This window comes from Toxotes jaculatrix, chromosome 12, assembly GCF_017976425.1.
Source record: "Toxotes jaculatrix isolate fToxJac2 chromosome 12, fToxJac2.pri, whole genome shotgun sequence".
NCBI lineage: Eukaryota > Metazoa > Chordata > Actinopteri > Toxotidae > Toxotes > Toxotes jaculatrix.
The window spans coordinates 9,444,775-9,586,619 of NC_054405.1; the positions used below are offsets into that span (position 1 = coordinate 9,444,775).

The window sequence follows — 141,845 nt, forward strand, 5'->3', positions numbered from 1 at the left end:
AAGGAGAAAGGAGAGAAGACCAGGTGCTGATTAATTTGGGCTATAATAAAGTATTATCACATTGAGCATGTCATTAGTGTTTGAGGACTGTTTTACATACATTTGCCCCCTGGCCAGAAGGGCTTTGCAAAGAATGTTTGTAGTTTGCTCCTCTAACATGGTCTCTTGTAACTATGAACCAAAAAAAAACAAAATCACCCTGGTGTGCTGTGGCAAATGTTACTGTTGTATGGCTTGTTTACGATATCCAGTGATGAGACAAATTTATTACCGTTTGTTTGACACACTTCAACTGTCTTCCAACATTTGAGAGGAAAATAAGTGCACTGTGAAAAACCTTCATTCTTTCTAAGCACAAAAAACGGGGGGGGGGGGGGGGGGGGGGGGGATAAAACAGAACAAATGTGCGTCTTGGTGTTTTTCAATGCGGCCATCAAAGAGAGGAACAGACACATGCGAGAGCCAGGCAACAAGAGGGAAGAACAGTTAAGACGGTACACTGTGAACTGCATTGTTATTTCATACTGCACATTTTCTGCAACATATATGAGTAATTCATAGCAAGCCCAAGATCAAAACAATAAAGTAAAATTGTTGGAGAATCATATTGAGGTTGTCAATACAGGGATCCCAGGGGGAGGCAGAGGAAGATACAGAGGAAAGAGGGAGAACATTACAGCGAAAGTAAGTGACCAGGTAGCTCATATTATCAAATAGAGCATGTCATTGGTGTTTATGCATTATTTTCTGCAGTTTCCTCCCCCAGGAAATCTGTTCTGAGTGAAAGAAAATGTTGTTAGTGATGCAGACAGATGACAAAATGTACCACTTCCAAAGAATTCACTTTTGGAAGTAGATGTGTGAATCCACAATAGATTCAAGCACCCTGTATTTAAAAAAAAAAAAAAAAAAAAAAAAAAACTGAACTGAACTGAACTGAATGTGTGGAAAGTCTAACTTTTGCCAACTGGCACCTGTTTGTGCCAAAGTAAGTTGAAACTAAAAGTCAGTTTAATGAGGCATACCTTGCAGTGGTTCTTGGTGTCCAGTAGTCTTGCACATTGTAGTTCTCCCTTAAATGTCTTCAAATCAATAATATTGGGTGGTAGACTCCTACACTTTGGTGAAAGCCTGCTCTCTCATGTTACTGTTGAAACTTGCCTGCCCGCAACACCAAGTATGATAGATAGAAGGATAGAAGAAAATCTTCAGATTTAAGAACCTTGTATGTCTTACTGGCATGAGAGTGGAATTGAGGTTTTCAGCGCACTTTCTCTTTAATTTTACAATGAATATCTGAAGAAACTGAACGCATCTCTACTGAACTTATGCTCTTTTTGTATTGATTGATGATGATGATGATGATGATGATGGTGATGAAACTTTCTTTTTCTTTGAAACCCCAGACACTGGTAAATGTGTGGGAAGATGATTCTTTAAATTCTTGCAAGCTGTTCAGCTGCAGTGAATACACTCAGGAGTGGTTAATTTGATTCATGATTAATTTCTGTGAATGTGGCTGATCAACCATATTTTTTTGGAGAGCAGCCAGTCAGAAGTGAAGTAATTCCCAAAGGCTGGCAGAAAATAATTCTGTTTGTCCTGAACATTCACATTGTATTAGCCAACTTGCCACCACACTTAGTCTATACTCTGTATAGACAGAGCTATAGTACAATCAGTGGACACTGATCTATTTGCAGTTTAAGCTCAATTCAGCTGAGCCACCCGATTTAATATATTATTCAGTGATTTAGTAATATTAATGACAAGAGTTGGAATTAAAAGTCATAAATACCAGAGATACCTCATGCAGTGTATTGTTAATGTTAATATCTTAAAAAAAAAAAAAAAACACACACACACACACAAGCTAAATTTATTCTAAACTTAATCACTTAGACACTACCCCTGTGAGTCTGATTAAAGCAGAGAGGATGATGATTTTTGGCACTATGTTCTGGCAATAGCAAACACTTATGGACCTCGTGGGGACATAATGTTTCAAGGTCAATATTTCAAACTTTGCAAATACCATAACTAAAAATCAGCGGATTTGATGGTTTTCTTTATTTCATCTTCTATTTCCTATGTAATTATCTGTTCTCATTCTAGTATATGTCATGCTTGTACTGTATAAGCACTTGTATTCAATTCCATGTTGTTTTAATGTAAAATTGCAATTTTATATAAAAGATCACAGTGTGTATTCTATATAAAATATCTCCATAAATGTCACACTTACGTCACAAATGAAACCTCTGACCAGTCCATCACTTGCAGCACGTACATGATGGACAGGTCAGATGTTGATGACTCTTCTTGCTGACGCTGAATGTGTTGAATGTTGATTATGTGTTGAATATGTGGTACATGTGCTACATTGGCCCCTGAAGCCTGTTTGAGCATTTAGAAGAACAATTTATAAAACAGTTAAATATAAATTATAATTATTTTTTTCTTCCCCTCCCAAGCTAAAACTTCAAAAAAGCCACAACTGCAGTATTATTATTTTGAACTTGCATCAGAAGTCAGAAGGGGGGAAGGGGGGATCTTAACACATGCAAACAAAAAACAAATGAAGAGGAGTTAAAAAGCCTTTGGTGCAGAGTCAAATCAGGCATTAACTATTAATGCTTTTTAGTTAATAGTATAACCAAAACATACGTAAGTAGACTGTATGCAGTTCAGCACAGGCACCATTAAGATGCAAAACAGCTTTAACCAGCAACAAAGACCAATAATAAAGGTAAGCGTATGCACAGTATCACCAGGGAAATCATCCACACTTCTATGATGTCTCAAACTTCCCATTTTCTAACAGTGCTTTAGCAGTTGGACGCTGTGTGATATACTATTCTGACAAATATTCACTAATGCTAGAGCTTACATTTGCAGTGAAGTAGCTCAGCTATAATAACCACATTTTCTGCCCTCTTCTTAAGACAGTAACTGTGTGCAACCTTGACTTACAGTATAAAGATATTATTATTATTACTCATTACATTTCCATATTCTTTCACCATTCAGCATTACCAAAAGTTTCTTTAACATTAGTTTTAAAAAATGATTCTTTTTGTTAAAAATTAGATTGGGGGCATCCTGGTGGAAGAGACACTGGGGCACATACCATGTGGCTGCAATGTCCCCAGTTGTCTACCCTCATTTCCTGTCAGTCTGTCTCCTATTAAACAGTCCAATGAAGGCAGAAAGGAAGACTGACGAGATCAGGATGATGAGGGCGATAACTGCAGCATATTACCTTGCATATCATGAATGGAAAAAATGTATGTGCCAAATTATTATGTATACTATGTATTATGTATTGTGCATTTGAAACATTGCGTCAGCTCTGGTAGTCTGTTGCACTACAGAGAGACTATCTCACCAGTCATTTAAACCTGGTAATTAAATGTGCCTTGTATGTCATTCAAGCAAGTCATATGTGGTAGATCACAATACACTCCAGCTAGTGAAAGTTTAAATGATGCAAATACGTGTTTTCTTAAATAATAAATACTAAGGAAGACTGGTCCTCCTTTGTATTTAGTGTTTAAGTGTTATTCCCTCTCCACAGACACATATGGGTACATTCCTGTTCTCTTAATCTCTGCCTGAAATTGGAAGCTGCTGTGCACAGTTTTTAGGGTGTATCTTCAGTGTATACAAGCTTTATAAATGAGCCCTTAGAGATCCATGTCTATGATCTGTGATGTCACATTGATGTACAGCCTGGAGCTGTTCTTCTACTTCAATGGATGGGAAACTGACTGGGTGGATTTTTTAACCATTATTTATCCAGTGAAAACCTGGATAAGCACACATGCCACAGTTCAGCGTAATTGTGCCTTATTCCCACAGCTGTCTGCTAGAAACATACGGTAGCACGGTGCTATTGATCAGCCAACCTCTGCACTTAATCGCTTTTGTGTTTTGAAGGCACAATTTGTTATTCAAGTGTTAGCAAAAGGATTGACCCACCAGCAAATGTCAAAATCTTAGAACCCGATTTTGCTGTCAGATTGATTGACACGTCTTTTAATGCCAATGCCAGACAACAACTAAACCATCTTTTTTTTATGCCTGCTGATAGTATGAAAGGATTGTTTGCATCAATGAGGTTGTAAACACTGCAGAAAACACACTTTATTCAGATATTTGTATGCAGTGTGAGTCAAACACCTTGATCACGATCAGAATGTGAAAATACCTGTAAATTATGTGGTTAAAAATAACCGATGAGGTCCTTTTTTTTTTTCTCTCGTCTTGTTATGTTGTCTTGTAGGTTATGCAACACTGAACACAACTGTCAAACACTGGTATCTCAAACATCTCAATCCATCAAGTACCATTTTACAGCGCTGACGAAGGCAATATAACTGGGGAAAAAGAATTTTTCATCCATTTCTTTCAGTTCTTTCAGCAGGTTTCGGGATCCAAATTAACAATTTTATAGTCACTTGTTGGCTTTTCCAACTGGAGCCCATTTGGGCAGAATTTTTACACTATTTTTACAAGCAATAATTTCTTTTGCTTATTATTTGAGAAATCTGTTCAAACCAGTAAACCTATCCTCAAACATCGAACACTGTTCTGGTTATGTCACAGTTTCCTTTTCTATCCTTTTCCAAATCAATTATGCATCAGTGTGGTATCTCAGATTTGACTCTAAAACAAACTCTCTTCTAACATTTTTTTTTTTTGGCTACACAGGAGGAGAGAGTGGAGAGTCTCCACTAATGCTGAACAAACTGTCCAAGGGCAAAGGGACTGCATCTCAAAATTCGCAGGTGTTCCCCTGGAACATCCAAATTTATTCAAATTCACTGGCGTGCAGCTAGATTGAGGATGTTTAATAGACTGCTGGAATCCAATAAGGCTCTGCTGATTTACCTATAAAAGCTAAAAATTATCTATCCGGAAAGAAAAGAGGAATATGCAAGTTAAATGTCACAGAACGATTTTTGCTCTTATGTGGACCAAAAGGTTAAAGGCTTTTCATCCATGAGGAAAAATGCTTTCCCCATGCATTTATTTATACTCTGGCTGTTATGGCTTTTTCAAGTGTCCCTGCAGGGCTGTCTGCACTTCCAGCACCTCTCCACTCTGACGCACTTCCCCTGGTGGGGCTTGACTGCACTGGTGAGCATGTAAAGCTCGTCTCAGAGCACTCTGCCTCCTGCCTGGGGAACGACACCCTCAGAAAACATCTACATGAAAATGCAATTAAAAGCTTCTTTCTCTGAATAGTACAGCCTGTTTTAGAGGACAGTGGCAGGAAATGTAGTGTGAGAGCAACGTGGTGCAGGATGGACAGAGGATAGGGGACTGAGGTGGGGAGGAGTATGCCATCTGCATTCTCCATCTTACATCCATCATTTCAGCACTTAGTCTTGATTTAGCAGTTTTAATCTGATGAAACACACTCACAACCACACATTGCCTGCCTATTTATAGCAGAACTACACAGACCAGTACAGGACGTAATGGGATTTTTTGATTACAAGGTGCTGAAAAGACATTTTTAGTCATTCTGACCTCTCTCTTCATACAGAGACTGACCAGCACATGGCATCTTAACAATACACTTTATAAGATATACTACAACTTTTGTTTTTTAATTCTCAGACCTGGATCAGTATTTTTGAGACATCTTAAAGGTGGAGACATCTTATTTTCCATGAGTAAGTCCTACCTTTGAGAGTGCAGAGTGGCGAGGGAAAGTAGAGTATGTGAGCCAAATATTTAATTGCACAAATGTTTCTGTTCAGGATTAGTCTGTCTCTTAAGAATTCTGTACACTTCTCAACCCGTACTGTAGTTATAGATTTCAAGCGCTATCTAATTTTTCCCCAAGAGCTCTTGGCTATAATATAGCACACAACTATTGTACATCTTCATTAAACCTAATTTTGAGAACCTGAGCAAGCAAAAGGCGTCATAGCCATCACCCTGTAGCTTTAATAGACTTCATAATATCCACATGCAATTGCGTGTGATTGTGCAGACTTCTGCAAGAAGAGCATAATTTGGCATTAAAAAAAAGCCTTATTTAGCAACAAGAGACCAAGCAGTACATTCCTTGCTTTCTTTCTTGTGTCACAGTAATCATGTGTGGAGATGTGAAATACCTTTGTGGTAAATGGGACACCCCCAGATAGCTTTTGGTGGCAAAGTGCTTCAGGTGAAGTCATCTCTTCAGGAGTGTCTTGAATGGCTCTGGTCCTTTATGCAAGTCACTGGCAGATTCAGGAGGAATCCTTTAATTGGCATGAAATAGAGCTAGCACAGGTGTCTTTGGGCAAGTGGTGCCTCAGATATAGAGATCAGAGTGGATGTCTCACATGCTGTGGGTGCATCAGATTTTAAATAGAATTAAATATCTTTCTTTCTGGCTGTTAATCATTTGATTTAAACACTGAGTCAGTGTTGTAGAAATGAAATTTGTAGCTTAGAGGGCTGTTGATTTTGGGCAGCAAATGACTTTAGGCTCAAGACACACCTAAGGTGCTGTACCAGCATTTTAACAAGGGTTCTGGAGCTGGTTAAGAAAACACAGTGTTCTTGTAGTAGCAGCTGGGTCATTTATCAAGTGTTATCTACTCTGTTAAAGGAAAGAGCTGGGACTCCCATGCACTTATCTGCGTTTTACGGAAATCTGTGTTTCTGTCATGTTTCAGCTTGTAGAATCGAAAAACCAAAAAACCAAAACAAACAAACAAAACAAAACAAAAAAAAAAAAAAAAAAAAAAAAAAATCTTTTAGTAACAACTCGTCTTTGATTTGCTTTACTACGGACTATTTGTGCACTGCTGGAATGCTATCAAAAAAGTAATTATCGTCAAACAACATGAAATTTTGTTGTTTTTAGATTAGACTGCAGCGCGTGAAACCATAAAGAAAATTATAATTATTTAGAGATTATCATTACCGAAATCTATCGCTCTCGTTGATGTAGCATTTCTATGAAGACACCATAAGTTGTGTGGGTGCCTGATTGTATATCTCTCATTAAGCACTTATGTACTTGCACACACTGCTGGTGTGTAATCCAGACATTCGCTGCAGATGTGGGTATCCATTATATGTAACTAAAAATGCCCTCTTTGTGCAGAGACCTTGCATTGTCAACCAGCCACCTGTAGTTGCTTTTATATGTAGTTGTACTTGTTTTTCAGCAGTATTCTGTGTCGTGTAAGGACATAAAACACTGTTACTGTTACTACGATGTGTAAGGTTTCATAGTTTTTGATATGTCTGTTTTTCTTTTCTGCTGCATGTTGTTAAGAGAACATTACATATCGTAGGACAATTCAGTGTATTCATATTTACAGGGCGTGATATGAGTGAAGTGTACAGTTAAAACCTGATAATGCCAGAAAATGGCAAAACTGTTACACAATGAGCAAGTAAAAGTACGGTGGAAAACTGGATAGTGTAGACAAGATTTTTGTTGCAGTAATACATATATACATACATACATATTTGATTTTAACAGGAAACATACACTGCAAAATTATAAAAGATTTTTGCATTAATATTATTTTCTAGTGGCTCTCTTCTTCAGCACAAATGAAACTGCTTTTGTTTTTGGTTGCATGTTTGCTCTCTTGTTGCAAGCATTCCACTGCACAGCATGCTCTAACCCTGGGTTCAAATTGCCTGCACTGAAAATTACCATGAGCTAATTGGACTGTGGAAACGTCCTCCTGTGCTTCATCAGGGATTTCCACAATTTGAATTCAAAAATAAGAAGCTAAAAGGTTTTCCAATTGCCACAAGACATCTGGATGGCCTTGCCCTGAAAGCATATTCATAATTAATACACAAAGTCTTGTGTAAGGTGGCTTTTTTGATTGAAAGGTCTTTCAGCTAAATTTAAAAAAAAAGAAGACGTAAATTTGGCATGCAAGAATATGACATCTGAATTAGAGCACGCAGCTCTCATTAAATTTGAAGTATAGAGGAAAGATGTAATTTCTCTGTGCACTGCCTTGTCACTAACTGAGAAGGACAGAAAGTCCTTTAGATGATCATAAAACCTCATTACAAACATCAGGTTTTCTTAGTCTCAAGCATCTGTGACCATGCACCTCACACCACACAAACTGCTCTAAACCTGAATGCTCTTTAAAGTTGACCAACACGTTGAGCAAAATGTTTACCACTTTTCTAATACCTTATTTTAAGAGCACTGGGACAAGATGATGCTCTTTATTCACATTGCAAATGCTAAGTTGTAAAGTCTGAAATCATTAACAAATCAACACAAAGTCTTTTCTTCTGCGTATTTGAGGCCACTCTCCTTGAAATTGTAAAGTTTGAGAAAGGAAAGAGGGAAAGAATCAGACGTGAAGTATTGCATTTGTGTTGCGGCAAATGGTGTAGTGTCGGACATAAAGGTCATATAGTGATGCCTTTGTTATGTTTTGAAAAGTGTGGCAATCTGAAAGCGATGGCTGCCTTGAATGACTATGTTACAGAAAGGCAGGGCAACTAATGGAGACAAGCTCTTTCCATTACAACACCATCTGTTCCACTGAACAGTACTGCTGGCAGCTGCACACATGTTGGAGCGAGACCTAGAAACCAGACAGAAAGGTCCGGGTCCCTGTGCTCTGTGAAGACCCGACAGAGCCAGTAATTTTACGACAAAGATCTGATTAGCTGAACTGATCAGTGGAAGTCCTTTGAATCCTCTGCTTGATGTGTTTTCTGAGTCTGCAATTGAGCCATGTTTTTAGATGCTCTAATGTTGAATTTAATTGACTAAGGTGAGGAATCAAAGGCAGCAAACAATTATACTGGAGCATTGATATTTGTTCCACCACAAGGATGTGAGTTACCGAAGCAAATGGATGGTTATATCAAAACATATTATACTTTAAATACTTAAAACTTAGATTGATCCAGTTGAACAATGTGTTTTAATGTGTATGTGTGGGTACATATATGTCTGCATGAAACATTTATTTCTCTTAATTCTCCTTGCAGAACCTTTGAGTGGTAATAACATGTTTCTTTCCGCTTGGCCGTGCTAGACGAGCGACAGGAAGACTGTAGGCCATAATTATCCTATTTGTTCAGAGGCCCAGTGCTTTTTATTATTTAAATCTCCCAGGGCTGTGAAAGTACTGAGAGGCAATTCTTTCTCCCATTTTTCGCCATGCTGTGTTAGTCAGTGTTAATGCCGCTCTGTAATTTTTTGATGTTCTGTTTGCTCAGTGTTCATCAAGAATGTGAAAGATGCCTTAACCAAGAAAAAGAAGGGGCATGACAGTGTAAACAAATAACTTGAACAAATGGTTTTATTCAGACATTAGTACTGATGACAAAAAACAACAACTAAACGTAGTACTATGAGGGATCAAGTTTTGTACTGGAAATGAAATGAACTGATTCCTCTTAACAGTGCAAACACTAAGCTCTTATGGAGGTGGTAGCATTGTTTTTCACTGTGAACATGTTCTGTCATGTCCTGTGAGTGCCCAAAGATATCTGTAATGAAAGCTTAATAATGCTGTAGTTACTATGAAGGCTAAACGACTAAATGACTGAAAGATCGGATATTTTGGCAGTAAACAGGCAGAATGTGGCAGTATGTTTTCTGTGACATTTTACTCATGTTCATTATCAACATATTTCTATCTTGCTGAATAAGTAAATGAACAAATATCTTCATTATGTTCATAGAAAACATGATCCAGTCTCAAGTCTCCCACAAACTGTATTTGCTGTTGCAAATTTGTTGTACATATATGTAATTTATTTGAGACACATTTTCCATTTGTGTCCTGGTGCTATGTTTATAAATTCTTATGACTGTTGCAAATAGCTCTTCACATATATGAAATTTTCATACTTTGGCAAAATGCCATAACATAAATGTCAAATTGCTTATTATAATTAATTTATGTGAATTAATATTAATTATTTTTTTGAAGTAAGCTGAAAATCTTCAATGATTCATCTAAGTGTGTATGGTGGTAGAGATGTCATTTGCGTTCAGCTTTTGGCTGCAACTCACATTTTCAGTACATTCTAATTGACACCCATTTGCAGCTGTTTCAGAAGAGATTTAACAGATGTACTGTATCACTATATTAAAAATCTGGTCGGTAGGAAAAGTCATTTTGTCTCTTTTTAATTTGTTGGCATCAAGACATTTCTTCCTCCATCAACAGCCATGATAGCAGGCTTTTACTCGCCCTAAATTAATGACCCAACAAGTCCTCCAAATTAAACAAAACAGATGTTTCTTCATGCTCTATGGAATGACACATGGAGGCATTTTCTGATCCACTGTCAAAAAGATGGCACCATTTGTCAGTTTTATAGAAAGATTTTGGAACATCCTACATAAGAAGACTTTCTTGTGCTATAACCACAGGTTGCCATTTAAAGGTGAGCCATTAGTTGTGTCACTTGTCTTCTTGGACATTTATGCAATAACAGTAGTGATAAAAACAATAACCATTGGTATTTTGGAAAATCGCAGTATATCAAATTGTCCCTTGGACAATTCTGCAAGTGTCCATCTTCTGTGTGTCCATATAGACTTTTGTTCTGACAATCCTAAGAAATACTGTGGGTCACTTTTGCTTTTTTATTTTAATTTCCAATCTTTTTATGAAAATATTTACCATACACCATTGAAATGTTTCCTTTCTTGTTGTCAAATCCCCTACAGGTTTTCTTCGAAAATTAAATCAGAGCAGATAGTGGGCAGTTGCTCTCGGCACACAAGCTTATACAAGATAATTGTACGCAAGACAATAGGAGGAGAAGGAAGCCAGAGCCTGGGAGAGCAGAGAAGCCTGAACAAGCCTCTGTGTCACTTATGCTGCCCCAGCAGGGCAGTACTGTGTCCTCTGTTAACTCAAGTGTGTATCAGTAAGGGAGGAGGCCATAAAAGGTGCACTCGTTAAACTCTCCCTGTCACTTGTAGTCATGTGTGTCTTCCTATCATTCAGAGTGCAGTTTTAGTCACCTCTAGACAACACTTTGCTTAAGATTTTAACAAACTGATATCAGCACTTCTTTGACCACGAAAGGAATTTTCTCCTTGTTGTCCCCCATTATGTTTATATCACAGACTGACCAGATTTGGGCTTTTATTAGGCATCAGACAATAATTGTTGCTGACGTTCATCCTTACGCAAAAATAACAAAACCTGTGATTAAATTGTTGTTCATCAAAGAACCAGTTATATTTTTTCTCTTTGTTCCATGTACATTATCTGGAGAAACACTTTGGAGATAAAATGCATTAACAGCCAATCATAATTTGGGATTTTGGGACACCTGTGTTGAGCACAACACATTTTTTTTTGTTTATTTGTATTTGTTTGGGGAATTGCTAGTCATTTTATTTAAAGATGCATTTACAGTTTTAGCTCATTTTTGGGGGGAAAATACTCATTTGAAAAACTCCTGTTTGCACTGCCATCTAATGGCTGTGCACTACAGAACCTGACACAACACAACTGTAACAGCACTATCATAGTGGGTGTGGCCACCAGTACAATAGTAGTGTGCTTTGGTGTGTTATCTCCCCTTTGTCTTGAGAATGATTACTTATTAATAGACTATTTTTCAGTCTAGGCTACTGAGCAGAGGATGTGCACCTAATTACCACAGCAAACTAGAACCAAGAATATGTGGACTAACTTGGAAATCCTCCTCTCAACAAAACGTGCCTTTCTGTCTTCTTGACCCTTTTCTTCACCTGCTCTATGATACTGTCTCTAAAATGATACCAGCCTGATATTTACAACCCTTAAAAGCCATTTGACAGCCCCACCATAAATTAATGAGACGTGTTTATCAGCAGAACCAGGCCACACCGGGCATTTTAAAGAAACAACCCTCTGTAGATACAGTAATCTTTCCCATACACATTAAAGAGCATGCTTTGATAATTATCATCTTATAGTTTAAGTTTAAACTGAATATTTAAAAAGAGCTATGAGAATGGGATTTTGAAACTGTTCTTCCTTATTTGCACTGCAATCTGGGCAAACAAAATAAAATACAATTAAACAAATTGTGGAATTCAAATTTTCGAAAAGAGAAGCTATCTTGACAGATAAGATAAAGGTTGATATCATTTTTGTTGGCGTCAAAACCGCAGGAGCCTTCTTCTTCACTCCTAAGTCACTAGCTTACAGAATGACATTAAAGTATAAGACCTAAGGCCAGCACTGTCCTTTGGTAAATGCTGAGAAGGCACAATAGCATCTCTTCCCCTCCAATGCTGGTTGTTTACAGTAGGCTGAGTAACAGAGTTTGGGATTTATAGGCAGTTGTGATATGAGCAAGCACGAAGACATGAAAATGTCACAGTTTGTCAAATGGCTTGTGACCTGGAAGAAAGAGCAGTATTTAGAGAGGAGAGTGAGCCAGTGCAGTGTACATTATGACATGCATGACCACAGCTAATGATTACCCCTGCATTTGAATGTACTTAAACATAAAATCTTAAATGTTTATGTGCACAGGTCAGTATTGGTCTATCTCTGTATTGGTCTAGTATTGGTTCTATAAGAACCACAAACCATCTGTACCCCTGGGCCTGTCTTTCCAGCATCTATGACCATGCAGAGACACAGCTATTGCAGAGACCCAGCATTATGCATATGAAAAAAACCTGAGGAAAAAGGTTAAGGCTGTAGGACTGAGTCTCATAACAATAAAAGTCCTGCTCATTCTCTGTAGACACTGCAAAATTTGAATGGAACAATATACAATTCTTTTGATGAACTAAATGTATTGCAAGATACATAATTCTACATGTATGGCTGTTGACATAACATGCAGGTGGCTGAATTATGTTATGTGAACGGCCATTCACATGTAGCCTACTCCTTGAGATGTAAACCTAGACCATTTCCTCCATACACAATTACATTTATTGATTTATTTTTTTTATAGCTAAACATCCATTCATTTAACTGTTTACAGTATCAACATAAAAAGACAAACCAATGAGATTAAAAAAGACTAAATAGCTTATTAAATAGAGTTAAATTGCTTATTTTATTTTGTCATTTGAGGCCAAATATCATATATATCATACCAGAGTTATGACTTGAATAACAGGGGATGAGAAGGATTCCCTGGGTGCTCTTGTGTATTGTGAATGGCTGCTTGTGTAGGTTTTGACGTGGTTTTTGAACCTAAATGGAAGGTTTTTGTCCACAGGTGGTTTTCCTTACAGGTATAGTCAGCAATTCGAAGCCAACATACTTTGTGTCAAATTCACAGTCCACCAGCTGTCTGTTCTGTGTGTATGCTGAAAAAAATCTGGTGTTCCTACAACAGCCCTGGCTCTGTAAATGGGAAACAAACAAAGTGGCTTGGACAGAGCCACACAACACTACTCCAGCCAATCAGCAACAGGGGGCGTCCATGCTCGTGCCTTGGACAAGGGTAAGAGGAAGAGGGAAAAGGGGGCTGTGGGAGCCAGAGATGGTAAATATGGCACATGCTAATATGCTGACCTCCCCAGCATGATGGCATTGTCAACAAAGAGAAATGGCCAAGAAACAGCCAAAGAGGAGAAAGTCAGAACAACAAGAACAACACTGGTGATGCTTTCCAACAGTGGGGACTGCACGGTCAGACTGGGAAAGAAATTCAGCCCTGGATTTATCCACTTTGCTGTCTCATTGTTTGCTCCATATTATGGCATTTGGCCATACAACGTGACAAGGGTTTTATTGCAATGAGAACCAATGTAGATTGCTGAATTATTTGAAATGCCATGGCAGGTAATGTTACCTCCTTGTTAGCTTAGCTATAAACTTGCGGCCTTCTCTTCTGTCAGTGTAATTTTGTAAATATAATCTAAACATCTAGCTCTAGTTTTTATTCTGTTTGTGTTTCAATCACTGAGTTTGTGTACATATTTATGACAACTTATAACGTTTGTTTTATTTCAGCTATGTATCCACTTCCACACCTAATATAATGCTCGGGATTCTCTTCTATCAGCTAGCCCACTAGTTAGTGTCATTGGCAATGGGAGTCCCTGAATTTGAGGGGTGGAGCCTCTGAAGGTGCACTGAAGGGAGGGGTGTATTTGTCTTTTTGCTGCGTTTAAATATTCTCAGAATTGATTACTCCACCTTTAACAAAAGGGAGGGACTTACCAATCTTCCATATTGCTGACTGTGAATGCTTGTTTCCTAATCTATATGTTTGCTGTATGTACCTTTAATGTTCTGTTTTTACTGCACCTTGACAGAGACCTTATGGTCACCTCGCTTTACTTTGACCAGTCTACTGCCTTTGTCTTTCTATCATGTTAGGTAGGTTAGATTCAGCTCAGTGTCAGTAACACTGCACATAGACAGACATAAATAACATAATAGTAGGAACCTTAAGCTGCAGTTCAATAAAACATTGCATAAACTGTGTACAGGTGCAGCGGTCTATTTCAGGTGTTGCTAAGAAGCAGAGTTCACTGTGTTCTGAAACAGTTGTGGAAACAAGGTATTTTGGTGCACAGACATGGGATAGAGTAATTTCTGCATTAGGACTCAGTGTACGACCAATCTTTTCCTTAACATTGCCCACAAGAGAAAACAAAAATTACAGTTAATAATTATAAATTATAAATAATAACATATCATGAACACAAACTATCTTAATTTCAACACAAAGTGTTGTAAGAACCCATTATCAAGAAAACTTCAATTTAACTGATAACCTCACATTGGTATCATCAATGTTCTGGCACATTTCTTAATTTGCTTGTTGTGATTCAATATGGTTAATGAATCTTGCTGAGTGGGCTGTGGGACTTAATGGGAGTCAGCTGTGCAAATCTTCAGTTTTAATAGCTGATGGTTCAGATGATGGTTTGCTTACTTTGAGGCATATTATTACTGTTATTGCATGATGTAAATATTCAGTTTCATGACTTCTATAATTTATTTTAAAAAAAAGGATAAAGAATTGTTTTCATGTTAGATGCTGAATGAGATACAGGGGTTGTATGTCACATAAACAAGGACAAAAACTTCAATTTTAAGGTAACAATCATTAAACACTGCTGCAAAGGTGTATCTTATTAGGTTGAATGCCAATTGGCAACATTTGTTAACTATAAAAGAGGACTGCCAAACAGCATTTTCAAAGCAACATGAGCCAACAGATAAAGCTCCAAAAAGGCCAAATCATCTGTGGCCAGCTGCAGGGGTGATTTTCCACCTGCAGCCACCTGTAGTGCTTTCATGAAGTATTTACATTATTTTGTCGATTTCTGTATATTCCTAGTATAACATTTTTAACAGGGAGGTATTTTCAGTTGTCAGTTCCAACGGCTTTCTCCAACCATCCCCTCATCCTTATATTTAAACCAATAACCTTTTGTGCCCACCTGGGTAAAAAGGCAATGGAAAATTAATAAATGTAGTTATCTATATAGCACTTATTGAAACAAAGTTACAAAGTGCATGAAACACAGTAGTAAGAGAATAAATGTACTAAACATGCCGCATTAAAAATGGTAAAACCCATAAACAGAATAACAATAACTAGAATCAGATGAAATCAGGAAAGGCAGCATGATAAAAGTTTTTTTTTTTTTTTTTTTAACTTAGATTTAAAAGAAGCCACAGACTTAGCCTGCTGCATTTCCTCGGGCAGGGTGTTCCAGAGCCTCGGGGCTGTTATTTCAAAAGCTCTGTCACCCTTAGACTTCAGCCAAGAGTCTGGAACAAACAGAGGGCCCCTGCTCGAGGATCTCAAAGTGCGAGCAGGGTTGTACAGGGATAAAAGATCTGAGACATACCGAGGAGTCAGACCATGAAGTGTCTTGTAAGTAATTAAAAGAACCTTAAAATTAATTCTAAAATATACTGGAGGCCAGTGTAAAGAGGCTAAAACCGGGGTGAAGTGTTCAAACCTGTTCACTCTGGTTAAGAGCCCGGCAGCTGGTTTCTGTACTGTCTGTAGCAGTTTAGGCATGTAAAAAGGCTGTTACTGAAATTCAGGCGTGATGAGATAAAAGCTTGTAAAATCATTTCTGTATCGTTAAAGATTTCTAGCAACAGGTTTAATGTGTTCATACAGGTACCCAGTAGATGGCAGTATTTAAATGTTTGTGTTGCTGGAGCCGATAATCAAAATTTATGTTTTAGTTGAGTTCAACTGAAGCAAATCTCAGACATCCAGTTTCTTACATCAGCTAAGCACTCCCTGTAGAGATCAGTGGGCTTATTGAAGACAAATGATTGTTGATGGACACATGAAATTTTCTTTCTGAAAGACAGGATTTGATCCAACTCAGTGCAGTACCCGATATGACCACCCATTTCCTCAGTCTGTCTAATAAAATGCCACGATCGATCATATAAAAAGCAGCACTCAAATCAAGCAGTACAAGAATAGATCACATGCCAGCATCATAGGTCATCAAAAGGTCATTTGTGACTTTAAGGAGGAAAGTTTCTGTGCTGCGATTGGAAGGTTTCAAAAATGCTGTTTTCTTCCACAGCAGCAAGGAATTGCTCAGCCCAAAAATTTTTTTCAAGTATTTTGGAGATAAAAGGTAGTTTTGAAATAGGTTGGTAATTTTCAAGAACCATATGGTCAAGCCCAAGCTTGTTTTAGAAGTGGCTGAACACTAGCATTTTTGAAGTAGTCTGGGATGCAGCCCAGGGATAGTGAGCTGTTAAAATTGAGAGCAACCAGGGCCCAATTGTTTCAATTACATCATTTAAAAGCTTTGTTGGCATTATATCCAATGGACAAGAGGACACCTTCATGTGAGATACTATATTAAAAATTTGGGTGAGAGAAACCGGAATGAAGTGGCTCAGGGTGTCTAGTTCTGGGGAATTCGCGTCAGTGAAAGTTGTACAAGGCATTATATTGATCTCTTATAATTCTCTTGATGACTTTTATTATTCCCGAGCTGTCTAAAGGGTGTGGACATGCTTACTGCTGGGCTAACATATATAACACAACATATAAATAAAGAATTTAACTGGAATGTGCATTGTTACTTCCTTTTTTCCTTTTTTTTCTTTTTTGCTTGTGACAAACAATTCACATGAATTTCTAAATTTGGCTAATATATCTCTTTTCTCTCCATGTTTAAGCTGTTTTGTCAGATGCAGCCTCACCGGACACAGTTGGCAAGGTCAGTGACAAGAGGAGTTAAAGTTCAAACTACTTAAACTATGTGGGCGTAAGTATAAAAAACAAAAAACAAAAAAAACAATAACAACATCTGAACAAAAGCTCAAAGTATTACCGCCGCAAGGTTTGGTGTCATAAAATGTCAAAATTAAAGAATGGTTCTAGCTGCTGTTCTAGCAGCAGTTCTGCTGTTGATCCTGTTGTGCCTTAGAGGCTTACTGTTAGTGGGCCTGAAAATATTATAAGATGTGTTGTGGTTTCTGGTGAGGATAAAATGGGAAAAGCTTACACTGGATTTGGACATTAAGTGCTGATAATGAGCAGGTAACAAAATGTAGATGTCCAACAAAGGTTGTTTGTGCATTTATAATGAAATCTTTATCTCATTCTAACCCTAAAAATTAAGTCACTGAAGCCACCTCAGTACAGGACTGAGGACTAAGTGAATTGTGACATGGGAAAAAAAATCCATTAACTTTGACAAGTGAAGAATAAGACTGTAGATTTAAGGGTTTAGTTGTTGTTTTGTCTTTGCTCTGTTCTTTGATGGCAGAAACTGTTGTATTAAATTTGTCAAGTGTGATGTCCATAATGCAATGAGACCTTATCACCAGGAGATGGCAGCAAAACTTTCAGTTTCAGTGACAAAGTGATTTTCCCCTTGCTTTATCTGACTGGTGTGGGTGTGTTCTGGCAGATTGGTGTCCCCATTGTTTATCTAATTATTATGTATTTTAAACAAATGCCACAACTCAGAATTGTAGATATTACATATAACATGTATGTATGTAATATGTTGTATATACTGACACGTTTACATAGAACAATTTTCAGTTTTCACATTTTAGCAACATGACACTTGCATCAGCTTTCACTCCTTAAAATTTAACCATTTACCCTCCTCCACTATATTATCTGTTACTACCATCCACACAATAAAGATACAACTGAAGTGGTATCCAAGCAAATTGTCATAATATATTTTCTCCTCTCTCTTGGTGGAATATTTCTCAAATTTCCAAATGTGTCCAAGCTGTAGACCTGAAGCTTTTTGTCAGCTGTGTTTACTGGAAGAATAATGTGCTGGGATGAACATGACATTTATTGAGTCTAGGCTAAAAGAACAATGGTTTTGTCATGAAGACTGACACTAGTCCGTAATACCAAAGTTCTGTTTTTCACCACTTGATGGCAGTGTAACTGTGTACATCTGCATTGGTCTAAATGATAAAAGCAAATTGGCTTTGCTGAGGAAAAAAAAACGAACAAAAAAAGCCCATTACCCATTTCATATGAAAGTAATCAGTTAAAGTTCTTTATTTGAAAAACAGATAAAGAGGGACACACATGTACTATATACACCACAAAGTTGAGGTAATGCCACAAACATCTCCTAAGAATGATAGACCAACAACAACAACAAAAAGACACATGAGATGGATCCAAGAGCCCCTCAAGAGTCCTGTATCTTCTATTCACTGAATCAAACACAAAGGACACTGAGGAGAACAAAATTCTGTTAAAGTGCTAACACAAGGGGTTCCGGATAAGTACACAACATTAACAACACAACAAGCATTCTTTTGAGCACTCTTTCAGAATAACAAATCTGTATCTGCGTGTTTGCCACTGTGTCTCTGAGTGTGTATGCCAAGTAGTCATAGCTCATTTCACGGCAAATAAAAGTGTCAAACAAGAAAAAATTGCTTTAAAAATGTCCGACGCTAAATGATGTATATGCCTCTGTTTTTGAGTACCCAGTGTACTTGTAATATCCTCAGTGTGAGTGTCTTTCTCATCCAGTGGAGCAGGAAGAAGTCCAGCAGGCAGCACTATTTGAAATGGTAAACAGCATGTTGTGAGACAGTCACCATCACTGTTATGAGGACTGGAGGCAGCCTGCTGGCCAACTTTTAATGTTAAACAGAGCACTGTGTACTGTGCTAAGATGAATATTTCATTATGAATGTCATAGCACGCAGTGAGATGACCCCAGAACTGTATAAAATGACCAGAAAGAATCCTGCTACTATCTGCGCAGTGCTTTGGCAGGGATAATTAGATGAATCCATTCCCTGAAGATGTCAGGCTGTTCTAGGGTCAAAAGGGTGTCCAGTCTGGTGCAACATGAGGGTAATATAATGTAATTATGTACCTAGTGTACTTCCCAGTGAATGTTTTTGGCTATTTACAGCTCTGAAAGTGAGCATTTTGTGTTCCCATTTTTTTCCCAGAATACATCTTATTTCATAGTCAGATTCCGGTCCATTATCAATTTTTAGATGAACACGAGTAGTAAGAAGACTAAACACAACAAGTGATCCTTCCAAAATGGTTATTTGATGCTTTTGCTAATCAGAATATGTCATAATTTTATATTCTAGTGATTCTTTCACATCTCTCATTTCAGATTTGTCAAAATTATCTGCAAATGAACTTTTCTCCGGCTCTCTGTGTCAGCTTAAGTTAGGCTCTGCGGCTGTCATTCAGCGGGGAACGTGGTGAAGTTGTACAAGGTGTGTCAGCGAGATACAGCAGAGTCAAAAGCCCGGGGCACAGTGTGTATTAAGGTTAATTTGAACTGATTAGATTAAGCAGTGGGGCTGTTGCTGTGGGGAGCGAGAGCATTGTGGTGCGTCCTGCCATGAAGGGTGCATTGAGTGCTTTATCTCGTGCTTCTAAGTCAGCTTGGAAGGGTGCTACTTCATGCTTAGGGGTAGCAGGTCATATGAGTTCAACTCTTTGATAGCATATATCAAGCAGCTTGTCACGCTTCATGGGAGAGTCAAATTGGCAGTGTCTGGAACAAGGGGAGCACTCTGGAGGTGGTTGGTAAATGCCGGTTTTTATTAATGGTACAATCCACCTCAGTACTTTCCTATATCTGTTGTTCTTGATGTTTATTATATTGAGTTGTGCTTATTTTTTCTCTGGGTAGTGGTCTGTCTCAGGTAAGCTCAAGTCATTTCCCCTCTCATGCTTCCTTTTCTTATTTCTATGTCCCTGTGCTGCTGCCTGAGACAGAGCACAGAGCTAAATAATTTGCGCTCATCTGCATGTACATGACAACTGCTGTTTGTCTTTTCCTGTGTGATTTCAGCTCATCATTCCCTTAAATGAAGACTTGGCTACCACAAAATCAGTGATTTGAAAACTACTGTTATCAGATCACAAAGAGTGCCTTGATGGGCTTTCTTTTCCGGATGTCCAATGTAAAATGTGTTCCAAAGAGTCTACAGCCATAGCTCTGAGACTGCACTTAGGCACAGCAGTACTTTGAGCCCACACAATGTCTGTCAGGGTCTCTGCTGGAGCCAGGGCTTTTATTTTGAAGTTTATTGTTTTGCTTACGTTTTAGTTAACTTCCTGTTTTGTTTTGTTACTCACTGTTCTCCTCTCGTTTCAGGTGTCTTGTCTTCCCCCGCCTCGTGTGTTCACCTGCCTGTGATTACCTGCTCTTCCCTAATGTGTCACACCTGTGTCCAATTGTCTTCCCATCCCTGGTGTATTTAGTGTGTGTCTTTCCCCCGCACTTGTTGCCAGTTTGTTTTGTGTGCCTTGCCGCAAACTTACCAGCGTATCATAGCTCTCTAGCAGCCTAGTTGTGTTTTTGGATCCTTGCTCTGTTTTTCGACCTGTCTCTCGCCTTGCCCTCTAGTACTTTCGCCCGTGTCTTCTCGTGCTTCGACCTACGCTGGATTACTGGACTCTGCCTTCGCCTGCCCCCCTTGGTACCTCTGCCCCGCGGACTGTCTTCCTGGCTACCGGACCCACTGCTGCCTGATCCCTCTGTGCTTTCGCCTCTACTGACTGCTTGCCTGTGTACCGATCTAGACACTATTAAAGGATTGTGTTTTGAACTCTCTCTGTGCCTGGTCTGCACCTGTGTCCGCCACCCCTCAGAACAGTTCAGGTGGACGCCTGACATTACAAACTGGCCCCAATGGACACAGCGGACCAGGACGAGGTACACGCCGCCCTGGTTAATCAGGGCGGCTTGATTCAAGACCACGCGGAGTGGCTAGGCAGTCTACAGCAGGGAATGTCCGACCTTTCCGCCAGGACCGAACACCAGATGGCGTCGTTCGGCGAGCTGCTCACCCAGCTGGGCCAGCAGATCCAGCGGCTGCTGCCGGCTACACCACCTCCGCCTCCTGCCCCAGCTGAGATCGTGCGGCCACCTCCGGCGACGCCACCCAGCTTCGCCTGCCTCACTCCACCTGAAAGGTTCTCCGGGGAATCCGGAGACTGTCGGCCGTTCCTCACCCAGTGCAATCTTCACTTCGAGCTCCAACCGCATCTCTTCCCGTCCGAACGATCCAAGGTGGCCTACGTCATCTCCCGCTTGACCGGGCGGGTGGAGGCATGGGCTACATCTGAGTGGGAGAGACGCACTGCCATCTGCGACTCCCTTCCAGCTTTCGTCGACGCCATGACCCTCATCTTTCAGCATACCCGGCCGGGAAGAGAGGCCGCCTGCCACCTGATGAGGCTCCGTCAGGGAGATCGGAGGGCGGCTGACTACGCCATAGAGTTTCGTTCCCTGGCCACGGACAGCGGGTGGAATCCCCCGGCGCTCATGGACGCGTTCGTGCACGGTTTGTCTAGCTCCTTAAAGGACCAGCTGGCTCCGTTGGAGCCACCCTCAACCCTGGATGACCTAATTGCCTTAACTATTAGAATTGACAATAGACTGTTCGACAGGGAGCAGGAGCGGCGCGCCGCTTCTCGCTCCGAGCCCCGTCAGACAGCCAAGACGGTGGCATCCTCTGGCTCACCCCACACCTCTAACCCCTCTGTCTCCTCAGGTTTTCCGCCTCCCCAGATGAGGACCGAGGAGCCGATGCAGCTGGGTCGTAACCGGCTCACGGAGAGGGAGCGCCAGCAGCGGCGGCAGTCAGGTGCGTGTTTCTACTGCGGCCAGGGGGGTCACCTAGTGGCGGAGTGCAGACTGCGCCCAAACGCCCCCGCTCGTCAATAGCTGTGGGCAGTTTGACGAGCGGGGAGGATTCGCCCACTAAGAAGAAGTCTTGTTTTTCTGTGGAGGCGGCAGTCTGCTTTCCGGGGGGCTCTGTTCCTGTTTCGGCCCTAATTGACTCCGGGGCCGAACAGAGCCTCCTGGACGCTGAGCTGGCCAGGCAGGCAGGCATTCAATTGGAACCCCTGGATCATCCCATTCCCGTCACTTCCCTGAATGGCCGCCTAGTGTCCACAGTTAAGTTTCGCACCGCACCCGTTCACCTCATCATTTCTGGTAATCATCACGAGCACCTTCGTTTTTTTGTTTTTTCCTCCCCCCATAACCCTGTAGTTCTTGGTCACCCCTGGTTAATTCTCCACAATCCACTCCTTGATTGGCCCTCCAACCGGATCACCGGCTGGAGTGATCACTGCCACGCCGCCTGCCTGCGTTCAGCTCAGACTCCCGGGGGTGATTCCTCTGGCACGGTGGAGACGCCGCCCGCACCTGACCTCTTCAGCGTGCCCCGGGAGTACCACGACCTAGCTGCTGTGTTTTGTAAGTCCAGAGCTCTGTCTTTGCCCCCTCACAGACCCTATGACTGCCCCATCGACCTCCTGCCAGGGGCCACCTTGCCTAAAGCTAGGCTGTATAGCCTGGCTAAGCCTGAGCGGGAGGCGATGGAGCAGTATATTTCGGACTCTCTGAGCTCTGGCATCATTCGGCCCTCGTCCTCACCTGTGGGGGCGGGATTCTTCTTCGTTGGTAAGAAGGACGGCTCCCTCCGTCCTTGTATTGATTATCGTGGACTAAATGACATTACAGTAAAGAACCGCTACTCGTTGCCGCTGATGAACTCAGCATTTGAAACACTGCAGGGGGCGCGGGTGTTCACCAAGTTAGACCTCAGGAACGCCTACCACCTGGTCCGTATCCGGGCAGGTGACGAGTGGAAGACGGCCTTCCGAACACCGCTCGGCCACTTTGAATATCTGGTGATGCCCTTCGGCCTAACAAATGCCCCTGCAGTGTTTCAGAACCTGATTAATGATGTCCTCAGGGACTTTTTGCATCGTTTTGTGTTTGTTTATTTAGATGACATATTAGTTTTTTCTCGGAGCATCACCGAACATAGGCGGCATGTTCGGTTGGTGCTCCAGCGGCTGCTAGAGAACAAATTGTTTGTTAAAGCCGAAAAGTGTGTCTTTCACTCACCTTCTGTTTCGTTTTTAGGTTTTGTTGTGGCGGAAGGAGAGGTGAGACCTGATCCAGAGAAGGTGAGGGCGGTCCTCGAATGGCCTGTCCCAGAGAACCGGAAACAACTGCAGCGGTTCCTGGGATTCGCTAATTTCCTGAGACGCTTCATTCGGAACTACAGTGTCGTGGCCGCCCCCCTGACGGGTCTCACATCCCCTTCCGTCCCCTTCGTTTGGTCCCCTGAAGCTGCTTCTGCTTTCAGACAGCTGAAGGTTTTGTTTACCTCCGCGCCTGTCTTGGTACAACCAGACCCCTCCAGCCAGTTCATTGTGGAGGTGGATGCCTCTGACTCCGGGGTGGGTGCAGTGCTCTCCCAGAGGTCCCCTAAGGACGGGAGACTGCACCCATGCGCGTTTTTCTCCCGCCGGTTATCACCGGCGGAGCGAAATTACGATGTGGGAAACCGAGAGCTACTGGCAATTAAGTTGGCCCTGGAGGAATGGAGACATTGGCTGGAGGGGGCCTCTCAGCCCTTCGTAGTCTGGACTGATCACAAGAATTTGGCCTACATCCAGACTGCGAAGCGGCTGAATTCTAGACAGGCGCGGTGGTCGTTATTTTTTGGTCGTTTTCAATTTTCTATTTCTTTTCGCCCTGGCTCCAAGAACACCAAGCCTGACGCCCTCTCCCGTCAGTTTGAGGCAGCAGAGGTCACTCCCTCTTCAGAGACCATAGTGCCCCCCTCCTGTGTGCTTGGCGCCCTCTCCTGGCGGATAATGGATGAGGTCCGCAACGCCCAGATCCAGGAGCCTGACCCCGGAGGGGGACCCCCCAGCAGGACATTCGTTCCCAGGGCCGTCCGCCCTAAAGCCTTGCAGTGGGCCCACGCAACCCGTCTCACCTGCCACCCAGGGGCCCGTCGGACTGAGTCATTCCTTCGCCGTCGTTTCTGGTGGCCCGGCCTGGCTAAGGACGTCCGGGAGTTTGTGGCCGCCTGCCCGACCTGCGCCTTCAATAAGGGCAGCAACCAGCCACCTGCAGGCGAACTTCACCCTCTGCCAGTGCCGGGTCGCCCCTGGTCCCACATCGCCCTGGACTTTGTAACTGGTTTGCCACCCTCTAAGGGTAAGACTACAATATTGACCATAGTTGACCGGTTCTCCAAGTCTGCACATTTCATAGCCCTGTCCAAGCTTCCATCAGCCCTAGAAACCGCACAATTACTCACCAAGCATGTTTTCAGACTTCACGGAATCCCACAGGACATTGTTTCAGACCGTGGACCCCAGTTCATCTCCCAGGTCTGGCGGGCCTTCTGCTCGGCATTTGGGTCCACTGCAAGCCTTTCCTCGGGGTTCCACCCACAGACCAATGGCCAAACTGAGAGGACCAATCAAGATCTGGAGGCCGCCCTCCGATGCGTCTGTTCCCGCCGCCAAACCACCTGGAGTGTTGACTTACCGTGGGTAGAATACGCACACAATTCCCTCACCTCATCTGCCTCTGGTCTCTCCCCGTTTGAGTGTGCACTAGGTTACCAACCCCCTCTGTTTCCTGAGGATGAGGCCGAACTCTCCGTCCCCTCGGTACAGCATCACTACCGGCGGTGCAGACGCATCTGGAGGGAGGCCCGGGCAGCCCTGCTCCGCTCGTCCGCTACCAACAAGAGGCTGGCTGACCGACATCGCTCCATGGCTCCAACCTACTCTGTAGGACAGTCAGTACTCCTCTCTACCACAAACATCCGGCTCCGCACTGAATCTAGAAAGCTCTCACCCAAGTTCATCGGACCCTTTGAAATCATCAAGATCATCAATCCCGTCGCCGTTAAGCTCCGTCTTCCCAGAACCATGAGAATCCACCCGGTCTTCCACGTTTCTCAGATTAAGCCACACCAGACCAGCCCGCTTCAACCCACCTCTGCACCACCACCTCCTCCTCGCCTCATCGACGGTCAGCCAGCCTACACTGTACGAAGACTTTTGGACGTTCGGCGGCGGGGCAGGGGCTTCCAGTACCTGGTGGACTGGCAGGGATATGGCCCCGAGGAGAGGTCCTGGGAACCAACATCACGGATTCTGGACCAGACTCTCATCCGGGACTTTCACCGCCGGCATCCTGAGAAGCCAGGAGGTGCGCCAGGAGGCGCCCGTTGAGGGGGGGGTACTGTCAGGGTCTCTGCTGGAGCCAGGGCTTTTATTTTGAAGTTTATTGTTTTGCTTACGTTTTAGTTAACTTCCTGTTTTGTTTTGTTACTCACTGTTCTCCTCTCGTTTCAGGTGTCTTGTCTTCCCCCGCCTCGTGTGTTCACCTGCCTGTGATTACCTGCTCTTCCCTAATGTGTCACACCTGTGTCCAATTGTCTTCCCATCCCTGGTGTATTTAGTGTGTGTCTTTCCCCCGCACTTGTTGCCAGTTTGTTTTGTGTGCCTTGCCGCAAACTTACCAGCGTATCATAGCTCTCTAGCAGCCTAGTTGTGTTTTTGGATCCTTGCTCTGTTTTTCGACCTGTCTCTCGCCTTGCCCTCTAGTACTTTCGCCCGTGTCTTCTCGTGCTTCGACCTACGCTGGATTACTGGACTCTGCCTTCGCCTGCCCCCCTTGGTACCTCTGCCCCGCGGACTGTCTTCCTGGCTACCGGACCCACTGCTGCCTGATCCCTCTGTGCTTTCGCCTCTACTGACTGCTTGCCTGTGTACCGATCTAGACACTATTAAAGGATTGTGTTTTGAACTCTCTCTGTGCCTGGTCTGCACCTGTGTCCGCCACCCCTCAGAACAGTTCAGGTGGACGCCTGACAATGTCAGTGTTAATGTGCTAGTATTCAGCAGGTACATCTAGCGTTTACTGTGTCCACCACCTTAGCTTAGAGTGTTAGCGTGCTAGCATTTGCTAGGATGTTTTGCAGGTGTTTAGTCAAAATCAAGGTATTGGACAAACTGAAATTCCGACCTGAAAAGTCAGAAGATCACAACTTCATCCTTTACCAAATTTTCATGGCAACAATCAAGTGAAAAGACATTTCACTTGGTTTCTGGACCAAAGTGGTGGACCAAATGGCAGAATGACAGTGCCATCCCTAGAGCCATACAAGTGGAGTAGAACACCTAGGCGAGAGTCACAGTGAAATTGTACCTGCACTTCCCTAGGCAGCTTACAACTGACAAAGAATACATTTTTCATACTCCAGCCCTGAGTCAGTGACCCAGCAAGTGAGTTTTGTATCCAGAGTGTTACTGCAAAACAGTTTTTCTCTATGCTGAAAATAGAAGCAAAAAGGAATGAAACAATGTGTCATGATTGCTCTTCATAAAATACTTATGGCTATGACTTAACTCATTACGAGATGACAGCTGAAATCCTCATGTGCATATTGTAACACATCCACGAAGACAACTGTAATCACAACGAAGTAAATACTGAGAAATGGAGAATATATCAAACCCAGTGCAGTGAAATCTGCAGGAAATGAAAATGCTGGGGTGATTGTATGTGAGCATCACAGACAAAAAAATAAAATAAATAAATAAAGAGGAAAGGAGAGGGATGGGAAATTCTACCTGGTTTAGTCAGAAGTACTTGAGCAGCTTTGTTAAACTGAGTTCTATGCTGTTGTTTCTATTTGCCAAAACCTGGCTGATTAGTAGGATGTAAACAGCTGGTATCAGATAAAGGAGTGACAATTAAGACGCATCCACATGTCTGGAACTAACTGTAAATATCAAATTTGGGCACAATGAATTTTGACAACATAACTACAAATACTACCACTTTTATCTGCTTGTGTTTTGGATGATGAAAAGATTAAGAATGTTTTTTTTTCTGCTCTAAAATAATTTGTTTTGATGGATTCATTCCATTAATGGATTCAGTTGAATGTGCATGGCCCACTTTTTAATTGTGGGAGTTCAGAATACTATGAAATATCAAAACTGACAAAACATGATGACTGCATGATAGATGCCTTACTTTGTGACGACTAGTGAGCAGATGAAGGCGACATCAATGAGACAAGAGCATGTTATCGATTACACCCACTTAAAAAGATAAAGAACTTTTAAGAACAGAATATAAGTTTATAAGAAAGTTAAAGTAAGGTTACTTCATATCCTCAATTGAAGATAATTTCCTGTCGCTATGATGGGATATTTCTGCAGGTATGCTGCTCATCTGCAGATTTGTACCAAGCTGTGTGTTATTCAGTGCCAACTTCAATCTGAATTCAAATATATATCACCTAGAGAAAATTAAATCTCATGAAGACATGGCTGGATATGGATGGTACGCTTGCATTAATGTTAACATTGTATAAAATTTCATCAGCCAGGAATGAAAGTGTCTATGTCTCCTTTCCAATTGAGCTCCCTTTACTACATATTAAGTGCTCAACCTAAGCTGCAGGCAGCAGAGGGTGCGTTTCAACAGAGCTGGATTTTCTTTCATTCTGTCTGGCATACAGTGTATGTGAAAAAATTACTAAGCCTCACAAGATTTTAGTTTTTTGGAAAAAAAAAAAAAAAAATACTGCAGCCAAATTGAGACTCTCTTCATCTGTAAGCTGCTTTAAGCTTCACTACAGGCTTAGCCATTCCTTATTAGTATTGGCTGCTGTGTAGATTCAGCATACTAACCTCTTTCCCTTGCTTTGCCATCCAACTATTTACCTTTGACGCAACCATGTGCACTGATCACTTCAAGCAGTCCCCTTAAGCTCCCCTCCACCCCATCACAGAGTTGCACATTAAGATCAGAGCATGGTGGTTATATGCAAGAAAATTATTTTGATTGTTTGTCCGGCCTGTATGTTCTTCAAACACAGCTTTCAGTTGCAAAATCTACCTGCTAGTCAAGTAGAGCAAAACGTGCTTTATTTTAACTATGTTAAGAGCTGTGTTCTCAAGGAGGAATAACCGCTGATTCTCTTCCATAAAATATTTCACCTTTGGAGGCGAGATTATAGTGGGTGAGCATTTCTTGTTCCTGAAGACAACACCATATTTTATGTATGTGAAAAAGCACATCTTTTTCTGAATAATCTAAGAATATGCTGATTTTCCGCCTAGATGTGCAGTGAGGAGCACCTCTCCTGGGAATGAATGCAAATGTGTTGGATATATTCCTTTGTATCTTTGCAGTCTTGAGAGTGCCATCTATTGTATATTATGTGTCGGCTTTTCTCCTGTCTGTTTGACACTCAAAACAACAGCGCTGAATGAACAAGTGTCTAGAGGCTGCTGGAGACACTGACAGCTTCTGTCATTTTTACTTTTGTACATTGTTTGCAATAGAACAGAGGATTTTTGTGGAAATGGTAAGTGAAGTCTTGAATATTTAAAAAATGCAAACTAAGTCGACAAAATATTTTGTACAGCTTAGTGAACATGCAGCAAATGTGTAGCTTTTGAGATACAGATATCTTTCTCACTTCCTGCATTAGCTAAAAAGGCTGCCAAATTCCTCCTATAGGGTTTGTGTACCACGGGCCATAAACAGGGGGCAGCAGCGCAGTACAGACACTTGCTAATTGCGCACTGGAAAGATGATAATCAAAACAGCAGATGCAGACAAGGCAGAGGCTTTTGGCAGAGGCTGGATAAACATAGTGTGTACTTTCTGTACAACTGAAAAATGTAAATAGATCATAAATGTGTAGCAAAACTAACTGACTGACCATCATATTCAAAACTGCCCTATAACAGAAATATGATTTGTAATATTATTTACGCTGAGAACAGAAAAAAAAAAAAAAAAAAAAAACAGCCAGTGGTGACCACTAATATTTAAGTAAGTATTTCACCAGCTGCTCAGCACCCACAGCTGCACCATATTCTCAACGACAATTCTCTGTGTGTTACACAGCAGTGGATACAGACACGATTCAAGTGCTATAAACACACAACAGGTGGTATAAGGCCTTTCCAAACACATTCTAACTGTAACCTATTACCAGTATATTCAGCTTTGTTTAATAATGCAGAACAGCATGCTGATCAAGTGCTGAGCAGGATTTAAAGATAAAATTCAAAATTTTTTTCTTTTAGTTGATATATGATTGATATGCCCAAATATAAACTGCACATTTACTATGATTCCACATTCCATGATTGTCATGATCTGATCCTTCAGTGATTTTTCAGTGTTTGGATTTTGTTGTTTGGGTTCTTTGTTTTCCTGGACTCTGTTTAGTGTTTCCTATTTTATTTTGAAATGACCTTCACTGTGTGTCAGTTATTGTGTCACTTCCTGTCTTTGTTTTTTTCCCACTTCTGTGATTGTTTCACCTGTTCCTAGTTACACCTGCCATTCTTGTGTGGCTAAGTCTTTGTGTTCCCTTCACTCCCTTTCAGTTTGTCTGTGTTCTCAGTGGTTTTGCCTCCTGCAGTGGATATTGTTTCCTTCCTGTTTTGTTCCCTTGAGTTTCCTTGTGCTTCTGCTAATGTTTTTCTGAGTTTGTTTTTTTTTTTTCCTTGTGAGCTTTTGGACTTCCTGAATTGTGCTTCCTCCTGGCCTGGACTCCTTGTTTTTTTCCCACCACTCAGCCTGTAAGTCTGTTTTGTTCTTGTTTAAGCTACTTTTCTGCATTATCCTGCCAGTGTATGTTGCATTTGGGTCCTCTGCTAACCATAACAGGTTTGCTAATGCTGTTTGCTGTTTGCTAACCAGCTAAGAGCTAGTGACAGACATGACAGAAGTGAGGCTGATGATTATTTTCATTATTGATTAATATGCCAGAGTGTCAATTAACAGAAAACTGCAGATCACAATACCCACAGTTCAAAGTGACATCTTCGAATTGTTTGTTTTTGTCCAACTACCATTCCAAAACCCAAAGATATTTCATTTGCTATCATAAATGACAAAAGAAACAACTCCTTACATTGGTGACACACAACTGTTCATCAATTTTGCTTGGAAAATGACAGATTATTCAATTCCTATCATTGATTATTATTTTTTCTTTGATCTACTAACAGTTACAGCTCTACAAAGCTTTTTATCAAATTGTTCTCATTAGTCTGAAATAAACTAACAGGTCTGCAAAATAGATAACCAACTAAACAAGTACATTAACCACCAGAACAATAATCTGATGAAGTCTAAAGTAAAAAACTTTAGTGTGCCAGTCGGCGTCTGCAGCTTTCTCTTCTTTCACGTGAGCCAGCCAGAGACAAAGTAATTATGAAAGGCTGTGTATACAATGTGTGCATCTGCAGTGTCAGTAAGATGCAGTGTTCAACAGTTAAACCCACAGAGCAAAGTATCTGTTCAGGTTCTTCCCTTAAACTGTGGTAAAACTCTAATCAGAGTTTTACACAGTTCTGATCAAAAAATTTAAACCCAGTAGATCAAACTAAAGTATTAACACCCATGATCATAGTTCACTGCACCACAGGATTGTCAGTCAGTGAGATTTCAGGCTTGGCATTAGCACTGACCAGTAGAGTCTCTGGAGAATAAATCCAGCCTGTCGGAGAAAAAGAATATCCCTCCCTGCTGTCTCCTGACACAAAAGCAGCGTCCAGCACTTGTCTGGGCCTCCATGCACCGACTTGGACTGCTACAGCCACATGAATACATGTGCAAAAACACTTATGATTGATTTAAAATGGTTTCATGGTCTTCAAGCTTGGTTTACTCTCTGTCAGGTTGGTTGTGCAGATGTTAATTTGTTATATTTCAGTTTCAACAAATAGTTTTAAGAACTGAGGATACAATTTGCGACCTGCAGTCCGAGAGAATGCAGTCGGGAATGCTACACAGTGTCAAGGTTACTTTTGCCAGGATATGGGATACAAAATCTGTGACTCTTCATGAGGAAAATACTTCTACCTAACTGCACAAAAACATCCACAAAAACCACAAGAGGTACACATTTGGCTGGAGCTCCAGAGAAATGGGTCTGTCAAATCCATCCGAAGCATCTCCTAGAGATTGTTGGAATTACACCTGACAGTTGTGCACATGCTGTCTAACAGCAAAACTCTCTGGTGGGTTGTGTGTTAATGTTAATAATCCAGAAGTTGAATTTTAAAACTAACTAGGGATTATGTAAACGTGCTACAGGGTTTTGTAGGGAAAAGCAGCAGTACAATGAAACAGCAAAGGGTTGTTTCATTGGGGGTGACAAGAGGCACAGGATTGCCTTTTCATTTTAGCTGTTGCCATCTGGGCAACGATATTGTCTCCCTCTATTGACCAAAATCAGATTCAAATTGTCATTTGTTCCACAAACCATTAAGTTCTTAAACAAGCAATGGGCATAATAATTAAGCAGGATGTCCAGCTGGTCTGGCCAGTCTTCTCTGGTGCAAGGTGCGAGACATGGGTATGGGCATGTGTGTGAGTATGTCTGTTAGTCTGTCTATTGCTGACTCTGTGTGGGTATGTGTATGAGGATTTATGATTGTGCCACTGGTGAGTATGTGATAGTGGCTCTGTGATGTTGTGATGAAATGCCTTGTGATTATGCTGCAAACCAATTTCCCCAGGGGGACAAAGTATCTATCTATCTGATGAGATAGTTTGATACACAGTCTCACATTTAGAATATTCCTGCTGTGCCTTTAACATGTCCTTCATGGACAGATTTTGGCAGCAGTACTGACTCAAAACTATTCTCCCTAGGGGAGGGACTGAAGGGATGCATGGCCTGTTTCAGCAGTCAAGAGGTGGCCTTCCACATATGTCTGCTCCTGCTCCAGTGACAGGACCACTGCCAAGCATTTTTAAATCATTAAAGGAACAGTTAGCTGGATTCAGGTGAAGGCAAGTAACAGATTTGAGGACTTCCTCAGTTTGAAGAACATTTTTCAGGCTTTTCAAAATTCAGGCTGACATGCTTGGTACCTTTTGTAAACTTAAGGATATAAGGATTTTAATTTAAAATAAGGTTCTGTGGGTTTGACGAATGATGGACAACGCTGTCATCGTAGCAAATGGCCCACTCCTGGACCACAAGTACTAAAGAAAACAGCCACAAAAGTACTAGTTGATCTCATCCAAACAAATGCAAATATAGAATATTCCACTCCAAACTATATTACGATATTACGGCAGTGCTCACTCTACCATAGTGTTTTAGGGTTGCCAGTGTTAGGCAAGACTTTAAATCCAGTCTCAAAGGAAACTAAATCCCTCCATACCACTTTTTCATCCATAAGGTCAGCCAGAACAATGTGGAGTATGACTCAGCAGTAGATGCTTCTGTGACAAGGATTAGCTACACCAAAGCAATTCAAGCAAAAATAGGTACAATGTCCAACATGGGGACAAGTGCAGCAAGTCGGAATACCACCTGGTGCAGAAAATGGTGGTTTCAAACTATATGAGGAACACTGTAATTGGATGATTGCTTGTTTGGCTTTTGAAAAACATGAACTATAGCATAATTCTGACAATAGGTGATGATTCACTCTCCACACATTTAAATACAAAAAGCAGGCACGTATAGGACACACAAGCATTATAGGTCACACAACAGTAGAAGAGAGATGTTTTCAGTTGGGTTTGTTTTTCTAGATGTAAAAAAAAAAATTGGCCCACAGATCTGTGTGTGTAGCATTGGAATCTTAGCTAAGAGTACCAGCTGTCATCATAAATCTGCATGAGGCCCATTTCCAGCACATACAAATATGCTTCAAAATAGTGGAATTTAGCACAGCATGCCAGCACCTGGAAACTGGTATTGCTGTATGGTGCACATTTTCTCCCCTACTATTCACACTGGTGATAGGAGTAATTACTGCGCCATCATAGAGGGTTGTCGGTATTGAGGGTGACAGGAAGGGGCTTCATATCTCAGGGGGAAATTGCCGGTCCAACACTTTTACTAGCTGATAAATAGTGTTGTACAAATTGCCTATACAGCAGTACAATAGTAGTTAGTGTGATTGGTTACTTTTTAGCTATGTTGGTTACGGTGGGTGTTGTGAATAGAAATGTTCTATCATGACACACTTAATTTTATTGCAAAGGAATATACATCAATTGTTTGCACATTGTCTGAACCATTTTTATTTAGAGATTTATAGTAAATAGTTGGACAGGCTTGTCTGTCTTTTTATAATTCAGTATCACCATTGCCCATTGCCCTCAGTATCTCTGGTGTAAGAGGTTTTAAAGAGGAATGTGACTTGTGCTATATAATATGTGCCACACAACACTGTGTTGTTACTGGCGGTTTTGTAGGTAAATTAAAAGTGTTTTGTAGGTTTTATTTATTTATTTGTTTTAATAAGACAGGGTCTTTCATACCAAGCACAGAGATTGCTTTGTTTTTCAGTTAGTTTTGTGTTGTTTGAATCGAACACTGCAATATAACATTAGTCCTAATGACAGCAGCAGAAATAATCCATCTGTCTGCTCATATCATCATCATCTCTCACAAACATATCCTACATCACTCATCACTCATCATACAAGTCAACAGTCTTCTGAAAAAATGTACGGAAGCTCTCGTTTATTACAAGAGTTCACTCAGCCAGTATTTAATCAGTATTAGAGATGGCATGTAACATTAACAATACTTGACTGTCACTGAGGCCAGCCGTAGAAGCTCCCTCTGCCCTTCACTGCTGGGGCACCACTGTACATGCAGCTAAGTCTACTATTATAGTTGACAAATGAAGTTATATAACATTAACTGAGTTAGGAGCAAAGATTCATATCACAGATTCAGTTTCCCATACCTACAGAGGCATGCCAAGGCTCCCTCTATCCTGTTTCATGTTCCAGTTTCCAGCCGGACAACCCCACAAGTACCTTTTTTTTTTCTAAACTTAATCACTCATCAATCTGAGTTTATTACCTGATTTAGCCACAAATAATGAGCTTCTTCTTGGACATTGATCTCTTTAATGAAGATCTACCAAGACCTGTCAAATCCTTTCTGACTGTCCACCACCCTCTCCCCCACCACCCTGATTGAGCTCCAGTCCACATTTCCTCACACAGGAATCAATCCAAGGCCGGTAGGGAAGGAGAACAAACAGTGCATAATATGAAGCCTTACTGTGAAGCACAGTCAGTTTTGATACAGGAAAAAGTGGCCAAAATGTCTGGCTAAACTTTTCATGGCCATTGGTCATTAAGTAGCCGGTCAGATTTCTGTATTTTGTTGTTTCCCAACTAGCATTCAACTAACATTCATTCAGCAAGTGTAAATAATAAACAAAGTTTGCATCACCTTAATAAGACAGGAAACATGTATCAGTGTCTGCATTCCTTCATCCACCCCAGCAGATGTGGATAAATGAGTCTGATGGTTAAACTTGCTGAGAAACGTGAGCAGATCACAGAGAGAACAAAGAGCTTTGTTCTGTTTTACTTTTAATTTAAGTGGCCTTCTCTGCCCCTCCAACCACCATGCATTTTGCAAAGTCTGCAAGGATCATTTTGATGTCAGGCACCAAGGACCAGCAGGCAGGTTAACTTTTAAACACACAAGATAGTGTTTTAAGCTTTTCAGTATGTTTCAAATTTTATGCAGTGTGGTGGGAGTCGAGGTTTGTCAAGGTCTATTGTGATGACTACAATTACACTGCTGTAAGGTTAAAACATCACATTTGAGAGGTTATAGTTGTAGAAAGATTTTAAAGCAATCGTAAGTTAACTCATATTGAACACAATTCCTCTTTTGAATTTTAAGTCTGAGGATACACCATAAAATGACCAGAGATTCAACTAAAAATGTAAATTAAATCCAACATTTAATTCTAGAACCATTGTTACTTGTACTTGTACTTCTGCAATAAGAATATGCTATAGAACATGAAGAGTGACTTGAGATTGTGTGCTGGTGGTGAAGGTTACATCAGAACATATTGTAAAAGTCCCAATGTCACTTACATGGTCGCTGAAATTGAAAGCTTTACAGAATTAATGTGAAGGTGACATCTTCCTCCCTGTCACATGCCTGTATTCCTTCTTTATCCTCTCCTTTCAAATCAGCCTTGCACATTTAAAAGCCAGGGCAAAATTTGAACTCTTGTAAGTGACACTGCCAACCACCTTCCAGATCGCTTCATTTAGTGACAGAAGGCCAAGAGCGCCTTCAGAGAACACGTCTGTTTTCAGTACTTTGTTTAATCAGACAAAAACATGCTATGATGTTGTATTCTCTGGACCTAAGGGTCATGTCTGCTTCTTCAACTAATTTAAAGTTCAATATCCATCAGCTACTTTTGTCTTGTTGGGTTAGTTTCATGGTACATGTATCATTATTCTGAATATGAAACTATACCACAGCTACATTAGCATAATGAGTCATAGACCTTCCCCAGTGTTTCTGGAACTCAGTCAGTCTCTTTTGTTAAGATTGATGGTGATATTGGAAATAACTGGGTTCAGTGTTTTGGAAATGAAAGTGTCTGAGCAATGCTAGGCCAGTGTTGACGTGTAGAAAAGCCTTTTGTGTTGGCTGTCATTTGTGTAACCCTGTGTTCTTAGCTGTGTGGAACACAAAATTTTTTCCCAAGGTTGAGAATCTGGAGTATTGAATTTTCCCCACCAAGTGTGTGTCACCTGCAAGTTAAGCTCCATCTCATTTCTGTGCTCCTGTCATCACTAGGGACACGATTGACTGTAATATAATGCTTCAACTACAGTTATGTCAGGGCTTAGGATATCTGTCGTATCCAGATACTATCTTTAAAAGACTATTATGAACTCAGCATGGTGCAAAACAAAACATACAGTGATCTGCCATTGGAGCTGAATAGGCCTGTTATTCCATAAACCTTTGTCTGCTGGAAATATATGCAATGAAATAATTTAAGCAGGTATCCTTATTTTGACACTGCTGTACAAATTAGGTGTCTACCAGTTGATAAGACAGTCCACCTGCTGCTGGATAAATGACAAAGATGCTTATTTTGTTAGTGCACCTGGCCGAGAAATAGTCCTTCCTGCTGGAATCAGTGAAGCCCTTGGGAGCTAGCCAGAACTACCTTAGCCTTTTCTCCCAATGTGAAAAAGCAGCAATGATACCGAGGTCCTCCTGGATCACTAAACTCCTCACACAGTCACGCAGAGACAGGCCATAAACCCTCTGTCACTTGTATCCGCAATCTCATTCTTTCGGTCACTACCCAGAAGCCTCGTGACCATAGGTCAGGGCCAGATGGAAGACTGACCAGAAAACCAAGAGCGTCAGCTGATGCACAAAATCTGCGGTTAAGCTCACTATCCATCTTACTCGCACTCCCTGACACACCTGAACTCTTCTGCTTGGATCACGTGACCTCATTAATGGAGCAGCCCACCATTTATCTGCGAGAGAACCATGTTCTTAGACATAGAGGTGCTGCCGGCGCCTGACAGTCGTCTAAAATGAATGTATTTTTCCTCGCAGAAATGCAAATTTATGCGGCAAAAGCCCTCCAAAATCTAATCAGATCATCTACTATAGAGGACTGCAAGACAGGTTTCTAGGGGGAACCTGTGGTGTAAGTATTAGGTTTCTGGCATGTATTGTTCTTGAGTTATTATGTTCTCAAGACTGTGCCCACACAGACAGATGCCACAGTGATGCATAAAGTCCCACACCTATTACACTGAAATGAGACACAATGTGTAGCAGTCATTTCTCCCTTTATTACTACACAAACATCATCTGGTTTTGCTGTGCTCTTCTCAGGAAGTGGAGCCACTGGGTTGTATTTATTAATAAACTTTAACTATCATCATCATCATGAATTAAAAACTGAAATTTTGAAAATGAAATTTGAAAATGACCAAATACTTGGCCTTAAATGCATTAAAATGAATTGTCTATTTGGATTATGAATATGCATGAACTTAACATCACACTTCTGGTTTAATCTTTATAATGAACAGCTGAATAAAGTAATTTCTAAAATGGAACATGGCAAATATGCTAAAATATAAGGAAGTAACATAATTGTTCTTTTGATAGCCTGATGTCACTTCTATCAACAGGACAATTATCTTAAAATAAAGCATATTTCATTGTTTGAAAGTACCACAGCGTTTGAAGAAGATTTCATTTTGCCATCACCAACACGTGTTCTCTTTTAGACTCTATTTTCCTCTGTTTCTTCCAGGTCTTTTTTAAAATCGGAGAAACCACTGCCATTTTAGAAACATCTAACAAGATTAAGAGGTGAGTGCCACATAACTCTCTCATCCATGACTACCCGTTTGAGACACAGAAAGAGGCCATTTCTATGGAAATGCAATGTTTACACGCATGGAAGAAGTCTATTATCTGCCATTTTGAAAATGTTAAGAGCACAGTTCTTCCTGGGGTTTCTCCCTCATATTGCTCTCAGCATTTTCTTCCTTGTTTTTCCATATTTTTTTTTTCCTGTGCTCTTCCAGAGGAAAAACAAATGGTGTAAATGTCCTTGCGCCTGATTAAACACAAAGCCTTTCTTTCTCTCCCACATCTATATCACTAGAGCAATATCTCACTAGTCAGCCCCCCACCCACCCCTCTGGAAGTACCTCTTCCAGAAGCAGAATGGGTCTTTTTTCACCTTGAAAGCATTTAAATGGAGTTGGTAGGATTGAACCCTTCTCTCTCCACTCTAGCAAGGTGTGTCAGGAGTTCACCGGTGTTTTGTGGAGCGTGAAGGTATACAGAAGAAGTACCGCGTCCACTGCGAGAGAATAAAGTGATAGTAATGCATTGACAACACCACTCATCTCCAAGAAAGAAAGCTCCATCTCTTGAGGAGATACATGTTGTGATGTCTAGATTTGAATTTAGAAGTCTTTTGCACGTTACTTCAAAAGTGTCCCAAGAGGTATGGTACAGTTTGAGATTTAAAGAACTGTTTGGATCCAAAAAAACCACAGTAACACAAGAGCTAGAAATAACCCATATGCTGGAGGCAGGTGTTATTATAACTATTTTTTTTTTCTAATCATCTTTGAAATTGTGGTTCTTTGTGGTTCTTTGTGGTTGTTGTTGTTGTGGTTGTTGTTTTGGTTGCACAGGTATTCAGCTATTGTGTCCACTTCCACCACCTCCTCTAGGGTCCAGAGGATCCTTCCATGCCTTCACAGACTCAAAGATACAAAGGGCAATATTTCAGGGTGACGGGTAATGCCCTCTGTCCTAAAACAGGTGGTGCGGCATACAGTGAACTCTCTTCACATGTGGTAGTTGACACAGTCTTTTTTTTAAACTGTAGGTAGCTGCAAACAAACACAAGAGTCTACTTTATGAGCTCCATCCTACTAGTGAAAAACCTAATTTGCAACTGCCATCTCCAGCTGCTTTGATGAATTCAGTGGATTCAAAAATGACTCTGTAGGCAAACAAGGACATCTACATCGTGTGTGTTTAAGATCCAAAGGCAAAGTTGGTTAGTGCATGTAATGTTGGTGCCAGTTATCTCTTCCCAACTCTCTTAACATGAAGGCTTTCTGCCAAGGGGAAAGTCTGGCGCTAAATAAACGCTAAATAATTTTTTTTCCTCCCATTCCCATAATCTTTATGTCTATGAACCAGACCATTAGTGTGTGATGACTTTTCAGTTAGTTAGTGACCATTCAATCTGTAAGGTTTGGTGACCTGCCACTGGAAGTATAAGTATGCTAGTCTATCGTTTGACCATACATTTTCATGACTTGGTTTAAAGTCTTGTCTGTGAAGCGATGTGTTGGGACTGTTCAAGCAGGAAATCATCCAAATGGATTTGCTCCTTGAATAGTCAGCTGCACCTTCCCAACTTCCACAGTCAGATTGCAGCTACTGACTGGCTACCTCATGCTGTATTCGTAAGGAAGCACAGATCACATGTTTCCCTGACAGCCATGATATCACACCCACACATTATCCTAATTACTCGTGGAACTCAGCCAATCTGAACAATAGGGGAGATGAGCAAGGCAGAAACTAACCACAGCCACCAAAGGCCCTACTTATTGCTACTGAGAGATCATAAAAAACACAATATAACATAAAACTATAATTGATATCAATTTATAGCTCAATACCATACATCATGTGGAGCAGTTTGAGAGTCAGAATGACTCAGTGATCTGCAATCCAAAATGATGAGCTGAAACCAGCAGCCTGGGGTGTTGCTTCTCAGTAGGACCGGTAACACACTCAGTCCTTCAATTAATTGGTTTTAACGTTGATGTGAAAAGTTTTGCTCAGTGGAGCTTAAGGCCATAATTGAACAAGATTTAGAGTTTTTCCTCTGTCTACAGGACAGCTTGACGGTTTTTCTTTGTTGAAACAAGATATTAGTGCTGTAAAATAGTAAATGTGCTAAATTTAACACATTATCAGTTTGCCATTGAAATTCCACAACAGGTCCAACAAATTTTACAAAAGCAAAAAGAACCTTGCTTCTTTTTTTTTACACATTGCATTATTAGCTTTGAAAATAAACCCAGTCACAGCAAAAGTGTTGTAATATTTTGATGCTTTAGTTTAAAATGCTGTGTGAGACATGCATCACTGTGTCTTTATAAACTGCTTTATTCGTACGTGGTGTGAAAATACACAGATCACTGGTTGAAATTTCAAGGCGCTGTTTCACTGGACTGGGCACCTTAAGCTGTTAGACAGAGGTTTGTCACTTGTATGCAGGTTTGGGCTTTGTGGTCAGGACACATGTCTACTCTGTCTACCCTCACTACGGCTGAGCATGCCTGGTGTTGAACACACTGTCACACACACCATCTGTTACCTCCAACACTCCTGGCTTGGACAAACACGGTTATGAGTAGGTAATGGTGCGGACAAAACTTGTGACCTTGACACTGTCTCCTACGTGTGATCAATAGAGAGAAAGAGAGGCAGATTGATGAGAGTCAGTAGCCCTTTTGATTTTGGTTTGTGTGAGAAAGGCAGCAGAATCCCACGTTGCCTGGAAACATGCCTGTCTCTGTGTGTGATGAGAGATGGAGTCTTTCTCTGCCTCCCTTATCTTATTCAACTTCAAAGATAAACATCAAATCACCTCACTCAGTAAATGTACATTCTTTTTATTTTTTGACCTTACGCAAGACATCAAATGCCATTACGCAACTGCTTATTCCACATGCCATTTTCTCCCTTGTCTCTCCATTTTAATGCTCTTTTCAATCACACGACCATATGTTTGAAAGTACTTTTCCTAGATGTATTAGGCTTATTTTCAGAGGGTGTTTTAATTTGTGTTCAGAAGTGAGGTGTCACGAAGACTGGCTCAGTCAAAGATGATTGGCATGTCTGAGTAGTAGTGTACGGTGTTATAATTTTCAAAAATACCAATTTGGGTTGATACATCATATTATTTATTTGGCGGAACATTTTACTTTTTAAGTATAATTTGTTTAATTTTAAACATGTTTAATTTGGGGCTTCTTAATGGACCATTTAGGGCAGACCTGGGCAAACTGCGGCCCGTGGGGCATGTGCATCAATGCGTAAAACGTCACGCTTTTGGCTTCTCAAAATAAAAGCAACACAGTTGTATTGTATGCACGGTATGAATATTTTTTCATTTATATTCTAATTTATGATTGGCCTCACGCGGGCCGGGCAGGGACGCACAAAGTGCCGGGTGTGGCCCGCGAACCGTAGTTTGTCCAGGTCTGATTTAGGGTGTTCCCTCTGCAAGATAACATGAAAACAAAATCAGTGATGTACAGTTAGTCATAATATGCTAACACAAAAACTGGAGGGGTCATCTCAGCTCCAACCAGCAATCTGCACTGATTTTAAATCGAATGCAAGGTGAATTGTGAATGTATGTTGACTTGCAAACCTTGAACAATTAGATACAATATGTTTGTATCATATAATGAGCTTGTGACTGTATACAATAAATGCAGCAGCCTAGAAGATGTAACTAAATCCCATAAGCTTAATGCTTTATTCTAAAATCTCACAGTCGTGTTAGTGAGATCTATTACCATTTGTTGATGCAATCCTGGCCATAAATTCAAATAGCTGTGTAATTCCAGTGCTTTCAGCACAGCATGTGTGTCATTAAACACCTGCACACAGTATTGTTCATCAGACTTCATGTCTATAACTCTTAATTGTGACAGTGTCACAATTAAGAGTGACAGTGTCTTGATGATGCTCAGTAATCATCACACTTGTCGCTGTCAGAACTCACCATGCTAACCCTTAGTTACATCCGAGTACTGACCTTACTATTTGTGCTTTAGAGTCATTATAGATTTCCTCTGTCTATTACTCTGAATTCTCTGTGGGAAGAGATAAGAGATTAATACTAGCATGTCTTTTACTGTGAGTTCTAATGATGAATTGCAGCATTACTGTGCATCAATTCATTTGGTACAATTAGCACTAACCGCGTTCTTGAAGTTCCCTTCTCACATCATTAAAGTTCACCTTCATAGATTTTGTAAGGTTATTAATTTCTTGAAAAGCCTATTTATTATCTCCTCCTTGCACTCCTGAAAGAAAGGACGTGCAATGGGTTCAGGTCACATCAGAATACAATCTGAAAAGTAGTCGTTGATCGTAGTCGTCGGTGATGAGTAACTTAAATCCTTCACTGTATTGTGGTGTTTCTGGAATGGGAATAAAGAACATTTTTTCCCCTCCCAAAATGCCACTTAACAGTTCCTGCACTTCAGTTTTGTTAAAAGCTTGCACTTTTGAGGCAAAACCAAAATCTTGAGAGGAAAGAGGTCTCCGTATTGTCATGAATTGATGTGCTGCCATAAGAACAATCTGACAGGAAAATTCTATTGAAAACATCATTCTCTGATGGATGAGATCTATCCAATTTATATGATTGTGTTCACTTTACACCCCCTTCATATAGACTCAATTTAGCCATCGTCCAATTATTATTCAATCTACTGCTGTGAACACAGTGCCAAAAATGGTTTAATTTCACCCTCTGGATCAATAGCACCTGATACAGCCCATCTCACTCTCATCTCAAGGCGAGGCACTGCATTTATAATACAATTGACAATATTGAGCAGTATTGACGACAAGGAAGGATAAGCACCTCAGGCAATGGGCAGGAATGAAGTGCCATTTCTTTACAGCTGTACACCTTTGTAATAGCTTTTTCAGCCATGAACATGAAAATAAAATGCCAGCCAGTAAAACTGAAGGGCTTTGTTTAAATTATTTTACTCAACACCCGTTGTGGTATTTGGCTGGATGGTGTAGACCTGTCCATATAGCACAAAGGGTTAGGAGTAAAAAAAAAAAAAAAAAAATACAGAAAGATTTCTACAGATATGATTCATCAACTCTGCAAGAGCAGATCTGCAAGACAGAGGAGGAATGTTTGTTTGTTGGCTCCGGTGACAAATCTGCTGTATCTCTAGTCACAGGTGCAGTGTTGCATACAGGAGCATTTGCTTGGGGATGTAAATTTTCTTTTTACTGAATTGCCTTGATTTACTGAATGTGTAAGAGTGAACATGGCAAACTATCCATAATGTGTTCATGGTACAGTGTCCTGATGCTGCGTGCTAATAAAATATTAAGGACAGATGACAAGAAAGGAAACACAGAAACGCCTCTGTGCAATTAAAGGACAAATAATGAGTTCTTTATTTGTTATTTCCTGTTTAATTCAATCAAATTAAATAATAATTACATAAATACACCAAAGTTAATGTTAAGACACCCAATCTGCCCATAAATCACATTAATAATGTAAGAAATAAAACTGAATTTGACTAACAAAATGACCAAAGCAGCATACATTTCATTTAATCTCACTAAATTAGCATCAGTACCACCATGCAATTGTCCAGTGCGTGGAGTGCTACTGAGATTCAGTATTCAGATCTATTGTGTAGCCTATGTTATATTCGCCGGTTAGTTTCTCCCAGGGCAGCGGAGTGGAGAGGAGGGGCTGAGCTGTGCTGCACCGTGCAGCAACTCACCTCTGACAGAAACCCATCTCCACCTTCCGTCTCTCAACTTGTCCCGCGCGAGGATGGATGCGTTTCCCCGCGGTCGGACTCGGTAAAGTGTCAGAAGAATGCGGTCGGACGGGGGAACCGTCAGTAACTGGAGTGTCTCTGGGCGTCGGTGATGTTTGCAATTGGTGACTGCAGAAATTTCCAACGTGTCGGCGAGTCGACAGACCACTGCCTGCTGGTGCGCTCTTGGAGAGGAAGAACGGACATGTGAATGAGAATGATTTCCATCAGCGGCTGAAATAACTGTTTTCTGGGCTGTTGTAGTTCACTAACTTGAAACAGTGAATTGTCACAAAGTCGCACAAGTGAGAACAGGACTGATCGATTAATTGATTGATCGTTTTTGTTTTGTTTTTTTTTTCGCTTGAGGAGGAATTCATGCGCCGATAGCTTACGGGGCCAATATGCCAGAATGGGTCCTCTACAGTATTTATTTCTCTGTGGACTTCTGTACACCCAAAGCGACGGTAAGTTTATGAATACATATAGAACTAAATGGTATGGTTGAAAGTATGTCTTGCTCCACATTAAGCATTGGAAAAGGACACTAGGCTGGGACCTGAAGCTTGCTGGACCCATGGTCTTACCAGCTGAAGCGCACCAGGGAGATACCGAATATGGTATCCCACATGATTTACAGTGAATTTGCTGTTCGTCTTGAATTCGTGTGTAAAATCACAGAGGCACCATGCCAATGCATATCATACTTGTTTGTTTTTTTTTCTCGGGATAAGGCATTGTGCCAGGTCAAATGTTTAATGGCATAGGTAGACGGAAGTTGTTGTTTTATTCATAAGGGCAGTCTTAATTGAGCACATTTGTAACTTGAATAAAATATTCGACAGCTTTTAAATTGGCAGTATTTCCACGGGTATTAAAATGTGTTTGAAATGTGAGTTTGGAATTTGAGTCCAGATAGCTACACTTAACTTTTGTCTGTATTCTCAAAAGAAAGAGGCCTTAAATCATTATTATTTAATCAGTTGGAGTCTTGAAATCTCATATGCTGTTTTATGTTCCTCTTGTATAATCCATCAAAAGTGTTGCAAACCTCTATTTTTTTCAGATTATACTAACAGTTTGCTTTATTTTTTTTTTCTATCTTGAGTCATATTCTGTGTGGCCTAATGCTCAGGTTGCTTTGGCAGATGACAGGGCTACTGTAGGTCCAACAGCTGAAATGTCTAATGTACCATAGAGAATATGCTTACTCACATAGCCTGGAAATCCACCCTTTACTGTTTGTGTCTAGAGCTTACTCATACTATATCAGGATCTACTGTACATGTGTGCAAACGCATGCAGCTGCACCTAAGAGACATATCTAAGATTCTTGACAAGAAGAGTTGTCCTATCGTGCAGTGTGTTGTACTACCTTGTCCCCTGCAGCCCATAGAACATAAATCTGTGTCAGTGGAATAAATGCAGTGCAGGTGTGATCAGCACATAAAGTGGGTGTGGATATGGGTGGTTTCAGGACATCTGAATTTCTGTGTGTAGCTAGTCCATGTGGTGCAGCACATACATATAGTCAAAAGCGAAGCAGTGCAGTAGCTCAGGTTGTGTTGACATAATCTCGGGGAGGTGTTGATTGAATTCTAAGGTAATATTGGAGACTGCTTATTCTGTTTGACTGCTGCTGACAGGTGTTTCTAATGTTATGTCCACCCCATTTTCCATACATGCGGGCTGAATTCATTGCAGGGCATTGATTTGTGTCAGATTCAGCAGGTATATGTAGCACATTAATAACTCAGTGTGCGTTTCACCTGTTTTGATTTAATAGTCAAAATACAGTGAAACCTCTGGGAGAACTTTCAGCTGACCGTGTCTGTGGCAGCAATGTAGGTAATACATGATCTATGAGACTTTGCAATCTGTGTACAATACCATTTACGATACACTGACAGTGTGCCCATCTTGAATGCTTGTATCTATGCTAAGTCGTACTCATTTGAAATTTGCAGGGCTCAGACTGACTTTGAGGTTGTGGCATTTCAAACTTAACCTTTAAATGACAGAAAGAACCTGAAAGACTTGTGCTCTTTACTTGACTGTCAAATGAATCTTTTGGTTATAAGCCTAAACTGAGTTCCTCTGAAGTCTACTGTTAGAAAGATGTAACCCCGAAGTGACTTTTATCAGAGTGCCCTCCTTACAAGCCCTAACAAGTTCCTATGATTTTTTTTCCTGAAAGACCTGGAGTTTCAGCTTCAGCACCATGGATAGATCCACATCAACAAAAAAGGATTCGATGCTTAACAACCTGAATCCATCCTTGACAAAAAGATAAGCCACATTTTGGCCTAAACAAATAAATAAATAAAAAAAATCATAAATGTATCTTTACCAAGAATCTTTATTTTAAGACTCCAGCCAATTATCACTTAATTCATAACCTGAACAGTTTTCAATACAGAACTATTCATCTGTTAAAATGTCAACATTTAAATCTCTAAAATCACAGATTTTCTATCCAACTTATTGGTATTCAGGGTCATGGGGTGCTGGAGCATGCTCTTAGCAGAAAGCAGGCAAACTCCCTGGATGGGTTGCCAGTCCATCACAGGGCTAACAGCCTGACAGGACCCCGCAGGACCTTCTTGCTGTTAGATGACAGTACCAACCACTGAGCCAATGTGCCACCCACAACTTAAACCATCTAATTTAAATTCTGTTGTTTGACAGCATAAAACTCTACATTAGCACAGTGGAGACTGGGTAATGGGAAAACCAATTACAAGAAGTCAGTGTTACACAAACTCTATGTTTGTTTGTGCATTATTATGGATCCACACAAATGTTATTTACACTGGACCCATTTGTATAGTGTTTTAAAAGCATGTTAAAAACATAATGTATCACCATGGTGTGGTGTGTTGGCACCAGCTAATGGAATTCTTTTTGTCAACAAACCTCTTAACATTATAGACTGTCACATCAATTTTACTCACATTTGCAGCTTTACTCCGGTTGCTGTGTAGCAGCCAATCATCATGGTTGCCTTTGCAATTTGTCACCATCAAAGGTAAAAATACAAGAGACTGTGTAACATCATTTTTATTTATTTATATCTTATTCATTTCTTTGCCTTATGACAGTCCGAAAAGTCTGTTTTAGTGACTGGAACGTGACACTTTAGGTTTGTTTGCATGCACACAACAGAAAAGGAAGACCTTTTAACACAAATATTATAATGTGCTCATACACCATGAAACAGATGAGAGTTGCGATGCTGTCACGTCTGTAAACAAACGCAGTGACACTACATTTGGGTCATTCCTGTGTGACATTTAGAGGTGGAACTTATGATACGGCACTGAACGAAGCCAAGGTGTTCACACTGCCAAATAAATGGAAAGGATGAGCAGAGTGAAGGCTGTTAACTGGGTTGCGGTTACACAAATTGTGACATTATCCTTATCAGGACAGTCAGGATTACACAGTCATGACATTTGCTGAGGATTGACTATCAAATACTCAGGTTAAAATCTAAATATTAGGCATGTTAGTATAGTAATGTAGCCTTTAAGGAGGAAAGACAATAGTAAACTTTGCATATCCACACTATTATAACACAAAGTGAAAAATCCAGTGTAGCAGTCGCTGTTATAGGCCCACTGAGACAACGTGTTTGATGATGTCAGTGTGTGATGGAATGTGTTAATGAAAAAGCTAATGAGATGTAATGACTCCTCAGCTCCTGTCTGCGAAAGTAAATATGGGGGCCTGAGTGTAGTATCATGGAATATTGCGCCGTCAGTAAGAACCTGACACTAATCAGCTTTCATTTCAGGAACCTTAATGCAATATATACTCATTTTATATGTTTTATTCCACCAATCACATTTAGAAGTCTGTATAGATCTACTGTTTAATGTTTAAAAGCACTGAAAATATAATGTTAGTGTGAGATGAGAGCTATAAACCATTTAGTCATTTGTTCCTTGTTTTCAGAGATATGACTCAACATTTCCTTCTGTCATCTTATTTTTTCTTTTATTCGTTATTTTTATATTTGTGATACTCAGTTATAAGGTGTTTTGCTGATCATCCATAGTTGCTGTTGCTCTTCATGCTAACTAAATAGTTCACCTAGTTAATCCCAAACATACTGCTGTTTAGTTAATATACAAAAAATTAAAGTACATTATTCGTGTGTGTAAATATTTTCACTATCACTTTAACAGGACTTTTTACTCTCTTGTATCCATGTAGGGTCTCGTCTTCGCCAGGAAGACTTCCCTCCCCGCATTGTGGAGCACCCCTCTGACCTCATTGTGTCCAAAGGGGAACCAGCCACTCTCAACTGTAAGGCAGAGGGCCGCCCGACCCCCACGGTGGAATGGTACAAAGATGGGGAGCGTGTTGAGACGGACCGCGACAACCCCCGCTCCCACCGTATGCTGCTGCCCAGCGGGTCCCTCTTCTTCCTACGCATTGTCCATGGACGACGGAGCAAGCCTGATGATGGCAGCTACGTGTGTGTGGCCAGAAACTATCTGGGAGAGGCCGTAAGCCGGAATGCATCTCTAGAAGTAGCATGTAAGTCTGACTTTTCACCATGTCCCTCTAGGCACAAAGGTAGTGCTCTGGTTAAAGGAATCTCACTTTTGCGTGACAGAATACTGGGAAAATTGTTATGCAGTATGCATTGAGGTTGGTAACCTTTTGTGGAGTATATGAAAATGTGTTAATGTCACATTTGAAAAAGGTAGGGTTTATGTTAAATTAAGCATAACATTTTGGGGCTGTTGTGCTAACGGATCCATATATAAGATGCCATCTGTCATAATATGAGCTGCGTCACCTATCCACTGAACCTATAACTGTGTGTGTGTGTATGTGTGTGTGTGTGTGTATGTGTATGCTTAGTTGTGTGCATGGCATGTGTGTGCATATGTGTGTGAATATGTTTTCAGACTGCTAGTGAGACCTGTTTGGATGACCTGTTTGAGTAATGTATGGGTAGAGCTGTGAATTGCTCCAGGGATGGAGAGAAAAAAGGGGCAGAATTTTAACCTAGCTAACTCCCTTTCACTGTTTGGATTTGGAAAGATGCAGCCTGCTCCCAGCCAGTTTTCCCCCTGTGTGGGAGAGAGGCGCTCTGGGCTATTCACATTTCCATTATGTGCTAAACTGAGCTGATTTCTTGCCATGAACAAGATGCACATACGCTCGGACACACACACACACACACACACACACACACACACACACAGATATACATGCATGCCCACATGAACACCCACGCTGTCTCCCTTGCTCTCTGTTTCTCGCTCTTACCCAGATGTGGTACACAAGCAGGAAATAGGGAATTCCAGGGAAGGAGTAGGTTGTTATTTGATTTTGAATTTACAAAATATTTGCCTGCTCAAGCATTTCTTTATACATGTCCACTGATAGTCCTGTTTTGAGTCTTAAAGTCAAGGAAATACGAAATACGAAATGGGATGTACTACATCCTGTGGCTTGTTGTAATAAGAATTGAAAGGCACTCTCCTCTATACATTTATGGTCTTTATGGTTTTGTTGTAACTTGTGCGTCTGTGCTTTGGGAAATCATGGAATAGGAAAAAAAAAAAAAGATAAGAGCCTTGAACCTAATAGCAACTCAGCCGAGACATTATCTGAGATCTTTGTGTCTTTTTGTGCACCACATCCTCTCTTTGTCTTATTGCCTTTTCCACATTAGACACTTGTATTCCTACTGTCTTCTTTTACTGGGGCTGGATCCTCTCCTTTCTCATAAATCAATAGCGGGGAATTGAAATACTAATGCTTAAGGAGATGCGGGGTATTTGAGAGGACATAAAAATCTGCTTTTAAACTGGAGTGTGTGTGTGTGTGTATACATGTCTTGTTACAGAATATAGCATTGGCTTTTATATATAAAATGAGACATTGTGTAGTTTGATATTTAATTGATTACTATCTAGTGCTAAAGCTACTATAACATTATCCCTGTCCCACTCTAATCAGAATTTATTCTGTGCAATACATGACATTTACACTGCACATCTTGAGCAGTGCAGTTGTGTTTGAAGATACAGCATAATTCTCTCTCAAAATGAAACCAGAGACCCAAAACTGTCGTTATAGTGTCAAGAGACAAATGTTATAGCTGCTCCACTGATTCCCTTTACTGAATAGAGGCCGACTTTATGAACACAATGACTGTGTCAGAGTGATTTTGTGGGGATTTTGTGGTTCTTCTTAAAATACAATAAAGCTCATTTGTATTTCGCAGCTCAAACAGCCATTCTGAATTCATTTTCTGAGTTAATTGTCACAGTCATTGTCAATGTAGGGGCTGCAATTACTATAAGAAATTATTTTTTATCCTCTATTGTTGGAGAAGCAGTAGGCTACTTATGTATCAGCGACACAGATGTGGGTAAAAGAGCAAATACCATATATTGTTGTGAATACCAACTACCATAAATACAAGAGCTAAATCTAAATTTCAGGAAGTAAATGTGGAATATTCTTACATTTTTGCCCCAGAGCAGCTTTAATGTTCCTTGAAATCCTGTCAAAGAGACTTGAATGATGTATTGTAGCATACTGGAACAATCCTGAAGCCTTGTTTAGATCTCTTCATGAATTCATTTTTATTTTGTTATATGGATGGGGGTAGTACCATCTTGTAGTATGGGAACACCCTGAGGGATCAGTGTTTGCACAGTGGACTGCATCTCATACTTCAATATGTCTCTGTGTTCCTTTGCTGCTATATGACCATGCAGATCACCCACAGGACCTTAATACCCCCCATTTCCAGTGTACATTCAATTTCAAGTACCTGCTATTTGTCTACTGTAAAACACTTTGGGATTCTTGGTTATATGGTTGTCAGTTCTCTTTTAAAAGTGGATGGCAACATAATAACTGATCGTATTTGCCCTTTTGAAATAACAGACACTAACGTATTTTGTTCTATGTTGTCTCCTCTTGCACAGACAGTGTCAATAGGTTGGTTTTTCTGACAGTATGACCAAGGCAGCCTCTAGTCATCTTTGTGTAATTCAGAATATCATGGCTACAGGGATGCATAATCGCATGACTCCTTCAGGGGCTGCAGGATCCTGCCAGTATTACTGCAGCCAAAGTTGTCATGCAATGCTGCGGGTGGGAGCAAGCGGGTAGATGAAAGTGCTGTGGGGATTCTCTGACAGTGAGCTTAGCTCAAAATGGTTTGTTTCCTTAGGAGTCCACACACATCCTCAAATTTTCTAATGGGCTGTAGCATTGTATCTCAACCAGTGGTTTAGAAAATGTAGCTAACTAGAGGGGTGCTGCTCCCTCGGGTACATTTGTGCTGTACAAGCTCAATTTTGGTGGTTCGTCGTGCATTTTATTAGCTTCAGTCTGACTGAAATTTGAAGGGGCATTATTCATTCCATGTGATGCAAAACACTTCAGCTGTTTCAGATGGTAGCAAAGCTTAAAATATGAAAATTATGCAGATATGCCAGACAAATCTACAGCTGGCAGCCTGGCAAAAATAAATAATATACCTCATAACATTTGTTTGTCTTACAAATTAACCAAGCCTTACCAAAAAAAAACCCCACACTTTATTCCAATACATTTTTTTTTCTCCACGCAAGTTGAATAGTAGAGCTTGTGACAAAGAATCAATAGACAGTAACCTAGCAAAATCCCATTGTATGCTTTGTGTTGGTATTGGTATTCTCATCTGATAGCAGGTGTGGTGGCAAAAAGCAGAACAATGTAGAAATACACCCAGAATGCCACTTTTCTTAAACTCGAAGAAATTATAACATTTACTTCACCATGTATTGATTTCCCCACTTGATTTATTATACACTAACACATTTGTTTTGAAGATCTTTCTTACTGTCACGTTTGTTTTGTTTTGTTTTTTTGTGCCTCATCGTTTCAGACACACCTCAGTACAGTTGCAAAGCCATTAAGACAGTATTAACATACTTTAGTTTCCATTTGCATTGTTATTTCATCTTTCTAAATCTTGTTGCACAATGTAGACAATGGATTTGCAGAAGAAGTGGTGAACATTGAACACATAACTTGCTGCTTAGTTGAAACTGACTGAGCAAACCCAATATATATTCTCAAGCACTTTTTTTTTTCTCAGGCTGGAAATAAGAGAGCCAAGAGGAAAGAAGAAAATTTAATCCAAGGCCAACAGGGGAACATGTACTATATAAGCTGATAGACCATCACTGGGCACAAACCTTGAGTATTTGCACCCTTATTGAAATTCTATTTCCTGAACAGTCGTGTTGGGTGCATATTTGACACAAATGATAACATCAGCCATTTCACAGAGAAATGAGGCCATGTCTGTTTATTATTAGAAGGTCTTGTATTTTTGCTTGATAAACAAGACTCATCGTGCTTCTGGTACGGCTGAAACATGTCACTTGTTTCTCACATCCAAGTATGTAATTTTAATAATCAAGAATCACCTGCTGTCAGTGTGTACAATCAAACTGGGCCAGTCACTGCACCAGCTTTTCACATCTTCAGTCTGTTTAGTCAGATGCTGCAGCTGAGCACTACTTCAGAGCGACGTCAACAAACAACTGTGCGACCTCCAGGCCACCAGTGGACTGGCACTAATCATCAGAGTGAGTGGCTGTTGATGGAATTAGAACAGCTCCCTCAAACTATTAAGAAGGGACAGAAAGACATAAACAGTGATGTGTTGAAAGGAGGTGTGGGTGGAGGGGCGGCAGATGCAAGGGTGTTCATTAGTACAAAACTCCAGAATAAGATGAGTCCCCCTCTGTTTGACTGTGCTAAGTGAATTAGAAGTATAGTCACTCAGCCAGACAATCATCAATTAAATCCTCCCAGTCACAGGCAGCCAACAAACTAAGCAGCCACAATGCCAAATAAATCTTGTGTCTAGATTGTGTCAGTGTTGGTGCACTGTAGTAATTATTTTGATGAGATATTAGACACACTGGACATTTTTGAAATTTTCGTAGAATGAATTCTTTTCTGCTCCTATAATTGTGGATTCCAAGGTCTACAAAAAGGAGCATGTACTAAATAGCAAATAACTTGAGAACTGTCCTAAATGTTGTTGTTAGTTTACAAGTGCTTGCAATAGAAAAGGGAAGCAACACAATTTTGAGTTGGAGCCTAACCCAGGACATACTAGGCAGACATACTATGGGTGTTGGGACCTGTGTAGGTGTTGGGACTGGTGGCAAAAGTCTCAGAGACATATATCTATACCCTGGCCAAATAAAAACCCAGCATGGTCAAGTAAGGCTTTGCAAGTCTGTATCTAAGCACAGCAATGCTTTGAGCTAAATGCTAACATCAGTTTGCTAACATGCTTACAATGGCATTACTATGTCTCACAGGTATGATTGATTTAAGCATCTTAGTTTAGCATGTTAGCATGCTGACATTTGCTACTTATCACCAAACACAAAGTACAGTTGTAGCTGATGAGAGCACCATTAGTTTTGCAGGTATTTGGTCCATAAATAAAAATAAACAAATTTTGATTTATGTACAAATTAACATTTTGACCTGATTATGGAGCTGGATGGATTAGAATTTTGAACCAGTCCACCCAGTAAACGTTATATTTAGATAGATAGTTTACAGGATAAGTGAAACCCTCGACCTGCTGGTGGAGTTAGAGGAAAACTCAGGGGATCACCAGTCTCATTAGGATTCATCCACAGGGGATCATGAGTGTCTGCAATAACAATCCACTTAACAGTTGTCGAGCTATTTACTGACCAACAGACAGACATTGCCGTCCATAGAGCCATTTAATGCAGTTCTGACCACTGAAATTGATTTAATGCGGTCAGCTTGATCATTTCACTTGAAATGACTCACCACTCTGTTGATCTTGTTGAGCTACAAAAACACACAGTCCACTCACAATCATAGAATGAATGATAGTAGAATATTAGAGAGTGACTTCTCCGTCCAACCAGTCTTCTTCCAAATTGTCAAAAGTTTCATTTTGGCCTCTGGGCAAGTTACTAACAAAATGAATGTTATTCAGCTACAACTGATATTCTGATACCAGCGACATTAGTCACTTCAGTTGTTAAAGGTTGGCTCCAGCTGAAAATGAAAGTCTGCTACCTGATTATTTTGTGCATTCCTGTTTGCTAATAAAAAAGAACAAAAAGTGATAAAAGTTTTGAGAATGAGTTACTTAATTACTCTAAATTCTTTATCATCAGAAAAGGGAAGTTTCCTCTTGCTCACTATCACACGTATCACTGATCAAAACAGCATAACTGTGAGCCATGCATGAACATGCACAAGTCCGAATATTCACAGATTTATCTGTAATTTGCACTCATTTGTGAAGCATGACTCTGCCCCATGCTTATCTAGCCGCAAACGACTTAGGAACAAGAGTCAGGATATATTTATTTTGTGTACTACAATAAAAAAAAGTGGCAAACATTGCTGTTCACCATGCGCAAAATACCTGTGTGAAGAAGCAAAACATTAATTTTGTGTTGTTTTCAATATGATTCATTTTTAGGCTGTAGAGGTTGACAATTAATTATCTGAATATGACCTCTGTTTGTGTTGTGGCTCTTAATCTCTGTCCTCACTCTCTGCTTCGGCGTTGTCTTCAGTGATGGGAATTACTGTGAACCACTCAGCAGTGTAGACTTTCCAGTCAACAACATTAGCCTAATTGGCATAATTTGAGAGCCAAAGGCATGCTTTCTCCAGGCATGAAATACTGTTCTTTCGCAAAGTGAATCACATGGAAGGAATCATGTAACCCCACTTCCATATTTGTTCTTTACAACTGACATACACCATGTGGGCAGTGGATTAGAAAGTGCTTGTGTTTGTTCAAGCATCCAGTAGATCCAGGCATGAGTTCTGGGTGAGATTTTTTTTTGGTAGACCAGAAATGAGGTTGTGGTCAGCCGTTAATATTATTTAGGACCTAGACAGTTCTGGTGGTGGGATTCTGGAAATGTAGTACACCACTCAAGGTTCAGTAGCGGCTCCTTTGGGAGGCATTCTCTTGTGTTTTGGAAAGTGGCAAGTTGCCATTAATCATGAATTTCACTCTCACCCATTGACAACGTCCAAAGTTAGTGGCTGCCAGCCGTTTGTGTTCCCAGGCAGATTGTCAATGTTTTCTGTGAGTAGATAGGTTGGCCACATTGCACCATCTGTTGCCAGTCCAACAGCCCTCATGTGTACTTATCCCCTGTTTGCCTTCCTCTGCCTTGCTCGCATTAAGCTGGTACTGAGTTGAGTTTTGTAAACCCAGTTGATCAAAACTGAGCTTTCTCAGCTATTAAGGTGTCTAAGATTTATGTTTTTAGTGATCTTTGGTGTTATTATTCCTGTATGCTTTCTCCGTTAGCTCTCATCTTCATGTTAACTCATACTGATTGAATTAAGCTGAATTAGCTAGGTCATAATTTGGACATTATGATGCAATGAACAAAATAAACTGGGGAGATGCACTACATTTTTCTGCTGTTTCACTAAAATCAGAATAATGATTCTACTGTGCATGACACATGAGACAGCAAACACTGTGAAATCCCCTTGAGCCAAACCAGTGAAATTTTAGAGATGCTGCAGTAAAAACACTGTGATGTATCTTTCTTCCAAGTTTTACCATAATTCAAGCAGTGTATACAGTGATACAGTGTATATGAAGGGACAAATGTACAGAGAAACAGCATTATTAGTTGAAGCACATGTGGTATGTATAGGAATAGATAAGTGTATTGAGATGATTATTATAATTTCCTGTGCTTTGTATGATGGGCATCTAGTTTGAGTTGTGGTAAAAGAGCTGTATTTCAAGCACAGACATGGCTAAAGATGTGTGAAGTTGTCCATGTACCTGTGCTACAAGAGCATAATTCTTTAAACGCCTTAGGCAGTGATTACACCAGAAAATGGTTGGCTATGTCCCCCCCATTCATATCTGTTATCCCAATCAGACTGAGGCACTTTTTGTAGTGGGAGCATCCTGCTGTTGCTAGGCAGCACATGTAATCAGCTATCAATTACTTGTGTGCTATACTGAGCCACACTTAACTATTTACAGCAGCTACGTTAAGGTTGAGGTGATCAAAACATAGCAACCAGTGAAACACAAATCTAAAAATTTATCCAAGGGTTCAAGTGCAACACTTTTGTTCCTCTAAACCTGATATTGTTTATTTTGTAGCAATGTTTGTCTGTAAAATCAGGTACTGTTGCTCTAGGTGGTCAGTAATAGCCTTTTTTCCCCATTCCTGACAATGCACTCGGGAAGGCCAACTCCTGAGCTCTTAGAACCATTTCCCAGGACAATTAGAGCTCTCGTTTAGAGTCACACAAAATACATAAATCCTATAAACCCTTTTAAATTAATTAGAAAAATGTGTCATCCAGTGCTTAGAACCTTGTCCAATGTAATTGCGGTCTTTGATTGAGACTCCATGATTTGACAAAGTACTTACAGTTATGAGGTCTGTGGTTTTCCTTTTTTACAGATTAGTTATATTCACAATAGCTTTAATCCTGCTGTAATGTACAGTTGATTGCCATCTGTGTACTTACCTCAGTTAGAGCAGTTGAATCCCAATGAACTATTACTGTCTGTAATTGCTATCTGGTGCAGTAGTTGATTATAATGGCATATTTGCCTGTAATATGGCTGATGAAATAGCCATACAATCTTTTGAATAACTCAACATGTCTCTACATTTGTAATTTGGTCTTTGTGCCAGTGTTGTATTAGTTTCATACCATATAGGAGATTTATTTTCTTATGTTTAAGGTGGTCTCATGCTTAAAACAGTGCAAATATAGAGGTGGCCAGGGCAAGCAAGTGGAACTAATTTATGCATATTTTTTGGCTGAAGACAGTGAGATAAGGGGCTAGCATCTGGTGCTAACTGGACCATGTTCACTCCTTGGAGGTCTGTGCATTATGAGGTTCGGTAAGTTAGCTAAGGGCTAGCATCTGTTGTTAATTGGACCATGCAAACACCTTTAAGAGCTCTGGTGCACTTTCTTACAGTTGGTTGGAAGAAACATATGCCTGGTGTGAAGAAGCATGCTAATTGGATTTACTGTGTTGAAGCTTGTTTTAGGTTTCTAATTCTTTTAAGATGCAGCTGTATGTATGTGTAAATCTAAGATGCAATTCAACATGTTACATTTTAGAGTCAATTACTGCCATTTTAATAGATTCACTCCAAGATTTATCTATGTTTCCCACAGTGGTTTTCAAATGAAACCAATATGTATTTCACCCTGGTAGATGCTGTGAGCTGGTCATGCCAATCCTCGTACTGTATATGACATCAATTAAAACAGGTGATGATGTTTTGTCAATGGGCAACTTGACTTTAATTTGAATTTGACTTTAACGTGTTCTTAGCATTTCTCTATAATAATTCAAATTAATCCACATCTCTCCTTCAGGTGATGTGAATTTTAATATATATTGAATTTTAATTCAGTATATCTAATTTTCCATCAAGAAGCTATGTCAGTTTAGTCAAAGAAAATATATTATAATAATATATTATTATTATATAAAGATATTTGCTGATGAACAGTTTTCCATGACAAAAGTTAGAGTGCTAACTTGAAAATAATCTTTTATGGCAAAAACTATGATTAATAATTTAATCATTCAGTCATTTGGCTCAATGTTATGCACAGTTGATTTTATTTTATTTTTTTATTTACCCTCGTATGAATAATTTAACCTTCCTGCATATTATTGTTCTATTAAATGCATCATCAAGTTTAGGGATATTGTTAAAATTCCTTCAGAAAAGAAGACACAACTTAAAACTACAGTATATCCGTGCCTAATGACAGAGTTCATGAAATAATGCAACTTGACAAAAACATTAAAAAAATGTATGACTGAAACTAGGCTAAATTATTTTTACTTTTAAAACTAGCAATGATAAAGAAGTTAAAATGTATGAAATTAACAGTTTAGAAGTGGTTATTACAATGTATTTGGCTTCTGGGTTGCTGGATGCTGTATTCACTGTTAAGTCCAATTTAATGACAGCAGCAGTCAGTGCCATCTATTAGTATAACAGTGGTTGTGGTTAGGAAGTTGTTGGCAAAACTGTGGTAAAGCTCACATTGGGTCAAGCTGCTCCCATGCACCTGTCATAGCCCGTGACTGAGGATCCCTGTCATGAATAAACCAAATATTCCTGTCTGCCTGTAGTTTTCTGCCCACAGATTGAAAATCCTCCAGCAAAACAGTGTGGAAGGGTGCAGGTGCCAGCTACTCTGTCCCTATCTGACAGGCATTACTTCTCACACAGTGAGAAAAAAAATGTTTAAACCTGTCAAAGTAGTCTTAAGTTTTAATGCTTAAGTTGCACTAGTCCAAGAGAGGACTGTGTGTAGTAATACTGAATCCAGATATATTTATTTATAAACAGAGAACAAGACGTCATATTATTATGCAGTATGTCCCAAGCATGCCTGATTTACATTCACCCATGCTATACATACATTTGACATTTGATAATTTTATTTTGTGTGTGCATGTTTGAGCTGGGATTTGGCAAAGACCATACTGTTCAATCCATTTTCAATATGATGGATCACAAAATGATTCATTGCACGCCACTGTCTACCTTTCAAGGCAGTATATTGTGATGCCATACACAGTACGTTATTGGCTATAATTTAATGCAGGCATGTTCCTACATTTGAATTTGAAATATGGCTGTACATCTCCTTTTAGATGAGTTGGCGCTGGTTTAAGCTACTGCATTAGCAGACCTTGAATGAGGCCTTCATGCTATTACTGATACAGCTGTAACTTATTGCTGCTGTCTACTGTGGAAGCTGCAGCTGGGTGTAGCCTTCTGTTTTCAGAAAGCCACATAAAGCCATGTTTTATAACCATTATATTAGGGTGTACAGAAAGGATTATGATGAAACAAAGTAAAATCACATCAGTAATATTTAAACTGACTCCTAGCGTGTTCGTGTGCTCATATTACGCGTGTGTATGTACTCGTGTGTGACTGTGTGTGCATCTGAGTGTGACAAAACTAAGTCTTGTGTCTCTCAGCAAAATGATAATGCTTTGTGATTTTTGCTGTGCAGTGACTGATGCACAATCTCTGCATAAAGACTTGTCTTGGTAAGTGGGTAAGAGGGCATCTTCAGTTAGATTTGTTACTACTACTAAAAAAAAAATCTCACAAGCACAAGCAGTAGTATTAAAATGTATTACTGCTATTCTCTTCTGGAATATTAACTAGGACTGGAAGATGATCATTGTGTTAGAATGTCTGTCTTTTGATGGTGTAATACCATTAATTTGAGTGAGCTTATCCGCTCCCTTCAGAGGTCTCCAGTCTGGTTGGGGTGATGAGAGTGAAGAACATCACCAGCCAGCCAGAGGGGCTCTGTAGTTAGTTTATTATTCATGTGGCCTACCCAACATTCCACCCAATCTAGGCCAAAGCGCTGTTATAACTGCTAAATGTTACATTCCAGACTTCCGTTCGTCCATTCATTCACCTCCATCACATCAGTTTTCCCAGGAATCGTCCACAACTCCATCCACTTGTGTTTTCTGATTCACAAGAAGTGGAGAGTGCCAGGGTCAGGGCAGCAATAAAATGACATCAGACTTCCCCAGTAGACCTCTCAGTGAGTAAAAAGGAAAGTGAATATCCGGAAGCTTGATTAATTCATGAAATCCACTGAACGTAGTATCTTTCTTTTACCCAGCCCCCGCACCCACACACTCAAGCATCTGTTTCCTCGTGCTTTTTTACCTGGGTTAGGTTATTTCATAAATAAATGCTCCATACAAGATAGAGGGAACACCATGGCCTGCCAATGCCTTTCATACCTGCACCCCAACGTGTGTCAATTCATTCTCCACTGTTGTACAGGGTGTAATAGCAACAAGACAGCAAATAAGATTCCACCCCATCTGACATGTGTCTGTGTAAAGCAAGCAGTGGTTACTGTTGTTGTTGAGAGGGTAGAAGGGTGGGAGTGGATGGCAGATTCAGAGTCAGTGCACCAGGGGGTTATCTCAGACAGCTGTTAACCATCCTGCACTGCATGCCTTAGTATTCAGAATCTCAGAGTGCATTACTTTCTGTCCTTTACACCAAATTGTCTGTTCTGATCTCTTATTAACTTACATAGGCCTCTCGTTGACTTTTCTTCTCATTAAGTATCTTGAATACTCCTGTACCTCTCCACTAGCTGCATCTGTATACCACTGCCTCACCTCCAACCTTCAAAATACCATGCCATATGGTGTCCTTCATTTCCTCAACCCAGAGACCTGATCTGTGATTCTATAGCTTAGATATGTTTTCACATTTTGCAGAATTTACAAACCCATTTAGTTTTTAGGTTGTTGCCTCCCACCTCATCTCATTTTAGAACGCTGCTACTATGATCCATTTACTTACTGCATGGTGTGAGGACTCCTAAGCCCTTCACTGCAGCTGTAAAAATTCCTTATCTGAATTAAATGTGATAGGAAACACATGCCATGAGCCACAGGGTCTGTGATGGCTTAGCTTCATTCTTAAAGACACGTTACACTAGTTCACAATAAAAGATGGCATGCCGTGTAATTGCATTTGTTGCAGAAGTGATTTTTTTCCCTTTTTTTTATGCCAAAGACTTTTTTGAGAGAGGCTTTTTCGTGCAAAACTAGTGTTTTTTAGTCACACAACCGACTGGCCTGGCTGCTATACGTGGTAGGAACAGGGTTATTGTACGCTGAATTGAGTGTAAATGTGAAGCAGACACAACAAGCCTAAGTGGATGTTGCACAATAGCAGCATTTTGGTAGATCAAAAGAGCCTCAACACTTTGCTATTTCCTCTCTTTACCTTTTCCAACCCTTGATAGCCCAGGCTGAGTGCCAGGGAGGGGAAGATGACACATGGCAACACCAGTACTGAGACCAAATTCATATGCATGATGTCATTTGGCCATATGAAAATGAGGGAAGTCACGGCAATGCGTTCTTAACACTGCACCAGAGACCAGTAAGTCACTACTGTTGTTGAATTCAGGCTATCATGAAAATTTAACTGTACTTAAATGGGTTTTAGAAAGACAAAACAAGCATTTTAGCTTAAAGAATACAAGTATACATAAATTTGATAATACACAAGTCAACAGCGTGGAAAGGCTTTTAATAAAGCACTTGTGTTCCTGTGTAAAGGATGATGCTCTCATGGTTAGTGGGTTAGCTTGGTCTTATGCTCCAGTAGTTAATGTGCACTAGTCCATTGCTGCAGATGTTGTCCGCATGGGGACGGGAACTGAGGAGTGACCAACAGAGCTCAGCATGGGGAGGGATGGACAGTGTGTTCCAGAACAGATGTTTCCAGCCTTTGTGCGTTTGTCATTTGGGCTTTAATCTGGTCAGTGAAGGGCATTAGAGTATATAGAAGGCAAAGGGGAGGGATGCTGCATGGATCGGGAACCCAGCTGTCACCTTGTAAGGTCCCCTCCTCCCCTTCCAAATCCTAAATTCAGTCCCACACTCAAGTTCCTCCCTGTCAAATCAATACCCCTGTACACATGCAAACCATCCAAACAGCACACACTTTGTAATTGGCTCAGAATTAGGGCACGTGGTGTATTGTTGAACCTGTGGAGATTATGCATTATGCTTGAATCTGTGCAGATTATGCAGCACTGGGATATTATGCCTCCATTTTCTCTGATTGCATCTCCGTTTTATTTGCCTGACCGTGCAATAGTGAATATCCCGCTGATTTCGTCCTTTTCTTCCTCCCTAATATTGTACTACATTCACTTTTTACTTTCCTCTCAGTTCCCCTCTGTCGTTCTGCACCCTCTATTCCTCTCCCTCCACTATTCTCTTTCATTCTCTCCTCTTCACTCTTCCCTCCTCCTCTCGGCCTCTTCTCTTTAGGGCCTCTGGCTGTCTCCCCACAAGTGATGTTCTCCTGGCCAGATGATGCATGCATATCTCTTGTGTCTTCTTGATGCTAACTCACGTTGACATTTGCACGGCATTGTGGGATTCTGCTCTCGGTCATATTTCATGTAATGATGAAAATGATGATGGTGATGAGGATTCAGGGGGGGGCTACGGGGGTGTGCTTCTATTTTCTGCCCTTGTCGTTTCTTCAATATCAATCAGTGCAGTGAGATAAGATGGAAGATAATGGGTGTTCACAAAAAGTGTAGAAGGAATAACAAGTTTTGGTTTGGAGTTTGGGTGGGTTCATTTTCACTCTCAATATCTCTGGAGCAGTCTGCAACACAAAGAAGCAGCTCCCATCATTGCTGGTGTTAGTTCAGTCAGTTTTGAGTTTTGAACTGTGCCGCTTTCACAGCTGCTAATCCCTGGGTCGTTTGTTCTTATAGCTGATGTTTGGCTTTGTTTTTGTTTTTGTTTTTGTTTTTTTGTTTTTTGTGCTCCTTCTGGGCAACCATGCTTACATGAACACCATGTTCCAATGAAGAGACAGGAAGTGAAAATCATCCGTAATAGCACAGCATTTTCCTTGCAAGTACGCTAACAAGGGGAAATGTGTTTCTAAGCAAAAACAGAGTGAGAGGGAAGCAGGGAGGATAAACACATTCAGGGAAAGAGGGAGGGGGTATGATTATTGGACTAACCCTGGAGAGAGAGGATGAATGAGGGCCATTGCAGACTTTTGGCCCTCCAGCAGTGTCTCCTCTGTGTGTGCGTGCAGTATATTTGTGTGAGAGTTAGGGCGAGATGCGGGTGGTTGTGTGCACATTTCAGGGACTTGCCGGTGTGCAAAGCTGTGTCAGTGGATATAGCATCTTTGGAAGAGAGATTTCTTCACAGTCTTTGCTACACCCTAATTAATCTGCTTAAACCTGCTAGGCCTGTCTCCAGCACTCTTACACATCAGAAAAGCCAGGCAGTTCTGAATCCAACCAGGATTTTCTCCATGGATGCCGGTGGAAAATCAGTCTAGCCCCACAGCTGACAGCTTTCTGTCAGAGTGTTCAAAAATGCATTTAAAGTAGAGACAAACGTACCCATCATCATTTCCCATGATGGATGTTGGGTGCCGAGGCAGTTATCACAAAAGGGCGTGAAGCCCCTGAAACAATCGGGTTGCTGGTTTGTATTGACTTCCTGCATCTGCTGCCTATTGGATAACAGACACTTCAATAGCCAACAGATGAAGCAATTTATGGTCAGCAGTGTTCTTTTAGCCTTGCCCTAGGCTATGGCTGTGATCTGGATCTTACACAAATCCCAGTGACAAAAGGGTGACAGTCATTTTTTTTTTTTTGCCTCTTTCACTCACTGTTACTGCTAGAGCTGTTGTACATAATTCTCCTTGAATATCTCTTAGACTAATTTCAACTATTTATGAAAGCCGTGGTAGGAAACTTAACTTAAACCCAACTTACTCGCCTAACTTCATTCAAGTCTGCTAAGCAATATGCTCTTAAAGTAATATTTTTGCATTGTACCATTTCTACAGCTCCTGCTTGCCACAATAGGCTGCAGATTCCCACACTGAGGATCAAATCAGAGCTGGAGATAAGGTTTCAGGGTTTTGGTTGCACTTAAGCAGATTACAGCGTAACGATTGGTGAATAAAGGACTTATCACTGAAGCAAAAATTAAATGTCCAATAGCAGCTTGGCAGTGTGCTGCAGTATCTACAGCACAAGAACCAATGCAGTGCATGTGCTAGTGTGTGTGTGTGATTTAGCAAATTAAACTTAATTTTAATTCTATACAGAGTAAACGAAAGTGTTTAAACCTGCAACCTGCAATCATTTCCTCATCTGATTTTCAAAATGACTTCTTCTTGTATGATACAGATGCTTATCCAGCCAATCAAGATAATGGCTATAGTATGTGGTAACTGCAAAACTACTCTTCACAGCCGAGCCTGTCTCCTTGAAATTATACGTGTAATGTATGCATGTTTTGTAGGAAACGTAATTGTGACCAGATTATGTTTTCTATTAACATAATGAGGAAATGTTGTTAATTTATGTATTTGGCAAGTTACAAGTATGTTGATACTGACCATATCAGTAAAATGTTCACAGACAGTGTTTGTTTTCTGCCAAAATATCCGATCTTAATAACCACTTGTCATGAATACAGTGTCTGGTGTGACAGTTGTGTGCTTTGTACACCTGCCAGTCTGTTGTCATTAAAAAACAAATGTCTTCGAATTTAATCCAGCCAGGGATTACATTTACTTATTGTAGTGATGATGTATATGAGCTGTATGAACATCATTTCTCAGAGACAAGGTTGTTGCAGCAATATTTCATATGTTTGAATCTGTAGGGCTCCTTCTTGCTTAGTGTTGTAGTGTATTTGATGATGATGATGTACGAATCACATGTCTAGCCTCTTACTCAATCCACCACCTTAGTATGGTTTTGTGGTACTGTGGGAATCAAGAATTGATTGATTCGTGTTAATGAATTAATAAATGATAAGTATCAAATCCCTTTTAGTAATTCCGTGACTTTGAACTACATTCTTATGAGCAAGGGCTTGTTCAAGGACGTTCAAATGGGAAAAAATATAGAAGTGTATGGGATATCAAGCCTTTTCCCATTCAGTTGCAAGGCAATTATGGTATTAACACTTGACCTGCCCGTTCTGTTGATTTGGAATCAAATATCTCTTTTGCTATCTGGTGTAATGAAAACAGCAGCTGAAGCATTAGCAATCACACTTATTAAACTTTGAGATAGTCCGCTCCAACTTGATTAACTGACATCTGAGTCAGATGTTTAAGTGCTAAGGCTTTTTAGCATTGTTTGAAATGAAGGATCTAATTTACCATCCATGTGTAGAAGTGATTTTTGAATGTCTGTTACATGGAAGGAACACAGATAGTCTTTTTGGGCTTTTAACATAATTAATTTGTATTTTGACGTGTGCCACTTGTTGAGTGGAAAATGGATGAGAAGATTAACAAAATGACTCATTCGTGTAATTTGTTGAACCAAAAAGCACTGTGCAGATTTAAGTGATGCATTTAGTAACCTGCCAATATAACAGGAGCTAAAGCAATGGGATATGAGAACAATATAAAGGGTGAAGGTGAAGACTGGAGCATTTCTCTGGTTACTGTCTCTGTCACTGGATTTCCAAAGTAAACCAAACCTAGAGCGGCTGTTTTCCCTGAGAAGAAATGGATGCAGATATCAAAGCCTTTATGCTTAATTCAGTTATAAATACGGCAATATTTCCACATATGTACAAGTATATTGATGTGTAGAGGCTCATGACAAATCCACATTTACTAAGAAATTCTAGTTTAAAACACAATACGATTATAAGTGTTGTCCACAGAGGAACAGACATGACTCAACATGTCCAGAAAAAAAAAAAAAAATCTGGCCTAAGTGTTACAGACAGTACTCATTTCGCAGAATTTGCAATTCAGGGTACAAGTTTGTGTTTGAGTGCACTAGTAAAAAGGCCATGCCTTTTCTCTGCCAGCTTGGCTGAGATTGCCTCAGATAACTACGTTCTATCATGACTCAGCTACAGCACAAGTCTATCCTTGTGCAGTCATCCCCAAATAATGTCTTTCAGCATCAAATATGAACAGTTTTTTTTTGTCTGTTTTACATATTTTATTGAATTAATTCTTGTTTTCATTAAGTATTTACAATATTAGATATTTCATGACAAGATTGTACTTAGTTGAGTGCCCTGTGCGGCACTGCCAGAAAAAAGGAAAAGTTTGTAAATATTTAGCTCTGCCATTAAAAAAAAAAAAAAAAAAAAGATTTATTTATAATTTTGCTCAGGCTCAAAAGGACAAGGACTATTATAAATAACAGCATTCATTCTTTTCATTTGACAAATTTAGTTCAAATTATGAGTAGATACGTTTCAGGTCATTATCTCCTAAGCAGAAGAGTGGGTTATTAAGATAATTTATGTCATTTGGTATGACCTGATTTTACTAATAATTTTTAAGGCTGGGTTGTGTCAGTCTAGCAGCTCGGATTTGAACAGCTAATCAAGGCAGCAGGCAACCACGTGTTCATTATGAAATCTGGTTTCATAAAGACCAGAAACATTCAGGTTTTTGCCGACAGTGATCTACAAGGAATAACTTATCTAAGGGAGCTAAGAAGACAGTGTTTTTGTGTGTCAGTACAGACAAACTGAATCTTTTCAAGAAATTACACAGCTTCCACAGTTTCCACTGTACTGTAGATGTCCGCACGATGATAGAGATTGAAAGCATACATGCTCTGTTTTTGTGTGGTGCAACCGCATGTGCAAACATATACACTCATACACACGTGTGGTGTTAAACGCATGAACAGTGAACAGACAGGCAATCAATTAAATGATGTTTTAATTGGAGTTAGGACGAATGCTAAAGCAGAACAATTCCAAAACCACCCCTCTCCTTCTGTGTTAGCTCAATTAATCCCTGATTGGAGCTAATTGCTTGTGCAAAGTCTATCTGAAATAACAGTGGATATGAAGAAGGCTGAGCGTGCTTGGCTGTGTCTCCTTCACTCCTTAATGCAACCCTCCTGCCAAACAAACCAAACATTTGATGACAGAGTGTTTAATTGCCTCCTTTCTGTCTCACTTACTCTCCCTGCCTTTGATTAACAAGCATCGACAGGTGCATGCGACGCTGATGTACGTGGGGTTTAGATTTACATTCACACACTATGGTTTATACATTAACGCAGCAATTCTCAATTATCAACTCACTGTCCACCATCCACACCAATAGCCGTACTTACTGTTCTCTAGCCATTAGAACACTCTGGTCTGGCTTCACTCAGGCTATTAGCAGCTGTTAAGTAGGCTGAAAAAAAAAACTGTACTAATGATTAGAATGCATCTGCAAAATCTGAACTCTACAGCACCACATTTAGCAACACTTAATTAATCTTAATGGATTCTGAAATAAGCCAGCCAAACAAATATCTTATCCATAAATTACTTTTCTCTGTTCCGTACCACACATTGCCACAAAGCACTCCCCAGGGACACTTTAACTCTCGCACATTAATGTATATGTGTGTGGTATATTTGTGCAAGCAGAAACACTTACAGTGAACACCCGCTGTAACACGCACCCCCCCCGCCCCCAGAAAATAAGCATACTTCACAATATTAGCCCTTTAAATCAAACTCTTTCTCGTTTTTTCCTTTCTCATCATCTTCAGCTCTGAGATTTTTCTTTTCTTTCACCATAATTCTCTGTCTGTCTCCTTTTGATGCAAGGAAACAGAGCAGAGTTAGGGAATGCACCAGTGCAAGCTCAGTTATTTGAAGGGATTCCATTTAAATTTAGAGCTGAACTTGAATGAACAGTTTCAGTAAGTGGTATTTGCGTGTTTGTTTGCATGTATGTGTGTGTGTGTGTGTGTGTGTGTGTGTGTGTGTGTGTGTGTGCGCAGTGCCTGCCACACCGTTCTTATCACCTCCTCACACACCTGCTTCCCTCGAAGACTGAGCCTTCCCTCTTCTCATGCCTCCTCATCAAAGCCAGATTCAGCCACAGTTGTCGCTTCCCTTTCCCTGCATGCGCTCCCCTCCCCCTGTCTAGCTGGTCTGGCTCTCGTTCAACAGCCACCACTCCCCTTGTACTGTATCACTGTGTTGTCCAGGCAGTCAGACCTTGCTGGTATCATACCATCCCTGGGAGGAAAATTCATGCGGCTTGGCGGATGTACATACAGGTGCTGTAACTCTTGGAAGGACTATTAAGGATTAGGGAGGATGACAAATTGCTAAAAGCTTAAAGTTGGTGATGCTGGAGGGAAGAACATTTTACTGCAAACCACGGGTGCAAATTAGATGTTTTTGCTAACAACGTCAATGTTGATTAATGTGCAATGCCTCCCATAAATAAACAAACAAAAAAAGTGTGAGAGGAAGACACTGACTGAAATCATAGCTAGTAAGCTTAGACATATATTGTCCCTATCTAGTGCCTAAGGGCTTACAGTAAGTTTTATGATTGTGATAACATTTATTCTTGAACTTTGTTTTTCCCCAAAAAACAACAAAAACTCATGCTGTAGCCCTAATTAAAAGTAATCTGCGTAGGTGGCAACAATTTAATTTGGTTTCCAGCCCTCCTTCTTTGTCCTCTACAACAAAACAACAATACAAGTCCAAGTTAGAGGCACTGAATCGTTAAATTGAAGCCACAAATCTAAAGCAAAACAACAGAAGAAAATCACCTGACCCTGTAAATAGCAAACATTAATTTACAGTAAGAACTATGGTAAGGATTATAATTACGTCTATACATGAGCCTTTAAATCTCTTCAGTTCTTGAGTATCTGAATTTAGTGTAGAGGGTGACTTTGCTATGTACAGTGGTGTCAAATGGGGTTGCAATTACCAGTTATTTTATTTTATTTTACTTTATTTTACAATTTTCTAATTATTTTTTTGGTGAATAAAATGAAAAATGTCCATCACTGTTTTCCAGAGCCCAAGTAGACATCTGCAAATTGTTTGCTTTGACCAGCAAACTGGGTTAACTACCACAGAAGACTAAGGAACAGGAAAGTAGTCAAAAATGTGCCTTTGGAACCAGAAAATCTTTGGAATTTTTGCAAAAATGACATAAATGATTAATTATCAAAATTGTTGCAGATTAATTTTCAACTAAAGGTTTAAAGCTACTGAACTTTTAGGCTACAATTATTTTCCTTCTGCACCTGCCAAGCCTTTTTTTTTTTTTGCTCTGTGGGCACAGCTCTTAGCTCATATGCCTGGAAGCAATGCAAATTCATCTTAGTTCCGTAACATGGCATGATATATAAATGTTCTCGTTTTTTTTTTTTTTTTTTAAATACCTTCTTTCACAGAACTTACAGACCTTCAATCAGCCAACCACTTAACTTCTTCTAATTGCCTTCCTGTCTGCCATGTATGCATATGCAACATGAACTCTCCATTAATTTCCCTTCCTTCTTCTTCTCATTCCTTCTTCTCTCACTCTTATGTTTCTTTCTATGTTCCTCTTCATACTAGCGGTTAAGGGTGCACATTTTAATTAACTTTGCCAAAAGAGGGAATGTCTTTGGATTTCTAATTAACAGACGCTGAGGTTTATTGGAAAAGTAAAATGAGAATCTCAATTTCTTTGTCTCCCTTGAGGCTAGGATTTTAGGAGCAATTTTGTTATGTCTCATCAAGCATCTAGTGCAGGGTTACCATATCTGGGTACTCACCACCGTCGTGATTGGTTTGATAATAATGTGTCTGTTAAAGGATTAGTTTTTGCTCCGTGCTTTTTGTATCTGTATTTGTCCAATTCCTCTTAACAGGAGCAGCAATTTTTTAGTCATGGGTCATTCATGCATGTAATGTAAACAGTGCTACCTACAGTCATGGAGCCATCCATATGTGTGGTATGTATCCCTCCCATGCTGCCTGCTCTGTCCTCCCCAGAGAGTTGCAGCATTAATAACTGTAAGTGGATAATGCCCTAGCTCGAATTCCGATCAAGGTTTAATAAGAGCATGATTCAGTCGGCCACTGGCAGCAGGAGGCACTTTGTGTGTGTGGGTGTGTTTGCAGATGTGTGTAAACGCACATGAGCTTTAACGTACAGTATGAGTGCATTGCTGCGGGTTTGTCCAAGCGTTTCTGTGTTCATTTTCTGACCTTTTTGCATCACGCTGACACAAATGTGGGACCTAAATGTGCGTCACATGTCTCTACCAGTGTCGGGGTCAATCGCTGGTCAGTGAAAATGAAAAAGAGGATGCTATGAGTCATTAATAATGCAATCATGAGGGTAGAGGTAGTTTTTTTCTGCACCTGTCTTTTGTCTGTTTATGAACTACTGCATGCAGGGCCTTATTCTGGCCTGGTGCCACTGCATCTGTAGGTGACTGAGATGATTTTGTCATGGCTTTTTCTTGTGTCTGCATGTTGGTTTTGCGTTTGCAGCTTTAGATTGGAGCACATCTGTGACACCATTGAACACCATGTACAATCAGCCACTGTGCAGCTCTGCATATAGAGTTTCCAGTGAAGTATAAATGCAGCTCAACTGGGTTAATTGGAGCATTGCATGGATTCTATATGGGCATGCCTTCAACAGCCAGTGTTCTAATGCAAACAGACTGGTAGGCACTGCAACACTGAATAACATAAAACATTACATCAAGAGGAACAGCGAAGTTAAAATGTCCTGCAACGTCACATGGAAACACTTTAGAATTATTAATGTTTCTATGTGTTATGTAATATTAAATTCCCTGTAGAAGCCAAAGGACAATACAGAGGCGGCATTATTCATGTTGAGAAGACGCGTGTTGCTGAGAGTTAGAGCCATTAAACATGCTATCTGTTCATTGCCATTACCTCCAAATGCTCAGAGAGCAAACCTGACTTTGACATCTAATCCTCTTACTCAGAAGAGGACTAATGCACACAGAGCATGGAGTGCATCTGATAAACAGATCCATTTTTTTTTTTATGTGCCCACATTGAACGGTACAGTATTGATGATAGTCCCCAATCTCTTTTGACTCCCCATCTCTGTTCCCGTCTCCCCCTCCCTCCATCCAACCAGATGGCCTCCCTCTAACAGAGCATTGACACCAGATGTGCAGTTCCAGTGTCGACTCAGAGACCAGCTGGGCTGAGTGTGCCAGTGGTTCTCTTAATGAAAATGGTGCTGCTGTGTGTGTGTGTATATGTATACGTGCGTGTGTATGTGTGTGTGTGTGTGTTGTTTACTGTGGTTCAGTGGCATGTGACAGTTGGGGAACTCTCTGTGGGTGAGGATTTCGAGAGTGAGCCACAGCAAGTTGCACTGCAGCTCAGCTCAGCCATGCAGTGCTCAACAGCACACCCACCAAGGTTGGAACTATACAGCCACCCATCCAGAATAAACACTCCTCTCTCTACATTGTATTCCTCTCAGCATCTTGCTATCTGGCTTTTTTTTTTTGTTTGTTTATTCTATAGAGCTGTCTCTCACAACCCCCATCATCCCTCATACATAATTATATATTCTTTCCTCTAACCTATTTAGCAGCAAGGGGATCACTGGGCTTATTACTAATTCATACATACTCCTCAAACAAAGAAGTGAGAGTACGCACTGTCTAGGGTAGAATATATATCCAGCTGTAATAGCTTGCAATGAAATATGTTAATTTTTATGTAATATTGCGTTCATTTTGATTTGCTGGAGATAGAAATGTGAATGCAAGGTAACACCATAATGAACGTTTTGTTCTGATAAAACCTCAAGCCCCAGCTAATGAAGTTGTTACTACATGCTGCGCTCTGTAATTTATGAATTTTCTCAGAAACAATTCATTATTACAGATCGTTCCACTGATCAATTAAATGATAAGGAAACAAAGAAATCCTGTTTGCTTGGCAATAATTGTGACAGCCTCCATAGGCTGAAGACAAATGAGCTAAGTGAAAAATTTCTCATGAAAATAGTGCTTCTTTTTTAAATGTAACCCAAAAATGATAGATATGGAAGCCTACTCCTCTGTGACAGCCTAGTTATCCGAGCTGATTATGTTTTCCCCCTATCTCCTATGCACAGAGATCATGGAGGGGGGGAGGCGTAGTTTAATACCTACACCAAATGGCTGACGAGGTGGATGAGATTCCTCAAGCTCTTAAGCATGCTCTGAAAGAAGATTCTTGCACTTACAGGATAAATCATAGCCTTTTGAAAATTTTCAAGGGAATCTGGAGTCCACTCACCTTTAGACTGTAATATTTTTAGCATTTGTGGTGCCAGAAGTGGTGTAGCAGAGTGACACAGGAGTGAAGGCTCCCACAGGATTCAGTCCATTAAGCCAATGGGGGCAGAGATGTGATTCCAGATACTGGAGACTTTTAAGCTCCACAGTAATCTATCTGGCTGCACAACAGCATATCCATGAATAGTTCTCACCTGACTTTTACTGATAAAATTCCCTCAATTTCCACATGCCCTGTTCTTTAAATGGACTGCCACTTTTTACACTGATACCCTTTCAATTAAAGCGTGTGATGTTTATGTGTCAGCAGCAGAAACTTTGTGCCATTACCAGTAACATTATGGCACACAACTGGGAAACAATTAAATTGAGTGCAAACATACAAGACGTTCATTATTCATGCTTTGAGCTAAATGCCAATGTCAGCATGCTACAACATGCTGGCATTATTCTAGCAATAGTAATGTTAACGTGTTAATGTTTAGCAGGTGTTTGCTATATTTTGGCTCATTTTTGCTAATTAGCATTAAACCATCAAGTGCTCAAACCTGAACGATATATATACTGTAAGTTGCATATCCCTATACGAACCATAGGAGCATGTCAATGGCAGTTGACCTTTGTTGTCATGGTTACATTAATAAACATGCAGATAAGGTTTTGGAGTGGCTAGGCTTAGGCACAAAAGGTTAGCTTTTGGAAAAAGATTATGGTTCAGGTCAAGATAAGTCCTTCCTTAAGATTAGGAGACCTTTGTTGTCATGGTTACAATAATAAACACTTAAGGTTAAGGTTGTGGATCAGTCATGGATAAAGAGAAATGTTGATTATTGGTTTGACATGGAAAAGAAAGAGCAGCCTCCTGTGTGGAAGCCTTGTGTTTTGTCAACCCATGCATCCATCCCAGTCTCCTCCTGACATGGACTTTTCCACTCTATATACTACATCCCGCCATAATAACTGCGGCCACTAGAAGTTACCTAACAATAAAACCAAACTATGGGTTGTAATAAGCTACTTGCACAGATGACCTATGGGCTTGATAAAAAAAGGAGGGATCAGATAAATCAATAGGTTTCAACAGTGGGGATCCTGGTCTGTACAAAATTCCATGGCAATCTATCCAACATTCAGTCAGTCAGACCCAAAGTGATGGACAGACAGACAGACAGACTGATATTGCCACCCCTAAAGCCAAATATAGGCCAATAATGTAATTTATGGCACCAGGGAAAATCTAACAAAACAGTGTCTTGGCTAGTTGGTGCCCTACTTTTGTTCTTCTGTCTGCTTTTTATTTGTTAAAATATTACTTATTCTGCCCAGAATAAGAGGATGATTCATGGGTTCACTCTGAACAGGTCACACATCTTTCACTGGAAAAGCACACTTACGTACTGACAAACAGATTAACACTTACAGGCAATTTTGAATTTCCAATTCACCTAACCTGCATCTCTTTGGGCTGCAAGAGGAAAATCAAAGACCCAGAGGAGACCCACACAGATACAGGGAGAACATGCAAACTCAATTCGAGCCCATGACCTTCTTGCCGTTTAGTGACAGTGTTTGCCACTTAGTGTATGTGCTGCCCTAATACCCAAATAGTCTTTTTTTTTTTTTTTCTTGAGCAAAGTAGGCTTTTCACACATCACTCACCCAGTGGATTTCATTCTGACATAAACTTCAATGTACACTTCAGTGTAGAGATTTTAACACAGAAATAGTTCATTTACATGCAGCCTTGGATTCAGAGAATTAAAAAAAAAAAAAGAGCATTAGTGATGTGTGTGGGCTCAAGACTGACACTCAGTCTGAAGGATGATTCCTCTGCTGCTACGTGGATTAGGCTGTCTACTGAACATGCTTTGAATGCAGCTGTGTTTACGCTCATCACTGCTGCCAGGGAAAGTGAAATTCTGAAATGCACATATATTTACACGTGTTAATCTTCACTCCAGAAAAGATCATTTTTAATCTTGCAAGCACTATTTGATAATTTGTATATTACAAAATGTTTTATTTTGATAAATTTCATTTTTGGCCTTAACTCTACTGTATTTATTCAACATCTCAGACACCATGACAGCATGTTACGCTATATTCAGGAACCAAATATCGTGAAAACAACACCCAGGTAGACTCCACACATACTGTAAGCCAAATAATAATTTGCCATGGGACTGGATGCTCCAGTGGGTGTGTTGTTCCACGGTGTCTCATCAATTACATTCCCTGAGAGAAAACACCCGGCTGTTTTCTGTTTCTTCGGATGCTGGGGTTAATGGTGCTTTTCTCGAATGCCTCTGCCAGCCAGTAATTGGAGAAACTTAACAATCATAAGGGAAGTCTTTGTAGTGTAGGGAGCACAGGTTTACTACAGCTTTATTAACTGTAAAAAGCTAGCTTTTATTCATTGACCCCTTCTGCATTTCTCCTTTTGTTCCTCTTTTCACAACTTTTAGCCTCTCTGCTTGTGTACTTCACACTGAAAAACACCACCAAGCAACTTGGAAGGACATTGTAATGAGAAAACAATATTTAATGACATCCTGGACCCTCTCCGTATGCTTTTCAAAGCATGAGTGCTTTACTTGAAGATTAGAAGATTTCATAATTAGCACTGAAATGAGAACCTGTTAGTTTGTTTTGGCATTTCTAGAACTTCATGCTTTTTAAAAGTCACTGAAATGAATGTTTTAAATCATTTAGGCATTCTGACACAAGTTTGTCTGAGCTCAGCTTTGGAGCATTCAATGTCGCCCTTTTTCAGAAGAGTTGAATTGCATTAAGATTTCAGGACAGCCTTTTCTTTCCAGTTTTGAGTGGTTCTGAGTGTAATGAATGATCTGTGATTGTTAATAGTGAATTGAAGGAAGACAGGCTGTCAAGTCAACTGGGTATATTTTGTTTGCACTGTCTGTTTGTATGCAGTGGGGGTGTTGGTTGATTTTCCTTATCCAGAAGATTAAGACAGGATTGTCAGTTTCCTTACGTCTTGTTCCCAGAGAATATGGTTTGGCATCCGTGCTCATGCTTGCATCTGTCAGTCATTTATTGCATGTCTTACACTTCTGACCTTTCTTCTTACTGATACGTGACGCAGATGTTGCCTTGTCTCCTTCTCTCCCTTGCTCATCTGACCACAGACACATGGTGTTGTATGCAGATCAGACAGTGGAGTCAGTGCAGACTGGCTCCAGTATGTCAGCAACAGAGAAGTGCGGCACTTCATACTGCAGAGTCAGCCTCTCACAGCAGTCATTTTCACCATGATTTAAAGGGTTATTACACTGCCTGCAGAAAAAAAAAAAAGAACCGTGCCTGTGTTTCATCAGAGCGAGCCCTCTGTGATGAGTGATAGCATGTCAGTTAGAATCCTGATTGACAGGTTACGAAATCAACAAATACAATTTGGTTTTGATAAAATCAAATAAAACATGGGACCAGAAAAATCAAAAGGGTGTGATCACTCTGTATATGGAGAACATCTGAGCTAACTGTACCGACACATGACATATGTAGCTGTTTCTATGAGTACTAAATGGATTTTTTTAGTATCTGTAATATAAAGAGAGGAAGAAAGAAAAGAAGCAGCTTGGATGCAACAACTCGATAACCTAGTAAATCTTAAGCTAATTTTCTCTCTTTCTCTTTAATCTTAGATCATTTTAGAACTTTATGTGAAAGAAAAGCAGTGTGTGTGTCCATTATTACTATGGAAATAATAATAGTATGTGAAATAATAGCCTATAAATAATGTGAAATAATAATAATAAATAATAATGTGACTTCATAGTTTTCAGTGTAGTGATGATGTTTGAAAAAATTCCAGTATCTCTCCTGTGTCTATCCTCTGCTCATAAGAGTGCATTTTCTCAGCCACTCCTATTTTCCTTTATTCCTATGCTTCCTGTCAGGACAGAAGTATATAACAAATGTGATAAAAAGTAAAAAAAAAAAAAAAAAAAAAAAAAATATGTTTCAGAGTTTTTGGTGTGCTGTGAGACTGCAGCAGTTCCAGTCATATTCAGTCAAAAGGCTGTATGATGCAACACAAAGACTGTGGTGTTCGGGGCTGCTCTCCAGGACCCACAGATTCATAGCTTATCATGTCTGAAAGGGAGCGTCAAGCCAGTCTGCTGCCTTTAGCCCACTTGGCAGCCTGGTGGCTGTTGCTCATCTGTCCCCAAGCCAGTGTGAGCACATCACCGATCTGGACTAGGATTAAAGGACCTAATACTAACAGCTGTGCTGAGATTAGCCATGTCAGTATTTACAGTTATTTTGTCAACCAGTGCACCACACACACTGCTCAAATAATGAACTGCTACATTTGAGTTCTTTGTCTGTCTTTTGATTGGACCTTGGCTTTAGATTCACTCTAAAAAGGCACTGCATTTTTGTCTTTAGGGAGAGACGGATGGAGAGATGCAGGGGACATAGTGTGGACATAGACAGGGTAGATTTTAATGGGGGAGAATGATAGTTGGGACTAATACTGAGGTATGTGGATAAACAGAATTGTATGCCTAGTTGGAAGAAGCCAACTCTTTTTTGGTGGTATGGGAGAAAAAAAAAGGAGGGAGAAAGACTGTGGATGAAGAGAGAGATGACTAACTTAAAACATGAATCTTTGCGGCATAAACATGTTGATGGACTGAGCATTTTTATCGTATCTAGGTGTGTGTGTGTGTGTGTGTGTGTGTGTGTGTGTGTGTGTGTGTGTGTGTGTGTGTGTGTGTGTGTGTGTGTGTGTGAGAGAGAGAGAGAGAGAGAGAAAGATGGTATGTGAGATTGTGTTTGAACATGTACTGGACCTCCCTCTGTGTGTTTGTGTGTCAGTGTGTGCCTTCTCCAGCATGAATATGCATGTGTGTGTTCACACGCAGAACTACATGATCTCTCAGTGGAGACTGATCACCCCATGATGGGCGATCACCGAAAGACTGGACTGATTTTCCATACCCATCTCTCAACGGAAATGTCATATATGAAAAATTGATGTCATTTTCCGAAGTGGCACCCCAGCCTTTCTTCTGATAGATAATGCGTTTTAATCTGCTTAGATGCTTTATGGGATGGAAGATGAAGACAGAGACCCTGGGAAGGTGTTGGGAGAGCAGCAGGTCAGCAACAGCCACCAACAGCTGCTCCCTTCCAGTCCCTACATACAGGATCTGTGCAGGGTGGCCTTGGGCTTACCAGGGGTTGTGCATGGATGTGATTAACAGAGATTTGGGGTGAATAATCTTCTAAGCTGCTCAGTGGAGCATGGGTGTTGGGGGCTGGGATAGAGATGGGAGGAGCTCAGGGTTACTGAGAGTTATACCTGGATCCCCACCCTCATGGTAGGTGATTTAATGGCTTAAATGCCTGAGCAAGGCCTGATTGATACATCAGCAGAGTGGATATCCATTTTTAGCTCACTGATTTTTTTGAATCAGTATATATATATATATATATATGTCAGCAAGTAAGTTATGAAGGCTTGCATTTGAAGTTTCTGCACTTCAATTTCTCCTCGCTGCCATTACATTGTTTGTCCACCAGAGAATACTGACAAGTTTATTTTTCGACTATAAAATGTCCAACTCAGTCCAAATCTTGGTCAAAATTCTTAACAGCTAATAAACAAATGTAAGCAAGCGTGTGGGGACATATTTTCAGAAGGTGGGGGGGGCATTGCCCTGGACATGTTGGTGTGCAGATCAATGTTTAGAATAAACAAACAAACTGACAGATGTAGCACATTTATAAAGTTAAATCTGAAAGTTGTGTGGAAACAATATTACAGCAAAATAAACAGTATAATCCGTGTGATCCAGGATATTTCACTCTGCAACAAACTCAGCTACAGATGGGCTGATTACCCCTTACTATGTGGTGTTTCTATTCAAATTGTTCATCTTGTTTCAGATACTGCAGATGTCCACCCTCTCTGTCTTCAAAATCAGCAGCTGTCAGTATTTTCTCTGCACAGAGCTTTTGTTACTATCTCCTTACCGCCACAAGTCGAGAATGGTTTAGTTGCTGCTCTATGTGCACAACAGGAAACTGAGATTAGTTTTCAGCAAAATAAGAAAACACTGGCATTACATTAAAAAAAAAAATTGCACCTGGAAATGTGCAGATAACATGCAGCCTCACTCTCACCACTGAAAGCTGGGTCCATCAGTGAGAGTCAGGTTACTTTAGAACTATTTAAAGTAACGACACATGCTATTTTGTTTTATTATCTGTGCCACTAATTTGCTAGTATCCTTAAAGATCTAATGTGGGTAGGGTTTCACCCCACCCTCCTTGATACCAGTTTTTGTCAGTCGTGTATATAATACAGTTTATTAGAAGGGGGTGGTGGAGGACTATGTGTGTGGTTATGTATAGCATCACCTCCAGGTCTCATGAACCTTGTGTACTACACTCATATTTGATCATTTCAGTTCATTTAGTCATTTAGAGATCAAAGGTCAAATCAGTGTAATCAAAGCAACAAAGCGTGCCATATATTATCAGTTAATGTGATAGCATGACATTACCATATTAATTAGTTTTCTTTTGTGCTGAATGCCAGCAGCAGTGGGGGAGCAGTGCCCCCGCTTCATAGCTGCAAGCATTTATTCAAATGCATTCATACATATCTATATACCATCCAAACATGCACATATTGTGGCCCATCTGTATGTACCCATGCAAAGAAGGATATAACCAGGATGTTGTGGTAAACACAGCTCAGTACCACCATATCTGGTGACCATCATGAGATGTGTTTGATCACTCTGGGTGGTGCAGATGCACAGACTATGGCAGGCAATTTTTTTTCCCCTAACATCACTTTCTTCCATTAGATTCCACAAGAATCAAGGTAATGGAAATACAATATAGTCTGCTATAGTGTGTATACAGCAGAGATTCCCATACATCATCACTGAAGCAAAAGTGGTTGATAGAATTATAGGAAAAATTGTGTTAGAGTGCATTTAGCTTTTCTTTACCCAGTTCAACATTATGATGCTGACGACAATGATGACTGTGAAACACGGCAGCGTGCATAATTTCAGTTAGAGAAGACGAGTGCATGTTAGAAAACTCTTTCTCTCCCTGGGTGACCGCTGCTTTAGTGAAACAAGGCGGATAAAAGGCTAGATTCTGATCCCTGACTCATTTTCCAGCTCATGTTGTACATCTCCACAATATTGCTCTAAGGGTCTATGATATCCATGGTCTTTGAGAGAAAATGGTATTTTTCTCTATATTTTTTTTTCCATTTTGTTCTCCTTACTCTACACATTCCTCCAGTAAGCGTCAGAGCAAAATCATGAACCAAGGCCATGTACAAATGTTCACATGATGCCATTCTCAAATTTGTATCTGGATTTACAGGTGTAAGTAGACGAGCTAGTCTAGGGAGCAGGCAGAAGCAGATTTATGTGGGTTTAGTCTGAGAGATAGAGGAATGTGTTCTTGTGAAGAAATGCATGGAGACAGGAGTAATTAATTATAGATGTGGAAATGTGGTCCGAGGGAATGCTGTTACAGTAACTAGAGGCATGGCAAGTGAGAGATGAGGGAATGGAGATGTGTTGGAAGAGGGGGAGGGGAGGAACACCCCCCCCCATACCATCCACAACTTCAATTTTCATTACATGACAAGGGAATGGAGGTTAATTAAACATGACAATGGTAGGGCGTTTTTATTGTTAACCCTTCACAGTGGTTGACTGTCTCTCCTAACTCAAAGGCCAAAGAATGCATAACAAATATTAGTCTACCCCAAAGTGTAAATTCACATTAAAATTTCTTGTGGAAAGAGAGGTTATGGGTAAGAATGTGGGTAAAATGGGCCTCAGGGTTTTGCGTGGCACAAATTTGGGCAAAAAAGGTAGAACCCGTGTCCATGTTTAAGACCAGAGCTAAGGAGGATAATTCTAAAGGAGACAGACGGAAAGACCGTATTCATCACTAAATTCATCATTAAATTATGTCTCTCTATGTTACTGTAGCTATACTCATCCCTCAGTTTATAGAAACTAAATTGCAACTAAAACTGCTAAATTTTTTGTTGCCACAGGCGTGCTCACATTTCAACGTGCATCTATTTCCAACCTTCATATTGACGCTAATTGGACTCGACACTAATGATGCCAAAAAAGCAAAGCAAAGCAGCGCTAGGTTTTCTAGCTGCCTGCTTACAAATTTGGAGACTGCTGACTTGGGTAACCATGGACCTCCTGATCTCACGCTGACTTTGAGATTAGATTTTATGTGGGGTTTCAAAAATGGAAATGAACTTGGGTCGTATTTGGTCTCAGTGCTGTACCAGTTGCTGATAAAAAAGCTCAAGGAAAATCTTTACCAACACACACTCAAGCTGTGGTCAGTAAGACAAGCAACCAAAGACTTATGATGAGACTTACATCACTGCAAGGATTTAATTTGCCCCTCATTCCAAACCAATACAGATTTTCATTTTGTGTCCTTTCTCTGTAAATATATTGTCTGGAGATCATACCCTAAATAAATTCCAGCACTTGAAATATTTTCTGTTTTCTGGGTACCATATTCCGTCTGTGAAAGTGGGGCCTTAAATTAACTCATGTTGTGTCCTGCTGTCGGGAAGGCAGGATTATAATAGGTAATGTACATCTGTGCTGGGCTTGTGGCCTCAGGGGACATTGTGTAAACGCTCCTCATCTCCCCACTGATGGTAGTCCTGACTGATTGCTGATGACTTTTTTAGGGCAGAGACATGTTAGTTGTTTATTTATTCAAAAAAAAAAAATTCCCAATGCAAATAGCCCTCTCCACTCTAGATTCCTCCTCCCTCATGATTGTGTGTCGGCATATCTGTCTTGGTTTCTGTGTCTGTCTCTTGGACAGGGATGATATGTTGTCGTCATCAGCAAAGTTTGTGATATAAGAACAGGACAGCTGTTTTTTTTTGTTTGTTTGTTTGTTTATTTGTGTGTGTGTGTGTGTGTGTGTGTGTGTGTGTGTGTGTGTGTGCCTGTGTGTGCGCGTCAGTGTGTGTTTTATGCATATGACAGATATGGGACATCCCTGACTGCTGTAGAGAAAGTGACACGCCCTGCAGGCTAGCGTGTTCAAAAAGAATCTTCAGCAAACTCCAAACCACAATTTAGCAGTCCACTGTCATAAAGACTCACTTGCATTAGCTGTTGTAATGCATCAACACTGGATCACTAACTGTATAAACCTTCACATTACTATTATGGTTATCCTAGCTTAAAAAATTTGACATTAGACTCAGACACAATGTATATACAGAAAAAGATTTGTTATTTAATGTTTTCTATAAAAGAAGACCACCTAAATTGCTGTTTAAACCGGCTGCTTTGCAAGCTTTGTCTATATGCAGCACATCACCTCTTCATTGCATCTGTGATTCCCGAATGGAAATACAGCCATCTGTTAGACACAACTGGCAAGGTGTTAGTGTTTTCATCTTTCCTCTCTACTCATATACAATTCTGTTTCTTTTTTCTTCTGTGGTGTTACTATACAGTACTGCCACAACAGTTTTCTTTCGCTGAGATTGCAATGTGTGAGGTTATACTGTATATTCCCCTGCTCGACCACCAGCCAGCTTGCACGGTCATACACACAGTTGCACGCAACGAGCTTGTACAAGTAAACAAGCAGATCTTTACAAAATAAACAAAGTGCTACATGAGTTAATTGGGTTGTAATTTTGTCACCCATCACCATCTGTCTGTCACACCTCATTTATTTACTGTTTTGTATTACGAAGTGAATGAATGTCTTTTTCGATTAATTACTGCCCTGAACTGACTCAATTAGTGCTAAATTAATAGGTCAAAAATGATTATAAATGCAACTCCTTATTTGCATCAGATTTAGCATCTCACTATCTCTCCTGGTTCTTTCACAGATGCATGAACACACAGGGATACGCTAGGAAAATGATTAATTCTGCTTGCATTACACTTGTCGGCCTCGTGGTGGCGCAAGAGAAAAAAAATCAGGTGAATTGTAGTTTGCCAGCCATTTCAGCCACATAGGCATGGTGGGTCTCCCTCAGTGGGATGAAAACTTGCACCATCCCAATACAGCCAACCTTTGGCAACCAATCTGAGGTCACTAGACAACTGAATTCTTGGATTAAGGAATAACTGGGAGACAACTTTGGCTCTGACTTCCCATAATACCATGCCAGATATAGCACTACACAGCCAGACTTATAAGTCTGAGCTGCACTTTGTCAGCTTCAGGTCAACGTTATTGTTTTCAGCAGTAGTTTGAGCAGAAGCAGAAGCTGAGCTACTATATTTGCCATGTTGGTGTGCCCATATATTAACAACTGATGTTAGCATCCCAGCATTCATTTGGTGCATTTAGCATGTTGGTATATTGTGAAATCACTGGCATGCTATGTTATCTCGAGTCCTTAGTCTTAGCGGTTGAGGTCCTATCACGACCATCAATGTCTGTACCAAATGTCATAGCAAAAAGTGACAGAACCACTGACCGACAAAACCGACATTACCATCCCCCTGCCGTGTTATGGTGACTAAAACAACCATTGCACAAAGCATTGCTACTTTATGTTGCTGTCTTTTAACACTCTGGCTTGGATGCATGAAGCCAGACACTGCAGTAAAAGCATGCAAGCCTAATGGATACACCAGATATTAACTGTGCTAGAGAAGATAATAAATGCATCGTCTGAGAAATGTGCTGCAGTGTTCTGAAGCATCGCCTACTGTGTAGGAATAAACAAGCTCCTCTAGACCAAATGGAGTTGATATTCAGCTTGTAAACTGAGCAACATGCATCAAGACCTCAAGTGGGAGCTTCAAGGAGGTGATATTGTGGTGAAGTCGTGAAATGGAATTCAGTTATGCATTGCTGCTGTCGCTGGAGAGGGTCTCAAGAAATCAGGATGCTAAGATGGCATATATAAAAATTTACAACAACTACACAACCCCCCTTCTCCTGTTAATCCTATAATGAGTCCCTGTATAGTTATTTGTATTCAGATACTTCCACCTTGTCACATATTTTACCACCCATTGTGCCATGAAATGAAGCCCATTTACAAATCATTCTCCTTCTGATTTGATAAATGAAACTGGTGAACGAGTGAGTCCCCTGAATGGCTTGTTTGAATAATTGAGCAGTACTCAATCAGACAACATTAGGCAGTGGTGGCAGCACCGCCATCTGAAATAATTACCACATGACAACAGACTACACATGGTTGCTGCCTCCACAGGGGCTCCCCATTTGAGACCAGTAGATTAGAACAACACCACCCCCACCCTATGCCTCGCATTGCCTCATAAACGCCATCTAAAGAAACCTGCAAAGGCCTCACAATGAGAACAGGAGAGGAAGGTGGACACCACAGCTATGTGGGGGGTGTGGGTCAGCTGTCGTTGCAGTGGGGTAATGTATATTGGCAGGACTGAATAAATCAGCCTCAGCACCAACCATATTCATGTATTTGGACAAAGACCTTGCCCCCTTAGCCTTTTAAATTTGTAGTAGTCCATTACCAAGAGATTGCAATAAGTTATTCACTTCCCATTTAATAAGACATGGTTCATGATGTACACCATCAATCATAGCAAAATCTCCCTACATTTAATTCTGGGGTGGTGTGCAAATTGGAAATATCTCAGAAATTGAAATTGAAAGTAGGTAAAACATAAAACAGAGAGGAAGAATTTTGTGAAATTTAAATGATGTAGATATAATAGCAAATGTTTGAGATCCTCATCACTCGGGCACCTTAGCACCTGTAGCAGACAACATAATTGTTTGTCTTTGTTAGCAGAGTGTCTTTAACCTAGTGTCACAGTTATTGTACATAAGCTCTGGTGTTCAGTTTAATCATCAACACAATTAAATGAGACACAATATTTTTCTCTGATTTACTTTTCTCTAATTGGGTTCTCACTTCATGTTTTGAATTATCCAGCACTGATTTTCAGGCATGTGTCTGGATTTCACAGTCTCTTGAGACAAGCGTTGCTGCTATAGAAGCATCTTTAATGTGACAACACAGGAACAGGAAGTTAGTTTTATGGTCTGGATGAGTGGAGCGTTGCCTCCATTGGGATGGGTCAGTAAGCGTTATAGTACCATGTGACAGCCAGCCGGGCATATGTCTGTGCCAAAGTAGTCTCTGCAACTGAGACTCATTTACTCCAGCACAGACTAGATGTGATTGACAGCTGGGCCAAAGGGCCTTTGGCTCCTTCCTGATTTTCTTTTTCACTAGAGGTGTCCTCTGGGACTTGGAATTCATGCTACAGTATATCAGCAGAACAGCTTATGGCAGTAATGAGGATGAAAAGCAAACTGAACACCGAGCCAGTTTTTTTTTTTTTTTTTTTTTTTCAGTTTTTGCTGCTCTGAGTTTTACAAACTGTCATTTAGTTTCCGTGATGTATTTTATTTACATTTATTTAAAAAAAAACAGTCGGAATACTGACAAATATTCTAATTATTAGCTGATAAACATAAATGAGATGATTAAAAAAAAGATCATAGATATTAACTTAACTAATGTTATCTACACACAGCAAGGGTGAATTATAATTAGCTCACCAGATTTTCATTAATTTGTCATTCATAGCACATGAGATCAGAAATGGCACTTAGCTGCTAATATTTATTCACAGGTAGAAAAAAAGAAAAAGTATTAATTTTAATTCTTTACAGCTTTTTTTTATTTTCACTTTTTTCTTCAAGATTGTTGTCATACGGTGCGCTTTATTATTTAAAACTGGCCTACAGTAAGGCTTTTCACAAAAACAACATGTCATAAGCTATTAATGCAAAGAGACCACAGCTCATTGCAGGATCCAAATCATGATCTCTATTTTTAACCATGATTCCAGTGATGGCTTGCAGTATAGTCACTCCTGTAGCTGCTTAAAGCAGTAGCTTTTGAATTGGTATTTGGGCTAACACATGTGACAGACTTAGGAAGTTTTGAAAATGGAGCCTTTTAACTTAGCTCATGAATAGGGCTTTTACATGCATTGTTTGAAAGTTCTTGACGTTCTCGCTCATTTGAATGCACAAAATCAAACACTGCTGCCATGGATAAATTAAATTTTTTGTCCAACCGTGGAAAAATGAAATCCACTGTATTTGAATCAGCTGTCATCATTCTGGGCTATTTTCTATTAGTATATAGTTGTTGCTATTTTTTATTAGTATATAGTTGTTGCCCATCTCATCGCTGCAGTATTGATTCTCTTCAAGAGAAGTATGGAGGACCTTCAGTATATACTTTCATTGACAGAGCTATAACCAAGTTTTGCTACTGCTAATGAGACATTGTGAAGCCATTTTACCCTTGGTTCTAAATGAAACCTTGCACCTGGTCCCTTGTCATTTAATAAAGCCTCAGAAAGGAGTGTTTGATTCAGTCAATATTCCTGGTCACTGGTACTTTCTTTCACAATTTCAAGAAACCAAGGTCCGACCCTGTGTCTGCTACAAAGTACAGACCCATGCCATTTATTTTATCCAAGGTTTCGGGTGGATAATAAAAAAAAAAAAAAAAAAAAAAAAAAAAAAAATATATATATATATATATATATATATATATATATATATACACACACACACACATTTTTTTTTTAATATTTATATTTATTTATTTATTTTATTTTATTTTTTATTATTTATCCACCCGAAACCTTGGCTAAAATAAATGGCATCAGCCAAGCTGGTATAATAATAATAATAATACTGTCTGATTTATAGTGAACTTCACAACACATTGACGAGTATCAGCCTTGTACTTGCAGATGTCCCAGAGGCCACAGTGCAGCCTTTGATACTGCAGAGTAGACTGCAGCATTTTATGTGTTTTGAAGAAAAGACAGTGATGGCTTGGACTTTATTATTCTTTGGCTGAGAACTTAACTTTGCAATAATATGTTTTAAGCAACTTCACAGTATCAGAGATTGCATGCAAAACTCTTCATTTTGATGGATGAATTTGTGGCTGACCCTTTGAATTTCCCTCTTGCACAATAATTGAGCCAGTGTCTGACTTTACTACTAATACTTGAAGAAAGAAACCAACTTTAATGCACCGAGCTCATTCATACTCCCCAGAGGATGATCCTGTTCCTTCATGGACTCCTTAAAGTATCCTCCAGCACAAGCTTCAGGCTAAAGTATCCACTTACTCCAACATCAGCATTGCAGCCACCAGTTTCTGGGTTTACATAAAAAAAATAACTACAAGCACAGGTGTTTTAATGTGTGTCAGATACCACCAGTGTGTTTTGGAGTTGTGAATAGTATCAGTAGGTTGTTTGTTCTATCCAACACTTTCACATCGTGGGATGTAGCCTTAAGGAAGCCACGAGAAGGACTTTACAGATTTAGTGTTGTTTACATTTTTAATGCAGGATTTTCAACTTATTTTTCTAGATCTCCCTATTTTTGTTGCCTCTACAGTTTTACTTAGCTTTTATGTTTCTCGTTCATCTCCTAGGTGTCTTTCGCATGCACCTTGAACTGTTAATCCAAACTGGCTTTACACACTCTTACATTTATCTGCTGAGATCAAAGAAGAGCCTTTACCTACACCCTCTGGGGAAAACTGTATTATTAAAGACAGATAGATTGCTGAGGGTCTGGCAAGGCAGTCTACCTGATAGAATTATTTTTTAGACTCTTACATTAGAAAAAGGTTGTATAGGGTCAGTTAGCCCATGACAGCTCAGTCATGGAGAAACTTTCTGGTTCACATAATCCAACAGCTGAACCTAAATGAAAATTCACACTAATCAACGGAATGAGACACTGTTACAGTCGGAGTAACCCCTGCTCTCCCTTTTTTTTGTCTCGTAGTGTTACGCGATGACTTCAGACAGAACCCACAGGACACGGTGGTGGCAGTTGGGGAGACTGCCAGTCTGGAGTGTCAGGCTCCGCGCGGACATCCTGAACCCACCACCTTCTGGAGGAAGGATAAGGCTCGTCTTGACCTCAAAGATGACAGGATCACGGTGGGTAACTCTCCAGGGGCCACTCCTCTGCCTTTTACATGACCCTTACTCTCAATCACACACTCACTGAGTCACTGCTACAGTATGAAGGACTTCATACCAGACTGGTTGATCCTAATTATGTGATTTTTTTTTTTTTTTTTTTGTCAGGTACGCGGAGGAAAGCTGACCATCTCAAATACCAAGAAGACGGATGCAGGGATTTATGTGTGTGTGGCTACCAACATGGTGGGGGAGAGAGAGAGTGAAAAAGCTCAGCTTTCTGTGTTTGGTAAGAAGTCTGACCTATGGTCTTTGCCTGGTTCCAAAAGTAATAGAGCATGACTTTTTTTCCTCAGGTATTTACTGCCTACTAGCACATACAGTATTTACCACTGTGTCAAAAGTATATTTAGCACCCGTGTTATGTGTACTGCCCTCATCCAGAAAGACCAGTGTTTGTGCAGCGGCCTGTGAACCAGGTGGTCTTAGTTGATGAGAGTGTGGAGTTCAGGTGTCAGGTCCATGGTGACCCACCGCCTACACTGCGCTGGAAAAAGGAGGACGTGGATATTTCCCGCAGCAGGTGAGGGGTGTGTGTGTATGAGTGTAGTGCCCATGTCTGTGTGTGTTCATTTGTGTCTGTGTGCACATTAATGCAGTAAAAAAGATAATGGATAAATGGTGAAGGAGAGCTAATTAGGCACTAAAGCACTGAACAGTCCAAAGATGGACACATAGCAGGAGCATATGTTTAATGTAAAGCACTCCAATACATTATATATAAGGATTAGTAACTGTCTGATGTTTATGATGTCTAGTCAGTTAGAGGGGTGCTGATTCAGTTCTTTGGTAATTTGTGCAACAAATTTATAGTGCTGTTGTATCATTTTGTAAGGTGTTCTTGTCATTTTGTCCACCTTTGTGTGTCCATATCATAGACATATGATAATTACTTTCTAATCCCATTAGAATACTTATTTTTATGTCATTATCAGCCGGTCATTGGTTTTTACAGTCTTACTAGTTATTGTTACACTTTTAAAGACAGTATGTCTCATTATACAATCCGTAAATCCATCAAAATCAGTGGTGTGTGGTGAAATTTACACATAGGCAAGCAGAGCCGGAGAGCCAACTACCACACCCCCAACCCACAAACCACCATCTCAATGTGCAATTCAGCTGTTTACTACACCAACGAGAAAAACGGATCAGACTAAAACCAACCTTTTCATGACAGCAGTAGTAGCAAATCCCTCTTTAATTCAGGGCCTGTCCTGTCTCATGATTTTGTGCTTTCCTGTGCTGAAAATCTCTCTCCAGCATCTTGCCGCACTCTACCTGAACATCTTCACTTTTCATCTTCACTTCCTGGCTGAAGTAGTTTTAGTATTATTCCTTTGAACTGACAGTAAACATCAAATGTGCCGTATAGGAAAAAAAAAGCAGTCCTGTGGTACTCTTCAAAATATTTACCATTAACTGACAATGACACACTCCAGTGACAATGTAGGATCCTGTATATTCCTGGCTCAGTATGCTTGAATCCTGAATCCTCATCATCACACGCTGACCAAGGTGAATAGTAAGACAACTTATACTGATTTGAGGTCATAAATCACTGTGTACAATCACACTCATTTAATGCTACTTCTTATCGAAGTATGCCCCTAACCCCTAACCCTAACCCAAGTACAGTTTGCACAGTTCGGTAGCATCTGTCCGTGTGTATAATAAAGCCTGCAGTGGTGGAAGCTGTGTCCAGGGCTGCTTGACAAGCACGCTTGTCTGTAGCTAGCTATTGCTAGTCAACCATCAGAGATCGCAGGATTATCCACAAGATGCAAACATCCAAAAAATGCTGCTCGCCCCTCTGCTTGCCGAGTCCCAGCCTTTGTCAACGGGAGATGACCACACCTACAAAAATGACAGAAATTATCGATTCAACGACTGGTACCAACTTTAACTTAGCTTCCATTGATAATAGCTTACTGCCACCACAAGAGGGCAGTAAACAGTCAAAATCTAATACTTTATGGGACAGAATGCTCTGAGATGTAAGGAAAGGTATCGCTTCCACTTCAGTATTGTTCTAATCGATGTCTATTTTTAGCTTGAACTGGTCAAGCACTGTTGCCTTGCGTGAGCAGAACCTTTTAATTTCATTCTCTGGTTTTAAGTAGTTCCTGTTTTTGAAGTTGGAAATCTGAAGATTAAATAACAGACATCTCGTTCAATGCATAACTTATTTGAACCCATAATCCCAAACATTTTTAAATGCTTTTACAACTATATTGAACAATGATTCACGTTTATGTAAAAAAAAACAAGCACTTTTTTCCAACTTGAGGAGAAAACTTCAGGAGAAACTACCTATGTCTGTGGACTGATGAGTGTAAATTTGTATGGTGTTTAAAGTACTCTAAATAAACCCTAGATTTCAAAAACTAGATTTCATATCAAATTACACTTGCACAGGATTATCGATGCAGTGCTACATAGTTTGTTTGGAGCTGTGAACTGCTTTTGGTTGATGGAAATGTGTACTGTAAGACTTATTATAGATTATATCCTTGGATATGTTTTTAATTCCTTTTGGAAATACTGGATGCATTGACGCAGATACATCAAATGTGTCAACTAAACAGATGTAACCTCAATAAATATAGAGCCTGTGAAACTCAGAGGCTGATGAGTCATCACTCTTACATTAGAGTTCATCTGTGAAAAGGAAAACTGAAAAATGTTTAGTTAACACTTGTTACAAGCCATTCCTGCTATAAAGAGGCACCATGGCATCTCCTCCGATGTGTTAGATGTGTGAAGTTTTAGAATATATTGTGATGTAGACTATAATAACTTCCTGTCTGTCTGTGGCGGTCTGTCTGCCTACCTGTGTTGTGCCCTCTACCTCAGCACCCCTTGACTCCAGAAACATGTCCTACTTTCAGACCTTCCTCGCCTCACTTCCCTCCTTCCACTTCTTTCATTCTTTCCTTAAATCCGTCGGCCTCCTGGGAAGTCTGTATCTGGGTCAGAGATGTGTTGTGAATGGAGTCCTCACCAGACTCTGGACAGACCCCACAACCCCCATCGATATTCTGCCCACACCCCTTTGGAACATCTATTTCAAATGTGACTTTTTCTCACCCCTTGTGCCATTTCTCTGCCTGACTTGTCTCCTATCTCTGAATCAGTATGGCTGGCTAGACAATTTCACAGGAACTCTCACACCAAAAGGGACCCCAGAGAGGGAGAGCCCGACTCCTTGCTCCTATACTCATTCTGTCTGTAGCCCCTCTGAGGCGCTTATCTAAACTCTGGTAGCTGAGATGTTTCTCTCACTCTAACTGCACCACTGCTGCATTACAGTATGCTGCACTCGTGGATACACACTGATGCATGGAACATCCTCTATGAATAAGTCATTTCTTACTGCTTGGCTCATTCATCAAATTCAGTTTGTCAGACTGTGCCACTCCCTTACTCTCAGACTGTTTGTCTATCTCTCCCTCTGTCTCTGTCTCCCCTTCTTTTTGCTTGCTCTCTCCCTCACATACACACACACACACACACACACACACACACACACACACACACACACACACACACACACACACACACACACTATAGCATAACATAGTGCATAGCCCACACCACAGTGGGTGGCTCGTCTTTATAAATATTGAAATAGTGGAACAGTCAGGGTTCCAGCTGAAAGCACCTTTCATTTTGCCATGCCTTCATCTCAGCATAATTGCTCCCCTTTTTCTGCCTCTGAAGCAGCGTGTGTGCAGCAGAGTCTTAATTGCCTTAGAAAGTCTGTCTTTATTCTATCAAAAATGACAGAACCTTTATAAAAGCAGAGGAAAAAAAACATCACACAAGTTTACACAAAATTGATTTGGTTTCAGTGTTTGTTCATTGTGTTTACTTTATCAAAATGATGACAATTTAAAAAAGAGGTTTACTAGAATGTACATTTTGATCCTCGTATAATTGTTTTTGATCTTTGATGAAATCAACCTGAGATTTCATTTGACTTGATGTCACTCTTCCTCTGTGTTGCCAGGTATGACATCAGATATGAAAAAGAGGACTTCCTGTTGAGGATAAAAAAAGCATCAGTCAGTGATCAGGGAACCTTCACCTGTCTAGCAGAGAACCGTGTGGGTAAAGTGGAGGCCTCTGCCTACCTGACTATCAGAGGTGGGTAACTGCTTGTGGACTCACTCGTGGTAAAGCTCATAACTCATCCCTGATATTTTTTTTTGTATCTCCCAAAGCAGGCCACAGGACAATCAGTCCTTTATTGCTCACTTTACGAGCGTTATTGCCCCCCTGCTGAAAGTCTGGGCCTGGCCTCAGCTTTTCTTTCATATAGCTGGTTGATGTACTTGATTGCTCCAGATCTCCAGCTAGGCTCCAGATATGAACAATCTAACCAGCTTTAAGTGAACTGTTATGACCTCTCCTGGGGGTCTTATTCTCCATCCAACCCACTCGCTCCATATTTACACCATATCGACGGGAGGAAGCTATTCCATAGAAAACGTTGATATTGTAAAAATGAAAAACTGTTCCCCTCTGCTTTCTGCTTTTTACATTGTCATTATAAATTATAACTATAACCCAAGTAACATTTGACTTGGATCTAACCAGTAACACATTCTTAACACCTGAGTAGGTATAATCATACATCATCAAACATTCTGTTCATCATAGATCTTATAACATTAACTGTTCATTCCTTCTTTATTATAATAAGAGTTTTATTCTTGTTCCTATTATTCTTGCTTGAATTGTCTTATACCCTGAAAGGCTCCATGGGATATTTTGAGACTTGTGTCTGAGTCTAGGAATATTTTAAGTGACATCCATTATGTTGAGCCAGAGTTGTGCTTGTACTTAGGTAAAATATTCTAAGAAATGCATATCGTTGACACTGTTAACATAGATTACTAATACAAAACCTGCTGTAGGGCAGTAAACATGAAAGACGAGGCATTTTCCAAGGAAATGACCAATGATACAGGGAAAAAAATAGACCTAGTCAGCCAGATATCAATGATGTCAGTTTTGTAACAATTATAATTTGATAATTAATCAATTTAATGTAGTCTGTTCTAATCCTGTCCATGCCAAAAGTCAGTTTCTCTTACATGGGAAACTTGATGTACAAACAGATTCCTTAACTGTGTGAATGTGTTATTTTTATGATATAATTTAAGTGTTATCAATTATTCTGTTCAGTGGTTTTTGGCATCGCCCCCTCCCCCCCTCCCCCCATTGTTGCCAAGGTGCCATTTCCTTGAGGCCCATGCCATCACCTTCTTTGGTGACTGAACATAACCCTCGTCCTCCTTGAACTTCATGGGCAGAAACCCAGCTCCACTTCATTCATTTCTGATTTTCATTCTTTTCTTTTTCTGTCCCTCTATCCTACTCCTCTGCTCTCCTTCTCTCTGTGTCGTGTGTTAATCTCACCCACACCATTGTTGTGTCACCAGCTCGCCCCGTTGGTAAGTAAGAGCTGATCCCATTGTGCATGCGTTGTTCTCTTTCTGTTTTTGATCACACATGTACAGTATGCATGTACTGTTGTGGCATTCCACAAACACATTCATCAAACTAATATTGGACATGCATATCTACATTGTTACTATCGACCTCTGACTTCCCCTGGCAGTCTTTTGTAGCAGCAGGCGGATTTACCACCTCACATATTTTCCAAATGCGGGTCCAGATATGGATGATATGCCGTAGTGGAAAAACTTGAATTAAGAGGGACATCAAGTCACCCTGCTAATTAGATGGCATCATTCATTCTGATGTTCTAGCAGCTGGATGAATGGGTTGTGTGACTGGCATAGTCAAGAAATAGCTTCTGAACAAATAGCAAAAACCTAATGCATGAACCTTTTAGCTTGCAGCAGCTAGACCTTCAGTCCAAACTTTTCTTCTGTCATACACACTTAGAACTCTGTGCAAATGTATTGCTATTGTGTTATTTTTTATTTTACCTTTAACCTCAGAGGCACCCCAGTTTCTGGTGCGACCCCGTGACCAGATTGTGGCTCAAGGACGAACAGCTATCTTTCCCTGCGAGACCAGGGGTAAACCTCAGCCCACTGTCTTCTGGCAGCGAGAGGGTAGCCAGGTGGGAAAACTGATTTAGACAAATGGACTTGTTTATGTGTGTCTCTAAGGATGTGTGCATGCTGGGGAATTAATTATTTCTCTCTTTACAGACATAAATTCTGCAACCTTATCACAAGTAAAATATGTAAAATATAAAAAATAGCAAAGGATAAGACTTAAAAGGATCAAACCAGGGGACAGCAGAGTAAGGTTCTGTTCCTCATACAAATGAAGTGGTCATTTATCATCAATCTACGCCAGTCCGACCAGCCAAATCACTTAGCAAGGAACAATGTCATGTGCTGCATTAGAGTCATTAGACATAATGAAAGCAGGCTAATGTCCTTTGCTGCCCATCAGCTTATCTGCTTGGGGTGCAGAAATGGACAACGCTGATGCCTCAATTTCATGACTATGACTGCAGGTTATCACAGCAGAATTATCACACTGGGGGGTAAACTGCCTTTCAGGCCTAGTAGGAAAGAGACATTGACCCACTTTTCTAACCGAATTGTACATAATTGTTAGAATATGCCAGCAGATTGAAGGCATGTCTTGAACAACAACATAGTTGTAAAGTTAAAATACAATAAGCTCAGTCTTTCCTCAGTGGAACAGTTTTTACAACAACTGATACTTAATTTGGTGAAGTAATTCTTTAGAAGCGTGTTAGGGCGGGAAAAAGGGAAAAAAAAATACAGTTTCTAAATAGAATTAAGGAAGGTCCCAGCCCCTAAATTCAATACTTAAATAAATTTTTATCTCATATTACTTACATCACTTTCCACTTTCCCCCCCTTTAGGATCTTCTATTTCCCAACCAGCCGGCACAGGGAGACAGCCGTGTTTCTGTGTCCGTGAATGGAGAGTTGACCATTTCATCTGTGCAACGCTCTGATGCAGGGTATTATATCTGCCAGGCCCTCACTGTAGCAGGCAGCATCATGGCCAAGGCCCAGCTTGAGGTAGCAGACGGTAAGGCTGGACACACACACATAAAAAGAAAATGTAAAATCCATACAGTATACAAAATATGAGAACTACTACTGATTGAACTGCACTAACATGCACTAATGACAATTATGTTCAAACATTTTACATTTACATTCTATTGTTACACCCTGTTAGGTACGTTGTGCATTAGGGTGGTGCATGCACAGAATTAGTGAATGGTCAAATCACTACTGCATGATTGCATGGCTCACTACACAAGTAATTTTATGAGAATGAAACCATTATTTTTTATTATTTAAAGGATTTTTCCCCTCCATGATATCATCTGGAGGGATTACTCCAAATAGCTAAATAGGTAGATGGCAGAAACACCACTGCTCTTCTGATATAAAGGCTAAACTTAGCAGTTTGTAACTGATGTGAAGTGAAGGGTAGATGGTGCTGAATGCCCCTTAAAAGTGATATCATCTGGGGACCTCAACAGCCAACTTCTACTTCATGTTCTGTCATTCAGATTTTAGACTGTGGAGCCGTCAAACATATTTCACTTAGCTCCCTGAAGTCGCATTGTTTTGGCAATGTTGTTTAAACTGGGTCACCCAACCTCATGCATTATATTTTAAAAGCTTTGTCAATGCTATTCTGTATTTGATTTTTTTATTGTGGTGCATGCATGGCTTTAAAATCATACAAAAAAAACACACACACACAAACGCACTTAAACTTGCAGAATTCTTCAGACCTAATAAAAGACTGAATACCTGTATATCATAAGCTATTTGTCTGCCCACACGTATAAAGGTGAAGATGCATCTGTACGTTTAAAAGCCAGTCACCCACAGTCGTCTTTTTCATTATCACCTCACTGTGGTTAATGTGAATGGTCTGAAAAGATAGAAACCATGGAAAATAAAACTGTCTCCTTGATGGATAGACACTTTGCACTCTTTTTTTTTTGACAAAGCTTTAATGTCAGCATTAAGTGCTGAGCCGCTGCCAGCTGGAAGCTGTTTATGCCCCTCTCTCCATTTGTTTCTTGGCTTTTTCTCCCACACGTTATTAAATTAACATCTGTTGAAGTGTTTTTTGGAGAGGAAATGACTCCTGTTCTGTCACTCAGAGGAGATGGATCAATATCCAAATGCTTGGTGTAGAGCACAAGGAATGGGAAAAAATGCCTTTGATTGATGGCTGTAAACATGAATGGAGAGTTGCCTGGTGGAGTTTTGGAAAGAGTTTTGTACAGTGTTGCTTGAGAACAGGGGAATTCCTCCACATTGGGGTGTCTAAGAGGGTCCTCCACTGGATGAAAACTTTCTGAAGGTTCAGACATGGTCTGTGTTCCACCCTGGTCACTGCCTTGGGGTGTGTGACAGACTATTATTAATCATCCATTCAGACTTGAAACAATGGTACTTGCTGCAACATAAAGATGAAGCTATAGTCATACTTCTGCAGAATTAGCAAGTACAGTTCTCCTAATCAGAAAAAAAACAGGAGTTGTGTAATATTGTGTATGTGAGGACTGAAAGGTATTGTATTCAGTCGTTTTGTTTTATTTTTTACTGAAAGTTGTTTCGAGCCTTCTGAGCATACAGATTGACAGTTGAGGTGCTGCAGAAGTGGTCTGACAATTTTCTGTGGATGTGAAACTGGGTCACTGTTAGAATTGTAACCGCAGTGAATCCAAATGTGTAGCAGGGGCAAGCTGCACATTTTTCAAAGCCATAGTTCAAGCCTACAGGGGGTGAGTATTTGATGATAGATAGATTTTGGGTGAACTTGAACCTGTCTGTCTGATTCCTACAGACACTGAGGATGCCTGGAGGCTAATGGTGGCTACTGCTGTGATGCTTGATCAAAGAGTACAAACCAGAACCTTGGGAGTTAGTTTTGCGCAGTGGTGCACTGGTATTTGTAGACACTGATGCTCTGATAAGGTAAACTCATCTAATAAATGTTTTAATGATGAACATTCACTCAGTGGCAGACATGTAGCTTGTAACTAGAGCTCCCATCACTACCTTTACCTGCAAAGTTACGGTAAAACAGTTCAGTTCAGTTTGCAGCCTGAGTAGCCCAGGGGGTGTGATAAGTGATGAACAGCCTCAAAAAGCAACATTTTATTATTACTTTTGTCACTAAAGCTGGAGAGTATGATTGCATTTCTTACTGGACTACCGCTAAATCAGGAACAGCAATATGATGTTGGTGTTTGCTCCATAATCACTTGGGATAATGATAGCTTGCTGTACAGTAGATGTAATGTTTTCCGGAAAATGCTATACTGGGCTGACTATCTATAGCCAGTTTAAAGACTAATCTTATGTTCAGCTGGGAAAAAAAAGACTGATTGGTGAAGCATTCATAACACAGACAAACATCAGTCAAATCCCAATGGATGCTTGTCAACAACACAATGTAGATGATGTTTATAATGCCACATAAATGCCTGCAATTCAGTCTCTATAAAAATGGCATATCACATGTGGTTCTCCTTATTCTTCTGTCTGTGCTGCACCTTGTTGTACCTGATTTCTCTCCTATTCTCCTGGATTTACTGTGTTCCTCATTGTGCTGAAGGAGGTGTGATGAAAGATAAGGCAGGGGGAACCTGCTGTAAACACTTGTGCGAATGGAGACAGACCTGATAACAGTGGAGAGCAGCAGTGAGGAAATTGAAAGTGGGGGGTAGTTACAAGGCCTAGAGAGATTCAACACTCGAGAAATTACTCTTGCAGAGTGCGGAGGCTGTTTTCTGGATGATATAACATGCTTTAAAAAGCTTTAAAAGAGATGTATTGTTGTTCTGCTTTGCATGCTAATTCAGAGTTTAGTTTTGTGTATTGGGGGGATGTGGGGGGGGGGGTGGATGCCAAGAGGGAGGAGGTGTGAGTCAGAGTAGTAAGAGAGAGGACAGGCATGGATGTGTTGAGAGGTGTTATAAAGAAGGTATGGTAATTAGCACCATGGGTGAAGCATCGTTAATCCTCACCTAGTAATTAAAGCTCAGAGGTGTGATGCAGTGCCATGAGCACACTGCCCTACTGTGGAAAAGGCTCACAAAACAGTCACTTCCTCTCACAACAAATCCATCAGATTGAACCGTAACATATTGGGCCTGCAATCACTAATGCAATTACTGCAATCACAAATTAACGCCTTGTGATAAGGTCATGTTTTTTTATCCCCTTTTGTCATGCAAAAACCATGACATCAAAATTATACTGCCAGGAATGTATTCAAATAATAACACCTGTTTCTTGATTATTACCCGTAGCCCTGAAGGACCGCCCACCACCCATCATCCGGCAGGGCCCATCCAACCAAACGCAGGCGTTGGGAGGTGTGACCCTTCTCAGGTGTCAGGCGTCTGGGGATCCAGAGCCTACGGTCTCCTGGCGGAAGAATGGGGCCAGTCTGCTTGGACAGGACCCACGGTTTTCCCTGCTTGACCATGGGAGCCTTCAGATCCAGAGCACCAGGGTGGGTTATAGTGGATACTGAGTGATGCATATACGTGGGACTAAGCATGTGGCATTGTACATGTAGAATTAGATAATCCCAGTTTATTACAATTTGGCTCTTATTTTCATTGTTTGTACTTACCACAGCAATTGCTGAGATCTGGGAACATGGCACCATTGCAGTAAGGCAAAAGAACAAGGTTGTAATCAGGTTGCCTGAGTGTTTTAAACATGTATGATCATCTGACTCATGTTCATTGCCTCATCAGATATGTTTAACAAGCACCTGTGTTCTCAGATCTAAGCAATTAACTGGAGTGATGATTGGTGAGTACAGTCTAATGGCAATGATGGCCAAAAGCACAAAAATAAGACCAATCAATACTGAAATTAAACAGAATAATTCTTTAGCTAACTGATCCTGGGTTAAACTACATGATAATAAGCATCCAGCAGAGGAACATAATCTTTGCCTGCCTCTTTTGCTACACTTGTACAATCCATTGCAGCAATCGAGTTTCACTTGCAGTTGTTTTATCATGACGAATTTATCAGGTTTTATCAAGATTAATTAATAAAAACAAAGAATTTGTTAATTAATCTTTGAGAGAATGTTTTAAACCAAATAGAAAATAGAGTTTTCTACTCAGCACCATATCACTGGAATCTCCTGCAGATGTGTGCCTGCAAGTAATCATATTGTGCACATATTTCACATTCTGCAAGTCAGAATGTCTGCGTCGCATTATTTCAACCTACCTTTCATTGCACTGCCAATAAAAACAGCTATTACAAGGGAATCACATTTATTGTGCACAGGTGGATACAAACACAAAAACACACATCTAGTGTTTAGGCTTGTTTTTGTGCATCACATCCTTCTATTGCATGCGAAAGAGGAAAGAGAAATTCTGTCATCTGCCAGCCACTGTCAGCTGAATGTAATTCAAATGGACAAGTGCAGTCAGGTTGCTTTTAAAAGATGAATAGTGAGTATTGATTTTTATAAGTCGTTAAACACTGCTATTTAGTCTGAATCTCTGAAGCAGCAGTTAGACTCAAGGACTCAAGGACAGGGACCCAGTAACCAGTGAGTCTAAAGGGGGTAATATAATGGAGGAACTGCAATATACAGTGTCCTGTCACGGTGTCAAAGTGCTCCCCCTGTCTCTCTCTCTCTCTCTCTCTCTCTCTCTCTCTCTCTCTCTCTCTCTCTCTCTCGAGACATAGCATAGTTGTCAGTGAGGCACTGCCAGTATGAAACACGTTGTCATATCTCTTATTTCCTGTGTCAGCACTGATGATGATAATGCTGATGGTTCTGAGAATGTGGGGTGACTATTATTGGAGGAAATCAATTAAGAAAATTAATGTAAGCCCTTACTGGGCTCTTTTTTTCATTGGCCCGGTGTTAAAATTTCCTCTCATCCACTCTCGGGCTTTTCTCGAGCCAAATGCAGGCCAGTGGAGGTTAATGCATTTTTACTGTACTACTAGCTGCGAACCTCCTTCAAAAGCCCAGAGTGACGTAAGAGCCTGTAGAAACCACCGGGGATCAGGGTTACAAAGGCTATTGGATTCAGTCAAACACAGCAGTAGAACACAGACTGAAAGCTAAATTGTTTGTGTTATTTTGATGAGCAGAGAAATTGTTTTATGGACCAGTTTCACAGAAATGGCTTCACCTCTTTGATTTGTTTTTAACAGTGGAGATCACACTTGGGTTTTTAGTCATTTCAGTTATTAAAGTTGTCAGACTGCAAACTAAATAAGAGTTTGTTTTGAAAATCAGTGGTAATCTCTCTTCCGTAGCTGTCTGACTCTGGGTTATACACCTGCGTAGCCACCAGCTCCAGTGGAGAAACATCGTGGAGCGCCTTCTTGGATGTCAGAGGTTTGCTTCAACAGAAATAATTCATATGGAAAATTTAACTTGATGTATGAAGCACAGAATATTTCAGTATCCTTTGCTTTTGCATGTATTCATTTTGTCTCTCTACGTTTCTTCCTTTGACAGACTCCACTGACCTCGTAGAATTCATGTCTCACAATGCATCGGCTCTCCCAGGGCCGCCCTCCAAGCCAGAGGTCACTGATGTTACCAAGAGCAGTATCTCGTTGTCATGGGAACCAGGGCCAGAGGCGGGCTCCCCGGTGTCCTCCTATGTCATCGAGGCCTTTGGGTATGTCTGTGACCTATGGCCTCGAGCTACGTTTAGTGACCCCGACTTTCATGGCAGTAACAGATGTGGGCGTTTCTCTGGGCATTCAAACAAGTCAGGACAGTTTCAAGCAGAATAGTCTGGATGGGTTTTCTCCTACCAATTAATTTGAGTGAGAAACGTTCTGGTATTTAAATTTAAATCTAATCATTTGGAAAATAAAAGCGCACTTTAAGCAGAAATTGGTTCTGATGCTCCCAGTCATCTGGAGCACCGCTCACCAGTGTTGCCCCCAGTAAATTGTTTCTTTTGTCGTAATGAAAAGATTTTTCCCAACTGATTAGATTTATTCTTTCTACAGTCAGTCGGTGAGTAACAGCTGGCAGACGGTGGCAGACCACGTGAAGACGACCGAGTACACAGTCAAGGACCTACGACCCAACACTGTCTACCTGTTCATCATCAGAGCAGTCAACGCTCAAGGGCTCGGGGATCCCAGCCCCATGTCTGAGCCTGTCCGGACACAAGGTAAAGAAATAAGTATGTATTATAATGGATCTTAAGTGGAAGGCAGCACTATTCCACTCTAAGTGCCTTTCCTCCTCTCTCCCAGACATTAGTCCCACAGCACAGGGAGTGGACCATCGTCGCGTGCAGAAGGAGCTGGGGGATGTGGTGGTCAGCATGCATAACCCCGTGGTCCTTAGCTCCACTTCAGTGCAGGTCACATGGACTGTGAGTACTCACAACATTTTCAAAAATGATCGTGGTTCGTAGTTGTTGTGCTTGTGTTACAGTCAGAGCAGCAAAACAAATCTTGTCCAAGCTTGTTTGAGAAGTTCATACTTGGCATGTCACTGTGTTTTGGATTAGTTGGCACACACACAGAGTAAACATTATGGGGCGGCTACACATTCATAGACTGAACAGCTGGTGCTCCATCAATTTAGAATGGTTTGAGGTGATACAGGAATCAAGACTAATGTTTCTATTCAGGACGAATATATCACCATTAGGTGCTACATGTGTCACTTCTGGAGTCAGTTTGCAGTCAGCCTTTTATGTGGGAAATGTTATTTCTGTCTGTTGGCAAGGTGTTCCTACTGCCTGCTGCTGTAGGTTAATGACACACCTAGGATGAGTTTACAGTAGTCTGCCATTTCATGCTTGTCAGTATGACAACCATGCACTGTAATGCTGCTATTAGACTGACACAGTGACAGGTTGAACCTGCATTTGTGGTCGATCTGAATGGGTCCATCTGTGTTGTTTGACCCTGCTCCATTTGTCATTCATTATCCAGTGCTCAGAGCACAAAGTTTGTGCACTGGAATTTATGTTTAAGTAAACTCAAATTGGACAATCAGATGCTCACCAGATGTCAGGCGACAAAACAGATATGGTCAGCCAGCTGAAACCATAGGTGCCATGTTGTAGCCGTTATCCTCATCCTAGACATCATATCAAAAGCAAAACTAATCCTGGCCCATATATTCAATATCTATAGGATACTTCTCAGACTCCATTCACTTGTTGGGAGACCGTTGCATTTCTGAGAGATTCTTGTAAGACCGTCAGAAGGCAATAATACAACTTTTGCCTGTTATAAGAAATAGTGGATGTTAAATATTACAATCTAACGCTATGAAAAAACAGGATTTGTACGAGAGACTAATCTATACGTTTAAAGTATTGATGTAACTAGCATATTTTTTAGACATATGTTTGTTGTCTAAAGTGTTTCAGCAACTAAATCATACTGAGGAGTGTGCATGGTACTACTAATGCATGTGCAAAATTAAAGGTTATTTATGGCAACGGAAAGACAGGTATTATTTTGGTGAATAGGACATGATTGCAAGATTTTGTCATCTTGAATGACAGGGAAAGTGTGCAGTAGGTATAGTGTGGGTCTTGATTAACTGTACGTCCTGCGTCCGTCTTCTAAGACAATAGGAAAGCGAGCACGGTGGAGAGTAATTTATTTTGATTCATGGCCTCAGTCATAAATTCTATTTCAAGCAACACAGGGGAACAAAAACGTGGATGGAGCTACTTCCCCTGTTTATAAGGCTTTTAGATTTCACAAATCATTTTGTTAATGACATGCAGACCAAGGCTACAGAGAGGAAGAGAGCGAGTGAGAGAAAGGAAGAAAGAAGAAAAGAGATTTGTCCTAATACATTTCGACTGTCTGATGATAAACAGCTGCTTTATATCACTTGTAAAAGCTTTTGCTTGCTTCTGTCCCTGTTAACAAGCCATTACTACGAGTCATATCTGTTACATATTTTACTCTACCCTTGAAATGCACCAGAAAACAATGAAAAATAAATATTAAAAAATTCAGACTATTTTGATCCAGTATTTTGAGTCCAGACTGTACTGAAGGTGACTCAGGGGTACTGTTCAGCTTTGGCAAATACCCTACAACTCTCTTCATATGGTTCCTTGCATCTCTGCTGCTAATTAAACTGTAGGATTAACTAAGCGTTCATTGTCAATGACAGAGGACACAAACTGAACACCATAGCAGTTTACACACAGATGTGTGACGCCTCCCACATCATTACCACACAGAATGTCTTCATCCCTCGCTCCCTCTCTCCTTCTCCCTTCCTCTCAGGTGGAGAATCCATCCCAGTTTATCCAAGGGTACCGTGTTCTTTACCGACAAACGTCGGGGCTGCCCTCCCCAGGGCCATGGCAGATACAGGATTTGAAGGTTGCCTCAGAGAGGGACATAACTCTCTCTGGTTTGAAGAAAGGCATCGTCTATGAGATTAAAGTGCGGCCATACTTCAATGAGTTCCAGGGTGCTGACAGTGAATCCATGACAGCACGCACCATGGAAGAAGGTAGGCGACGAATTCACAGTTCTGACAAAAATCAATTTGTCTGCCGACTTTGTGTTGCAAGAAACGTAAGATGTAGTTACTTATGCATGAGTAGACGCTCTTGTGTAAATGATTCTACCTATTTTTATATTTAACTGCTGCTGGTAATAGCTTCATGGCTAGATAGTAATGGATAATGGCATTTCAAGTACACCCACCCACACACGCATACTGCCGCAGTGCCATGTCCCCTGTGTGTGAAAACAGGTCTTCCAGACAGCACAGTGGGGGTCTGTGACAAGCCCAGGCCTCTGTGGGTTGGTGTGCAGAGGGGGAGGGCAGAAACAGTCTCCTTTGACATAAGCTTAACTCTCTCTCTCTGGACCCCTGCTGCCACGTCTCCGTCACACACCAACCAGACCTCTGTGATATGACCCCCCCATTCACTTACACACACACACACACATTTGCAGTCTCTAATAAATTTTTGTTTGTAATAACACTTCCTGGTTTCTCCCCTTCAGTTCTATTGTGCAGGTCAGTTAATCAGCTACTGATTCTTCTTAGGGTTAACTGTTTGTGGCACATATTAATGTAACATAGCATTATTTGTGACACACTTTATTTGTATAATGTACAGCTTGCTGTATAATTAGATTAATTAACTGTAGACTTAACCCTCTGTCACGACACCATTTGCATCAATAAACTGTACTTCTCATTCTCAGAGTCATATCTCAGTCAAATCTAACACATATATAAGATACACATAGTTTTATTTTCAACATGACTTACTCTTTCCAAGGATATCATTTTGTCCAGTGTCCACTGTGGAAAAAAAAATCCATCAATCTGCTTAAATATCATAGGAAAAGATTCTCCTTACAGCTTCAGAACTTGCCCAAAAATCATCACGTTTTTATCTTCAGTATGAAAATAATCCAGTGATAGTTCTCTCTACATCCATGGGTTCATTGCAAACAGGAACTGCTTCTAGCTAATTCAACATACCTTTAATGGTGCCAATTTTCTAATAATTAAATGGGTTACCATAATTGAATATACATAAACCTCATAAAGGCTTCCACAAAAACACAATTCCAACCCATGGTCCACTCACTAGCTTTGTCTGGAGATTTCAACCACATGGTCTTCATCAGCAGATAGATTTTGCTTATCAACATCACTGATATGCATTTGTTGACATGTCAGCTAAGTCATTTCATCCATGGAATTTTTAGGACTTACCAGTATTGGCTCATAAATCAATCACGATAGTACATTCTTGAACTTGGAAATAGCAGTTAGATATCCCCAACTCAATGTCCACTTACTAGTTTTTTATGGAAGTCCCTACTAGCTTATTCTTCCTCAAAGTGGTATGGGTGACATCTTAACAGCTCCCATGGCAACAGATCCAACTTCAGCTCCATCTGTTGTTGCAGACCGTGAGATAAGAGTGAGTCAGGGGCTCTTGAGATGGTATTGTTTTGTTACACTACAGTTTCCAAGGTCAAGCATGAAGTTTGACGCTGAATAGACAAAGGTTGTGTTTTACCTGCTGGATGGGCGGGGGGGACCTCTTTATGTAACTGCATTCAGGTGCTACATCAGTTGGACTGTGTAGAACATGGCCTGTACTGAGAGCAAGTCATTATGAGGCCATTAATGTAAAAGAAAACCTTAACCCACAGCATGTCTGTCTGATGATCAGAGGATCACAGTGCTGTATCGTCCTCCCAGTAAGGGGATAAGGAATGGTTATGAACAGGGGATGCAATTGGTGGAGAAAGAGAAACTCACCTCACTGGAGTCCAATTAAAATGGCCACACCGGATCACTGGATGTCTTTGCAGACTGGGGCACATGCTGTAGTTACTTGGGGCCCTGGAAACAAGGCATCATGGGACAGGAAAAACTGGCTTGATCTGCTTGATACTTTAGGGTCTGGAAATGTGCTGTTCTGCAGAACTATGAGGAAAAACACTCGTTATCTGTCAAAGGTAGATTGGGAATGTGCCACTGCCTTTGTGAAACCCTAGCAGAGGGCATCTTAAGGGTCTCAGAGGTCAGAACAGCTGATGTCTCACACTGCATACAGGGGAAAATTGTGTATCAAGATTAATGATACTCGCAGCCCTTCTATGTATTTTCTGTAAGAGCAGTGTGGCTGGAGACAGACGGCTCTGTGAAGTCACCGGCATCACTGTCACCCATAGGGTGTTCAGGCTCTCCACCGATCCTTATGACAAAGAAAATGAAATGCTATTGTGCTCTAGACAGGCACAGCTATTAAGACAAGGATGTAGGTACGGGATGAGGTGGATCAGTGACAATAAAAGACAAGGCCATCCTGTGTTGTTTGTTTTACATTACACGTGTGTTATATGGGGACAAGGACAGGTATGTTGATGCAGAAACCTAAATTAATAAGCTTAATTGATGCCATCAAACGGGTTATGTTTACCACTTTATACCCTGCATATCAGGACATTAGGCAGCTGAAGTGCCTTTAGTTTAATTGCATAGCTGTGAGTGCAAACTGAAACATGCCCTCAGACATTTGAAGCATTAATTGCTGTAAATTACTCTCTATCTGCTGCATTCATCAGTCTTATTATCAGTCTTAGTCACATTATTAAGAACAGGCTCTTTGACCTTTTCTGCTGTTGTGACCATTTGTTGTAATGCTATCCTGAGTCATTACTGGTATTGTGGCCATTATTCATCCTCGGGGATAGTTCTCCACACGTACGGAAATGGCAGAGCCATACTCAGGGCTTTCTGTCTTCTCCTAATGTAAACCCTTGAATGACGGAGCCAGCTCCATCAGTTTGCTGAAACAGCACCGCTGAAATGAAAGCTCAGCCAACTGAGCTTACTTGCTTGATGGTGCACTCACATCAGCTAAACAAAAAATACATACATATAGTTTTAAGTTAAAGTAAGTTAGTACAAAAAAGTGAATGCATACTTTAGATTTCTATAAGCTTCTTCTCTCTTCTTATAGGCACCTTTTGGCAAAAGACCAGGAGGGATGGCGATGACAGTCCGGATGTGCAATTTCCTCTACTGAACATTTTTGAATTTGAATTGAACCAGTTATTCTGCAGTTATGAGCCAGTGCAAAAGTCCAACATCTGGATATTGCAGATAAGAAACAAACGATTAACAAATCGGCTGAAGTTTTGCTCTGTCAGATCTTTTTGTTTGTTTTTCCCGCCGTAGATTTAATTAATGATTTAGTTTTGAGCCAGGGAACCGCATTCTGTCGACAAAACCTTTTATTTCTAAGACTGTTGGTAGGCTCTCCAAATGATTTAAAAAGGATGTTTTCCTTCTACTACAGTCTACGTACATTAAACTGGACAGATGGAATCCAGCATATATATATATCACAAGTAAAGAATATTTTTGTTAGTTTTATATTGGACTGGTCTGTCATTAAATAATGCTTTTGGCTTTTTGAACATTAGAATCATCACTATATTGTGACAGTACATCTGTGAGACTTTAACAGTAATTGCTTCAGAAAGTCGATGCAGTCTAAATGGCTGAATATAGATACCTCAAACTAGGCTGAGTCAGTTTGTTAAATGTAATAAAAATAAACTGCATCTCGTATGGCTGATTTAATTCCTTTGTACTGCCAGGCTGTCGAATATTTTGCCGACATGCCATATCTGTTTAGAGCCTCTCTTTGAAGCACGAGTTAAATCATTCGGGGGGGATTTGTTTCATCTTCCCAATTCAAAAAAATCTATTACTATATGAGTTAACTGAGCCAGATGCTGAGAACAATTCAGACGTCAGAAGACTGGCAGAGGTCAGTCTGAGGACTGGCACAGACACTCTTTATTAGACTTCTAATATGGCCTGGCTTCATTAGATCAGGTCTGCCAATACACGCACTGTGTACATGGCTTGCTGTTGCCTCGCTGTGTACGTTTATTGCATTTCTCACCAGCCATTTGCAGAACCAGGTCCATCTGGAGAATTTAAGTCATAGTATCTGTGTTCCTCTCTGGCCAGGTGGTAAACAAGACAACCGTCACGGCCCACCTGCTCTTGCTTTTCGGCATTCCGGTGGCGTTCATTGCCTTGCTTACATGGATCCACTGCAGATAGCGTTATTATTTTGCAGCTCCTTAATTGGATTCAGAGAAGTTATTTCATCCACTCAGTCAGATCGTAATGATAGTTTTAATGGGAATCATGAGAAACTATGTGCCCAGAGCGGTTTTACTGTCCGTTCATGGAGAGATGATGATTTGCTCAGTTGCATAGATATGGTGTTTGCCTCCTGCCGCCTGCAGTCTTTTCAAATCTCTGATCTGTCCATGCAGGTTATCGGACCAGTTTGTTACATTTTAAAAATGACCCATTAGAGAAGGAGTTTGAATTTGGCACCGTGAGGCATAGCCCCACATTTCTGTCGACAAGCCGTCTCAAAGCCCTCATTTTCATATCATCAAGATATGCAAAATTGAATACAGCTACTTTGGAAGCATTTTCATGTGGTCATAATGGTGATAATCCATTATGGAAGTGATGTTAGCTACTGGGCCGAGCCATTTTTTTCTTGGCAGAGGAATTGCCACTCATAACTAAACTTACTGGTCTGGTTGGAATGGTTGAGCAATTACTAAAGCACAGTTTGGTCCTCAAATGCTTGGTGTGTACAATTTAGGGTGGCAGCAATATTTATGCTATGTTTAAATCAGTATAATTGTGAAGAATTGTGTTTTTTTTTCCCAGTCCCAGTGTACCCCCCTGCCCAAAAAAAAAAAAAATAAAAATCTAAACCAGTAATATATGAAACTGAGATGGAGTTCTCTGGTAGCCATCTGTCACACTGGCTTAGAAAATACCTTGTTGTATTGCTTGCTGTATGAATATGAATTGGGGTAGTGGGTGAGACAAATCCTCTTTTGACATAAAAAAAAAAGGAGGCACACCCCTCTCTGTTAAATCACTTTTTCTTATGTATTTCTTTTCTTTCTTTAATATTTTCACCCCTTTGACCCATCAGCACCCAGTGCGCCTCCCCAGCAAGTGACAGTGTTGACAGTGGGGAGCCATAACAGCACGTCCATCAGTGTGTCATGGGACCCTCCTCCCTCTGACCAACAGAACGGCATCATCCAAGAGTACAAGGTAGGATCAAACTCTGCACCTGACACACTATACCAGACTGAATATTTTAGTAATACACTGTACCACCTTCCAATGAATCCTGTCTTTGTCAGATCTGGTGTTTGGCCAACGAAACACGGTTTCATGTCAATAAGTCCGTGGATGCAACCATCCGTTCAGTGGTTGTCGGGGGTCTGCAAACTGGAGTTCAGTACCGTGTGGAGGTGGCTGCAGGCACAAGCGCAGGGGTGGGGGTCAAGAGCAAACCCCAGCTCATCATCTTGGGTAAATCCACTTACACACACACACACACACCAAACCCGGAGTCAAATGAAATGACCTCATAATGTGGCACCTAGGTCTCGATCACAGATTGGGGGTCTGGAAAAATGATTTATCAATTTATCGCACTTGAAGAAAGAAGATTGCACTTTACAAGGCAGACGTCTACTGAGAAATCAATAGCAGTTCATTAAGTGTAGAATCTGGTAACACAGTGCCAAGAACTGTTAGCCATATCAATAATCCTCTTCAATATGTGGGCAGCTTGCGCTAACAAAGTAGACTGTTTTTGTAGGAGCTTATCAGCCTATCACATCTTATCAAATGGCTAAAGGATGCCTGGAGTATATAAGCCCAGAATCAATATGGGAGCCCAGGCCAGATGCTCTTCATCTGTGACTTTTGACTGATATATAATAACACCCTTAACGCGCAGAGAAAGGGAAACACAGGCATGTGGACTGAAGCTTAATGATGGGGGGAGTTTCCTGCTGGATAGTGTGAATCTAATTTCACAGCACAGTAGCCGCAACAGAAAATCAAACTCTGTCAGAGCTGCTCTGTCAATCTCGTGTCTTGCAGCTCAAGTTGATAAGTGCACTGCTGAATTGATTAACTCTGCCGACATATTGGATGCACTGATTCTTCTTCTTCTTTTTTTTTCTCTGTGTGTTGTGTTTTTCATTTATTCATGGTCTCATCTTTTGGCTGTTCCTGTGGTCCATGTGGTCTGATATTTGATATACAGTATTCCATGCCGTCTTGATTTTCTTTTTAAAGTGCATATTTTGACCTGAAAATGAAAATATATGTATGTTTCCCTTAATCTAATAAGTGTGAATTAAAAAGAATTGATAATAATAAAACATAATTCAACCCATGCAATTAAACAAATACTACTGATGATGTCATTTACATTGTCCTCTTCATATTATTATTATTATTATCATTATTATTATTGTTTGTTAGTTTTTTTGTGTGTTTGGTAGCATTTGAAACATGCCTTGTTGTAAGCCGGGGAACACAATAGAGAACGTGGTGTTTTGTCTTTATTTATTTTTTCCTCATGTAGTTAAATTGACATTTAACCATTCATTTGTTTCTTTCCTGTGTGTGTGGGTGTGCATTCGTGTGCGGTGCCCCCAGGTGCAGAACTGAGGGACGTAATGACGGGATCAGAGGGCAACAATAGCATCTCAGACGTAGTGAAGCAGCCAGCCTTCATCGCTGGTTTGGGAGGGGCCTGCTGGATTGTCCTCATGGGCTTCAGTGCCTGGCTGTACTGGAGGAGAAAAAAGAGGAAGGGGCTCAGCAACTATGCAGGTTAAAAAAATCAATTTACATGGTTCTGCATCAACACAGAATCTCAAAGCACAGTAGGTCTCTCCCTCTCTCTCTCTCTCCAGTGAAAGCTGATGTCATCGCAGATGTGACTCCATTTGAGCTGGCTAAAATGCAGAACAAAGGAAATATATTCGGCACAGATGGAAATAGGCCCTATTTACTTTAATTCACTGTGCACTGATGTGCATCAACTGTGCTGAGTTCCATCAGCACCGCACCTCGACACTCTAATACATTCATGCGAGATAAGTAATTTAACATCCCCTTCCATTATCAGACCATAGGTGGTGTTGTTTGCACATTAACATGAGGTGCGTCTAGGTTTAGGTATGAAAAATTCTTTTATCCCTCCATGAGTCAAGCATATAGCTGTGTTCCATTATCATAATGTGTATTGCAGCTTTCATTGTAGTGAATTGGGGAGAGAGAGAGCTCTGATTTCCTAATTCAATAGGGATTTACATGATTGAGTGCTGCTTCCCTGATCCCTTCTCTCAAAACAAACTGAGGAGTTTAATTCCAAAACATCACATTTCCATTAAAAAAAAAAGATGTATGTATATATATGTATGTGTGTGTGTGTGTGTGTGTGTGTGTGTGTGTGTGTGTGTGTGTGTGTGTGTGTGTGTGTGTGTGTGTGTGTGCGCTCAGCTAAATTTTGGAAGAAACAAGTGAATGAAAAAATGAAAAATGATGACGATGACGATTCCCCGGGTCAGAAAGAGGTCAAAGGTGTCACCTTCATTTGAAGTTCACCCCTGAGGGCAAACAGTGTAATTTCCAAAAATGCTGGAATGCAGTGATTCAATGCATTACCATCCCAGGTTTCATCAAAATCTGACTTGTGCTGACACACCACTGGACTCAATCCATTAATCCACACCTTATTTCCTGAATTTTATGAGCATGAGAATATGGCTGTATCTTTTTGATATTTATACTTTATATTTATTTGTACTTTATGATTCATGACACTTTATCTACCCTTTCATATAAACACTTGTCTTTTTGAATTGCAGTTCAGTCCTTCACCTTCACCCGTGCAGGTATGTCTTTATACTGTGCATTGTATGTTAAAATATCCCAGGAATCAGCTGCCCACATTGCAATTATGTATCAGTCATTCAAACTGATGGTGGTACTGTGCATTTTCAGACAAAATAATTGCAGTTTAATTCTTTTTCTCTCTCCTCCCCCCTTTTGCCTGCAAGTTACTTTCCAAAGAGACAGAGGCCTGATCAGAAATGGAAGGTGAGAGTTTAAATTAACTTATAAAATCCCAGAAACCCTGCAGCTGGAGCTTCCCCACTGACATATTAGAGCCACAGTGCACTGTTCCCTTCACTGCTCACCCTGCCTTCTCAATGACAACAGCCCATTGTAATACCTGAAATGAAGAGTTCCTCCATGATGAATAGAATTTGCATAGATGTTCCAATATTCCCTCTGCTTACTCATATCAGTGCATGATATGCACTGATGTACACTTGATGAAATCATTAATCACTCCTTTGAAGGGAGTGCTACCAATTAATGCAGGTGGCTGCTGTTTTATTCACTGGCTCTATCTCAGTTCATTGGAGGTTGCTGGCAGAGTGAGAGGTCGTGGGAGGAGGGGAGAGGTGATGAATGTGTTGTTTCAAAAGCTTGGCATACAGTATGCTATGCTGGGTCGTGTGTGGATAGGGAGGAAACAAAGTGTTGGACCTTGAGACTCAACTCGATGCCCATCGAGACTCTCCTCCCTGCTCAAAATGCCCACAGTGAAGCCTACATCTGTATCCGCTGAATATCAGAGGGTAGTGAAACAGCAAGAAAGAGGCAAATTCACTTTCCAGAAAGCAAAAGAATGGAGAACTTCTTCTTTTTTTTATTCCTCCCTGCTCCCTTTTTTCCTTTTTGTCACACCTAAGCGAGCAGATGAGCCCAGAGCCAGAACAAATGTTGCAAACAGTGGACTAAAAATAAACAGTTTTCTTGCCTAACCCTTTTTGTGTGCATGAATATGCACACACTGAATATGCACACGTGTGTTATTGCGCTGGCCTTAGCATGTGTTTCTAAGTAAATATATGTAAATGTATGTGTGTGCTTGTGTGTTTTAAAAGGGAAATTATTGACATAATTGTTTGAACACCTTTAAGCTATCACCAACTCAGCTGTGAACAATTCCCTTGGCACTTGGCAAATCAGGCTCAGTGGAAAATTCACTGTGTGGCTGCACATTAAGTAAACATATGCAAACCGGATGCAGGAGGCATGTGAATGTTTTGCCATTTTTATAGCAGCTGATACAATGTGGCTGTAAATTGTCTTCTTCTTTTTTCTCCCTGAATCGCTGCCCACAACTTTCCTACCTTGAAGTCAAAGCCTGCGTTCATGACTGTTGTATTTCACTAAGACAAAATGACACGGTAGCTTTCCTAAACCACCTAATGGGCTTTTGCTGTCTCTGTTGCTATGGAGACGGTGCACCAGTGTAGCTGATCTGCCAGAGGCTGTCCATGATTCTCAATTTAAAATGTAAATTTCTGTTGTGCTAAGGCTCTAAAGTGGATTTAGTGTGTATTTAGGCCTGCCGTGTTTCTCCGGGGAGAGTTAGGGGTGGTAGAGTTAAGGGGAGGCAGAAGTCTGATTTATAGACTTGCCATTTTATGTCTCTCTGTTGTTTATTGTTGCCTGTGCACTGTGCTGCTCCACGGGCGAGAATATGCTGAATGAGATTTCACATCTATTTGTTGTTGGTGCAGCAGGAAGAAAATAAGCAATACTGTTACGGTACAGGCTGGATATTTAACCATGTCACCACTTCTCTGTCTTCTCCCCCTCTCACCTCTTTGTCTCTCACAGCCGTCCAGGGCTGTTGAAAGCGGGTGACCCAGGGCTCCCCTGGTTGGCTGACTCCTGGCCGTCCACGAGCCTCCCAGCTAACAGGGGCTTGGGAAGTCCGAAGGATGGCAACAACTTTGGGCGAGGAGGTAGGAAACATAAACAGGCTTGGGTGTTGGAGGATACAGTTTTAGCAATGCCTGGTTGGACAGTTTTGATGTTCATCCTTTGAGAAGCACAGTGACAGGACATCACACATAAGCACGCACACACAAACAAACACACGCACCCAAATTAAAAGAGCCTTTGAGGGCTATACTTTACTAATTTGATTTGACAAGCCTGATATTTGGCTTAAAATTGTGGTGTTTGCATATATTTTTTGCCTGTCATTCTTTCTCATGCCCTGCCATTATGCATTTTCAAGGTTGTATGAAGTTGATAAGCCCAAATGTATGTTTTTGCGCTTGGTATTTGTATGTTTGCATGTTCTGTAAGATCACCAGATCCCTAGTCAGCTGCAGGCTTCATGTGTGCAAGACAGCAGAGCTGAAGGTTAGCGCTGTTTGAGTGTCCCTCTTGCGAGCACTCCACTGGGCTCCCACAGCGTGTTGCATGCTAATTATGGTTGTAGATAATCACTTTCATTTATATCAAGTCCGTTTGAGACCTGTATTTAACTAATACAGAGTGCCAGAGCAGCAGGGAGTGTTAATGACCTTAAAGATCGTTAACTTCATGTCGACTTATCTCTCCATGATCCCCTTCCCTCCTCACTCTGTCACCCTCCTCCTTTGTCTCAGATGTTTTACCGTCTGCAGCGGTGGAGAAGACGGGCACCATGCTGTCTGATGGTGCCATCTATAGCAGTATTGACTTCATGGGGAAGGCAGGCTACAGCAGCCCAGCACGAGGCACTCAGCCCACCCCCTACGCCACCACTCAGATACTCCAGTCCAACAGTTTCCACGAGTTGGCTGTGGATAGGCCAGATCCCCGCTGGAAGGCTTCTCTCCAAGCCCAGCAGGAAATAGCAAACCTGGGCTACTCGCTAACTGACAGACGCCCTGGCAGTGGTACGAGAATTGTTTTGGGGTTTTTTTTTTTGCTTTTTTTGTGTGTGTAATTTTTGCACTCTTGTGTATGTGTCTTGGGTCTCTGAGGGCTGCAGTAATGCTTGAATGTCCAGTAAAAACAACTATAAAATGACAAGTAATATTTTTTTTCTTCAGTTGCTGGCAAACTAAACCAAGGAAATAGCAAAATGGAAAGGATTTTATTTACATATTATATTTACATATTCACTGAAAATGGACCCTTAGGATAATGCTCTTAATTACTCTTCTGTCTTCATCACAGTTCTACCCTGGGAGCTTATCTAGCCCAGAAATGTCACACAATCATGACGCATTTCTTTGGGTTAACTTGATTAGTGGTGGCGGAAAAAAGTCCCTCAGTGTTGTGAGTTATTTATGCAATGTATATACACTTAATAAAGTCACGGAGGCATTTCTGTCTGTACTTTTGTAGTTCTGCACAATAGGCTGTGTGCTCAGCTAAATGTCAAGCTTAGCAGAGATAAAGCAGAGCAAGTGGGGAAGCTGTACGGAAACAACTTAAAGTGAAACGTTTAGAAAAAGTCCTAATGTGCTGTCAGCTCACAAAAAAAGAGCAATAATGAACACTGGGCAGGAGACAGGTTTGAAAAAGTTCAGATAGCAGAGAAAGATAGAAGATAGCTTTCAAGTCAGTGCTGTGTACGTGTGTTAGTGCGCACAAATTCAGTGTGGAATAGTTGTGGGTAGAGTGTACAGAGATTTCTCAGTGTTGTGTAGAGAAGGCTAAACCTCCTTCCCTCCTTACCTACCCTCAGGTGCAAAGGTTGGGAAGAAAAAGAAGGTGAAGGGTGGAACAAAGACCTCTAAATCAAATGGGACATGTTGGGCTAACATGCCCCTGCCTCCACCACCCATGCACCCACTCCCTGGTACAGAGGTTGACCTTGACCGTTACCCCCAGGAAAACCACGGAGGAGGGTAAGATACATTCATATCTCATCAATCTCTGCCCGGGAACACACAAACACAAAAATACATGTCGACAGAGGAAACACATGCAAACACAGAGGTCACAATATCCTGCACCTGTGGCCAGAGTGTGTGTGGTTTTCATCAGAAAGCATCAGACAGGAGTTCACACAGTGCTTAAATAGACCTCTAGCAGTGTGTTTTCCTAAGAAAAATAGGTTTGTATTAAACTGTTGTACACATTTAACTTGCAAATGGAAGAAAAGTCAGATTATTAACTGATTAATTGATGAAAAAGACTAGATTAAGATTAATTTAGGATCAATATGGGCAAATTCATCTGAAGATAGACTGTGTTGTGAATATTTTTTCTGGAATAAAATCCTTGCATATGTCCTTTTCCTGGCATTTTGTCCACATACCAGATATGACAGCAACAGTTGGGCCCCACCCATGTCTGTCCAGACCTACCACCACCAGAATTTGGACAATGAGGCAGAGGAGGAGAGAGGTCCCACTCCTCCAATGAGAGGAAGATCTTCCTCTCCAGCAGCAACTCCCTTCAGCCAGCCCTCATCCTCCTCTCTCAGCTCTGCCCACCATGAGGAAATGCAGTCCATTCTGCAGGCCCATTTGGATGAGCTGACCAGAGCTTACCAATATGAGGTGGCCAAGCAGGCATGGTAAGTTAACTACATCTTGAGACATCTTCATTCTATAATTTGATGTCTTTTCTGGTTAAAAAAAAGAAAAACAACAAAAAACATTGAAAAGCCTTACACTGCGTGCTTGCATTGCAATTTTGTTCAAACATGTTTGCTTTGCGCGGAGGGAGAGATACCTGTAATTTTATTCATTTCATTCTGTTGATAGTTTGGGTTTTGCATATCAATGGTCGATGTTTGAGCGCCTTATAATGCTGGTATTTACATGTGTCAGCTGGAACCTGCAGCCCATGTTTCTTGCGACCGATAAAAACAGCTCTCCATTGATTACACCTTTGATGGAGCACTGGAAAACTTGACAAGTCAGTGGTGATATGTGTTGGAGGGTAATGACTGGGTTTAGTCTAACATGCTGTTCTGACATCAGTAAATAGAGTTGGTAATTATGCATGCATCTCTTCCATGGCGGGATGTGAGCCATCATGGAGGACAGCTGTGGAGGAGATAACAGGCATGTTGGTGACAGCCCTGCCCATCCAGATATCCTTTATCCAGTCCAATTACAACTCCATTGTGTTAGCACAACACACACCAGTGATGAAAAAGTAATCAGTGAAACCACTGCAGGCATTCATAGTATCTGCACATTGCATCTCTGCCTTTCTGAGTATGCAGTGATTATGCATTCTGAAACTTGTTTTGGAGTATTTTCGCACATTATCTTTACCCCATTTCCTTTTTTAAATTTTATTTTGGTCATTAATACACAGTATTTCCCAACAATTAATTAGGCACATGAAGAGCAGTCCAAACGTGTCCAAGACCCCCATCCCTCCAATGGACTTTATGTCCAGCACACTGGGCTCGGATCTAGGAACCACTCTCCTTTCTGAAGAAGACGAGGATGAGGAGGATGAAAGATACGCTGTGGTGTCAAAGAATTTGTGTGGCTTTGAATACACTCCCGGTCACGGCGTGGAAAACCTTGAGGGCTCAGGTATGTTTGACGCATGGTAAAACTCATCTTACTGCAGTCAGTGCTTTTAAATTAGGTAGAACATCAGGTCATTGAGAGTAAGAAGGCAGAACCAAGACTGACTGGCCCAGTCCTCTCATCATTTCTTCTGCACAAAAGGAATAATGATTTCAACAACAGAACACATTTATTAGGAATGCACAAAAATATGAAAATGTTCTGATTTGTTCTTACTGAAATGACACTACATTTAAGAGCGTATCTAAGGATGTGGTTTATGATTGTCTTATATTTAGCTGCAGATACAGAATATGCAGATTTGTAAATATTTATTGCTCCCTGTGCACCTTACATGGATTATTTATAGTCTCATTATCATTAACAAATGAAGCTTATATTCAAAATATATGTCAAAAGATGCAGTTGGTATGATATAACAAAAAGAAATACATTTGCATGTAAAATAGGTGTGTTTATGTTTAACACCACTGCAGGAAGAATTGTGTGTTTTTTTTTTTGTTTTCTTTTGTTTTTTTAATGAAGCAAGGAAAAAAGTGAGTGTGAGGGTCAGGGGAGTGGATGCACATGTGTCTGTCCAACAATGTTTAGTTTTTTAAATGATGTTTAACCACAGTCTTTCACAATGTTGGCACTGAATGTTCAAAAGTGGCACATTTTAACAGAATCCAGGGTTTTGTGGAATTGTCTAATATTTGGTCTGCCAGTAGAGTTTGGGCCACTGAGGCAGAAAATACCGTGTAGTCTGTTGGCTGGCTGAACTATCACCTATGGACACGCTGCTTAGCACAAAGACCAAGGCTTACAATAGCCAATTTAATCACACAGATACCAGCACACAGACACACCAGTCTAGTGGCTGTACTTAAGGATACTACATAGTAGAAGAGGAATCTGTTCATGTTGCCAGCGGGGACAGTGATTGACACTCAAAGTTGGTGTAGAAGTTGGCACAGTTGGCCTCAAGTAAAACAGTTTTATCGAATTATTCAGATATCCTAATGTAAATTATGGATGCCCTTTTTCACTCTCTTTCAAAGGGATATTCAGTCAGTCTGTTCAAAGTCACTCGAAGCCATTCTTGCATAGACATCAAAACCATAACATATAATCTTTTAACAACTTTAGCAAAGCTCTACTTAAAAGTCACATGTCTAACATTTAAGATTTGATGCATTTATAAATAGGGTTCTGTCTGAAAGTGTTTCTTTAGAGAAAAACACTTCAAAGTTTCTCCCACAGGGATAGAGCTGTACAATTTTTAGACTCCAGTGTTTGATAGGTTAAGGAATTGACTTGTGCATTGAGAATATGTGTTTTCAACACTTTGAATAACCCACTGGAGGGCAGAATACGTGTCAGTCTGACTAAAAATATTTACAAATATTAGCAATGCAAACATTTTATTGTCTCAGGTTTAGCTGTCACATATTGTAAGTCACTGTAGTCCAACTGCGTTCAGGCAGATTGAGGGACTATCGTCAGTCCAGTGAATCAAAGCATGAACAAAGCCAGTTTGGTGGCAGTATTTCCTCAGGGGGTGCCATACTGCAGTTGTGGCTTATTGCTTTAAACAGCATGTTTGTTTATACATCTTTTGATGATGTCTGATTTCAATAAAACATTTAAATTATTTTCTTGGGTTTCAACTTTAGAGGTCTATTTTTTTTACATGGCTGCAACAAAGAAAAGTGGTTCTTAAAGCCTACTGATTAAAGCATTTGGTAACACTACTCTTCATTCATTCTTCTTCATGTATACCAAGTATAACAGAGGTATGTTCATTTTCACAAATATCCAGTGTGATGGAAACTTTGTGTGAATCATCTTTACATGTTCTTTCAAGACATCACATATACGTTAGCGTGTTTAACACAGGTTTGACAGAGAAGATTGTCCAGCTTAGCCATCTTTATCAATCTTTATCTTCATTAACTCTCTGAGTGCTGCTCATTGCAGGTAAAACCTCCCAGCAGTGTCACTCAGAAAGATCTGGCACAGCAGACCATGGTGTACAGGGCACGCATAGCCTTGGCCACAAGAGGGCACCACTGACTGGCCTCAAACCTCAGACAGACAAGGTTGGGACTCTGCCCAGAGGAAGAGACACCAACACAGACAGTAAGTAAGGTCTTTTACACTTTGAGCCCTTATTTGTCAGAGAATCCTCACTTAGAGTAAATCCAACAAGAAGGGCCTATATCACGATGTCTCATTTGTATCCTTTGCCAAACACTCCCATCTACCATCCACTCACCAGCCCACACACCGGCAATGAAGTCCCTGCACAGCGTGGGCTCCCGCATGCACAGCTCGTGGGCAGCTGCAGGCTCAGACCCCTCTGAGGAGTGCATGGTCACCGTGTCGACGCTGGAGCGGCAGCATATGGCTTCCTGGAGCGGCACAACAACATCCAACAGGGCCACCCTGAGTAGGGGTTCCCACAAGAGACCTGGCACAGATCCTTCCCACAACGGGCATCCCCTCACAAACAGCACAGAGAAAAGGGAACACTGTGAGTGTCTATCCTCATGAGGAGGTATCCATGTTCACATTACTCATAATGGATACAACCTGATGCAAGCAAGCATCTGTGGAGAGCAATAATATGCAGATTTCACTGAAACATTATTTACATTTTTTTAATCCATTCTACAGTTTAATTTTGACATACCCTTACTGACAAAGTATAACACAGGGGACATATTGTTATAATCACTGACCACATAATAAAGCTCAATAAAGATTTCAGGTTTTATTTATATTCAAAAATAGCACAGAGACAAATAAGATTTGTCTCTCATAGTCAGCTGAGACTGCAGCACAATGCAGTTATTTTCTGTATATCTGAATAGAGATAAAAGCAATGCAATGACAGGACATGAAGCCTGTAAAAGAGGGAAGCTGTAGAATGAAAAATGTGTGTAAATGGATGCTGTATCAGATTAATTTTTGCTGGAGATTCAGGGGGGAAACATTGAGTAGAGCAAAAGCTGCAGAACCTTTTACAACTTTCCAGATAAACATTTTTATATGAATCAGCTCCAACCAAAAATAAACACGCCTTTGCCTGGAAAGGCCATTATGACTAAATGCATGGGGTTACCTAACTACCTTGAAATATACCAGAATTTTCCTTTAATTAATGTCGGAATAACAATCACAATTCAGAAAGAACAAAGTCGTAGTGGCTGGAGTAAATGTTGCTGCTATCACAGTTTTGGTAAATGGATTGGATAAAGTCTTGTATCCCATCAATTTCTGGTTTGAATCCAAGCTAAGATGCTTCCTGGCAGGGGAAAATGAAGATGCAGATACTGACAGTGAAGCATTCAAATTCGCCCAGATTTTACATTGTTGTTCTTGCTGTGTGTGCTGTGCGTCTTTCAGAGTCTTTGTGAATCATCGTTCCCTGCAGCTGCTGCCTGTCCCAGGACACCTTGTTTATAAGCGCTATGAGATTTTCTCTCTGCGATTGACACAGAATGATGTTGGGAAGATGGAGAGGAGACAGAATGAAGACAGAGACACGGAGTGCGAGATAAAATGCAGAGCTGTAAATGTCATGTACAGACACAGACACCAGTCTCACAGTGTTATTTTCACCCCCCCCCCCCCCCCCCCCCCCCCGCCCCCCTCCCCACCACCCTCCAAAAGAGTAAACGGTATGTTAAATGTCCGCTTCTATTTTCTGTCACATGGTGTACAACAGTTCACACAGTGGAGATGAAGAAGAAAAATCACGACAAAATGACTAATTAAAATGAAAAAGGACTTGCATAATTTGTAAATATATTTTTTAATGTTTTTTCTCTTTCTTTTGCTTTGCTATGCAAGCCAAACCTAACGTTGTCTCTTTTTGTGTTTTATTACTGTGAATCTTTTTTTTTTTTTCATTAATGCTCAAACTGTTAGCTTATTTTGATGAAGCTACTGTATTGTTGTACTTTGCACAGAGCGTTTTGGTGAAAATAAGCACAAACCCATTGTCAGCTGAGCTGAGGAGAGGAATCATAATGGCAAAGAGGGATGTCTATGTTAAACAGAACCTAAACAGAAGATATATACTTGGCTGTGCTGTAACTGTTTTGAGAAATACTCATATATTGAGAGGAAAAAAAACACAGGTAAATACTTGGAAATATTACGCCAAAATGACTAACTGTGTTTCATACTTCTTTCTGGGAGTTGTATTATGCATTATACTAACAATGATTCTCAAGCAAATGATTATCAGAACGTTTTTTCTTATGGTAACAAAGCCACACATCAGTTGTGATATCCAAAGCAAAGACATAGGAAAATAGCTATGTGTCACTTCTCTGTCATTCCCCAAAAGAGTATGTTAATAATATATATATATGTTTCTTTTCCAATTACACACAGTGACATGGTGATAGTGCAATATTCAAAGGACAATATGACAATAAAGGGAAACGGGAAGGTGAAAGTGAGCTGTTGGAAACCACAGGCCATGCTTTACCTTAGTGGAGCAGAGACAAATGTATTAAAATGTCCTGAAGTCACCTGAAGACAAATGAAATGCAAGATTTAATGATGACTATATGTGATGTTCAACATCAAAGAAATTATAATTACATTTGTTGTTATGTACTACACTGGACTTACACTATCATCTTACAAAGATCTATAGACATGAAAGACTGCCAAATTTAAAGAAGAAAAGTTTTTAAAATGTAGCTAATTAGCATTTTCTGCCAATGAGATTCACGATGAAATGTCTTTACACTTGTTTGGATGGTTTTGTTCCGACCATTGTTCTGGGAACGGCTCTCCCTTTGATGAATCTTTACCTGCCAGATTGGTTTGCCCTCAGGAATACACAGCCACATACAGTAGGGCCCTTTTTCAATACTTTGATGCAAAATAAAATGTGTATGTGAAAATGAATCAGATTTCTCCTCCCAGTGCCTATGATGTGTGACACACTATTTCCATTTACTCAACACAACCCACTTTTTGTTTCTTTAGAGTAGACAATGTTTTAAATTACAATGTGGGTTTTTACTTACATCCCATTTGCAGATTTCAGACATGAAATTATGTCTACATTTTAAACTAAAACTAAAATAAATAACTAAAATATTTCTATTATATAGTTAGGTAAAAAAAAAAAAAAAAAGAAAGAAAATGTTACCCGTGCCTAAATCTCCATTCAAATTATCCAGGGATTTAATATATCAGTGCATCAGACATATGGGGGCCTCAGGCAGCCTGAGCATTGATTTAAAAATGTGGCTCACACAGCTGCTAAGAATTTAAAAGAAAGGTTATTTGCTTGGTTGTTCTGACTTTTATTGATCCACCCAGAGGACAGCCTATGAAATCTTTCATATACAAAGAACAATCCATATGTCTTACCAATGTCCCTGCTTTAGTTGCATTTAATTGATGCTACCACATTGTGACGTTGTAGAGGGCCATGCTTAATTTGATATTGCTGAACCTTTCTGTATGTGCAAGAATAGTGGATCTGGTGGTGTCTTAAAAAAATCCTATTTTGTCTTAATCATATCTTGAATTTTGTCTGGCATGGATTCTTTCCTAGATTCAGAGTTTCAGATTCAACTTTATTGCATCGCCCCTTATCTCTGGAACACGACAGCTCCGTGGAGATAACTTTGCTATTGCCAGCACAGATCTGGACAGTGGGGAGGATAGCTGTAGGCGCCTGTCAATATTTGTATCTGGAGACAGATAGACAGGGATTAGGATTGTCTGCAGATGTTGTGCCGACAAGGAGCACATTGTGCAATCCACCATGTGAGCTTTAAATCCAACTGGTTGGGTTTATGGAATTGCTACTAGGACAGGAAAATTGGTGGTGTGTAGTCAGTTCTATACTCACTTTGACACAGTTTGACTGGACTATTGCAGGGATTACACAGTCCCACCACCAAGTCTTGTATAGGCTTCTCCTAATTTACCCAGCCTGTAGTACGAGTGAATTAAATGGAAGAACGAAAATACATAGCTGAGCCCAAAGAGCCCAATTACAAGTCTCCACCTGCATTCACAGAGCTGCAGTTCTGTCTTATAAAAATGAAGCTTAATATACTGATCTAGGAATTGTGTGGTAACTTTGTGGGGTGTTGTGGTTTGGGTTTAGAGTTAAAATCAGTTTACTGCAAGAAATTTATTGCTGAAATACCTTTTCAGCCCTCAAGAGAACAATTTAGCCTCAGACTGCTTCACTTCTTTGGACCACAGGCAACTGTGAAAATACTTGTAATGCAGGCGTTTTTTTTCTACAGAAAGCACAAGTGGTAATGTGAAGAGGGCACAGGGGACCATATTCATTCAGTCAGTAATTTTTTGATTACTATTTAAAAGAAACAGAAATAAACACCAGACATTATGGGCATTCATTTTATGGTGGTGGGATCACAATGTCAGAAAATTCAAACAAGTGCAAACAGATGGTTGAGTTTCTTTTTCTTCTTGATAAATAAGTAATCAACCAGTTGAAAGTTGAAGGTGTTAATATTTAAGAGAGTTCTTGGAGGTTTGGAGGACTGGAACCCACTGTGCGATAGGGTGTGAGATTTTAGTTTTCTATGTGTGTTTGTGTTTTTGTTAGCTTTTCAGTCTTAATGTAAAATTCATGCTGGAAGACCTAGGGTGAGCCAGGCTCAGGACCAGGAGAGCAGCTCTGTGTGAGAGGGGTGAAAAGACAGTTTTCACATTTTGAGGATGTTTTGTGAATTGTCCAGGTTGAGTGTTTTATTATAACCTGTCATCATAACAAAGGACACAATAAGTGTTGAATTCTGTGCAGAAAACTTCTATGACAAGTAACACGTTAATAAAATAACACAGGTCATCCAAAGAAACTGTGAACGCCCACATCAAACTCAGTGTTTTGTCAGTGTGCAATATAGCCACATGACAAAACACTGAGTTTTAAAATGAAAGTAGTTTGAACAAAATCAGTCACTGTGCCTGGAAGAGGGACTCTCTGATTATGGATGCAAAATAAAAAGATAGATATATAAATAAAATAAGGCTTTATGGTTAAATCACCCTCTTATCTAAGAGAACGTAAATTAAAACGAATAATGATGACAGGCTGTAGTTTACATTATCAAAATCATCTTCACACAAATCAGACCGTCGACATATTTGTTCAAGATCTAACAAAGAAATTATTAGCATACAGTATTTACATACTGGATATTCATATCTGTGGTGCTCCCTACCCAGCGCTGAGCCGATTTTAGACAAACAAAATGTCAGAATAATAAACGTTCAAAGGTAAACTGTAGACAGTGTGATTAGAGAGCTTGTAAAACTCTGCTGTATATTTTGAAACACAACCAACATTATGAATTGCAAAGCAGGTTGTTATATTTCACTGTATGAGGCTCAGACAAGAGAACTGCATTCATTATACAGTTTTTTTTTTGTCTCTTTAATACTGTATTCAACAACCAGACTTTATATTCAGTATACAGTAGAATGTATGATCCACTGTAACATGGTATATTATGGCTTACTGTTATTGCTGCTGCTACTTGCTCTTTTTGTGGATCTCAATACTGCATGAGCTGCATCATTTGATGAAATTTTCCCAACATGTGGTGGACAACCTTTTCAGTATGATTATGTGTAACATTGCCTTGAAAGGCTGACGTGTGACTCATGACATTTGGTTAATTGCAACATTCAGATGGTGTGGTGGTTTACATGCAGCCCACCTAAGAGACCGCAGGTCCCGCTCTTTGTCTCAGCTACCCTGAGGGTAGGCTAAAGGCCAGTGGTCTCCTGGCCTTTAGCTCCCTGCGTGACCAATTTATTTTCATCTTTTTCACCATAATGGTTCATCTGCTTCTATAACGTTGCCACTTGACATTGCACCAGTGACATATAGCAGCAAGGCCTCTCCTGAAAGTCTCTTATAGAGGGAATTTAGGTGGATACAGAAAGGGTATTTACATGCTGATATTAATGTTTGCCTTTGTGGATACCTGCTGTAGCTGACTCATAGATCTGGACACAGTCTCCAGGTACCAGTTGCAGTTACTGGAAACTCCCCCAGAGATTACGTTTGTAGTTTAGCCTTTCTGGTCTCTGCCCTATTGTCCAAATAGTTTGGACTTTGATGATATTATCACGGGAATCTCCATTAAAGAGCCATTAAAGATCCCTCAAGCCAATCACAGAAAAATCCCAAGTAAAATGACAGCCATTTACTGTCCACTTGTTAGGCTACAAAAATTGTCTCAAATTTAATACAAATTCAAATTAATCTGAGACAACAACAGCATCCAGCCAGTCATATATCAGCCCTCCACTCAAAAATGTGTTTTGCTTATTGTTACTTGACTTGGATATTTAATCTTCACTGAGCAGAATGATGTACAGTGTGTGCAGAGTTTGATTTTCATCTGCTGAAGGGGGTAAATTTTCTCTTTGCTCACCTTGAACCTGAGTTTCAGACGTGTACGTACGAGCAGGATTTTGTTATATCACATCGTGTGGTCAGTCATAGTCCAAAATTTTTAACTTGTGAAAACCTGATGCCTCCGGTGTACAAAAGACTAAGAGGCATTAAAAAATATATGTTAATTTATTCTGGATTTTTCAATTTCTAACTTTGAACTTTTTTGTGGAAAGTCGTATTAGTCACAAATTATTATTCAAAGTAAACTCTTTTTCTGTATCTTAAAATATGAGAGGGGTATCTTTAGCTGTGATGAAAAATCCTTGTACTTATGACAAGACAAACCAGTCACTGAGAATGATGGTGGCAGATTTTATTGGTTGTATTTAACTGACACACTATCACAACCAGGGCATTATCCTAATGCTTTAATCTCAAAATGCACATTTTCTGCAAATCCTAAAATATTTCTGTGCAACCTTGTTTCTTTAATTTCTCTCATATGCTTGAAAATGTCACTTGATGATCTTAATAATTCACTGTCTGCATGTTGTGCGCTCTGAAAGACCCCCTTCTCTCATGACGCCAAACAAAGCCATGGCATCCTCCTCTTTGCCTTGAGTGCACCTTTTGACATCTCCGCATTCCCCTCTCATCTGCCACAGTAAGTCCTCTCTTGGCATCACAGTACACGTTCTCCCCTGGTTCGCAGTCAGCTTTTATAGTGACAGACAGTGATATATCTCCATAAACAAATCTGAATTTACCATTGCTGCAGCAAGCTCTGCCTCAGCACAAGATTCATTATCTTTGACACCTCCTAATTCCTCACCAACTGCCTGCTTTAAGAGAAAGTAATCTTCCTCAAACTCAACTGCAATAAATTTGAAACCATAAATTTGCACCCCACTTACTTGCCCCCTCCTTTCCCCTCATAACTTCTCTCTCAACTCTTGTGTCACCTCTTCCCCTAGCCCTCAACCTTGGTGTCCTCCTTGCTTCCAAGGACGTCAATGACACAGGAAGACATTGCCTCTCAGCTCCTCTCAGAGCTGAGGAACGCTGCCTATCTCTGACACCACCTGTTTAATTCACCGCTGTGAAGCTAATCAATGTCTTCATCACCTCCAGACTTCTTTCCTGCAACACTTCCTGCTGCACATCCTCAATAAACCTCATTATGCTGAAAATCCTGTTGCCTGAATGATTGCATGTACAAGTTCAAAAGGCCATAGCGTGCCAGTTCTTCCTCCACAGCAACTGTGGAGCTAATATTTTGTTTGATTCAACATTTGGCGTGTGTGATAACGGGAGAAAGCTGAACACCTACAATGTACATGGTGCAGTTCAGCTCGTAGGTCAGAGGAGACGTTTTCATTCACAGTGCAGCACTCAGCCATACTGTCTCTATAGATATGTCCCCTTATAAAGAGTTATTCAGGGTTGACAGCCATCAGTTTCGCCTTTTCTGTCAGCCTCTCTGCAATTCCGCCACATTTGCCCTAGCTGTCACGGCCGGCTCTTTGTCAACAGATTGCAGAGAATCTGCTGGATAAACACAGCAAAATTGAAAATGAAACTTGGCAGCTCACACACATGCATGCACAAGCACACACACACGCACGCACACCCAGTATCTTAGAAACCAAGGCAAACACTTGTGAATAACCTACTGTAGACAGTTGTCCTTGAAAATGAAAAAAAAAGAAAGAAAAAAGAAATAGATGGGGACGAAGACAGACATTCACAGTGTTGAGAAATGGTTTTCCGGAGAAGAAAGTAACACACAGCTGAATCTTATTCAGAATTCTATTTGCTTACAATCAAGTTATTGGAATAATTCATGGAGAGGCTGATTGCATGAATGATTCTGTAAACATGATGTAAAACCTATTAGATGTAGCATATCCAAGTTTGCATTTTATTAATACCCCCGCAGGTTCCAGTTTTTCCACATAATTCTGCAATAATTGGTCAGTGATGTTGATTGGAGTGGACTTCACCTTCCACAGCTTGAGTTAAAATTATTCACCTACCATTTAGTTGTACCAGTCACATCAGTCAAGCTTGAAGTGATAATTGGACAAAAAAAAAGGTATATTACAGAGTCACAGCTGTTGACAGCTGTGTTACTGTAAAAGGAGGTCAGCCTTTTAGCACAAGTGGGACACACACAAGACGGCCTCACAGGTTTTATTGAAAGTAGCCCTATATACTATTGTAGTGTAAATGAGCAAACCTCTGAAATACAGCAACCATGTATGAAAAGTAACAAAATATCAGCAATTACATGTGAACATTACATTTTTTTTTCTGCTGAGATGCCCTTGACATAGCTGTTCATATTCTTTTCCAAGTTTTCCACATTCTGGCCATTGTGTTCATGTAAAAGTATTGTATGCATCAGGACAACACTGGCACTTCACTGAGAAACACTATCCCATACTTGCAAGGTGAAGAAGCTATACTTCTACCTTTGATTCCACTCGACAGTATGTGCTCTGAAAGTCAAATGAGATGGAGTTGGAAAACAGCCAGGCAGGGAGTTTAATTGTTTTCTAGGTTGAGTAAGACTATAGTTCTATAGTTATGATTATGGCTGTGGATCCTGGTCCTGTACTGGTCAATAGACTTTCAGATATGGGCCATAAATCTGAAGATTGTATTACCAGATAAATTTTCATACATTGACAGATTTAGAAGGTACCTGTAATAATTGATTTTTCTTAAAGCCACTTAGTGGAATTAATGAGCTAGAAACACAACTTTTGTTGATAATGTAAATGTGTTAGCCTACAGTTGCCTTTTTACACAGTCAGCAGATATGGAGCAGCATTAACATTCATTTGGAGTTATGTTGTTTGGAGTTGTTTCTGGCGACTTGGTGATTCCAAGTTCAATATTCACTCTCATTTGACCTCTGTTTTTTAATCTCCACCAACTCCTGGGGAGAAATACTTTGCTCTTAAGATGCTAAATGGTCCAGTGTGTTCACCAGCTGGTTGCTAACAGCTCTTTGCTGCATGGTGCTACACAGGGAGCATACAGAAAAGTTGCAGGACTGAAAACCAAAGCAGTGAGCTAAAAGATGCTAAAAAGCTTTCCAGAGCTGTGGGGAACTGCAGATTCATATTATAATTACCTGGATATACCTGCTTGGATCATCTTTGCAGCTCAAACACCAAATCAGTATGTCTTATAGACATGATGTATTCAAGTATGTAACTCTAAAACCAAAAGGCCCATCAAAATTCTGATCATTTCTAAATCAAATTTGAAATCAAAAAGACAAATAAGAATTTTCAATGGACAAATACCCAAAGTCTAATTTAAAGGTCTCAGGTGAGGACAAAGTAAACATTTTCCAAGCCAATTTGTGAGGGAATCTGAGTCATCCCTGGAACCTGAATGAGCCCTTCATCTTGAAGTAGTGCAGCTTGTGTCTTCTTAGTTAGTCGCAGCCAAATCTGGATGATGTCAGAGGGACCCACACTGAGGTAAAACAATCTGAAATTAAGGACTACAAAGGTCACAGGCACTACTCACCTCACTTATCACTGATGACACAGGGTCTGCCTTGTTAATAAATCACGAGTTCTGTATAATTACATATTTGTTAGTATATGTTGCGCCACTTACTGTGTGAGTCCTGCGTGAGTCACTTTGACACTCACACGCAGTGAAAGACATCTGTGAAAGACTTTCTTCCTCTCAACAGCACACAGGTGCTCTGTTGATGAAGGTGCATACGTGAGGTTAATTAAACAGCATGTCTCATCACATCCTCACAGCTTTCCTGTCTCCAGTCTTCCTCATCCTTCTCCGCTCACAATCACAGAATTGGAGGGGCTTTGCCTGTGGGACAATCTGAAAAAAACATTTGACAAAAACCTGCTGACAGTTGGAAATCAGTGACTGACCTAAAAAACATGAATGAACAATTATCTTTGCAGGTGTTTTAATTAAAAATAATGGAGTGAAAATTATAATATTATTCACTTAAATCTGTTGATCTGTCTTAAATCTGTCTATGACTTTTCTTAGCATATTTTGACGTCATACCGCGTTATGACGTTTTTTATGACATTTTGAGGCCTTACTAGAGTATGACTTTTTTTGGCCTCAAAATGTCATAAAAAACGTCATATCGCGGTATGACGTCAAAATATGCCAAAAAAAGTCATATTTTACTAAGGCCTCAAAACTTTATAAAAATGGTCATAGTATAGTAAGGCGTCAAAATAGGCCTAAAAAAGTCAAAATTTTTTTTGACCTCAAAATGTCATAAAAAACGTCATAGTATAGTAAGGAGTGAAAATCGGCCAAAAAAAGTCAAAATTTTTTTGGGCCTCAAAATGTCATAAAAAACGTCAATAGTATAGTAAGGAGTGAAAATCGGCCAAAAAAAGTCACAATTTTTTTGGGCCTCAAAATGTCCTAAAAAACGTCATAGTATAGTATGGCGTTTTTTTGGGGCAAAAAAAGTCACAATTTTTTTTGACCTCAAAATGTCATAAAAAAGGTCATAGTATAGTATGGCGTTTTTTTCGGGCAAAAAAAGTCACAATTTTTTTTTACCTCAAAATGTCATAAAAAACATCATAGTATAGTATGGCGTTTTTTTCGAGCAAAAAAAGTCAAAAATTTTTTTTACCTCAAAATGTCATAAAAAACGTCATAGTATACTATGGCGTTTTTTTCGGGCAAAAAAAGTCAAAATTTTTTTTGACCTCAAAATGTCATAAAAAACGTCATAGTATAGTATGCCGTTTTTTTCGGGCAAAAAAAGTCACAATTTTTTTTTACCTCAAAATGTCATAAAAAATGTCATAGTATAGTATGGCGTCAAAATCGGCCAACAAAAGTCAATTTTTTTTGGGCCTCAAAATGTCATAAAAAACGTCATAGTATAGTATGGCGTTTTTTTTTCGGCCAAAAAAAGTCACAATTTTTTTTTACCTCAATATGTCATAAAAAAACGTCATAGTATAGTATGGCGTTTTTTTCGGGCAAAAAAAGTCACAATTTTTTTGACCTCAAAATGTCATAAAAAACGTCATAGTATACTATGGCGTTTTTTTCGGGCAAAAAAAGTCACAATTTTTTTTTGACCTCAAAATGTCATAAAAAACGTCATAGTATAGTAAGGCGTCAAAATCGGCCAAAAAAAGTCAAAAAAAAATTTGACCTCAAAATGTCATAAAAAACGTCATAGTATAGTAAGGCGTCAAAATCGGCCAAAAAAAGTCAAAATTTTTTTGGGCCTCAAAATGTCATAAAAAACGTCATAGTATAGTATGGCATCAAAATCAGCCAAAAAAAGTCACAATTTTTTTTGACCTCAAAATGTCATAAAAAACGTCATAGTATACTATGGCGTTTTTTTCGGGCAAAAAAAGTCACAATTTTTTTTGACCTCAAAATGTCATTAAAAACGTCATAGTATAGTAAGGCGTCAAAATTGGCCAAAAAACGTCACAATTTTTTTTTACCTCAAAATGTCATAAAAAAACGTCATAGTATAGTATGGCGTTTTTTTCGGGCAAAAAAAGTCAAAATTTTTTTGGGCCTCAAAATGTCCTAAAAAACGTCATAGTATAGTATGGCGTTTTTTTCGGGCAAAAAACGTCACAATTTTTTTTGACCTCAAAATGTCATAAAAAACGTCATAGTATAGTAAGGCGTCAAAATCGGCCAAAAAAAGTCAAAATTTTTTTTGACCTCAAAATGTCATAAAAAACGTCATAGTATACTATGGCGTTTTTTTCGGGCAAAAAAAGTCACAATTTTTTTTGACCTCAAAATGTCATAAAAAACGTCATAGTATAGTATGGCGTCAAAATCGGCCAAAAAAAGTCACAATTTTTTTTTACCTCAAAATGTCATAAAAAACGTCATAGTATACTATGGCGTTTTTTTCGGGCAAAAAAAGTCAAATTTTTTTTTGACCTCAAAATGTCATAAAAAACGTCATAGTATAGTATGGCGTTTTTTTCAGGCAAAAAAAGTCAACTTTTTTTTTACCTCAAAATGTCATAAAAAACATCATAGTATAGTAAGGCGTCAAAATCGGCCAAAAAAAGTCAAAATTTTTTTTGACCTCAAAATGTCATAAAAAACGTCATAGTATAGTATGGCGTTTTTTTCGGCCAAAAAACGTCACAATTTTTTTTGACCTCAAAATGTCATAAAAAACGTCATAGTATAGTAAGGCGTCAAAATCGGCCAGAAAAAGTCAAAAAAAAATTTGACCTCAAAATGTCATAAAAAACATCATAGTATAGTATGGCGTTTTTTTCAGGCAAAAAAAGTCAAAATTTTTTTGGGCCTCAAAATGTCATAAAAAAGGTCATAGTATAGTAAGGCATCAAAATCGGCCAAAAAAAGTCAAAATTTTTTTGACCTAAAAATGTCATAAAAAACGTCATAGTATAGTAAGGCGTCAAAATCGGACAAAAAAAGTCACAATTTTTTTTGACCTCAAAATGTCATTAAAAACGTCATAGTATAGTAAGGCGTCAAAATCGGCCAAAAAAAGTCACAATTTTTTTTTACCTCAAAATGTCGTAAAAAACGTCATAGTATAGTATGACGTTTTTTTCGGCCAAAAAAAGTCAAAATTTTTTTGGGCCTCAAAATGTCATAAAAAACGTCATAGTATAGTATGGCGTTTTTTTCAGGCAAAAAAAGTCAACATTTTTTTTTACCTCAAAATGTCATAAAAAACGTCATAGTATAGTAAGGCGTCAAAATCGGCCAAAAAAAGTCAAAAATTTTTTTGACCTCAAAATGTCATAAAAAAACGTCATAGTATAGTATGGCGTTTTTTTCGGGCAAAAAAAGTCTAAATTTTTTTGGGCCTCAAAATGTCATAAAAAACGTCATAGTATAGTATGGCGTTTTTTTTCGGCCAAAAAAAGTCAAAAATTTTTTTGACCTCAAAATGTCATAAAAAAACGTCATAGTATAGTATGGCGTTTTTTTCGGGCAAAAAAAGTCTAAATTTTTTTGGGCCTCAAAATGTCATAAAAAACGTCATAGTATAGTATGGCGTTTTTTTCGGCCAAAAAAAGTCAAAAATTTTTTTGACCTCAAAATGTCATAAAAAACGTCATAGTATAGTATGGCGTTTTTTTCAGCCAAAAAAAGTCAAAATTTTTTTGGGCCTCAAAATGTCATAAAAAACGTCATAGTATAGTATGGCGTTTTTTTCGGCCAAAAAAAGTCACAATTTTTTTTTACCTCAAAATGTCATAAAAAACGTCATAGTATAGTAAGGCGTTTTTTTCGGGCAAAAAAAGTCAAAATCTTTTTTGACCTCAAAATGTCATAAAAAACGTCATAGTATAGTAAGGCGTAAAAATCGGCCAAAAAAAGTCAAAATTTTTTTTACTTCAAAATGTCATAAAAAAGGTCATAGTATAGTATGGCGTTTTTTTCGGCCAAAAAACGTCACCATTTTTTTTTACCTCAAAATGTCATAAAAAACGTCATAGTATAGTATGGCATCAAAATCGGCCAAAAAAAGTCAAAATTTTTTTTGACCTCAAAATGTCATAAAAAACGTCATAGTATACTATGGCGTTTTTTTCGGGCAAAAAAAGTCAAATTTTTTTTTGACCTCAAAATGTCATAAAAAACGTCATAGTATAGTATGGCGTTTTTTTCTGGCAAAAAAAGTCACAATTTTTTTTGACCTCAAAATGTCATAAAAAACGTCATAGTATAGTATGGCGTTTTTTTCGGGCAAAAAAAGTCTAAATTTTTTTTGACCTCAAAATGTCATAAAAAACGTCATAGTATAGTATGGCGTTTTTTTCAGGGCAAAAAAAGTCAACATTTTTTTTGACCTCAAAATGTCATAAAAAACGTCATAGTATAGTATGGCGTTTTTTTCAGGGCAAAAAAAGTCAACATTTTTTTTGACCTCAAAATGTCATAAAAAACGTCATAGTATAGTATGGCGTTATTTTGGGCAAAAAAAGTCACAATTTTTTTTGACCTCCAAATGTCATAAAAAACGTCATAGTATAGTATGGCGTTTTTTTCGCCCAAAAAAAGTCAAAAATTTTTTTGAACTAAAAATGTCATAAAAAACGTCATAGTATAGTAAGGCGTCAAAATCGACCAAAATAAGTCACAATTTTTTTTGACCTCAAAATGTCATAATAAACGTCATAGTATAGTAAGGCGTCAAAATCGGCCAAAAAAAGTCCAAAAAATTTTTGACCTCAAAATGTCATAAAAAACGTCATAGTATAGTATGGCGTTTTTTTTTGGGCAAAAAAAGTCTAAATTTCTTTTGACCCGCCAAATGTCATAAAAAACGTCATAGTATAGTATGGCGTTTTTTTCGCCCAAAAAAAGTCAAAAAATTTTTTGAACTAAAAATGTCATAAAAAACGTCATAGTATAGTAAGGCGTCAAAATCAGCCAGAAAAAGTCAAAAAAAAATTTGACCTCAAAATGTCATAAAAAACGTCATAGTATAGTATGGCGTTTTTTCGGGCAAAAAAAGTCAAACTTTTTTTGGGCCTCAAAATGTCATAAAAAACGTCATAGTATAGTAAGGCGTCAAAATCGGCCAAAAAAAGTCAAAATTTTTTTTGACCTCAAAATATCATAAAAAACGTTACAGTATAGTATGGCGTGTTTTTCGGCCAAAAAAAGCCCCAATTTTTTTGACCTCAAAATGTCATAAAAAACGTCATAGTATAGTATGGCGTTTTTTTCGGCCAAAAAAAGTCAAAAATTTTTTTGACCTCAAAATGTCTTAAAAAAACTTCATAGTATAGTATGGCGTTTTTTTCGGCCAAAAAAAGCCCCAATTTTTTTGACCTCAAAATGTCATAAAAAACGTCATAGTATAGTATGGCGTTTTTTTCGGCCAAAAAACGTCACAATTTTTTTTGACCTCAAAATGTCATAAAAAACGTCATAGTATAGTAAGGCGTCAAAATCGGCCAGAAAAAGTCAAAAAAAAATTTGACCTCAAAATGTCATAAAAAACATCATAGTATAGTATGGCGTTTTTTTCAGGCAAAAAAAGTCTAAATTTTTTTGGGCCTCAAAATGTCATAAAAAAGGTCATAGTATAGTAAGGCATCAAAATCGGCCAAAAAAATTCAAAATTTTTTTGACCTAAAAATGTCATAAAAAACGTCATAGTATAGTAAGGCGTCAAAATCGGACAAAAAATGTCACAATTTTTTTTGACCTCAAAATGTCATTAAAAACGTCATAGTATAGTAAGGCGTCAAAATCGGCCAAAAAAAGTCAAAAATTTTTTTGACCTCAAAATGTCATAAAAAACGTCATAGTATAGTATGGCGTTTTTTTCAGCCAAAAAAAGTCAAAATTTTTTTGGGCCTCAAAATGTCATAAAAAACGTCATAGTATAGTATGGCGTTTTTTTCGGCCAAAAAAAGTCACAATTTTTTTTTACCTCAAAATGTCATAAAAAACGTCATAGTATAGTAAGGCGTTTTTTTCCGGCAAAAAAAGTCAAAATCTTTTTTGACCTCAAAATGTCATAAAAAACGTCATAGTATAGTATGGCGTTTTTTTCGGGCAAAAAAAGTCAACATTTTTTTTGACCTCAAAATGTCATAAAAAACGTCATAGTATAGTATGGCGTTTTTTTCGCCCAAAAAAAGTCAAAAATTTTTTTGAACTAAAAATGTCATAAAAAACGTCATAGTATAGTAAGGCGTCAAAATCGACCAAAATAAGTAACAATTTTTTTTTGACCTCAAAATGTCATAATAAACGTCATAGTATAGTAAGGCGTCAAAATCGGCCAAAAAAAGTCCAAAAAAATTTTGACCTCAAAATGTCATAAAAAACGTCATAGTATAGTATGGCGTTTTTTTTGGGCAAAAAAAGTCAAAATTTCTTTTGACCCGCCAAATGTCATAAAAAACGTCATAGTATAGTATGGCGTTTTTTTCGCCCAAAAAAAGTCAAAAATTTTTTTGAACTAAAAATATCATAAAAAACGTCATAGTATAGTAAGGCGTCAAAATCGGCCAGAAAAAGTCAAAAAAAAATTTGACCTCAAAATGTCATAAAAAACGTCATAGTATAGTATGGCGTTTTTTCAGGCAAAAAAAGTCAAACTTTTTTTGGGCCTCAAAATGTCATAAAAAACGTCATAGTATAGTAAGGCGTCAAAATCGGCCAAAAAAAGTCAAAAAATGTTTTGACCTCAAAATGTCATAAAAAAGGTCATAGTATAGTATGCCGTTTTTTCCGGCCAAAAAAAGTCACTTTTTTTTTTTGACCTCAAAATGTCATACAAAAGGTCATAGTATAGTATGGCATCTTTTTCTGGCAAAAAAAGTCAAAATTTTTTTTGACCTCAAAATGTCATAAAAAACGTCATAGTATACTATGGCGTTTTTTTAGGGCAAAAAAAGTCTAAATTTTTTTTGGCCTCAAAATGTCATAAAAACGTCATAGTATAGTATGGCGTTTTTTTCGGGCAAAAAACGTCACAATTTTTTTTTACCTCAAAATGTCATAAAAAACATCATAGTATAGTAAGGCGTCAAAATCGGCCAAAAAAAGTCAAAAAAAATTTTGACCTCAAAATGTCATAAAAAACGTCATAGTATAGTAAGGCGTCAAAATCGGCCAAAAAAAGTCAAAATTTTTTTTGACCTCAAAATATCATAAAAAACGTTACAGTATAGTATGGCGTTTTTTTCGGCCAAAAAAAGCCCCAATTTTTTTGACCTCAAAATGTCATAAAAAACGTCATAGTATAGTATGGCGTTTTTTTCGGCAAAAAAAAGTCAAAAATTTTTTTGACCTCAAAATGTCTTAAAAAAACTTCATAGTATAGTATGGCGTTTTTTTCGGGCAAAAAAAGTCACAATTTTTTTTTACCTCAAAATGTCATAAAAAACGTCATAGTATAGTATGGCATTTTTTTCGGCCAAAAAAAGTCTAAATTTTTGTTGACCTCAAAATGTCATAAAAAAGGTCATAGTATAGTATGGCGTTTTTTTCGGGCAAAAAAAGTCACAATTTTTTTTTACCTCAAAATGTCATAAAAAAGGTCATAGTATAGTATGGCATCTTTTTCTGGCAAAAAAAGTCAAAATTTTTTTTGACCTCAAAATGTCATAAAAAAGGTCATAGTATAGTATGGCATCTTTTTCTGGCAAAAAAAGTCAAAATATTTTTTGACCTCAAAATGTCATAAAAAACGTCATAGTATACTATGGCGTTTTTTTCGGGCAAAAAACGTCACAATTTTTTTTTACCTCAAAATGTCATAAAAAACATCATAGTATAGTAAGGCGTCAAAATCAGCCAAAAAAAGTCAAAAAAAATTTTGACCTCAAAATGTCATAAAAAACGTCATAGTATAGTAAGGCGTCAAAATCGGCCAAAAAAAGTCAAAATTTTTTTTTACCTCAAAATGTCATAAAAAACGTCATAGTATAGTATGGCGTTTTTTTCGGCCAAAAAAAGTCAAAAATTTTTTTGACCTCAAAATGTCTTAAAAAAACTTCATAGTTAAGTATGGCGTTTTTTTCGGCCAAAAAAGGTCTAAATTTTTGTTGACCTCAAAATGTCATAAAAAAGGTCATAGTATATTATGCCGTTTTTTCCGGCCAAAAAAAGTCACTTTTTTTTTTTGACCTCAAAATGTCATAAAAAAGGTCATAGTATAGTATGGCATCTTTTTCTGGCAAAAAAAGTCAAAATTTTTTTTGACCTCAAAATGTCATAAAAAAGGTCATAGTATAGTATGGCATCTTTTTCTGGCAAAAAAAGTCAAAATTTTTTTTGACCTCAAAATGTCATAAAAAATGTCATAGTATACTATGGCGTTTTTTTCGGGCAAAAAAAGTCTAAATTTTTTTTGGCCTCAAAATGTCATAAAAAACGTCATAGTATAGTATGGCGTTTTTTTCGGCCAAAAAACGTCACAATTTTTTTTGACCTCAAAATGTCATTAAAAACATCATAGTATAGTAAGGCGTCAAAATCGGCCAAAAAAAGTCAAAAAAAATTTTGACCTCAAAATGTCATAAAAAACGTCATAGTATAGTAAGGCGTCAAAATCGGCCAAAAAAAGTCAAAATTTTTTTTGACCTCAAAATATCATAAAAAACGTCATAGTATAGTATGGCGTATTTTTCGGCCAAAAAAAGCCCCAATTTTTTTGACCTCAAAATGTCATAAAAAACGTCATAGTATAGTATGGCGTTTTTTTCGGCCAAAAAACGTCACAATTTTTTTTGACATCAAAATGTCATAAAAAACGTCATAGTATAGTATGGCGTCAAAATCGGCCAAAAAAAGTCACAATTTTTTTTTACCTCAAAATGTCATAAAAAACGTCATAGTATAGTATGGCGTTTTTTTCGACCAAAAAAAGTCAAAAATATTTTTGACCTCAAAATGTCATAAAAAACGTCATAGTATAGTATGGCGTTTTTTTCGGGCAAAAAAAGTCAAAAATTTTTTTGACCTCAAAATATCATAAAAAAACGTCATAGTATATTATGGCGTTTTTTTCGGCCAAAAAAAGCCCCAATTTTTTTGACCTCAAAATGTCATAAAAAACGTCATTGTATAGTATGGCGTTTTTTTCGGCCAAAAAACGTCACAATTTTTTTTGACCTCAAAATGTCATAAAAAACGTCATAGTATAGTATGGTGTCAAAATCGGCCAAAAAAAGTCACAATTTTTTTGGGCCTCAAAATGTCATAAAAAACGTCATAGTATAGTATGGCGTCAAAATCGGCCAAAAAAAGTCACAATTTTTTTTTACCTCAAAATGTCATTAAAAACGTCATAGTATAGTAAGGCGTCAAAATCGGCCAAAAAAAGTCAAAAATTTTTTTGACCTCAAAATGTCATAAAAAACGTCATAGTATAGTATGGCGTTTTTTTCGGGCAAAAAAAGTCTAAATTTTTTTTGACCTCAAAATGTCATAAAAAAGGTCATAGTATAGTATGGCGTTTTTTTCGGGCAAAAAAAGTCAAAAATTTTTTTGACCTCAAAATGTCATAAAAAACGTCATAGTATACTATGGCGTTTTTTTCGGGCAAAAAAAGTCAAAATTTTTTTTGACCTCAAAATGTCATAAAAAACGTCATAGTATAGTATGCCGTTTTTTTCGGGCAAAAAAAGTCACAATTTTTTTTTACCTCAAAATGTCATAAAAAATGTCATAGTATAGTATGGCGTCAAAATCGGCCAACAAAAGTCAATTTTTTTTGGGCCTCAAAATGTCATAAAAAACGTCATAGTATAGTATGGCGTTTTTTTTCGGCCAAAAAAAGTCACAATTTTTTTTTACCTCAATATGTCATAAAAAAACGTCATAGTATAGTATGGCGTTTTTTTCGGGCAAAAAAAGTCACAATTTTTTTGACCTCAAAATGTCATAAAAAACGTCATAGTATACTATGGCGTTTTTTTCGGGCAAAAAAAGTCACAATTTTTTTTTGACCTCAAAATGTCATAAAAAACGTCATAGTATAGTAAGGCGTCAAAATCGGCCAAAAAAAGTCAAAAAAAAATTTGACCTCAAAATGTCATAAAAAACGTCATAGTATAGTAAGGCGTCAAAATCGGCCAAAAAAAGTCAAAATTTTTTTGGGCCTCAAAATGTCATAAAAAACGTCATAGTATAGTATGGCATCAAAATCAGCCAAAAAAAGTCACAATTTTTTTTGACCTCAAAATGTCATAAAAAACGTCATAGTATACTATGGCGTTTTTTTCGGGCAAAAAAAGTCACAATTTTTTTTGACCTCAAAATGTCATTAAAAACGTCATAGTATAGTAAGGCGTCAAAATTGGCCAAAAAACGTCACAATTTTTTTTTACCTCAAAATGTCATAAAAAAACGTCATAGTATAGTATGGCGTTTTTTTCGGGCAAAAAAAGTCAAAATTTTTTTGGGCCTCAAAATGTCCTAAAAAACGTCATAGTATAGTATGGCGTTTTTTTCGGGCAAAAAACGTCACAATTTTTTTTGACCTCAAAATGTCATAAAAAACGTCATAGTATAGTAAGGCGTCAAAATCGGCCAAAAAAAGTCAAAATTTTTTTTGACCTCAAAATGTCATAAAAAACGTCATAGTATACTATGGCGTTTTTTTCGGGCAAAAAAAGTCACAATTTTTTTTGACCTCAAAATGTCATAAAAAACGTCATAGTATAGTATGGCGTCAAAATCGGCCAAAAAAAGTCACAATTTTTTTTTACCTCAAAATGTCATAAAAAACGTCATAGTATACTATGGCGTTTTTTTCGGGCAAAAAAAGTCAAATTTTTTTTTGACCTCAAAATGTCATAAAAAACGTCATAGTATAGTATGGCGTTTTTTTCAGGCAAAAAAAGTCAACTTTTTTTTTACCTCAAAATGTCATAAAAAACATCATAGTATAGTAAGGCGTCAAAATCGGCCAAAAAAAGTCAAAATTTTTTTTGACCTCAAAATGTCATAAAAAACGTCATAGTATAGTATGGCGTTTTTTTCGGCCAAAAAACGTCACAATTTTTTTTGACCTCAAAATGTCATAAAAAACGTCATAGTATAGTAAGGCGTCAAAATCGGCCAGAAAAAGTCAAAAAAAAATTTGACCTCAAAATGTCATAAAAAACATCATAGTATAGTATGGCGTTTTTTTCAGGCAAAAAAAGTCAAAATTTTTTTGGGCCTCAAAATGTCATAAAAAAGGTCATAGTATAGTAAGGCATCAAAATCGGCCAAAAAAAGTCAAAATTTTTTTGACCTAAAAATGTCATAAAAAAACGTCATAGTATAGTATGGCGTTTTTTTCAGCCAAAAAAAGTCTAAATTTTTTTGGGCCTCAAAATGTCATAAAAAACGTCATAGTATAGTATGGCGTTTTTTTCGGCCAAAAAAAGTCAAAAATTTTTTTGACCTCAAAATGTCATAAAAAAACGTCATAGTATAGTATGGCGTTTTTTTCGGGCAAAAAAAGTCTAAATTTTTTTGGGCCTCAAAATGTCATAAAAAACGTCATAGTATAGTATGGCGTTTTTTTCGGCCAAAAAAAGTCAAAAATTTTTTTGACCTCAAAATGTCATAAAAAACGTCATAGTATAGTATGGCGTTTTTTTCAGCCAAAAAAAGTCAAAATTTTTTTGGGCCTCAAAATGTCATAAAAAACGTCATAGTATAGTATGGCGTTTTTTTCGGCCAAAAAAAGTCACAATTTTTTTTTACCTCAAAATGTCATAAAAAACGTCATAGTATAGTAAGGCGTTTTTTTCGGGCAAAAAAAGTCAAAATCTTTTTTGACCTCAAAATGTCATAAAAAACGTCATAGTATAGTAAGGCGTAAAAATCGGCCAAAAAAAGTCAAAATTTTTTTTACTTCAAAATGTCATAAAAAAGGTCATAGTATAGTATGGCGTTTTTTTCGGCCAAAAAACGTCACCATTTTTTTTTACCTCAAAATGTCATAAAAAACTTCATAGTATAGTATGGCATCAAAATCGGCCAAAAAAAGTCAAAATTTTTTTTGACCTCAAAATGTCATAAAAAACGTCATAGTATAGTATGGCGTTTTTTTCTGGCAAAAAAAGTCACAATTTTTTTTGACCTCAAAATGTCATAAAAAACGTCATAGTATAGTATGGCGTTTTTTTCGGGCAAAAAAAGTCTAAATTTTTTTTGACCTCAAAATGTCATAAAAAACGTCATAGTATAGTATGGCGTTTTTTTCAGGGCAAAAAAAGTCAACATTTTTTTTGACCTCAAAATGTCATAAAAAACGTCATAGTATAGTATGGCGTTTTTTTCAGGGCAAAAAAAGTCAACATTTTTTTTGACCTCAAAATGTCATAAAAAACGTCATAGTATAGTATGGCGTTATTTTGGGCAAAAAAAGTCACAATTTTTTTTGACCTCCAAATGTCATAAAAAACGTCATAGTATAGTATGGCGTTTTTTTCGCCCAAAAAAAGTCAAAAATTTTTTTGAACTAAAAATGTCATAAAAAACGTCATAGTATAGTAAGGCGTCAAAATCGACCAAAATAAGTCACAATTTTTTTTGACCTCAAAATGTCATAATAAACGTCATAGTATAGTAAGGCGTCAAAATCGGCCAAAAAAAAGTCCAAAAAATTTTTGACCTCAAAATGTCATAAAAAACGTCATAGTATAGTATGGCGTTTTTTTTGGGCAAAAAAAGTCTAAATTTCTTTTGACCCGCCAAATGTCATAAAAAACGTCATAGTATAGTATGGCGTTTTTTTCGCCCAAAAAAAGTCAAAAAATTTTTTGAACTAAAAATGTCATAAAAAACGTCATAGTATAGTAAGGCGTCAAAATCAGCCAGAAAAAGTCAAAAAAAAATTTGACCTCAAAATGTCATAAAAAACGTCATAGTATAGTAAGGCGTCAAAATCGGCCAAAAAAAGTCAAAATTTTTTTTGACCTCAAAATGTCATAAAAAACGTCATAGTATAGTATGGCGTTTTTTTCAGGGCAAAAAAAGTCAACATTTTTTTTGACCTCAAAATGTCATAAAAAACGTCATAGTATAGTATGGCGTTTTTTTCAGGGCAAAAAAAGTCAACATTTTTTTTGACCTCAAAATGTCATAAAAAACGTCATAGTATAGTATGGCGTTATTTTGGGCAAAAAAAGTCACAATTTTTTTTGACCTCCAAATGTCATAAAAAACGTCATAGTATAGTATGGCGTTTTTTTCGCCCAAAAAAAGTCAAAAATTTTTTTGAACTAAAAATGTCATAAAAAACGTCATAGTATAGTAAGGCGTCAAAATCGACCAAAATAAGTCACAATTTTTTTTGACCTCAAAATGTCATAATAAACGTCATAGTATAGTAAGGCGTCAAAATCGGCCAAAAAAAGTCCAAAAAATTTTTGACCTCAAAATGTCATAAAAAACGTCATAGTATAGTATGGCGTTTTTTTTGGGCAAAAAAAGTCTAAATTTCTTTTGACCCGCCAAATGTCATAAAAAACGTCATAGTATAGTATGGCGTTTTTTTCGCCCAAAAAAAGTCAAAAAATTTTTTGAACTAAAAATGTCATAAAAAACGTCATAGTATAGTAAGGCGTCAAAATCAGCCAGAAAAAGTCAAAAAAAAATTTGACCTCAAAATGTCATAAAAAACGTCATAGTATAGTATGGCGTTTTTTCGGGCAAAAAAAGTCAAACTTTTTTTGGGCCTCAAAATGTCATAAAAAACGTCATAGTATAGTAAGGCGTCAAAATCGGCCAAAAAAAGTCAAAATTTTTTTTGACCTCAAAATATCATAAAAAACGTTACAGTATAGTATGGCGTGTTTTTCGGCCAAAAAAAGCCCCAATTTTTTTGACCTCAAAATGTCATAAAAAACGTCATAGTATAGTATGGCGTTTTTTTCGGCCAAAAAAAGTCAAAAATTTTTTTGACCTCAAAATGTCTTAAAAAAACTTCATAGTATAGTATGGCGTTTTTTTCGGCCAAAAAAAGCCCCAATTTTTTTGACCTCAAAATGTCATAAAAAACGTCATAGTATAGTATGGCGTTTTTTTCGGCCAAAAAACGTCACAATTTTTTTTGACCTCAAAATGTCATAAAAAACGTCATAGTATAGTAAGGCGTCAAAATCGGCCAGAAAAAGTCAAAAAAAAATTTGACCTCAAAATGTCATAAAAAACATCATAGTATAGTATGGCGTTTTTTTCAGGCAAAAAAAGTCTAAATTTTTTTGGGCCTCAAAATGTCATAAAAAAGGTCATAGTATAGTAAGGCATCAAAATCGGCCAAAAAAATTCAAAATTTTTTTGACCTAAAAATGTCATAAAAAACGTCATAGTATAGTAAGGCGTCAAAATCGGACAAAAAATGTCACAATTTTTTTTAACCTCAAAATGTCATTAAAAACGTCATAGTATAGTAAGGCGTCAAAATCGGCCAAAAAAAGTCAAAAATTTTTTTGACCTCAAAATGTCATAAAAAACGTCATAGTATAGTATGGCGTTTTTTTCAGCCAAAAAAAGTCAAAATTTTTTTGGGCCTCAAAATGTCATAAAAAACGTCATAGTATAGTATGGCGTTTTTTTCGGCCAAAAAAAGTCACAATTTTTTTTTACCTCAAAATGTCATAAAAAACGTCATAGTATAGTAAGGCGTTTTTTTCCGGCAAAAAAAGTCAAAATCTTTTTTGACCTCAAAATGTCATAAAAAACGTCATAGTATAGTATGGCGTTTTTTTCGGGCAAAAAAAGTCAACATTTTTTTTGACCTCAAAATGTCATAAAAAACGTCATAGTATAGTATGGCGTTTTTTTCGCCCAAAAAAAGTCAAAAATTTTTTTGAACTAAAAATGTCATAAAAAACGTCATAGTATAGTAAGGCGTCAAAATCGACCAAAATAAGTAACAATTTTTTTTTGACCTCAAAATGTCATAATAAACGTCATAGTATAGTAAGGCGTCAAAATCGGCCAAAAAAAGTCCAAAAAAATTTTGACCTCAAAATGTCATAAAAAACGTCATAGTATAGTATGGCGTTTTTTTTGGGCAAAAAAAGTCAAAATTTCTTTTGACCCGCCAAATGTCATAAAAAACGTCATAGTATAGTATGGCGTTTTTTTCGCCCAAAAAAAGTCAAAAATTTTTTTGAACTAAAAATATCATAAAAAAC

The 141,845-nt window shown here is 39.3% G+C and overlaps 1 protein-coding gene across 2 annotated transcripts; it reads left to right on the forward strand.

Moving 5' to 3' along the window:
- Positions 1-47,480: 47,480 nt before the first annotated feature.
- LOC121190416 (roundabout homolog 2-like) lies at positions 47,481-118,605 on the forward strand. Of its 2 annotated transcripts, XM_041051123.1 has the most exons (27): positions 47,481-47,746; positions 85,796-85,953; positions 86,104-86,224; positions 86,380-86,518; positions 90,008-90,144; positions 91,446-91,457; positions 91,971-92,095; positions 92,880-93,051; positions 96,311-96,516; positions 98,310-98,391; positions 98,515-98,680; positions 99,021-99,187; positions 99,273-99,394; positions 101,286-101,517; positions 106,529-106,653; positions 106,746-106,917; positions 108,061-108,237; positions 109,278-109,304; positions 109,470-109,509; positions 111,109-111,236; positions 111,891-112,163; positions 112,961-113,123; positions 113,540-113,797; positions 114,571-114,776; positions 116,733-116,894; positions 117,034-117,288; positions 118,164-118,605. In XM_041051123.1, coding segments are annotated over exons 1-27 (3,969 nt in total). In that variant the 5' UTR covers positions 47,481-47,604; the 3' UTR covers positions 118,166-118,605. The 2 variants fall into 2 exon arrangements, with proteins under 2 accessions (XP_040907057.1, XP_040907056.1); XM_041051122.1 differs by lacking the exons at positions 91,446-91,457; positions 118,164-118,605 and having other exon boundaries at positions 117,034-117,308.
- Positions 118,606-141,845: the final 23,240 nt, after the last annotated feature.

Excerpts from the sequence above, each read along its gene's own strand:
- LOC121190416 (XM_041051122.1), top strand. The coding sequence starts at position 47,605 with ATGCTGCTGCCCAGCGGGTCCCTCTTCTTCCTACGCATTGTCCATGGA. Across the intron at positions 111,237-111,890 it reads CAACAACTTTGGGCGAGGAG|ATGTTTTACCGTCTGCAGCG; the intron begins GTAGGAAACATA and ends CCTTTGTCTCAG. Across the intron at positions 113,798-114,570 it reads GAGGTGGCCAAGCAGGCATG|GCACATGAAGAGCAGTCCAA; the intron begins GTAAGTTAACTA and ends ACAATTAATTAG.